Genomic DNA, 117,217 nt, shown 5'->3' with positions numbered 1-117,217 from the left:
CTCCTATCGTGTATGCTTCCTGCATGACCTAAGACAACCCACGAAGACCACCAACAGACCCTCCAGGCTTAGCTGCTGTGAGAGACTCCCACCTACTTAGGTTAGCACCAGTGATGCTGCTCAGCTAAGGGGCAACAGTCATGCCTCCTTAATTTGCTCAATGCAAGACAAACAAAAGAAGGTATTAATTCAGAACAACAATTAAAGCTGAGAGAGCGGTTCAAACCCTTCAGCAGTGCCAGTGCTGGTTTGCCCAGTATTTTCTATCCCACCTCTCTTTGTTTCAGCACTGGTCCCTCATCACCCTACGAGGCCCAATTGAGCATGCCATCCAGTGGTCCAGATGGGGGAACACGTGCAGCTAAAAATTAATCCAGCAAAGAAGTGTTTCAACTGAACCAGTTCCTGCATCTGACCTGTCACACAGCTACACAAATGCTCCCAGCGAAGAAGCCCTCTGGCAACTGCTCAGGCTGGGTTTTGCAGCACCCCTGCAAAGGTGTTAAATCCTGGCCTCCAGTAACTCTAATTTTGCCTGGAGCAAACGGCTCAGTTGTCACATGAGTGACAGCAACTTCATGCAAAAGACAGTATTTGCACACATTCCTCAGCTGAGATCTGAGAATGGATAGAGCTCACCTAAAGGTGACTTAACATCAGAAAGCAGCATTCACAGGAAGGTTTCTGTAGCAGTCTCAAGTTTTACAGTCATGCAACTGAAAATTACTGCTGGAGGAGGTGGAGGAACAGAGCACGTGAACAGACCCGTCTGATTTCTCGCTGGAGACATGCTCTTCTGCCAGTTTTGCCAGAGAACAGTAACCTCAAGCAGAGGGTGGAACAACAAAAGGGTGTGGTAACAACTTTTTAAACTGCGCCTGCTAGAGCCTCTAGAACACACCAGACGCTGCCCTTTGGCCAATATTAGGAGTGTGTGTCTAACTCCCAAAGCCCGTGCCTCAAAATCCAGGGGGTTATCTAAAGCTCTTCTTCATGCTCTTTACATACATGGAGTTATCCTTCTACATGGTGTGCTGAGCAGTCTGGCACCTACGTTCAATCCAAGTCTTCGTTCTCTTGAGAAAGAGGTGATGATTATACTATGCCTAACATGCTGACAGAGTTCTGCACAAAAGCTTGTGACCACAAACAAGATTCACTGAGGCAGATAACAGGCCTGCCCTGTTTACAGTTAGTCAACAGGCACAGCAGTACTTAGCACGAACAGCCTAATATTGAGAATCGCAGATTGATGCACAGCAACTAAGAACCAGTTGGTTTTCTTCACAGAATGTTGCTATGCAAATCACAATTTAAGCCATAACAATCCTGTAAGGCCATTCAAGTAATTTACCCAGACAGATGTGTAGGCAGGGCATGTTTCCTTTCCATCAAGTTGCACCATCTCGTGGCCTTCCCCAAACCCAAGACAATCAGCATCTTAGTACAAACTTGCAATTGAACTCTGGGAAGAAAATGCTCTTTTCACACTGCCATTCACCTACAAGCCCCTGCCCTGAGCAGTCAGCACAGCTGCAGAGTCCTCGGGCTACCTACGTACCAGAGCAGGATACTGGCAAAAGACCATCTCTTTTCATCTCCAGTGAACCAAAATATTTTGCCCAAATACTTCCACCTTTTTCAAGAAGGCTCTGCTCCTGAGCCACCCAGGGTTGAACATTACAGTCCTTTAGTGATGAGACTGATGTGTCATGTAGCATGGGAACGCTACATTAACATCTGCTTTTTGTTACTCTGCTCAGAAGGAAGCAGATAAAACTTGAGGACAAACCTCTGTCAACTAAAAGCTGTATCACATCAGATGACAATCCAACCTAGAACCTGTCTCTGGAAATCACCAATCATTGTTCTTCAAAACCAACCCAAAATCATCCTAAGCTTCTTCAAAAGCCTGAACAAACACTTTCAGTCATGAGGACACAAATGTGTTAGAATCGGTAATAAAAGCCAACGAAAACAAACCCCAGCCCAAGTATTTCAAAACTACAACCTACAAAGATTTCCACAAACAAAACGACAACAAAAGCTACTTAAGTGACTTGGAACTTTGCTACCAAGCAAAGACGACTTTCAAATAATCAGCTGTATGACATTTCAGAAAGCAGGCTGCAAATTGAAGCAATTTAAAACTTTACAGCAACATGATCTGCATTTGTATTTCATTATACATTAGTTTCCCTCTAATAAAACGGGAAACTGTTCAAGGGTCTTGACTTTGAGAACCCTGCAGAGCTCCATAAAGACTGACCTCCTTCCTCAGCACAGCCTGCACAAGGAAAGCCCATGACCATCATCTACTTGACTACACCCACCACTGTCTAAGTGAAAACCACAGAAAACCTTCTGAAAAGCCGGGTTTGAGATTCTGACTTGCTCCTAAGCTCAAGTCAGCCAGCTTGTGCTCGAGAGCCAACAAAGTCTCTTTCCTCAGATTCTCCTGACTTGTCACCACTCCATCAAAAAAGCCCCCCCAAAACCCCACAAAACTCCTTAAAGATATTTCTCTCCATAATTTGGGAAGAACAAAACTACTGTAACCATGAAGAGCAGTATAAATCACTGAACAAAAGGAAGGCAGAATCTGCTGCAGAACAAAGGGACAGAAAATAAACAGTAATAACCACTAGAACAATGTAGGCAGAGACACCAAAATTTAATGCAGGAAAAGGAAAAAGTAGTAACACCAAAAGAGATCTAGTAAGCTTATTTTTAGGGGATTAAACAGAAATACCTATTAACATCATTCCCAACTGGTCTGCCACTTTGTTTTGCAGGCTTTCTCCCAGGAAATGCAACAGTGCAACTAAGTCTCACCACGGCTAGTCACTTTACTTGGGGCAGAAACAGTATTTAAACTACTGAAAACATCAACAGTGAAAGAAATCCCACAAAGACAAATCCCTCAGTGTCCTTCCCAGAGAAAGAACTCAAGAAGGAAATATGCTGGAACAGAGCTGGCCAAAGTTTCACCTTCCTAATTTGGCAATTATTTCATATGGCCTAGGACAGAAGACAAAAGTTCCATGCCAATGTTTCTAACTAATTTTCCTGTAATTAGTTCAATATTTATCCAAATTACATGCATTCTCTTCAAAGCCTGAAGTCCAAAAAGGGCTTTTTTAGAATACCCACATCTTAATTTCCAGAACGTGAAGCATTACAGCACCTACAGGCTTCTAAGCAAGTTTTTCACCTCTGTAAACAAACCACCATCGATTAATTCCATGTTACACTGCTTTTTTTCTCTCATGAAAAACACAACTAGTTCAAACATAAAGCAATTCATTAATAATCAGGAAAATATAGAGCCTAGCAGAAATACTTGCCTGCTGTTTTTGATATGCTGTATTTGGATTTATCTTTGATTCTAACAGTAGTGAACCTGAAAAAAAGGTATGAAAAGGGATTTATTAAGTTTAACAAAACAAACATCTCCACACATCTTACAACCACCGCCCATGTGCCAGCCAACACAAGCTCAACCTAATCCATATCTTAGGGAAAGGCCAGAAGTGCCACCTTTAAACATGGCTCCCTAAAACATGCCAGGTAAGTAAAAATACAACACAAATATCCATAGTATCTTTTTCTAATTTAGACCAAAATTTTCTGCAGCAGTGTGTTTTTCTCCCAAAACCTGGTGTGCTAAGCAGCTGGCTTACATGCTGTTTAGCAAATTTGCACCAGATAGTATGCTGCCCAGCATAAAAATGTTTTTACTCACAGAAGCCACGTGGGCCATTTGCTTTTATTTCCTTCAACTGTCCTTCAGAAGTGAATCGTCTAGATACTATAAACCCAGCGACTTTATCTTGTGTATGCAAGTAGTGTATGTAACCTGGCAACAGCTCCAGAGTAATTTATACCAGTCTTAGGTGGTTTATGTAGCACATTAGCACCTGTCGGCTCACAAAGTGGCAGGAGTGTACCCTCCCCCCTCCAGGAGGGACCCTTAAAGTGACTTCAAAGTGAAATAATGAGGAACGCCACAGAAGTCCAATACAACCAGTCAAATTCTAAGGACAAAAAAACCCAACACCCCACAACAACCAAGTAACTTTGCACAGTAGGAAGAAAGAGAGAAGAGCATTTCAAAAGCAAACAGAATTATTCTTAAAGAGAACAAGATGTCGTCAGGCGGAACAACTTCATCCCTCCCCAGGCTAAAGTGATGCAGCCGGCTAGGGCAGCTGAAAGGAGGTGAAAGTCTAGGGCCACGGAGGCAAACACTGCTGCGTCTTATCTGGGGAAGGAAACTTTGAACGCAGCCGCAAGCTGAAGAAAAGAAAGAGGGAGGGGAGAGGGGAGAATAACAATAATCCTCTGGGGTCTCCTCCGGTAAACGCGGGGAAGGAAGACACCAGCAGCCAAGCCCGGCGGCGGCGGGTGTCAGCGCCGGCGAGCGGAGCAGCGAGGGGCGCTGAGGCCAGGCAGGCTGCACGGCAGAGGCCGGCGCCGCGGGGAGCGAGGGGAGGAGGCCCGGGCCCAGGCGGCGGCGGGCGGCCTAGGCCTCCGCGCAGCCCCGGCCACGCTCTCACCGTCCGACTCGGCGCGCACCAGCAGCGACATCCCCTTGAGCCGCTCCACGTAGGTGGAGGAGACGTGCCCGGTGCCCCTGTCGTCCCATTGCCGATCCTCGTTGAGGGTGTAGACCTTCACCCGCCGACGGGTGTCCGACATGGTGCAGCCCCGGCCTCGGGCCTCCGCGTCGGTCCCGGGCCCAGGCAGGCCCGGGCCCGCTCCGCCTCCGGGAGGCGATGGAGCGAAGGCGGGGTGGAGGAGGGAGGAAGCGGGGCCGCCGGGCCGCTCAGGGGCACCGCGGGGCCTTTAACGCGCCGCTTTTCATGGCTCCCGGACGGCGAGAGAGCGACGCCGCGCCCCGGCTTCGGCCCCTCGCTGGCGCCGCTCCGCCGCCTCAGCAGCTACCGCAGAGCCGCCGCCATCTTGTAACCCGACTCTCGCCGCCTTTCTCTTCCTCCCAGCCCGGCCACGGGCTCCCCTCGCAGGGGCTACGGCGGCCGGCAGCTGCCGCCGCGCCGCCGACGGGACGGCGGCCGCGGGCGGGGTTCGCTGGGGCGGGGCGGGGCGCGGAGAGGAGGGCCCGTCCCTGCCCTCTCCCGCCCCCAGGGAGTTTACCACAAGAGGGGGGGGGAGTAGGACAGGCACAGGAACGGGCATGTGCGTCGCTTATCCCTCAGCTTCTGGGCGACACAGAAGATATGGCACCCCTTAGAGAAAAGCTTTACAAATATATACATATTTGAGTTTTCTTAGCCTAGCCGACCAGGTGGTACCAGCACAGACAAAGCATCCCCCTTCACACGCGGCGAAAGGGCCACTGCCATGACACAAAACCATGGGAGACATCCACACTCAGGCCCGGTTAAGCTTTAAGAGGAGCTGGGTCTCTCATAGCACAGCTATTTCTTCCAGTTTTGAAAGAAAAGGGCTCCCTGGACCCTGCAAAATACCTGTGAGGTTAAGTCATGGCCTCTGCTTTTGCCACTTTCCACCCCTTCACCAGAGCTAGACCTTAAATGTGTGTTTTGATGCACAGAAGGCTCAAAAGCTAAGCCAAATATGAATCTGTTCTGTGAAACCTCTCCCTAGAAATGCTTAATGAGTCTTCACACGCACTGTGTCATTTCAGACAGACCACCTGCCAGGCACTGTGGAGCTTGTAAATCTTAGTTTTCCATACAAAAATACAGTGACATATCTCCTCTCTACTAAAAATAATAGTAAAATAATAATTAGATCTCAGTGATTGCATGGGAACAGGAGAAAAGGACATAAACCATGCAAGAACTCAAGCTGTACAAAACAGCAGAGACTCTGGGGAAGAAGGGAAGCTTGAAAGTGGCGCGGGCCAAAATCTTTCAGGCAGGGAAGGGGAAGGGATAGGGGAAGGCAGGTACTTCCCAGGCCAGGGTGTGTCTCATTCCCAGACAAAGCAAGAGTTTTCTAGTTCTTGCCTAATGGCAAAAGCAGTTCCACCGGTATAGCTCTAACTTACAGGACTGGCATTTCTTGGGTGAAGCTCACTCTTGTTCCAGATGAAGGGAAAGAGAAAGTTTACTACAGGATACGCTACTGTCACTAATTACAAGCAACTTTTCCATACCTTAGAAATATATTCTCTAGGCAGATTTAGGAAATTCACATCTATGTAACACTTAAGTCTCAGCTTTGGCTCTGAGGTGAACTGTAACAGGCCTCCTAAAGATGTACAACTGTTCAGCACACTGAACATGTGACAACTGCTGAGCACTGCTGGGTGCAGTGTTCAACCTGCTGCATTGGTGTGGTTGAACAGTATTTTACATGCCTTGAGAGACAGCCTCCTGCATCTGAGAACCAGAGAGTCTGCTTATTTAACAACTGTTAAACAACCCACCTCTAAGAAAGGTGGGATTCACTCCCAGTTGAGCCCTGGCCTTGAACTAATGGGCTACTGAAGACACACAATCGTACAAGTTCTTTTTGTAGAAAAATGACAACTCTAAGATACACCTCTGAGAACTACCATATACACTTACACAGGGCCCAATACACGCCGTTTTACACACGGGACATATTTCTGCCTCTGTGAAAGGTCAGTAAAAAAAAATACATGGAAAGAAACACGAAACCCAATGGGCACAGTGTATTGCTGCTTCAGGACGTCTGCCACACACACACACTCTCCCCTCTGTAAGAGTTCCATCTGAGCTCTTGAGCTCTTCACACCCAGCATGGAAAACAGTATGACCTCTCCTACTCAAGATCAAATACAGTACTTCTCCAGATAGGCAAAATAGCAAGAAACCACAGCAGAACGTTCTGGAGCAAATTCTTTCCTATCACAGTGTAGAACTACAGAAGGAATAGGGGATACACAAGCCAGAATTCACATGAAAATCTATTTCTCTGCTTAAGCTGGGAAATAAATCCATGACGTCTCCAGGCACGAAATCAATGCCACTCCAGAACACAGAGAGATTGGATTCCCTTGGATGCAGGACTCCTTGTTGTCCAGAACAGTATCCAGGACTCCACACCCGTGGTGAAACCACAGCATGATCTTGTCATCTATAGCAATGAAAAGCATGTCAAGTCCAAGGAGCTTCATGTGAAAATGATACCCAAGGCCTGCCCCAACAGTTCTTACGTATCTGATTTAAAACCAGGGTAAATACTCATCTAGGAAAGCAATACATCTGGATCTCTGCATTGTAAAATTCAGAGAAAGCAAAGCAGCACTTTGCTGCATCGTGGCACTGCACCTGCCAGGAGCTTATCTCTCCTCATTATTGCAAACCAACATGCTATAGCTGTTAAGAGTTCTCAATTCTTCATCAAAACGAAGAATTTTGTTAGGCCAGGCTGCAGACAGAGCAAGTCATCAAGTGTCACAACATGGAGAAGCAGGGAGCTCTGTTTTTAGGTTGTTTTCAAAATCCAGCCAGCCAACTCATTCCTAAATCACTTAAAATTTTTTGGGAGTGAAATTAAGAGACTGTATCACTCCCTCTAGCATGTAATCCCAGAAATACAATTAGGCCAGCTCTAATGCTTTTATTATAGCACTTGTAATATTTATTGCTGGCATTTAAAGATACCCCAGCTCCTGCTGCTTTGTGCCTGGGTGAAAATTTCAGCTTAGTCTAACGCATTTTGGGCCCTCTTCACCTGCTGCAACAACCCAGCCTCTTTCCTAAGCAATTCCTTCCAACCGCTCCATTTAACATGGGTCATTACAGAAGCTCATTACCTAGGGCAGCAGAGACAAAAATCACTCTTTCAAACATGAAAAAAAAGCCACTGTGGTAGGGCTGAGCTCGCACTCTCAAGCGCTGTTAACCTACCTGCTCTCTGATCATTGCTGATACCACCTAAGAGTCAAGTATCTGCTGCCACAGTCCAACCTGCTGCTACTGATGGCTCTTGGGTGAACCTGGGATGTCTGAAGCCAGCCTGCCTCCCCTCCAGGAAGGTTCAGACTAGCACACACTTACTCAATTCTTGGCTCCCATTGAGCTTCTCTCCTCAGGTGAGAGCAGCTGGGTTGTGCTCCTCCCAGACAGTTTCGAAGCGTATTTTTTTTTCCCCACCCCTTCCCATAGGGCCTAAAACTCGTTAACAAGTGTGGAAAGTCAGGCTGACTGTACAGGTTCTGCCACAGTAACATAAAAGTCTTCTCTACTTTCTTGCCTAATGAACACAAAATCCCCCAGCTCTTCAATAGTAGATTTGCTGAGGCTGCCACCTACCACACAAATCATTAACACTACCGTTACCGCAGGCAAGAAAATACCTTTACAGGAAAGAACTGAGCTCCTAAATCCTCCATTTTCACAGATTCAAATGCAGGTAGCCTACCACTGTCCTACCTAAACCAAAAAGCTTCTGAAGTTAGCATTTCATGTAGTATTTAATAACTAGAACATCCAACTGTTCTACTACAAAAAGGAGCCTTACAGAATTAATTCTACAATAAAAGCATCTAAACTTTGGAAAAATACTTAGACTGACGAGGTCAATTTCTGAGAAAAGTTATGAGAGATGGAAGTGTCTGGGCTTCTCTTTAGGGACTTCAACATTTGCCTACCTAATTTCATTAATACTGTCCAGATATGTAACGAACGAGATATCAGTCAATTAAGTCATAGCAAGCAAGGACATGAGAATTCTTCTGAGAAATAGCACAATAGTCCTCAAAAAAGAAGAGATAGATTGAAAAGTTTTCCTCAGCAAACACATTGAAAGAAAACTACGAAGTGGGCCAGTCATTTCATTCTCCTTTAATATTTTTGCTTAGAATAATAATATATAAAAGAGCATTTTTCACTGTACATTCACATTTCTCCTCTCCCCAGTGCTTTGTTATTCTTTCAAGAGGTTCAGAGCCCACCTGCCATCAGGTGGGAAGCTGATTTTCTTATTAGGTCTACACACACACTGGTGAAGAACAGAAGGGACATCTCTGATTTTCAACACCTGTACCTCACAGTAGAAAATCAAGTAGCTCTGCTGAGCTCCTGGGAAATGTTTCCAAGTCTAAATGAGACCAGTGAACCCACTGATGGAGCATAATCAATAGAGGAATTCTAACACTCTTAACCAGTGTGTTCTAGAGGGAAGATTTACCACATCGTTTATTCCAAAACAATTATTAATCTTAATGTTGTAATTATATACTTTAAAATTCCATGTTAGCAAACCCAGATAATAAACGATGGGTGATGTTTCAACCATGTTCTTTGTTTTGCCCCCTTCTGCTCAGGTATTTTAGCAAACCTGAACCTCTAGCAGTTTCTGATGTGTTTATCTGAAGTGGTGTCAATCACGTTAAAGGTGGTACTTCTAAGTCTTTATCTTTTACTCAACATTTCAGACTTGCACTAAAAAGCCAGTAAAACTGTGGCCAAGTGTCTTTTCTCAACCAAGTATACAGGATAATTTTGCCTTGCCTTGAGGGTTAGGAAATTTCCTTCTCCCAGGAAAGGCTTGTTAAATACTTCGTTCTCATATTTACATTTTAATTTTTGAGATGATCATGAGAAGAATCTTAAGCACTGAAGTGTCACCTGCTCTGCAGTCCAATTCCATGTTCTTAGGTTCTCATCTCACCCTTTGCTACACAAGATAAGAGCATTGGTTGTTTCTGGTTTTATTTTAAAAGTTTTTAATTGGTTTGAAGACTTTGAAGTTCTACATCACCTTTAAGCATAAATAGTGCCTATTTTAAAAATATGATTCACTACCATCCAGCTGCAGATTCTTGTGAAGACATCTACAGATTCTAGCAAAGGCCGCTTGTATTCCCATGAACCACCACACCTTTCCTCCTGAAAGAGACAGAAAACACTCTGTAACTAACTGATGATATCAAAGCATGAAATTCAAAAGCATTTCTTAAAAAATATGTAATTCAGTGAATTTTAATATCTCTTAGGGTTGTAAATCATTCCTAGATTGCCACAGATGGCCTGAAGTTATCATTGGTTCACTGCATTTCCATTTGCCAGTCTCACTGTGTATCTGCTCTTGTCTTTACAATCAGATACCTTCCTGTTCTAGCAGCCTCCTAAGGGAAAAAAGCTGTACTCAAGAGTTTGGGGAAACGTTTAGGTCTAAGTCTGTCAACAGTCAAACAGCACTGGGAAGCCAGTTTGAGGGAAGAGCTTTGGGCATTCCATTAACTGAGATGGACAAACCTCCACTAATTGACTCAAAACTTTCAAGAAAATGGTTTCTTTTTAATTCCCTTTCCCTACTCTTCCTTTTTAATTTTTTTTTTCTTTTAAAAAAATGTGGCAAGGTAGAGAAGAGGGCATGCTTACACAGATGCAGATTAACGAAGAAGCTTGTTTTGGAGAAAGCAGGCTGTTTAGGATGCCTGAAACTGTTGAGGTATTCGAACCAATTATACAGTACCTTTAGAATTGCAGCACATCAAAGGGCAGTTGCTAACATATGACATGCTGCTGGTGAGCAGTATTTGCACACCACTACTGGGTAACTGTATGGTGTAAAACACAGACTGATACGATTCTTTACGAGTCCTGTAAAGAAAGTGCAGTGCTGAGCCATTTTAAGTTGTTGCTCGGGCCTTACCTGTCACTGGGATGAAGTGGATGACTCTGGAACAGTACCTCCCAGGACAATACTGTTTTTGTCAGTCAGGGTTTTAAGCACAGTTGTGGCTGGAGACTGTAGGATTTTACGTGAAAGCCTCATCCTGCCATCAGTCGGATCACGGCCAAAGTATTTAACCTGGTCAGAAAAACAAAACACTTTCAGACTGACCAACTGAGAGCTGGAAATAGCATTTTCCTTAAAAGGTGGTGTTTTGTTTGCGTGTTCCAATTTGATGCTAGAAATTCCATAAACAACTGTCACTGTTTAGCCTGTATAGCTCTGTCAAATTAGCATGGTGCCTAGATAGCAAGTACGGCACTAAATACATCTAATTCTAAATTATCAGGACTTTAACATGCACGGAAAGGGAAACCAATACAGAAAAATATTTTCCATATGAAAACAAAATAAAAAACCTACTCAAATTCTAAAGTATGAACAGCGGTTAGCATTTTAAAGTTAAAAATACATTACCTGAATTTCTTGTCCAACTTCTAATCCCAAGGCACTAGGATGCTTAATCTAGAACACAAGAATTCAGAAAACAACATTTCAGTGTGGTTAATTTTCTAAGGCTGGTTATAAGAGCTCTCTCTGTTAGGGATTCTTCATGCTGCACTTCAGACAATCACAGTGGCTCAACACTACCTTATGAGCAATGGGTTTCTAAGTGTAACGTAGAAAAGGGTATTGCAGATCTGAAGAACTTGGTGTGTGTGCACAAAAGCATACACAATTGGACTGTAGCAGGCACACAGCTAGATTGTTTACAGCGTTAAGTGCAGGGCAAGGAGAGTTCAACAGAAAAGTGCTGCTCATCAAACCCAGCATTTTAACATGAAAACAGACTCTAGACCAATAGTACGTGTGGTACCACTAACATAGACTATGTTTAGTGGGAAGCAAGTAAAAACAGATTTAAGTGTTTGGTTTACACTTGTTTAAGCATGTATTACCTTTCTTTGATCAAGCTGTGAATTATGAAGTAACACTGGTGTCATGTTTGGATACAGTTTTACCATCACTCCAGAATCTCTGCAACGGAAAACAGCGCTGTTCTTTCAAAATACATTGAGGGAAATCTGTGCTTACCCTGCACACTGACCCCAAAGCAAGCATTAGAAAACTCTGAATAAACAAGATTTTACTAGTCTCTTTTAAAAAATATTCTATCAACCATAACACGTACACTCAGCTTGTTGGAAGCAGATGGAAATTACTTATTTCAACAATAAGCACCAGCCAAAAAGCACATGTCATTACAACCCAGTATTTGTCTTGCAAAAAAGCAAAAAGCAAATTCCTACCATCTCTCAGATACAAAGGTAACAAAAGGCCTTAGGTTTATAATTTATAGAGATGTTCTAATAACTAAACAAACAGCAAAAATGAATGGTGGTCTTAAGAAACAGACCAATTTTTCAACAGGAAAAAATATCAGGAATTACACAGGTGTCACTGTCACTGACACAAGTTTGGCATCCTTAAAAAAACAATTATTTTACATTGTATTTACATATCAGGAATAGAGCTGTATAAATAAAAGCATTTTCCATACCTTATCTCAGTTATCGTGGCTGTGTAAACTGCACCAAATTCCAAATTAACTTCTTGCTGAGGGGGAACAAGAGAAAACAGTAAAGACACAAATTCACAACCTGCAAAGTGAAAAAGCTGACAACAAATATTTGTCCTTACATCATCCTTGCAGATTTCACGGATAAATTCTCTTGCTTCATGCATTGCACTAGGTGTGGGGGCAAACACAGAATACGTCTCTTCATCCAGCTGACTGACAGTTACACCTTAGAAATAGAGTTTAATGAGAGGATTTAGGTGAACATTGCTACTGTTTCAGCAAACCAAAAAGCTAAACTATTATATCAAGTAATAAAGGAAAGAATTTACATTTACAGAAATAATTTACAAGTATGTGCTCATAAAAGAAGTCTGATGTGTTTAATAACAAACACACCTCTACTATCCTGGCTGACTATTGGTTGCATATTACCTAAACCACACTAGAGAGATACCAAGGGTGGGCTATAAATAGTTTCACTGCTTTGATTTGTTTAAACAAGTGTTTGTAATAGTGTAGCATCTCAGAAATACCTATGCCTAATTCCTGAGGGCTATCACAATTCATTCTAAGTGACCTCCTTCAGTCTGCATTTATCTCAACCAAAGCATCAGCTGCTCTATTCATGAAACAGCAGTGAAAAATGCATTTACTTTGAATTTGGCATTTAAGGTCAGGCAGGACAAAACACAGGGTAAACAAGTAAAATTAAATTATTCCAAGAAATATTATAAGGTCATGAAACCTGTCACACTCTGTCTTAGTTTAAGCCCCAGTACAGGTCACTGCAGCAATGTGTTAGCAGGTTGGATTTCTAACATACTCCAGCACATTAACAGCATCTACAAACTCTTCACAGAATCCTAGGAAAGGAGCTGATGAGATCAATGTCCCCTCTTAACCACAGCAAAAAAGGTTTAGTTTATAGGAGAAACTGCATAGATTTGACATTTCAACGTACTCATGATCAGACTGGCTTGACTTCACATCTTTCATTCAACACTATCTGCAATACTGTCCCTAGATGATCCTTTAATTGCCTCTTCCATAAGCCCTGAAAAAAACCATCACATGCACACCAAGCTTCAGGGAATTCCTCCTGCAAGACAAACTGCAGACACTTGTACAGAGAGAACCTACAAAACTAAGTGGAGCTTCACCTAGCTCTTCAAAACACGTGCATCTCCTGCCAAGGTACAGACTCAGTTTGTACTAGCTGAACACACAAGTTTGAAAACAAAGGCAAATACTCTTCTGCAACCTTTTAAAAATTAAAGTTCTGCAGTTTTATTTCTGCATAAAGCAGGGGTTAAAGAGTACCCTTTCCTCTGCATAGCTCTTCCTATCGGAGGTTGTTGCTGCTGAAGCACAAATGCCAGTTCTGTGGAGATGGTCTACACAACAATCGGGGAAGTTTAAGTTTAGCTACTTACAGTTTCTGAAAGGGCATAAAGATAGATAGCATTAAGATTCAGCTATAGCTGCTCTACAGCTACTTGTGCCACCAAGATCCATTAATTAAAATGCCGTGCTAGTATTTTTCCTATACAGAAGAGAAGCTAGTAACACATGAGGATAAATTATCATAAGAAGCAAGAATGTCTTACCAGTCTGTGCTTGAAGTTTTTTCAAGTTATAGGCCCCAGGACCAACGAATCTTAATCTTTTGGATAATGGAACGTGTATAGTTTCTGAAAGAGTATTTGGAAACCCTTTGAAATGCTAAATATAATAATCTTGAAAGCTACCACAAAAAATGTCACATTCATTTAGGTTCTAAATCTTCTAAAGCTACTTGTATTATTTGCTGAACGCAGATATAATTAACTCTTAAGAATTTAAATAAATGAAAACATAGAACAAATACTCTGATAAGGGTAAGTAACCGTAAGCCATACGGACACCCACAGCCATTCTGATTTTGTGCTTAATATAATTTCAGTTCAATTTTGTTTTCTGGTGTACAGTGAACTAGTACAGTGCTGCTTCTCATGGCAGTAAACACCAAAAATTCACCTCAAAAAACTCAAAGAAAACAAAATAACCCCAAGAGGCAGGATCGGGCAACAAGCCCTCATTAAAAAAAACTGGTTAAGCAGCAGCTTCTTGCTAAAACCATCTTTATAGAAGGTACACAATCTTATAAATTCTTATCAACATACAACTAACATTACCTACAACCGGTCCGCTTTCTTTTCTGTTAGGTCTGGGTTTTGCCAGTGTTTGGTTCATAATTTGTAAGATCTCCCTCTTTGCAGCTGGGTGGTGAGCAGTAGAAGGAAGAAAAAAAAAAAGTTTTGTAGGAGATTGAAGTAAATGTATGCAGTTTTTGTCATAAAGCACATAAACATCAGGTTGTAAGATCCACCTCCTGCCTAATTTGACAATTTATCACGGTTACGTCACCCATCTCAGGCAGCACATGTTCATTGCAGCACCAATTTCAGCTCTGTGTGTGCCAAACCTGTGCCTCCAACACATGTATTGATTTTGTGCAGCCCAGAACACTATGCACCGTTTGGTTTCAGTGCATTATTTAAATAAACTGGAGTGCTGCTAAGAGCAACAGGGTGTAGCTTTGATTAGTAAGTTGTGGTTCACCAGTCCAGAACTTCAGCTGAGCTGCTTGAATCGCTGAATAGGAATTGCTAGGGTTTTAATACAAGACTTTTCTCAAATCTTGCTGTTATAATCAAGTTGAAAATTTTCTCTTACAACTAGTTAAATCCTTATTAGAGCTTGTAGCTTCAGTTTTTCATATGGCTCAAGAACATTTTAGTTAGTTGTCCACATCAGAACACAGACAGCATTAAATCTCAAGAGCAAGTAAAGCTGCATTCATGGGGAGAAATAGTTTGCTTTTCTTTTTAAAAATCCAACAAAATGTTTTAAGAAGTCGTCTAATAGAATGTTTGTGCATTAGGCCAAATCCATTTTGGCTTTATGGCAACACTTCACAGATTTAACTACCAACAGCTGCCTCCTCCCTCTCCCAACTCTACCAGTCAAAAGCAATTCAGTTACAGCTTCACTACCTGCACGATTCATAGGCTATCGAGCTATCAGAGCCTAGTCATGAACTCCCTGAGGTGACACCGACTTTTACTTAAGTTCTAAGAACTTGTTGTTCAAAAGACACTTAAAAATTGGTCCTTAAAAATTAGATTGGAGCTTTTTTTTTTTCTGGTAAACCAACCTTTTTTACTGATTTACTGTACAGCACAGTGCAAACCTTCTCCCTCCCCCCCTCAACTCACCACGTCTGGTTTTAATACAGTATGGGAAAAATTTTATAAACCAATATGGCTTAGTAATACTCAGCTTGCATCAGTCAAAACCAAAATTGGATATAAATATGACATAATATATTCTGCTACCCTGATGTTGCTCTTTTGTGAGGTTCCCTCACTTTGCTATGGCACTGGTGATGTTGCAATTTTTTCAAAACAAGTTATCCAGTGTTCTAAACTGGGGACTGTTGGTGTTACATCATTTTTGTTGTAATAAAAAGTAACCTCCAGGAGCAGCAAACACTTTCACTGACATTACACACAATAATATGAAACTTAAGTGCAGTGGGAAGTGCCTGGCTTTCTGGAGACTGAATGCTGTTCTGACACAGAAAGCTCTTTGGTTTGTATGAAGTGCCTATATTGAAGCATAACAGCAAACACCCAAAACAGACCAATTTTTTTAAGAAAACAGTAATTTTCCACAAAAATAAAATAAAAAGTATTATTCAGTTTTATTAAACTTAAGAATGCAATATAATTCAACATGAAATATAATAAAATGGGTGCAAATACAAACACTGACCTACCTGTAGCTTGCTGAATAGCTTCCATCACAATTTTTATTGGTATTCCTGGCAATTTTAGATCAACCTAATATGAAAAAAGTTAAGTTAGATCAATATGAAAGGAAAGCTTTCTTTAGATACCATGTCAGAGCTGTGTTTTCAGAAAGATCTAGTGTTACCATACCTGCAAGGCAGTTATTCCTTTGCTTGTACCAGCCATCTTGAAATCCATATCACCATAGTAATCTTCAATCCCCTACCAGCACAGAGAGAAAGCAAGACAACTGCAGTAGCTTCATCTCAGTGTCAAGTTTCATTATACTATAATACATTCTGTGTTTCAACAAGCCACAAAGCAGTTCTAAGTTCTGCAAACTTAGAATTACTTCTGAGACTCAAGTGTTTTTCTTCAGCCTTATTTCGCTGTTCAGGATTAACAGTGTTCCCTTTCTCTCCTTTGTCAGAGCATTCATGGACTAGTTTCTGAACAACAGATCGCCAGTTGACTTTGTGCTACCAGTAGCTGCCACAAGAAGTAGTGGCAGCAGCATTTTTCTCCACCCAGCAACTATGCCAAGTGCTCGTTCTCCATCTGATGTTATCATGGTTTTCAGTAGATCTAAGTAATCAAGAATTGTTAATCCCTTTTCCCAAAAAAGACAGACAAAAAATTTAGTGGAAAAAAGAGACTTTATGAGAGCTTAGAAGAAATAATTGAGTAAATAACAAAGTACCTAAGAAAGATGACTGGACATTACATAAAGATTTTCTGAAATAAGGGAGGAGTTTGGGAGACAAAACAGAGAAGATAAAACTATTGAATATTTCTGGTAGCATATGCTCCAGAATCAGCTGGGTAAAACATGACAAAAGATGGCCATAGAGGCTGTTTTAGTGAATTACACAGCTAGAAGCATTAGAAAGACTCACCAGGATATCTGTCAGCAAACGATAGTCCTCAATATCTCCTTTTTCCACACTGTATTTGGTAATGAGACCTATTGCTACACCCGCCACTGCATTCGACACTGGAACTCCTAACAGTGGTAAATAAAAAATACATTTTTATAACCTTTGATCATTCCCAAATCCTAGAACAAATTATCATGTGTTTTATCCTTGTAAGCACTGTATTTGGTACCTGCATCCATCAATGCCAAACTTCCACCGCATGCAGAAGCCATTGAAGATGACCCTATGGAGTTGGAATACAGGGGAAACAAAGTGCTTAACATTGGTCAGAAGCATCCAAAGCAAAACTTGAGCTTTTTTTAAGAACCAAATTTAGTCTCTAGCAACAGGCTACAAGTAAGAAAATCACAATACCATTTGACTCTAAGACTTCAGAAGTAACTCGTATTGTGAATGGGAAATCCGAGGGAATAATTGGTTTCAGAGCTCTTTCTGCCAGTGCACCTGTTAGAATCAAATAAACACCCAGATGATCCACAAATAAAACCAGATAAAATATGAAAACTTACAGCATGGGACTTCTCTAGTCAGAACTTACCATGCCCAAGTTCTCTTCTGTTCATACCCGTAACTTTGCCGATCTCATTAGTTGCATAAGGTGGAAACTATGAAGTAAAAATACCATGCATACAGAAAATTAACTCTTTTTTTTTGTTTTTCTATTTAAAAACATGCACTTCATAAAGTGTCTTTGAAGTTTTGGTGCATCCCAAGGCATAAACAGATTAAAAAAAAAGAGATCAAACCACTACATGGCTTCTATCAGTCACTTAGTTTGAAAACCAGGACCAGTTTAGGTAGTGTTTAGAAAATGTTTTTCTTCCACAGAACAAAAGAGAATAAAGCAGTCACAAGACAGCTGAGAAACACCACAACAAGCTTACTCCTATTTAACTTGTCAGGCAACACATCAGAAATCCTGCTTCTGTCATATGGATAATGGAACAAGATAAGCCTGTTCCTGTAGGAAATACTTTGGGTGAGTTCCAAAGGCTGAAATGGGTCCAAGATGTAAATTACATACTACACCAACAGCAGTATGTCAGCTGAACATATTAACAGAGTTTACTAATACAATAGAGCAGGTTAGGCCTGCTTTCATTAATCACCCATTCTTAAGGAGCTACCCTAATGTTAAGATATTATAAGGGCTGTAGAAAACAGCAATTTAGAAATTATCTAATGCTTTTTAGGAAACCAGCCCTTTTGCTCATCAACTGTGGTATATATTCACAGATGAATTAGAATTGATAGCTTTTAGCAAATCTAGAGATGATTTATATCATTGCAATTGAGCAATTTCAACTATAAAGCAAGACATAAAACCCTTCTGGAAGCCATGCAGGAAGCTGTGACACAATAAAAGTCTCACCTCATAATGCAGCATGAAGTTTTTATCTTTTATTCCACTATTAATTAAAAACAAGACCGTGTCAAAAAAGAGCAACCAAACATATCTTAAATATTTAATACGTAAAATGACATGCAGTTATGCTTCCAAATAGTCCCAGCTAAACCAATGACTCTGTAGATTTACTGATCATCCTCATTTTTCCTTAAGTTTTCTATCTAATAAATTAAAGAGCATAGTCTACAAAGGTAAAACCTTATGACAAAACCATCATTAAAATAGTTTCCCTGAAGTTCAGAACAGAGTAGGTCCTATCTGTTCTTTATGCTGGTTTTGGTGCCTTTCACTCAAGGTAAAAAAATACTAAGTATGAAACTTCCAGAACATCAGCATCTTGCTGTACACATTGCAGCAGAAATGTAAGCACTCAGAAGGAAAATTGACAGTCTCTGTAACCACAAAATAGCTCTTGATTAAATAAAAAGAGCGTGCTCAATAAAAGCTACCCAAGTACCACAGGACTTGACTCTCAGCAACAAGCACAAAAAAGCTAATTTATAAAGAAAGTTGCATCAAGTCAAGGCCTGCATGTAGTTTCATAAAGAGGCAATCTCTTGTTCATGAAGCAGCCTAATAACTTAAATTAAACCAATTAATACAAAGTAATTTCCAAGAATATCAAAATTACACAATATGGACAAATGCCTCTAAGCCAAAAATGTAACTAATGCAAAGCTGACGCCTAAAATGTAAAAGCTCCAGCACTGGTGGGATGAGATCACTGAACTGCAGCTTTGATGGGAAGGAGTTTCCCCTCCCCAACAAGTTAGCTCCCAGCAACAAAAAGTTAATGGCACAAGGACTTAAATTTTCCTTACTCCATTAAAAAAGAACACATTTTTGCCCTCTGAAAATTTTTGAGAAAAAATGAGAATATTTAAATGAGCTGATTCAGTCAGGGGAAACACACCCCCCTCTCCCCAATTATCTATTAAACTTTTTTTGCCTTTTGAATGAAACTTGGTGTGATGATAAACACATGGAACAAAGACAGAATCAACTCTCATTAACTGTTTTATTTAAAGAGACTTGATAAATGGACACAATTGTACAGATTCTATACTAATTTACTGTTTCCTTTATTTCAAAACCAGATTGGGTGTTACTGTAATACTCTCCAATTTCAAAAGTGTGTCTACAGAATTAATGTCACCTTCACAAAATAAATCTGCCAAGATCTTCTGTAAACAAGCCACTTCAAAGTCTCATTTTGCACACTTTTCAATCCTAACAAATGTATATATGCCAAAGTTTAAGGAAATTTTATCCAGTGTGCTTAAATGCTCTCCCTTTCATTACCACTGATAAAATATACACTTACCTCACTGCTGTTGAGATGAGATCTGATTTTACACTTGATTCTATAGAGTCAAATGTAACCGTACAGAGAACCTGCAATAAAATGACAGCAGGTTACAAACTGCTCTCAAACACCTCCTTGTTTCACAGCTTTTGCTGGTTATGAAGAATCAGAAGGATTTATTTCAACAACAAAGATGATGCCATCACCTACTGCTTCTGCAAACTTTTTTTTTCCCCCCTTCTTTGCACACAATCTGTAAGGATTATACAGTTTTACAAGTCATCACATTTAAAACAACTAATTTAACACTTTTTAACCTGGTAGGAGCGTAAACCAGTTTGTTCACTAAGAAACCAAACTGTTTCGTTGAAGAGCCAGGTCCAGATGCAGCCACAATGGGGTGCAAAAGGACAAGCTGTGTTTATCACAGTCTTGGAGCATTTGTTATCTTTAGTGCTATAAGAGGGGACAACACTGAGGAGTAAATCACTGTTTGTAGCTATCCACATGACCTGTAATAAGTCTGATCAGAGGCTGACAGTCTTCTAGAACACTGAAAATATAGAAGACCAAATCTTGAGTACAATCTTAGTTCAATCCAGCCAACATATATGACCTTTTTGGGTACAGTTTCCCTATGTAGTCGAGGTTACGTATTAAGTTCCTTTTAAAAGATTTCTACGTGCACACTTTAGCATCACCCTACATACCAACAACCCATTAACTGAGTCCCCCATTTCTCTAAAAACCAACTGGGTTATATTTTACAGGAAAAGCTTTTGTTTCAACAGGTATCTTTAACATAAGTCTACATAGGGGGATAAAAAAGCTATGATTTTGGACTCAGTAACAAGCAATTTTTCTTTAATCCCCCTTAGTTGGAAAGCTTTCTTCTCAAACCACGCCCTAAAACAAACCCCCACCAGCCAACACCGCCCCAAATCTGGTAACCTGAATTGAAAAATGAGATGCCTTGTAGCTTTGAACTTACATTACCAGGCATTCTTTGCAAATTCTGAAGACACAGTAACAGTTACCAGACTCTTTCTGAGTGCTCACACTTAAAATGTTATCCTAGCACCTCTCCTGTTCATGTAGCAAATAACCAAGCTTTGTCTGTCTTAGTGGATTCAGATATATTTTAATCTAAACTGTTTTCTAGTTATCATTACCTGGTTGTGAAGAGAAAGGAAACTTTGCATTTAAATGAAAGATAGAAATCTCTCTGCTTTTGATTAATTAATTTAAAATTTCCAGCGTTTAAAGGTATTACCTGTGTTTGACCTCTCTGAAATAAGGCCGATCCATGAAGCATTTTAAACATATTCACTTCACATTTAATGTCTCTGAGGGAAGTCAAATCTCTCCCATCACACCTAAAGTCACAAGCAAAAATGATGAAACAAATTAAACTATACAGTATTGGATAAAAAGTCAACAGAAATGTTATTCAGTAGGAGTTCGATGTAGTTACCTTCTATATTCATTCAGAACAAGATTTCTAAAAATATCCTTTGAAACAGTATTGAAAGATTCCACGATTTCATAAGGCTCAGCCTCTGGAAATTTTTCTGTGCATAAAAAAGAAGTTTGCATCTGAAGTTGGAAAATTAATTATACAGAACTTTTACTGAAATAGCTTGGCCAACAAAGGTGCGCTATAACTCCAAGCAGCACTAGCCATTCAAGCATTCTTTAGATATTAAGAAAGCAGAAAAGAATACCTTTCAGCTGTTCTTCTGTTTCAAGCCTTATTTTGTTAATCGCTTCATCTCTAGAAATCTAAAAGACAGAGTTTGCAACCAGTTAACTCTACAGGGCAGAGTGACAAAAGCTGTTTGGGTTGTTGGGCTTTTGTTTTAAAATTCTGTAAAACTCAAGGAACAGGATTGCCACACAAATTCTAGGATTGGTAATGTATTGCAAACATATTTTGGTCAATAAGAATTCACAAAATTTATTACTACTGTTGCAAATGCATGCAGAGGAGATGAGTTACTAGCATTAGCATAAAGAAACTAAATTGTATTACAGTTTCATTATGATAATAATTAAAAAAGAATTGTATCATGCTTGAACTGGTTACTTACTTTATCATGGCTGGAATCCGTGAACACTGCATAGATCTTGTTAAAAGCAAGACTTTGGGAAGAAAAGGAAGAATTTTTGAAAACATAGCTTAGAAACACTTTTACAGTTAGTTCATTCTGAGGAGTGTTTGTTTTCATCAGCAGTAGGGCAGCACCAGACTGACACTTACAAACATCACTAGCTCCAGCCATCCCTCCTGCCTGCTCTCCTGTCACCTCTGGAATGACTTTCGATATCCAAAGCAAAGCTCATACAGGCAAACACTATGTCACCATTCCACAAGAATGGCTTCACAACACTTTCACTGAGTTTTCAGGGTATTTGGTTTGCTCTGTGCCTCTTACTAAGAATGAAGCTCAAGACCATGTTCCTAAGTTTCTATGGGAAACACAGGAACTAATTCTGAATGCTCAAAACATGCTATTTTGTTAATCAACCTCCCCCCGCCCCCTCTCCCCGAACTACATGATCAGGTCATCAAATAATCCTTAAACAGGTATTTTGAGTCACTTAGCAGAATTTAAATAAAAAATATTTGTTCTGAACTTACTTCTTCACACATTCCACAATCTCTTCAGGAGCAACAAATACCTTCTGAACAGTTCTCTTGACAACACCCTGCTCTTTCACTAGTTGCTGAATTCCCTGAATTATTTGCTGGGTGTGCTTCACCCCTACTTTGATGGCATGACAGAAGTCTTGTTGCAATATATTCTCTGCAGAGGCTTCCAACATCACTAGCAATGGAAAGTTAAAAATGACATAATTATGATTTTATTGTTCAATAGCAACCCAACTCAACTGAGGAAATACAAATTATAAAATATAAATATACATCAACAATTTTCTTTACAGAACCAAAAGTTACCTAAGGTATCACTGTTGTTTATTCAAGTTTCAAAGATTAACAAAAAAGCTGCAAAGAGGCACCCACTTGGATTTCCAAATACTCAACAGATATCAATTAACCTGCTTACCAACTTGATTTTGCAGAGCCCCAGCAACAACCAAATTTAAAGCACTAGACGCCATCTGTTTCCGAGTTGGATTGATAACAGTTTCTCCATCTACCAGTCCCACCCTTACTGCACCTATGAAGAAATTCCAGATAATTAGTATTATTACAATAAAGACATTCTTGAAGGCATTGTTTCACTTTGGAAAATCATATATCTAAACCAATAATTAAAGCCACGGGTTAATTTTAAAATATTAGCTACATATTAAGAAAAAGTCTGTAAAGTGAAACTGTCTATCCAGTTTCTTTTGGGTGGTATTACTGGGGTGGCCAACTACAATACACAAGGCTCTAAGTCTACTGTGTGTGTTTTGTCATTAGAGCACATGTTTTCTAGAAAAAAGGCAGCTGAAAGGAAAATACAGATGGGTATTTGTACTTGGCAGGATCATTTCTCTTCCCCAAAAATATTCACAATGAGTGAATATTGTGTGCTCTTGAGTTCCTGGAGAAAAAGTCTTCTTATCCAGCTATTTTCTAATGTATGCTTTTCACAAGTTTTTCTAAAGAAAAAAAATGAAGTTATTGGTCTGTATACTATACTATCTCTAGATTATAAATCCTCCCAGAAGTATACTGAGTCCAGGAAAAAATGATACTTTGAAGCACAGAAATCCTCTCTATTGTCAAATTATTTTCAATATTTGCAACCAAAGCAGACTTCAGATTCTTGTTAACAAAAGAAAACACAAACTGCAGCCTAAGTCTCCTGTTATGTCCCAGTCAGCCATAATTTTAAAAATACTCTCTCACCAATAGGACCATTCCAGGGGATGTCAGATAAAGCAAGTGCAGCAGAAGCTGGAATAAAGGCACAAAAATAAATGTGTATTACAAAAAAGGTATAACATCAAGTCAGGCACAAGAAGTAATTTTGAACAGTTCTCTCACCTCCATTAATTGCCAGAACATCAGGATCATTGACACCATCTACTGCTAAAAGATTACAAAGGATCTGGCATAAGATAAAAGACAATGAATCATTTCAGCCTATGCATTTTTATTAGCTGTCAATACAAAGCTAAGGACAACAAAACAAAGCATTCAATGTATTTACCCAAGCTTTTTTTATCCAAATAAATTCAGTTACTTAAACTAGAAAGCCCATGAAAACACACACTAATATATAATAAAGCATACACTATTAAGCCTTCTCTTTCCTCTGTTGTACAGAGAATATTTAAATTTTATTCCTGTATCTCCACAATGAAACTTGGAAACTAGCATGTAATAACAACTATTCAAGACAAGATGACAACAAACTGAAAAGCAGAGTTATGCTATTAGACTATTTTTCAATGGGTAAACTTTCCTGGATGCTAATAAAAACTGTTTTTATTAAATAGTGTGTGTGCCATGTGAAATTTTAATTGGAATGGAAGACTTGGGTACACCCAAAGGTAGCTATAGTTAAGGACAGTAAGCATGACCCACCTGTGTATCATAGAAGTAGCCTACTGGAAAGAGCGGTCTGATTGACCGATCTGCAAAAGAAACATTCAAAGTCTAAGTGCTTGGTTTTCAGCAGTAAGAATTCAGTTTGGGATTATTACCTTGTAATAATTCCAAAGGAAATACGTAAAACAGTCTAAATGAAAGACTTGAACAGAAAAGGAAGGCAGAGAACACAACAAAGACATTTAGGGTCTAATATGACCAACTGTAAAATCTCCACAGCGCTCAGAGTAAAGTAAGAGGTAGTTGGGTGAGCATCCCCATTGGCACATAACACAAGGTAAAACACACTGAAAAAGTCTTCTGGCTTTAGGATACAAATAACCTCTTAAATCAGATTTTGCCAGGAATTCTTCAGTGAAGAAACATAGTCCTCAGAGGAGGAGATGCAGCAAAGGCACCTATGTTCAAAATATTGCATTATTTCCACAGCACATAGATTTCCTTTTAATTTTATTTCTGTCTGAAGAGACTGTGTAATGGCCCAGGTCTTACAGACTGCTCCCTCTTCTAATGCCTGAAGATGCTGATGTATCTGACATCAGTTTTTATATAAATGTTGAATTTCAAGGTATTACTTTATTCAATAATGGAGATACTTCTCAACACCCAGGCTTACACATAAAAGGAATATGCACACAACCCCAGCTGATGCAGTTTCAAAGCCAAGACACCACAAGATTGTTTTCTTCTGAGATCACAGCAGACCAGTTATAAATCACTCTATTTCCATTCACAGAGATACTACAAAAGCTAAAATACATTCTAAGGAAGATGTTTCATTTGGCCTACCTATTACTCTGCTTGTAAGAATTTCTTTATCAGTGGAACCAAGCTCTCTTCTTAGATAGTTTGTAGGAATTCTTCCTGCTGCAGCAGCTTTCTGACGATAGTCAACCTTTAAAAAAAAAAAAAAAAAGGGTAATTCCTAAAGACAAGAGGTTATGGATTTTGGAGCCACAGAATTATTCAGGTTAGAAGAGACACTTCAGAAGGCCTCTAATGCAATTTCTTTCTTAGAGCAAGGTCACCTGTGACTTCAGATGATGTTACTCAAGGCTCTATCCTGGTGCCCAAACAGACCCTCCCACTCCATATTGTATGTGGACTGCCCAGTCAGGCCCCAGCCTCAACAGTTTGCAGGGCATTAGTTCAGGACTTCATGTTTGTCCTTACAGAATTCCATAAAGTTCCTGTCGGCCCATTCCTCCAGCCCCTGGTCCCCCTGGACAGCAGCCCTGCTCTTGAGTGTAAAAAGCCCACCCTAATTTTGTCATCACCTGCAAACTTGATGAGCAGGAATCCCAGGTCACTGATGAAAGGCTGTGAACCAGGACAGACCCCTGAGAAGCCCACTATGATCCTCAAGGTAGAACATGAATCATTAACCCTTAATAACCACAAGACTTCGAGACTCATAACACAACTGGTTTTCCAGACACCTGAAATATAACGTCTGAACATGGATGTTGCAGGAGACAAAGCTCACCATGCTGTTGTGGGAAGCCCAGCTAAAGTTAAGGCTGACAACATCCACTGCTCCTCCCTCATCCATGGGTCCAGTCATTTTAACACATGCTACTATTGTGGAGTCCAAGGTCTGTACTCTGCTACTGGCCTTCCCCATTCTCCCCAGCATTTTCAACCCCACTAATAATTACTATGGCCGATGATCACCACACTTATTCAGTCATTGATACTCACCACTAATGGCATAAACTGGGATGCAGAAGGCTTAGTTTTACTGACCGCTGTGACCATCACTGCTGTGTCACCCAGCTGGGTTAAGAAAAAAGAATAATTAAATTACCTGCAACCAAATATTGTATGAAGTCCTAGACTTACTCAAAAACTAAACCTCCGGGATATTCTTTGCTACCAAAATCCCACACTCCACATTGTTATTTTTGCTTTCCAAACAATGTTTCCTACAAAACACAGCTGTACATTCACAAGGCATTAAATTGCCATTCCATGTCCTTTCGACAGGCTCTGATGTCCTAACAATGACTGCTCAGAGCTACAAATTCTGAAGTTGCACAATTTTTAATTTTTTTTTTTTTTTACCTGAACAACAGCAGATCCATCAGCAAACCTTGCAAGTTTTCCAGAAGACAGTTCCATCTTCCTATCAGAAAGAAATAACCTGTTACTCGGGAGGCAGAATTCAAGTAAGTTTTCCAGTACCTCCTGCATTCACCTACAGCACCCAGAGTGCAAGCCACGCTTCCCAGGAGACACAGGGACCCTCATTAGGGAGAGAAACCGAAACTCCTCGGCCAGAAGCGACCCAATCTTTGGCATGCTTCTTCCTCAAACGTCCCGCTGCTGTCACCTCGAAGCAGACTCGCTCCCCCAACAGATGCCACTCACCCACGGCGACAGCCGGGTACAACAAGGCGCAACGCCCTGCCACACGAACCGCCCGCCTTCCCCAGCCGGGTTTTAGAGCCTGATCTCCAGAGACAGGCCTGCTGACCCCCGGCAAGGAACCGGAGCCGCCGGCGCTCCCCCGGAACGCCTTCTCCCGCCTCAGGGGCGGGCTGCATTCCCCTTCGCGGCGGAGATCCCCCCACGTTTGTCCACCCCACTGCCCCCGACGGCTCTCCCCACTCGTCCCGGGGCCTGCCAGCCGCTTGCCCGGGGCCGATAGCTGAGAGGCAACCCCCAGCCTGGGAGGGGGGCGCGCCCCCAACGCGTGTTTCCCCCGAGGAGCCCCGCACCTGCCCCCCACGTCCACCGTCACCGTCCGGCCCGGCCCGGCCGCAGCGCCGCGGGCAGGGGGCGGCCGCAGCAGGGAGCGGCCCGGCCACAGCAGCTTCCGCCATGGCGCTGCGGCTCCGCCGCCAGCAGCCCAACAGCTCGTGGCGGCGGCCATAGCGCCGGCGGGGAAGGTCCGCCCGATTGGCTCCTTGAGGCGGCTGGGGGGCGGGCCGGCGCGCAGTAAGCTCGAAGCGGATTGGCTTGCGTACCGGCGCGAGCGCGTTCCCGCGTCTTCCCTCCGGTGTAGGCTCCGCGGCTACGGCGGCTGAGGAGAGTCAGGTGGAGCCAGGCGCGTGAGCGCAGCGGCTCCCCGAGAAGCCTGAGGTAAAACGGGGGAGGACACGGCCCGCGGCGGCCGCCGGGCCCCAGACGGCCCCGACTGAAACTGGGGGGTCACCTTGAGAGTGTCCAGAGATGGCACCCAGGCTGGTGAGGGGTCTGGGGGGCAAATCCTATGAGGAGAGGCTGAGGGACCTGGGGGTGTTCAGCCTGGAGGAGGCTGAGGAGAGACCTTCTCAGCACCTACACTGACCTGACAGGAGGGTGCAGAGAGGTGGGCGATGGTCTCTTCAGCCAGGGGACAGGAGATGGGACAAGGGGAAATGCCCTCAAGCTGTGCCAGGGCAGGGTCAGATCAGATGTGAGAGAAAAGTTCTTCCCTGACAGAGTTGTGGGGCTGTGGAACAGGCTGCCCAGGGAGGGGCTTGAGTCACCCACTCTGGGTGTGTTTAACAGATGGGTAGATGAGGTGCTCAGGGATATGGTTTAGCATAGGACAGGAACGGTTGGACTCAATGATCTTAAAGGTCTTTTCCAACCTTGTCATTCTGTGATAGGAAGTTCTGCACCAGTAGGCAGAAGAACTTCTTCCTGGTGAGGGTGACGGACCCCTGAGACAGGCTGCCCAGGGGGGTGTGGAGGCTCCTTCTCTGGAGATATTCAAGACCTGTCCAGACACCAACCTGTGTGACCTGCTTTGGCAGGGGCATGGACATGATGATCTCTGGAGGTCCCTTCCAACCCCTACAAATCTATGATTCTGTGAATTAAACCTTCCCTGAATCTTTTTAGTAATTAATCTTACAGCTGTATTAACTACTGATCCACTAGCAGGGTCTGGCAATTGGAGCACAATGACAACGTCAAGAGACTCAAGCTGAATTTCAAGGTCGCAGTCATTCTGAGCAACTGAAAGGGATCACTTCATCACATAGCATCACGTTGGTAAGGCAGCAATAGTGAGTGCAGGAATGGCAACATACTTTTCAAAGGGTTACAAAGTTTTTCTCACTTACCACAAAGGCTGACCAGTTAACATATTTGTGCTGATACATGCTCAGATGCAAAAAAACTTTACTCTTATGGGACAGGGGATGTGTTGGTACATTAATTATTCCTCAGGCAGATTATTGCTCAGTTGTATAATGCAAGAGAGATTCTTAATGACTTATTATTGTCTGTGAGTAGGAATGAGCTCTCCATGTGAGCATGGAGATCTGATCACCCCATGAGTGAGATCTATGCAGGATTAAATTAACACAAACTATCATGCTTCATCCTGAATTCATCTGGAGATAACAATTTAAATTTGGAGGATATTTAATAAAAAAATTCAATGCCATTTATTACTGGCTTGGTTCTAATGCTATTTTGATGCTGCTTGTTGTTTATCAATCTTTTCTGTTTACTTAACTGGATTTTTCTGTTAAAGCTGCATTTATAGAAAACAGATTCATTGGCTGGGAGATCAGTCCAAGTAATAATTTTTCTTCTGTGCCAACATGTTTCTTATCTTTTTGGCAAGACACAGAAAAGAGAAATGAGATAAGTGATCCAGAAACTTAGGGTTTGGCCTGGGTGAAAGGACCCTTAACTTTATCCACATTCAGAATTCATTGGTGCAGTTTTATTTGGTACAAAAATATATTGTGGCAAAGCAAGAATGTTCACCATGTTTGCCTGAATTCATATTTGCTTTGCTGCTGACAAACAGAGGTTTGGAAAGATTTTTTAATATCAGTATTACTCATTAAAATTGCTATTCTCTAGCTCATAGCAAATAATGATTCAAAGCTCTATACTGCTATAAAAATGCATTTCATTTTGTAAGAAAGATAAAGGAGTGGCTGGAAGTACTTGTATCATACAAGAGACAAACAACACAAACCTTGTCATCTGTTAAGCACAGAAGGTGGTTACTTTGGGATTTTAAAGCTTAAATTCAGCTGGAGAAGCCAATGCACTTAAAGCAGGGAATTACAGGATACAAGTGACAAGCAAATAAGAGGCAGCAGTGCAGCACTTCATGGGGACTGGACTCAAAATGATAAACGTGTGTCAAACAGGCTGATATTGCAGAACTTTACAACACGGAGTAACAAAGGTGTAGAGGAATACGTAAGGATGACTTAGAAGTGAAGATCTAAAGCACTCTCCATACATTACAAAGGACAAACCCACACAGAATCAGTGTGAAAAGTGTTTTTCTTGAACATTTTTGCTGTGAGCAGTAACCAGCATACAACAAACACTTCTGCATTAGCTCCAAATGCCTGACACTTTGTCTCTAATTTCTAAGCGACAGTGACATGCTGTCACCCTGATTGCTGTCAGCAGCAGTATTAATTACACAGTCATACCTCAGATTCTGACATTGTTCTGAGATCTTAGAGAAACACCATAGCCTTTCAGCTCTTGAGATGCAGCCATACAGAATATATGCTTCAACTTTAAAGACAGCCATTCATCCACATGACTTGTACCAAAGAAGGAATTCCATAGCTGAGATTATGTATGGTTGTAAAAAAAAGCCCAGAATAAACATTAAGAAATGTTTTTCAGATGATGCTTTTAAAAATAATGATTAACCTTGTTAGTTTTTCCATCTGAACATGCATTAGAAGAGTTAAACAGCTCACAAACAACAGTGAGCATTGAAAACAGATCTTTTGACTTAAACCAAAATTATTAGATAGCTTTTTCCATACTCACCAAAATGAGAAGCGTTCTTAACCCTCATGGGCTAACATGTTATGGCCATACCACTGTAATAGAAAAAGGATACAAGGACTCGTATTTAGTTCATGATACAAGGCAGCAAAGAAAATTCACATTTAACCTCAAGAAAAAGAAAAAAAAAAAAACCCTATTCATTTATTCAGCAAGATTTGCACTTTCCTCTGTTTGTTTTTTTTGTACCCAGATCCATATCCAGTCTTGTGATACATAACATTAACCACCACCAAAGAACACGTCACTTTAATTTCCCCATTCACATCTCCCCCATGTAGTTTGGAATTAGGATAGGAGACAAGTTTTTCTTCCAAAGCTCTGCTTATGCACAACAGATGCCAGTAAACTGGGAATAAACCTGTTTTGCACTGAAAATTCAAAACTGCAGCTTGTGAACCACCCACCAACATTTCAGAAGGCAAAAAAACCCTCCAAAAAGGTGTTTTTCCAGTCTTGTTTAACACAGATGTGTGATTTTTTTGTACTATACAAGACCATACTCCACACATAGGGCGCCACGCTGACTAGATTGCTTTGTAAAATTAACTTCCACAGATCCTCTTTCAGGTCTCACCTGGGGAGATCACACTTTACTGTCTGTATTTCCCATTACTGTCTTCCCAAAACCAGACTGAGGAGGCAAGTGGATGGTTCATGCTCTGAAGACCAGCACATTTGGATTCTTTCTCATCAAGAGAAGTAACAAGCTCCAGAGCCAAGGGACCTCTGCTGTGAACGCCCTACCCACAGATGTTCTGCAACCATAAATAAGGGCTAATCTCAGCTCTGGTGACAGCACATGTGGAGACAGATTTCTCTTTGCTATTTTATTGAAAATGTATTCATCCCAAGTCTTGAGGGCATGCTGAAAATGCTAATTACAATTTGTACACATGCTCCTTGGAATGACGTCTAGGACTAAAACCCCTCCCGAAATCTTTCTCCACCCAGAAATCAGAGGTCACCCAAGCAGACTCCTCTCTCCCAGTAGCCTTGAGGTTGGGTTAACCAGGTGACCCTCATAGCAAACCCCACAGAGAGAGAGCCTAGAAGTCAAAAATCTCTTTCTGTGGGGGAAGCTGCTCCCATCACACTGCAATAGGAGGCATGTTCCCCCAGAACAGCTCACCTGATCACCACCAGACCTTGTTCCTACATTTCAGTCTTAGTAGCTACAATTGCCACCACTTCTTGCCCCATCCAGGCAACCAACCACAGTATATGTTCTGTTTCCAGGGGCTCCTGATCACCACCAGACCTTGTTCTTACATTTCAGTCTTAGTAGCTACAACTGCTACCACTTCTTGCCCCATCCAGGCAACCAACCACAGTATATGTTCTGTTTCCAGGGGCTCTGGCTTTGTGGCAAAGCTATTCCATTTGAAAGGAAGAAGAATCAGTTGGAAATTTAAAAAAACCCAACAAAACAATAACAAAAATAAAATCAAGACCACTGTGGATACCTGCAGCTATTCAGCACAAAAAGCTTGAACTTGCCAAAAATTTTGAGAGCCCACCCTTGGTACCTCTTTCTTGTAAAATGGGATTTCAGAGCAGAGGTGTCTGCTGTGTTTGAAAGTGTAACCTCCACAATAATGCAAAACCCCACATTTTAAAGACTGTTAATGTTGCTTCTTCAGAAAGCTCTGCTATGACAATTTCAAAGGCTCCCACATCATACAAAGCCTGTGAGTTTCTCCTGAGGAAAAAGGAGAATTTACTCAGAGGACCTGCATTAAGAAAGACTCTGAATTCACCAGGTGCATCGGTGCAACTCATGGGATTGCAGCAGAAAAGCTCATCTACAGTAAAGTTTCCCAAATTATGTATGTGAATTAGATATGATCCACTTGGTCTTAAGCCACTTAGTTGTTTTAGCCAGGGTACATCTGTAGTTGATCACCCAATTTTATCCATAGCCCAGCCCCATCCTGCAGCTAAATAAAGAGCTCACTTAAAGCAATGTCTCCCTGGTAGAAAGAGAAAATAGACTTCTTCTAAAAAAGCCACATACACATGTAAAAAAAGTGACATGTTCATGTTTTAAGTGACTGGTAAGTGTCCATCCAGCTTCTATGGCAAGAAAGAACCATCATTTTGGCTGCATTTTTTCCACTGGATAGCTTCTTAGGGCTGTGCTTAAGCTTATTCACAGACTGTTAGGAGTCTGGACCTCAAATCATCTAGTCCAGCCCCTCTGCTAGAGCAGGATCACCCAGACTAAATACCACAAGAATGCATCCAGACAGGTTTGAATGTCTCCAGAGAAGGAGACTCCCCAACATCTCTGGGCAGCCTGTCCCAGGACTCCATCACCCTCACACCCTCCTTATGTTCACATGGGACTTTCTGTGCTCCAGCTTGCTCCTCTTGTCCTATCACTGAGAAGAGCCTAACTCCATCCTCTCACCCTTTACATATGTATAAACATTAATAAAGTCACCCCTCAGTCTCCTCTCAAGCTTATACATTGCTTTACAGCATAAGATTAAATTGAGCTCCCTAAATAGATTTAGCATGAAGTTATCAGCACTTAATTTATTTTTTTTAACTGGTTTTTAAAGTGGAACTCATCACCTAAACCTGGCTATATGAAGGCAACTCCCAGGAAGTAACAAACACAGCACTCACCTTAAAATAAAAAAAACACCACAATAGTGATTTATTTCCAGACTCCCTCCTTTTTTTAAAGCCATCATCGCAGAAAAGGACAATACGAATAACGAATTGTTCCTGCTACTGTTCCCATAAAGTTTCCAAGAGGTGCTCCAGCCATACTCCCACAGCCAGTAGGACACCTTAACCTGCTGATTTCATCACAAACTATGGAGAACAATTACAGCCTGTGACCAGTATTAAATAGCCCTTGGAGCCAGTTCCTAGACCACACTTGAACAAGTAACTTTTTTTGAACCAGTAAACTTTTTTTAGCAGGATATATACTTATCACTCATCATAACTTTCTAAAGCCATAGGAGTCTACCCAAAAAAAACACAACCATGATTTTTAAAGCACCTTTTTTTTTTGTCTTTTACTTGGTCATCTGCCCCTATTCTTATAATAATTAGCTCTCCTTTAATTCTCTGGTGTGTCTCTTGTGATAGCTTTCAGATGCTGCTAATTTTTCTTAGCTGTAATGATTATTTGAGTAAACCTCCTTGTTGCTCCAAAACCTCATTTGGATGAACTCTGCAATCAAACTTTCTGTGGCAGGTGGGTGTAATCTTTTATTTGCATAAGGGAATTTGAAGCAAAAGTAAGAAGGTGGGCTGATTGTATTGAACAGGCTACCCAGCTACACTCATCTGACTCCTGATTTGCATTAGCTTGGTGGGGCACCTGTGTCTCATCCTGGTTTAGGCCAGGACTAGGCTTTCTTGTTTTCTCTTCCAGGTACCTGTGGGCTATGTGTAGTTCTGCTTCCTGAGAGCAGGTAGGAGATGGGATACATTAGGATTCTGTGTGCAAAGGTGTGCATTTGAACAGAGGATGTAGACAACTAAATTCCAAGCCTGTGATTTTTCCTATCCATTACTGGCTTGCTGAGTAATTAGGGGATGTCTATAGCTTAACATTTCTCTTGAGTATTCCTCTTGAGTACTTCAACCCCTAAGGGACTTGAACTCTTAAGAAACAGTTGCAGATGCACATGCCCCTTTCACAAGCCACTGCTCTGATTTTTGAAGTGAGTTGGGTGGGTTTTGGTGTTTTTCTTTATCAGTGTTGTGCAAAGTGTAAGTGAGGCTGGGAATTGAATGGTTGTTGGAGGAAACTTTTGTTTTTCTCTAGGCAAGCTCTGTGGATATGGTAGCAGTGGAGCTGTACGTGTATGTCTGTAGCCTGTGTGTTTGTGTATGGCCTCTCAAATCCACAGTGTAACAGACCTATGCAATCTATCGTACTTTTTTATTTTGAGTAATAAGGTTCTAAGATATTTGACTTATGAATTTTATTACTGAAAAGATGTGAAAAACTTTGGGAAAACAGTTCCTTTTTTTTTCCAGTTGTGGCAAAAACTAAACCAGTTAAAACAGCAAAGACAAGACAGGCTCTTCACTTAGAGTGCAGTACACTTTCTTTCTGTTAGTCTGGGTTCTTCTTTGTCCTGCCTGTTGTATTAGGTTGAAGCTTTAGTTCAGCAGCCTGCTTTCAGTGAAAGCTCCTTGCTGGTGTATGGGATGTGTGTCCAACGTAACACCTTTAAGGTATGCTTTATTTGGAAAAAAAAAACCCTGACAATTGCAGCCTTCTGGCAAATTAAAAGGGGCTCAGCAGGTGCTTGGGGGGAGTCTTTAAAAGTGAGATGCTAATGTAGACTTGTCTATTCAGATGTAGAGACTTTGTAGCTATGCAGAGGTTTTCACTAAAACACATTAAGGTGAGCTTGCAAGAGCAGCTCTGTGGGATGAGGGGGTGTGTGCTGCCTGCTGCTGATAGAAATTGTTATACACGCTGATAGAAAGCCCTTTATATTGCTTAGAAATGAGGATATGGTTTGTAATTCTTCTTTCTAGATATTTTGAAGTCCTTGGCTGGGTACTGAGGTAGAACTAACAATTTCTGTGAGCTGTGGATTTGGGTCCTTTAGCAGTTGAAGCCTCAGCAGTTCATTTAATGTGATGCTTTAAGTCCATATTCTTCTAAAATAATTTTCTGCACATGATGCAAGGTTGTACTAATGTGTATTTCCATCCTTAGCTTGAAGGGAAATTACTCTCTTTAACAAAGCCTGTCCTTTCACAGGAATTGCCTTCGTATTTTATGCTCTTTATTGAGCTACTTTCTCTTTCCCCATCTCCCTTGGAAAAAGAAATATTTGAGATCTGTGTTTGGGACAGGTGGTGGTGTAGCATATGGGGTCCTCTTTGTATACGTTTCTATTTGCTTACTAAGTATATAGACCTGTCTAGGACTTGAAATTCTGCAGTTATTTCTTTATATTTAAGTTCTCATACAGTGTGTTTGAGGTAAATGGCTTTTTTTTACAGTGGCAGATATGTTTTGGATGTGGGTATTGAGCTGGGGCTTGTGCTGTTGACTGTATGCTCATGGAGTTGGACAGAGAACAGCAATCTGTAGGTGAAACTGAAACACTTCATTTACTGTGCTGTCATAAATGAGGGCATTTGAGTTGGAAAAAGGAGAAACGTCATAAAGTGAGGGGAAATCAATTAATGCCATTTGTAAAAGCTGGGTGAGTGCCTAGGTGGTAGTGTGGGAGAACAGTTTCTTTAGCTGAGGCAGCAGATGGTGACAGTGGAGAAACAATATTGAGGGAAAGAGTCTTTTCTTAAAGAACTTCCTGCAAGCAGGAACAGAGGGCATCTACCAAAGCAGCGCAGCTGTGGCCCCGCAGGTCTCAGGCAGTGCTATTGTTCATGCTAGGAAGTCATCTCGTTATCCCCAGTCCTGGCTGAGAGGATGCCTGGCAGAGCTCAGGAACAGGCTTTAAAAGTTCCCTTTTCTCACAACAAAGTTTCTCTTTCATTAAGATGTGTCACTTAATCATCTTTGGCTTCACTGAAAATTTAGAGGGATGAGCAACTGCAGTGAGAACTGCTGTTTTTAGGCGGTTCACCAGATAATGATGCTCTTTCTCCAGAGCAGTATGAAACATCACAGTTTCTTCCCAGAGACTCTCCCCTGTGCTACACGTCTTCACTGGAGTCTCTTTGGAAGATCCCTGTTCACACTAGCAGCAAGCTCTCTGGAGAGAGGGAAAACCTACACCGAGTTATTTTGTGCAGCTGTCTCTATTTAAGGTTCTGCCATACGATGGCACTGGTTAGCTGGCCAAGGAAGATGCTTTCCCTGTTTCAGTCCAAGCTGGGTTCCTGCTGTTCTATGGCGAAGCCCGCAGAGTGGAGCTTCTGCCCACACAACTCCTCTGCAGCTTGCTTGGAGACTCCAGGAGTTAGATTGAATTTTTGTGGAATAATAGGAAACAACGGTTTGTTTTTTAGTACATATTACTTCATAGCTTCCTAATCCTCAAGATAAATCTCTAGCTTGCCTCTTTGGTGCAATGAAATAAAATCTTCAGGGGCAATTTTTAACTTACAGGGATGATGAATCATAGAATTGTTTAGTTTGGAAAAGATATTTAAATCACCAAATCCAGCCACTAATCTATCACTGCGAAGTCCAAAAAATTTTACTTCAAGGGGAAAATGTACACAAATGAATCTGATGGAATTGGTGAGTTGGTGCAATGAGAGTAAAGAGTGGCTGAAGGGCTGCTAGGCTTAAAAAGGAGAATGTAGAGGGGTGGTTTTAAGCCTTTCCAGGCACTTGTCACTGAGTGCTCAATTCTTAGGAGTTTAGAAAAGATAAATGCAAAAGCACCCTGGCTGTTTGGGATGAATTTTAGATACCTGTTTACAAAACTGAATTAGCATACTCTACAAACTCTACAAACAGCTTTTGTGGCCTTTATCCTCATAGCTTCAAAATAAATGTAAGCAAACACCATATGTTATGTACAAAGCTTCCAGATGTGTGTGCTCATTCACTGTCAATTTGGTTTTAGGTGCCCAGGTTAAAAAGACCTGTACTCTGACACTCTCTCCCTAAAAACTCATCTGAAGGCCGGGTTCCCCTCTGTACTGACATATGAGGCCATGCAGACCTTGGCCTGCAAAGAGCCAGAGGTCTAATTTTAAATGATTATGATTGGAATAATGGTGAGTGCCAAGGGATACAATAGCTTTGAAATTATCTTAAGCCCTGAATTACTTTCCTAGGGCTGAAAACTGAGTGAAGAGCAGTAGCAGCCTGAGGATGGGCATCCCTTTGGGAAGGTGGTTTCTAAAGCACAGACCCTTGTTCAATGGGCAGAAGGTGTCTGATCCAAAGAAAATGCATATAAAATGAGAAATATATGTTAATGCATTTTCAAAATGAAAACCAGTTATTATCCAGGAATTTTCTGTGCAGTAACCTGTGAGCTTGTGGGACTACACTCACTGTTGCTTAAATCTTTGCCAAATTTTAAAGGCATTATAATTCTAAGCCCTGATGTATTTCTTTTACTGCTTTCCTGTTTCTGTTAGGAAGGAATATGAGCTGTCTCCTGCTGTTGTGTGAGGATGCAATTGCCTGATTAAAGTCCTGTTTGCCATCATTCTGCTCGGGAGTGTGATGGTGGGTTTGGGCTCTGCCCCTGTCCTGCAGCAACTTGGGGGGCTGTTTTTGGGGCAGGATAATGATATAAGGCTTTGCTGGGGATTATTGTGCTGAAAGAATGACTAAGATGGGGTAAGTAAAGAAGATGGTGAGATGGAGAAAGGCAGCAATAAGGGCTGATGAACGCATTTTGGGATGAAGATGAGCTATTCAAAGGCAAAGTGATTAATCTGTATTGTCAGGTGATGATAAAATATGAAAATAATCAAGGGTAAATTTGGAATTCTTGAATTCCTTTGTCAAAAAGTGAGTTCTGATGGTTTAGCTGTGGATGTGACACTTTGAAATAGCTATTTAATGATAGCTTAGGCTTTCATGTTGATCATGCTTTCTTTTAACTTGGTATTTTAATTTCAAAATGCATTTTTATATTTGTTCTCTATGAAATTCAAGGAAAAAGTCTTAAGCTTTATCAGAAGTTGGATGTTGACAGAATCTGAGCTTGCAGCAGTGGACAACACTTGAAATAAAGCAGTGGCCTTAAAGCTTGCAGTCCTATGGAATGTGTTCGTTCTTTCCCATTTGGCACAATGGTGAGCATTTTTGTCTTTAATTTCAATGCAAAACTATAAATAGGAGTTGGGAACGGTGTGGATGTGGTGATTGATAGGGATTTTGTTTGCTGTTCTCACCCACTTTCTTCAAAAGGAGGTCTAAGCTTAAATTAAGAGCTAATGATCAAGCAGTTTGTCAACCCGTGCCATATCCTTGATCTGCTTCCAATGTATTGGCTCCATCCTCTTGCTGTGACAGATGTCGCTGACTTCAGCAGGGAGCTTTCAAATTTTACTGTGTACGCAAATATGACATACTCCAAATAAACTTTTCTTCCTTGGAATCTCCAAATGTTTACATTAATTTTCAGTTTTGCTTAGAAGGGAAAAAGTTTGTTACCTTTTGGGGCATGTAAGAAGAGCTAAATCTTGATATAGGTCCTTCTGATCAGAGGAGATAACACATCTCCCTATAAATTGAAGGATGAAATAGGCAATCAAGTTTCAGGCTGATAAAAACATGATTTATAGTCAAGACCCAGTTATAAATCATATCAACACTTACTACATCTATACTTGCATGTTGTTGCACTGTTGAAAGAAAGGTTAGTAAAAGAATTAGGTATGTGGTGTTAATTCATATGGTTACACAAGTTGCAACTAGCTTGAGAAATGCCAGCTCTGTTAGTGAAAGTAGGAAGGGAATAGTGGTACATGTAAATAGCCATATGGGGGTGACTGCCATTTAAAATAAGGATAGTCAACTGTGTGTTGGGACCTGAGATGTCTAAAAGAACATACAGAACTTTTAATATGGTAACAGTAGCTGCAGGTGTCAAAGCAGTAGAGAAAGGGGAAATATTTCCGCTCATGGTGACAGGTGTTTGCTCCATAGGTGATCATTCAGTGATTCAATGTCAACCTTGGATTAGTTTCATTTAAATTTGTACTCTGTGCTTGGCCTTGAGTATTTTTGGTTATTGCCCTGTCCTAAGAGCATCCCAAACCCCAAAATTTAACCTTCAAGCTATTTGTAACTCTTTGTATAGTGGGTGTAAAAGAGCATCTGAAGGAAAGCCAGGAGTTTCTCTGTGGTACACCCCAATTTTAAACTTTCCCTGGACTGATATTTATCAACAACACTCAGCATATTATTTCTGGGAGGGGTGATACTCTCTCTGTCTGGATTAAGAGGCTTCACTCCAGTTCTGAAAAATCCTACCTATTATTAAATGATTTTTAATTGTTACTGCTCTCTTCAAGATATTATAATGATTATGGGTGTACAGGCATGTATAAAAACAACTCAGAGCAGTGGTATACAGTGCCTTGACGTAGATACGTACTCGTTGACTTAATTGTCTCCCAGTTATTTTTTTCCTGTAGTATTGTGACTTTGCCCAATTCCAAGAATTTGCCAGGCAGTTTCTACTTGGAAAATCCTCAAACAGATGCTGCTCTGCTCCTGCTAGGACTGACAAACAAGCTGTCATCTGCAAAGCTCTTGTATTTTCTTCCTGAACCTGCTTTGGCCTAATACTTTTGAGAGGAATAGTTGCAGAAGTATGCTAATACAAACTCCATCCTGCCTTATCAAATGCTGACGCCCTGTAGACCCATGTCCTTGTTGTGAGGTTTATAGGCTGTTTTTTATCATAACCCCCTTGCACCGGCCACACATGTGAGAGTGACACTGGGATCTTCAGGCTTGTGCCTGAGTGTGCAAAAGGAAATGTAAAAACTCCAGGTTACCTCTGTAACTTCACCTTTTTGGGTGTAGTCGTGTTACAGGCTTTAATTGCTTGGCTGTGAGATGCTTCTCAAGTGCACTAGAATCGGCAGTTTGTAAAGCCTTAGTTGCACCTCTCTTTTAAGCTGCCTGTCTTCATGCAGACTGTGCTGTGACTGTGATGCCTGTATGATGGGTGTGTGGTCAGCTGTACTTAAGCAGCAATTTCCATGTTTAACAGTGGGTTTGCTGGCACCCAGCTTCTAAGGAGTCTGTGCAGAAAAATAAGATGCAAAGACCATGCTCTCTTCCCTCTGCTTCGTGTTCTGATGCTTTGTTTGCCATGCCACAGAAATCTGAGGCCAGGGCTGATTTGGTTTTGATCCAGGGAAGGGTTTAAAGCCTCCATGTGTTTGTGAGCCTCTTGCCCCGAGTGCCTGAGCTGGAATAAAACTGAATTTCTTGGCTGACTCTGCAAGGTTTGGGTATTGTTGGCCTTCTCAGTGGGATCTCTGGTCAAGGCTGGCCCTGAGTTCTAGTGGCTCCTGTGCTGTGCTTACATGCAGGAGGGAATATGCTTTTGAGGATCACTGTAAAATACTGCTACAGGTACATTTGTGACAATCTGGGGGCTCTGTTTAATACCTACCCAGTAAGAGGCAGGTGCTAATGCTTCCTGGAGGGGATTTCTCTTCTGTGACCAAGGAGCTGGTGATGGCACCTCCTAGCCTGACACTGTGTGGCTTGGCATGACACATGCTGCCATCCTGAGATGCCTGAGTGGGGCTCACAGTTGGTGGGAGCCCATCTGTGTGTCCCAAACTTGTGTTGCTGATGGCAGAAGGAGGGGACAGGGCACCCCGTGTGCCTGCATGTGCTGGTTTTGGCTGGGATAGAGTTAGGTCTTAGTGCTGAGCAAATGGCAGAGCAAAGGTTTGTATGGGTTTATTCAAGTTCAGGGGAAGTGCAAATCTTGGTTACAAAGTTGGAGAGAAGGAAAATGAATTGTTAGTGCCCATACTTGTGCCATAACTATGTGAATTGGGTTAATTATGGATACACTTGCTCAGCCCTCCTGTTCCCCACAGATTATCTTGTGCTGAATGGAAACGTGCATCTCATTGCTATTATCTGACTTGGGTGGAGTGAAACCTGCCCTAAGGAATACTATGGAGCAAAGTTTCAGTTATGATTTGTGATGAGCTTTGTCATGTAACATCATGAAGCTCAGTTATCACAAGTTTCCTTTAGATTTTTGTGCTTTTATTCGGTTGGCTTACTTAAGTGGAGTTTTAATGTTCCTGAACTGAACATGGGGTTTTATTGTTCCTGGTTTTGCCAACCTGTTTTAAAAAAACCCAACACAACAACCTTAAGGGGTGTCTTGATTTCTGAGAGATTCTCAAATACAAAAAGCAACACTTTTATTACTTTGTAATGACACTCTGGATATTAGTGAGCAAACTAATAATCTGTATAATTATAGTACAGGCTGAGGACGGACTCTTCTTGTGGAAGAATGAAGTATATTTGCAAACTTTTCTTGTATCTTTTCCCCTGTCAATATAATTCTCTCTATCAATCAAATTCTGACTCAGTTATAAATGGTTTTGCATTGGCAGGGAAGTTTTTCTGTGCTTTGGGTAGACAACAGCCTTTCTTGCAGATCCCATGTGTGGTCTGATACAGGCTGATTGCATACGTTAAATTTGTGTTCTAACTGTTGCCATCATGAGGATTTCTGGTCTCCAATTTTTGTTGTCTCTGGATCATGGTAAAGAGATGGTGTTCAAGTTTTTTTTGAGTATCTGACTGTGTTGGAAATGAGGTGAAATGAATTCAGCCATCACTAATAAGAATAATGCCAAACCCTCAGGAAGTTTCTTTCCTCTCCTGCTTTTCCATAGTTTTGTTTAACTTTGTTACACAATCATGTTTCATCTGAGTGGTTTAACCAATGACTTGAGATGGTCTTGGACCATGGCTACCATGCACACAAGTGTCCCTTTAGATGTCCATCTTGGTGGTGTGTGCAGATATTTTGCCTTAATGCAGAAAAAATAAATCTCCATGAAATAAAGTTACTGTTCTAGCTATATAAACGCACCATTTTAATTGCATTTATAACTTGAGCCCAACCAGTTGTGTATTAGTGCCTCTCTTCCTCACAGTAGTTACCAGCAACCACTGCAGACATTGAGCCCTAGGCTTAATCTAATTTTTGGAAGAATTGTTTCACAATTAACCCTAATAGCCAGCTGATACTTGCAGAGCACCTGAGTTCAGCTGTGTGTTTGCCTTTGACAGGGCAGACTTGTGAACAAGATCTGGCACCTGAGCAGGCCTGTGCTAGACTGAATTTATTCATGTGCAGTTGGATAAGTCAACAAATAAAACATTTGGAGGCGTTTTAGCTTGGGTTTTTTTCATTTGGTATCTGTCTTTATAACTTAGAGCTGTTTGTGATGGGCTTGAAACTAAGCTTTTAGGCTTAAAAGCTCACTTACTTGTTTCTAGGATGTGTTATTAGAACTTGTAGTAAATTAATGGGATGTAATAAACACAAACCAGCCTTTGAAGGGGGGAATTATTCTTCAGTGTGGTAAATAGATCTAAATAAACGAGTCCAATATATTTTGCTATTGGGTTAATGCCCCTGCAGAGTCAAGCTGTATGGCACTGGTGGCTCAGTTCTGCTCTTCAGTGAAATATTTCCTTGAATTATGCCTTTGATGTTCTGAAGTCCCAGAAAAGGTGTGTGAGCACTTAAATGGGAACGAACACCCTCGCAGGGGTGACATGAGGTGAAAAGGGGAAGTGACAGTACATGGGCTGTGTTGGCTCTTGAGCTTCGGAGCGTAGAAAATGCTCAAAATATCAGATGTGTAAGTTGAAATTGCCTCAAGGCAGCTTAATCTTATACGGGAGGAATTGGCATCGTGCATAAACCAAGCAGAAACGGGCCTTGGCAGCAGTGGAGGAGCAGCAATGTCTCCAGGACAAGTTGTTCTGAACAGTTTATCGCTCGTGTGAGCTCACGCTTGCTGTGTTGCTGACCTGGGGAATGCATCTCCTGGTTTGATCTCAGCCTGATACCGCTCTCAGTCCTCTACTTGAGTCGACACTGAGCCAGCCTTTCAGGGAAATCCTCGATGGCTGCTTTCTGCCTGAGCTTTGCAGTGGGAGGGAGTGCTCTCTCCCCACCCCTGACGTGGTGGAGGCAGGCAACAGAAGCAGTGTTAGAGCTGGAAGAGAGAAGAAAACATTTGAGGGAGCTTTATTTTCACTGAACTATAGGTCATGCCCTGCTTTTTATGCTTCCTTCCCCCCCAAAATGGGATGGGGTGAGCAGGTTTTGCAGTGGTCTGTGCATCCCGATGTCCAAATCGACTTGGGCGGCTTGGTGCCTCAAGACTTATCTCTGCTTCATGCTGGGACATTGCAGTGGGGTTACTTGGGGGAGAGCTAAAAGCTTTTTGTTGTTGTTCTAGATGGGTTTTGGCGCTGAGAAAACCTGTAGCTCTTGCAAAACGTTCAGCATCCTTGAACTTGAATACTATTGTAGCATCAGACCTCACTGGATCTTGGCTTGAGGCTTGCATCCGGAAGTATTAAAGTGCTTGTGTTAGACAGGAATGTTACCCTTGATATAAATTTCCATATAAAAACCTCTGCTTGTCGTTTCTCCATATATTCCCCCATTTGTCTCACTCTCACTCCTTTTTATTGCTGTTTCAGCTTGGCAAACGTCACCGTGGTCCTAGCTGTGTCAGCCTTAAAAAGAATTGTCTTTAAGTTTCGTATGGGCTCTGAGCAGCTCTTTGCCCCCTTGTCTATGCCTGGTGAAGGAAATGTGTGAGCAGTGGGGTAAGGCTGGGGATTTGGGGGAATGTGGGGGGAACCCTGCAGATCTCTCCCCAGACCCTGGGCAGCCACAACCATGTTTTTTTTCCCCTTCTGTGGTGGGGCACCCTGTTCCTGCCTGGTCTCCCCTGCACTCTCCTGGTCCCGCTATGGCAGGCAGGATGGCATTTTACACCTTTAAAACCTCCTCGGCTCTGCACTGGCGAAGGGCTGTGTGGTTGTTGGCTCCAGACTCAGTGCTTCAGGGCATGATTTCAACCATGTCTATGGAGACCAATTTTCAACATCAAAACAAACCAGTGTAAGTGGAATTTATATTACCTTTTAAAAACGCAAGTCAACAGAGCTGAGGACTCTGCTTTAAGGAAGCCTCTTGGGTTTGTTCAGGGAATTACTGCAAATATTTTACATCCTTTCTGAGACTCTAGGCAACCTCAGGAAGTGTCTGCTGAGGACAGCTGTTGAAATACCCCAGGTTTCATAGCTGATCAGGGAGATTTTTTTGGGCCTGTGGAGTGAGAAAGCACCCCCCCGTAGCCAAATATCCTACACAGCCTGAAAGTGCTGTCTTAATTTTCAGAGCCAGGTTGATCTATCTAAACATTATCTAGATAGTGTTTCTCCATGCGAAGCACAGTGTTTTCAGCTTGGCTGGTGGTGGTGAAGAACAATCAGAGCAAAAGTCTTTATCCCCTGTGCCTGAGTGTGCAAATCTGAGGAAGGCCAAAGGCAGAGAAATCCTCTACCGTTCAGAGATGGAAAAGATCCCCCCAGCAATGTCAAGCAGTGGAAAGATTGAATTCAGATAAGAAAAAGCAGCAGTGGAGGATGTGTCAGGATGCTGGCCAAAGCCCATTGAAGAGGCGAGTGAGGGTGGGCTGGGGGTGCTCCACTCCCCTCTGAAATTTGCCTTCAGCACTTGGTGCTCAGGCTGATTAGCTTGGAAACTCAGTAATAGATACTTAAAGACAGAATTGGGAACGCTTTACAAATGTGATTTGTTCCCCCCCCCCCCCCCGCCTCCCCAAGCTGGTTAGAACTTATGACATCTGCCATAGCTTGAGGAAGAAGAAAGATACCAAGGTACTGGACTTAACACTTGAAAGTTGCCTGGTTTGGGGATTTTGGCCTAGGTACAAGCATCAAATTATGCTGAGATGAACAGTGACTTAACTGCTAATTTCATGATATGAGAAGGTTGCGCCAACAAGCTGCCACCTTGAGATGTGTTTTAATTATCTGGCTACCTTGAAGGCAGGTGGATTTGAGTGGGATGATGTTGGTACTGGCTGGATCTTTGTTTTTTACGTGTCAGCACTGCATAGGTATATTGTACATCTGTAATTAATTCTTAAACTGGTCAAGGAACCTTTTTCTTAAAAAATGTTCACCTCTGATGGAACTGGGCAGCTTTGCTGGCTATGATGGGACAGCCAGCAATGCCTCTGCTGTGTAGCAACGGGGAAAAATGGTGGCTGGAGATGGGGCAGCTTCCTGAAAGAAGTGAGAAGCTGAACCCAGCCAGTTTTCTTCAGGATGGAGCAGGCTCTCAAAATGTGATGTGGTTTTGCTCTAGTTACTGATGCTTACCAGCACTAGTGGGGAGAATGATGCACAAGCTTGATCTGTTCAGTGTTTGCAGGAAACAGAAGAAACTGCGGCCTTTTGTGATATTTTAGAGGAAACTACTGCTTGATAGTCCATGAAATTTTAGTGCTTCATTGGAGATGTTTACTGTGTAATTTAGGTCTTCCCTCTCCAGCATTCCAGTGCGAAGGCAGAAATCTTCTGACCCCATTACAGTTCCATGTTACTATTTTGATCCTTGTGATTTGGTTTTCAGTACAAAATTCACCGGCCTCGCAGGGAGCGCTTGGCATGTTGCTTCATGCTTTGAGCTGCCTTTGCCAGTTTTTAAAGCTGTCATGAAACAAACCAGCCATATTAAATATTGGGGGGTAGTGCTTAGACTGACCCGGGGCTGCAAAATTGTCTGGAACCTGGTTCCTTATGGAAAGAGAAAACACAGGCTTCAGCCTCTTAACCTTTGAGTCACTTCAGGGGTCAATTCATATCTAATAAGTGCCCAGGAGTGCTTTTCTAGAAAAGAAAAATAGCTTTGCAATGATCTGGTTGCTGCTACCTTCCTCCAGGCAGTACTTTTAAACTGGGCAGGGGTTAAACTGTCCTCCCTCCAAGCTGATTTTTTTCTGAAGTATTTGAATTTCTGCAGCTATTTTCCAGACTGTTCTGAGCGTTAACATTCCCAAACTGCATGCTGTGTTCAAGGTGGAGTGGGTTTACACAACTGTTCCCTGTTTCGTCCCCAGTCACTCCTGATGCTGGATTTGCTTTCTGGAGCTGTGGTTTTCTTTGAGTGATCTCTCATAACTGTGACACTGTCCTCCCTAGAGGAGGTGGGCAGTTAAGAGGCCTTTGCTGCTCAATTAAAACAGGAGTGACTTCCCCTGTGTGTATCACTTTACGTTTATCCCCTTTGATTTTATTTGGCTTTTTTCCCCCTCAATATTGGGACACCCCCCACCCCCCCGCCCCCCCAACTGTAAAGGCTCTGTTTTCCAGGGGTTACCCATCTTTTCTAATGATATCCACTCATCTAGGTGAACTTCACCTTCCCCTCTCTTCTATCTACTACTTTGATACAGTGCCTCTAAGAACAGCTCTGGCAAGGTGGCATTGCTGAATGCCTCCTCCAGGAACATGATAGAAACTTCCTCTTCAGTTTTTCTGCTGTGGCATTATGTCTTTTGCTTAGTTCCCTAATGTGTGGGTCACCCCTTGGCCCCAGCAGCCTCCTGGGAGCCTGCTTCTGCTGTGATTGGAAGAGGCTTGATTTGCTAGTCCAGGCATTTGCAAGTTGCTCCTTTGGCCTGCCTTGTTTGTTTTTACGTGTGACCTTTCAGATCTCAGGAACGTTTCTATTTTCCTTGTTCATATACAATCTCAGCTTCTCAGAGGATGACTTACTGATTTTAATAATGCCTTTTACCCTGCTGTTTTGGTATGTTGGCTTCCCCTCTGCAGCCCTTACTCTGAGCTTCCAAAATCTGTTTGTTTTCCTAGTTTCCATGCCGCCTGCAAGAATTTCACTCTTTTGACTTCCCACTTGGGTGTTTGTTGTATATGTTCTGTATAGGAAACATTCCTATATGTTGTACATAGATACTCCAGCAACACTCAAAGTGCAGGAAGAAAATGTAACCCCAAGGAGGTGATCACAGGTCCAGATGTTTTTCTGGAGTGGCATGGGCAGTATTTAGATCCAGAGGTGTCAATATAACTTTGATTGTGGTTTTAGAGTTTAACTGCATAAATAAGCCTCTTCTTTTGTCAACCCAGCTGGCAGGCTGCTAGATTTGAAAGCCCCTCTCTATGCCTGTTTGGGTTTCTGGATGGGGGCATTTCTAGAGCTGAAGCTGCTGAAGTGTTTGAGAACAGCACCTTTGACTTCCAGAGGTCTGATAGAAAGCGTGTTAGTGGGAATTTCTCCTCTTTGAATGTAAAAGTCCAATGTGGTCATGCAGAAATTACAACACTATGTTAAAATGAAAAGCTATTTTCCAGATGTATTTCTGGGAGGGAGCAGAAATGCTGAATGTTGATGTCCCGTCTGAGACTGTTGGGATTCCGGATGAGGCAGTGACATAATTTCTGTCACTGTGACAGACACAGTGTGACTGTGTTTACAAACAAAACCTGGGGCTTACTGAAATCCAGGATCTGGATCTGTAAGAAGCATTGCAGTGTGTCTTGGCTGCACAGTCCCTTATCTGGTATCTCAGTGTTCTGAGATACCAGGGAATGAATCCGGGAGCCTTTAATAGTACTATATCATATTGCTGTGACACAATGTTTGCAGGTTTTTTACTGCTGAGCAAACATGCACAATAAATGTGAGGTTTCAAAAAGAGTTAACTCTGAGGTCACTTTTTTAAAAGGAAACTGGTACAATGTACGTAATCTATATCAATATTAAGTCAGACTATTTTTTCCCATGCAAAAATGACAAAAGCTGTTGTACTGTCCTTCAAAATTTGCTTTGGCAACTCTAGGCCAGCTCCATTTTATTAAACAGCTCTCTTTCCTCCTAATATACACAGAAATGTTTGCAGTATAAACATCTTAACTAGACATCTGGTTTTCCCCCAGATATAAAATGCAGTTAACTTCTTGCCCTGTTGCTGTTCGCTGGGGCTGATGATAACTTTTTCTGCTGGCCAGATGAAATCAAATTGGGTTTTGTAGCAGATGCAGCACAGTTCACTCTCACATTATGCAGGTGTTCCCCCAGCTGGGAAGTGTGGAAACGTGCCATTTCGCTGAGATGATGGTGAGGTTTAGAAATGTGAGGGCGTTAAAAATAATTCTCCCTGTTAACAGTGGGCTTTGTCCCTGGTGGGCTCCATATGCCGAACAGCTGACTGGGGCAGCAGCTGTTCTATATTTTAATAGGAGAGTTATAAAGTTAGAAACATGGATGATCATTCAAAACATAAGCAACTCTTTGCAGTCATGGAAACAGGATTCAACAATAAACTTGCATTTGTGAGCCTTCCAAACAAAATAATCCCACTGCACTATGTTCAGGTGGTCTCAGGGAAGTGAATGAACTTGCATTTCTATTTTCTCAAGTTCTGTTTACTCAAAGTCCTATTTTTTTTTTTTTAAATTTCTCTCCCTGTTTTCTATTTCTGAGAAGATAATAAACTTTGCATGTGATCCTGATTTAGATTCTTCTCCAACAGTGACAGATATTTATATGAGAATCTTTTCTGGACCATTTTATTCATCATGCTGGTAGGATACAGAGAAGGCTGAGCAAATGCTTTGTGCTCAGATTTCTTGGGATTTGTGTCCCTTTTAATCCAAAGGGTTCAAAATGTAGTTGCATGTTTGCTGCAGCTCAGTATCCTTTGCAAGGAACACATAAAGTCCTGCTCTTGTAGATAAATAGATGAACCCACAGGTTCCTCTCCTGACCACACACAGGTTTCCTGGCCCAGTGCAGGGTACAAAAGCTCTCATTCAGTCTTGAGTCATCTTCTCATTTTGAGGATGGATTCCTTTCAGACACTCATGCTTGATCACATACCGCACCCCTTTCCAAAACAATACCAACCACCCCTTCCAATCTCTGCACAGCCCCGCTGTAGTCCTTGACTTGCTCTGCTTGTGTTTTGGTTTGGAGGGGCTGCTGGTACTTCAGCTCCCTGGATCCATAAATGCACCGTGGTTCATGTCACATGTGGGAAGTGGTGCCCACATGCAGTGACTCTGTTTAGGGCTCAACCAACCTGTAGCAATTCAATAGGAGGCAGCTGGATCTGTGCTCCCTAGCTGTGTGATAACCTCTGTTTTAGCTAGTTTGGATTGCAAGTCGTCTTATGTAGTCCTGAATATTGCAAGCAGAGGGGGAGCAGGGGGTTTGGCAGGATGGTTTGTGCAAAAATAAAATGGGTTAAGCCAAGTACATAAGCAGGATGAGATGTAGAGAAACGAGTGGGCTGAGTGTGGCACATGTATGAGCTGCAACTGACTCTGTGTCATTTGATAAGAGTGTAAATATTGCTTTTCTATACTTATCATTATAAGTTTTAGGTCATTGTCAGATAAGCAGAGATTTAAGAGAGAGGTTTAAATGCTCTGGTGACCAAAGCAGTGTACATACTGGCAGAACATGAAGGTATGGTAACTATTGGGGCAGAGCCTGGCAGCTTAGGGATGTTGAGGATGATTTGTGGCTGCTTAAGTCACTGCGGGGACCAGCCTGGTGTCCTGAAGGTCCCAGGATTGACAGAGGTGAAACCCTTCTACCTTCTTTTGGGCACCTATCAGTGCAGCTCTGCCAGATGTGAGAACTGTTCATGTTAAACCAAGAAACAGCAACAAAATCAGTCATTTCTTTGGAATGGGCAGTGCAGAATCAGAGAATTTGGGAAGTTGAACGTTGATGTAAAAGAACAGTGCCAATGCTGGGGACAGAGGAGGTGCCTGAGGGCCAACACAGCTCGTTTGAGGATGGACTGCAGAGAGAAAATGTTAGTTGACAAACTGAGCATGGAGGTGAGCATGTGCTGCTTGTCACAAGCATTGTGGGGAGTCAGAGGAGGTCGGAGGCGTTTTGCTCGGTGTGTGCTGCAGGATGAGGTTTGCCTTTCAAACCATGTGGTTTTGTAGCAATGATGAATGAGGAGGAATCTCTCTGGGGAGAGGAAAAAGCTGCCTACAAACCAAACTCTCTGTACTAGAGTTTTCACTGTGCAAAACACCAGTTAAATCCCTCTAAATGAAGGCTACCTGGGGTCTCACCCCACAGCCCTGGGGCCCCAGGCAAAGAAAATGTGACCAGCACTATTTTTTTGGCCTATGCCGCAACCATGTGCTCTGACCCTTCTGGCAGCTGACGTATTTGTTTAAAGCCACAAATGATGGCCTGGAGGCACGATCCTTGGATAATGGGGTCCTGCTCCGCAATTTGTCTGAGCGTGGGCGATGTGTCACCCTAAACCAAAGCGGTTGTGGCCATTCCTAAGCTATATTCTGGAGGGAATTTTTGCTGTCTTGCCATCCAGATCCTCTGGATGCCAAGCTCTCCAGCCATGCTTGTTTCTTCTTTGGGCACACCCTCTGAAAGCAATCACTGAGGGTGATTGACATAATAAATAAGAATATGTGGGCCTGCACTGCAAGAGGGTTTTTCTACCTAATGTATGCCCTACTCACAGTATTTTCTATACAAAATTAATTTTAAGTGGAAAAGAGGCTTCTTCCTGTAAATCAGCAACTAAGTAGTAATGTGTGTACTTTGGTATAGCTTTTCTTTTTCAGTGTCAGTAGAACAGAAGCTCAGCAGGTAATACATTTGTCCTTCCACAAAGGAATTGTGTTTGCAAGTCTTCCATGAACTAATACTTTGGGGGCTGAGATATGGGGCGGTCTGACCTTGCAGAACTTGATGGGGCTTTGACTCCCATAGTAGCTGCCAATCCATCCCTCTAATGCTGCTAATAAACTATCTCAAGAAAAGACTAAATACAATATGGTAAGAGATCTTTATTAAAAATTTTGTACATCAAAGGATTAACTGCTACATTTTAAACAAGGAATAAGATTTTACATATTACAAAAGATGTTACTGTTCTTGAATTAGAAATAAATTTTATGAACACTGTACATGATACATCTGAGTTACAAGAGCAGGAGTAGGGCTGAGTGCCTGAAAATGATATAACTTAATAAGCAGATGCACTCAACTCTTAGTATACAACATAATATTTCTGGAAAAAAAAATAGCCTGTTAACTTCTGTCTGAAAATGCTGCATCCTTCTAACCAGGAACTACCAACAGTGTTCTTGGGAGAAAGCATTGGCATGTGTGCCCTGTGTGGTACTTAGTCCTTCTGGAGTCTCTCTCCCTGTTAGAGAAATGTTCTTTCTATGGTCTGTTTTTCTTGGAGAGAGCAGGATGTTATTCCATGGTATGGTTAACACAATCTGCATATAAAAACCCAATGTGAAACATTTTCTCACCATGTAACTTTACCTCCAACCTGGTTTAGAAAACCCAACTGATAGCATGTAAATGTCTACAGAAACAGTTTTTTATTGCCTGTTTATCTCTTGTTACAAAGGCATTAAAAAGAAATATATTTTAGCTTATCAGATAACTGTTACTTTGTGTATCATTCATACTACATCATTTGTTCTTTTTGAGATTGTCAGTGTAGCTGCATTAGAATTTAAAACACAAAAGATCAACTTTTTAATTGTATGATCTATATGGCTAGGAAGGGGGTGTGAAGTTTTACAGGGCAGTATGAGCATACAGTTCTCATACAAAAGCAGAGTATGTATCTAGTCCAAGAAAGGTAATAAAAAAAGCTTTAAATCTTTATACAGAAAGTGTCAATGCCCATGTTATACTATGGAACGCATCTACTAATCTTGAATTACAGGTGTAATGTGTGGGTTAAAGATATAAACTTACTAAACAAACATTAAAAAAAAAAGAGAGCAAAATCTATAAATAAAATAGTAAGTGCTTTCTTTAAGATAATATTCTTTGGCTGCTTGAAGTGCCAGTGAAGGGTTATTGAAAACCACTAGAACACGTAAGGTCCCACTATTATCGTTAATCTCAACACCGAGCTTGTACGGTAATTCAAGCTGTTGACTGTCAGCATCTCCAGGTCCACAATGTGTTCCCTTGGTCCCGATAGCGACTTCACCAGGACAAGCATCGCACTTACAGCGCTTGTTTGCTGAAAGAACAACCAGGAAAAAGAAGTTTAATGCAGTCAGATCTCAAACGATTCCCTCGCTGTGTCAAGAGAGAGCCTGTGTGTTGCTACACTAGAAATGCTCTGTCTCGGAGCACAGACACACAATGAACTATTCTTGTGCAGTTTTTAAATGGCCATGACTAATCTCACACCTGGCTCGGTGGGGAGAACTTTACCTGACTAAGGCTCAGAGGAATAAACCGTGGTGCAAAATCTGTTCCTGGTTACGCTGAGTCTCCTAAAGGATGTGAAAAGTGGTAATCTATCCCAGGATGGTCTTTGTTTTTATCCCCATCTATCAGCTTTTAAAATATATGGGGAATGAGTGAAATGCGAGACATAATGTCTTTAACAGTGATACAGCTTGTTCAGTGGAGGGAAACTCTATCTCAGGGCTCATGCTCCAGAAGATCATGTGCTCCCCTTGTAAACATTGTGAACTTGTGCAACTGGTGTGCCTGTTGCTATCCCAATCCTGTACTGGTCTGAAGCTCTCTTCCCAGTGTGAGGTCCTGCTGCTGGGGAACGCTGACAGGCCTTGTCCCTGGCATGCTGCTAGTTTGTTAAACAGCTCTGTAATTTACAGATGACAATGAAAGGGTAAACTCCATCTCTCCCTTCACCTACTACAAATATTTTCTCACCATGTCAAATCAGTAGCGTATATAGAGGAATCCAATCCATCTGCTGTATCTGAGACCCGGCTCAGCATTTTACTAAAACAATAGGAATAACTTCTAAGTAAGCCTTTGTTTACCACAGCTGCTTGGCAGGAATAAACACATACTTCCTTACTTAAGGCCTGAGGTTTCTTGTTGGGTGGCAAGAGAAGATTGGAATAGCTAGCGTAAAGAAAGGCAGTCCCAAGGCTAGATTGGTGTCTAACCCAAGCTAGAGCTGGAGCAATTGTTTTAATAACTGTATTTTGGGGGTAGGTATGGGGTTTTGATGTATGATAAATCCAGGGGAAAGCACTGGATTATAGTTTATACCAGAACAAGTGAGAGATAGATGAGTTGTTCTTTGTTCCCATCTTGGTGAAACAAGGTGTAAATAAGCAATGCCATACCTTGGTACACTTTTTGGATGTATTATCAACCCCTCCATGCCCCCCCCCCCCGCCCCCCCGGGATCTTCAGGCTTGCAAGCTAAGCAAAAATGAAAACCTTCCAATTAATATATATCTGATTTATTTCTTGGTGCCAATTCTATTTTACTGAGTCTAAAGCCACATATGAAGCAAAAAGGATTTCCCAGGCATTTGTAAATATTCCAAGTGTCCAAGAAAATCAGCTTTCTTCCAAAAAAAAAAAAAAATCTTAAAAAGCAGATGTTATAGACACTTTCATTCATGTGTATCTACTTGAATGCATTACACCAACAGGAAATACTGTTTTAAGTCAGTTGAACTTTTGTGGTTCTCTGAAATAGTTGCAGTGCTGTGGGAAAATAAAGGGTGAGGTATGTCTCAACATGAACCTTTACAAGGTGGCCTGAACTTCACACTCTAGAAATCAGTGCCCCATCCCAAGCTGCTCTTCTTAATTTCTCATTTTTGTGACAAAGTAAATAAAATCAACTGTACAAGGAGTCTTTCCTAAGCACAGGGTGTTGGTACAGAGTGAAAAGCATAGAGCTTTCTCATTTGTAGCTGCTATGGGTGTGACAATATTTATAAATATTTGTGATTGCTACTAGCTTTGTATTCATTTTAAAGAAACAATTTGATTCTCAGTTTTCAGGTAGAAAAGTAAAAGGTTTCTTCAAACCTTAATTAGGGAGTATTAAAAGGCTGATGAACTCTGAGATGCTGTGATACTCTTACAAGAACATTTGATGGATTGGTCAAAATGGCAAGGTACTATAGCACCTTGGTAGGACTGTCTTTCTGCTCTGCTCAGGGTACAACCAATACTCACCCTCAGGTAAAATTCTCCATTTTCATTGCCAGACTTGATCCGGAAAGTGTTGATAGTACTGGGGTAAATGGTGGTTGCCTGGATCTGGAAGATGTCAGAGGGCACTGATCTGTCTGAGCGGATGCTCATGTATTTGTACACGACAGAGTAAGGCAGCTCTCGGCAAATGGCATTCGATACGGGGCAGACGCAGCGGCTGGAAGACAGAAAGGGATGAAATTAGGACAGTTGCAAACAAATGGTACTTGCTTCCTGTTGTATCTGATTGCTTTGTCCATTGAGGATGATCCTAGGGGAAAAAAAAGAAAGGCTGATTTTCTTCTTACTTCTCAGATGTAAGAACGTAGGGCTCTTGACAAGGATTTCTTGGGTAACAGCGAAATCCTCCATGGTAATTCCAGCAGATTTCATCCTCTCTGCATTCATTCGTAGTCTCACACTCATTTATATCTAGGAAGAAGGAAAAGGGAGTCTGTCAAAGCAGATGGAAATGAGTTTGCTACAAAAAAAGTCTGCTGAACCCAACAGGTTTGTGTGTGCCTGCTTTTCTGGGACCTGGCTATCTAGGATTTCCTGATGCAAAAGCAGAATACACTTGCTGGAGTGCTAATTAAGTCTGAAGGCTTCTTAGTTGACTAAAGATACACATTAATAATGCAACTGTAGAAATACCTTGGAGTTTCTAGTTAGCAAAGAATGGTTTTATGGCAGAAGATACCTTGCCAGCAGAGGATAAAGGTATTGAGGAAGAACTGTGATTTCTTTTGCAGGTTCACTAAAATGCTTAGTTAACAGCTACATTTTATCTAACAGCTTTGTGAGGTATAATGAAAACTTGCTTATTGTGCAAAGCAGAGCTTCCTTTTTTTTTTTTTTTTTTGCCTGGGAAAATAACCTTTAATGAGGTTTCTGAAATAAACAATCAGAGGGAGGGTTTATCCAAATGTAATCTCTTGGAAGGCACAAACAGATTTTTAGATGGCTAAACTAACTACCCCACTATGTTCAATACCAGCTACTGCTCTTAAGAATGGAGAGAGATTAATCTGAATGTTATTAAAATTTTTAATAAATTATTTCCTCACCCTTTCTGCCAATAATTAACACATGTGTTTGTTACTAAAATTAAAGCCTGTTAAATTGGGTTCTGGATGGCAGAAGCAATGGTTCTTGCACTTGTTCTGCTATATTCTCTGAGATGCAGAGACATTTAGAACCAGTGAAGAAAAAAACCACCAACTTTAAAATCCTGCCATTCAGTGGCACCTGACCAGAACATTTACTCTTCTAAGCACAAATTATCTAAGCTGCTCAAGCCTTGCATTTTTTCCCCTCCTTTATCAGAAGAAAAAGTTCTCATTTCTCCTGTGGCTGGATTTAGGAATCTCTATAAAACGAAACAGGATACAAAGCCAGGTTTAGTGCCTGATCTTTTTTTTTCCAAAGATATATATCTCTGAAACTTAGACCTGCTACCCAGACACCTGTGACAAGTTTTACCTGAGAGTTCCAAAAACTGACATGTTGTCCTAGGAATCTGAAGGACTTAGGGTTTGAGCTAAAGGGTTCAAATAAGGATGAATACATGATATGCAATGAATCTTCAAATGCTTTATCAACATATCTTTTGCTAATGTCATGGTAATCCTGGCATGAAATATGTACCTAGATAGCAACTGCTCTTGGTCTTGCTTGAAACAGTGGTGTTAATAAGGCAGTGTTGAGCCTGGCAAGGTGAGGGCACTTACCTTGACATGTTCTGCCTCCTACTACCTGGTATCCCTCAGGGCAGACGCAGGAGAATTTTCCTGGCTCGTTGACACACTGATATTGACATAAATAACTTGAGGTTCTGCATTCATCAGTGTCTGCAGAGAGCAAAGAACTTGAAGTTATTGGTTTTTAACATCTACCTTCTTACAGAATTAAATATAGCAGCTAAAGGCTGGTTCTAACACGAGAAAAGAATTCTGCCTAAAATAAGTCATCAAACCCCTGAAATGTCTGGCTTAAAGCCTCAGAGCTGCAAACAGAAGGGCTCATTCTGTTTGTGCGTTATCAATCTCCCAAACTGAGAATTTTGGATTTGAAGAAGCAAAAGCAAAATTAGCCTTCAGAGCAGGTTTGGGAAAACAACTCTGGAAAGAATGTATACTTTTAGTATTCCAAAATATGATTACTTACATAAAAAACAGAGATGTGAGATTAGTTAGGCAAGGCAAAAATATTGCCTTTGTACTTGTGCCCTACGCTAATGGAGTTCTTTGGGGAAGGGAAGGCCTCTCCTCTGTCTTCAAATAATACTCAGTGTATACTGTTTTCTTTTACTCTTTTATTCCTGTGCAGCCATCGCTCCCTTGCCACAGCAGTGCAGTGTGAAACAGAACATAACAGTATGTGCCATTAACCCAAAATTAAGTGAAACCTATCACATCTGTGGAATGACTTGGAAAACAGCAGAGCTCCCTCTGAGGCTTGAGCCTGGGTCTTGGTTTTCTCAGGGATGTCCTTGGAGGCTGCATACTTGCTGCTCCCTGTTCTGTTCGCTTGTAAGTAGGATTAGCTTGAGAAGCTTGGAGAGGGAGCGCCTGTAATAGCTCTGCTGGCTTGTTTCAGAGGGCAGTGGTAAACCAAAAAGACCTCTTTGGCTCAAAGACTGGTAGAAAGGATATGGGCTCTAAGGGTGAGATCATCAAGTGTCCGAAAGGAGATTAGAGGACCCCCATGGACATACTGGCAGAGGAAATAGTGTTGATTGTATAATCATCAGCAGACATGCTGTTTGTATACATAGGCTTGAAAGCATCTCAAAAGCACAATTGTTGCTTCCTTAAAATAAAAAAAATGAGGTTTTGCTTTCAGAGGAGGCTAAGAACATGCAGAATTGCACTTGTTTTTGGTTTGCATTCCTTCTCGATTCATTTAATGGTCATCAGCATTAGACCACACACAACTCAAGTGAGTTTGTGAAATAAGCACTCAGAAGCCTTATTCTTCCCAGCTGCGATCTGAAGTGGAGCCCTGTGTGTCCTGCTTTGCACTCACTGTTGAAGAAAGAGTCCCAGATTCATGTGTAGCTGAATGCAGCTGGGAAGGTGTGTTAGCAACTGCATTTGCACCATTAAAAAAATAAATGTCTTGAGGGTTTTGGCTACAAAGTGCACCTCTGTGTGTCTCTGCTTGAATTCTATCCCCTAGTTCATAGAAAGACTTCTGGGGAAATAATTAAAAGAAATAAATTGCTCTTCCAAGATTAAAAAAAAAATCCAATGCTTACCTTCACAGTTGATTCTGTCACTGCTCAGCTCAAATCCTGGATTACACTGACAGATGAAAGAACCCAGAATATTGTAACACTGTTGTGCACATGGGTTATTGGCATCACACTCGTTTATGTCTGAAAGGAAAAATGACAGATCTTTATCTTGTGTAGCTTGTAATTAGGCTGATTAAATGGATTAGTTCTTAGTCCGGGTCTACTGCTTAGCAGAAACTCAGTTGACTCTATCAATATAGATCTGCAGTCACTGGAACAATGTCAAGTCTATGCTTTACATTCCATGTAGAAAGAGTATTTTTCCAGGAATGAGAGTTATTCATGTGTGTGATGAATTCTTCCCAAAATGTTTAGTGTGGCTATTAAACTCCACATTCCAGTGTCTTTTTTTTTCAGGTAAAAAATGCCAAGTCTCTATAAATAATTGATATAAGAAACACATACTGATAAGACCTCTCAGTATGCAGTAGTTAAGATTTATTTGAGCTATTTATTACTCTTAAAATTTGTTATTTTAAATTCCATTACAATTATAACATGAGCCTCTGAGGCCAGTAGAGTTTTGCAATGCTCAAAGACCTAGACCATATTGGGGGAAGGTATGTTTCTGTGCTAGATTTTTTCCATGATGTGCCCATCCTCAGAACATATGTGAGAACGCTGTGGTATGAGAAGAGAAGCAATTTTTAATGGCAGGTTTATATAACTGTAATCACCTCTGGAATCTGTAATGCTGCGTTTTCATAGGCTGTTGACTAATTGCTGTTCCTCTGTCATTCACTTTGTAGATGTTAGTGATTTTGTTTTTTCCCCCTTGCATTCTTGCCCTGTGTGTTTTCCATTTGTATTTGTGTTTATCAGCTACAACAATTAGTAGAGAGCTGCATTTGGGGGAAAAAATCTTGAGTTCATGGCTTTTGCAAATGCTTAGAAATGTCAGCAGCACTTGGGTCTTTACAAACACAATTAAAACAGGCTAAGAGTAAGCATTCACAAACACTGAACCAATAAGGAAGGTAAGAAATCTAGGAGTGATGAACCTCACAGTCCTGAAAATAAATGGTAATAGTGGAAAACTGATTTGATGCTTTTTCTTCCTCCTTTTAGTTAATTTCTGGCAAGGGTGCAGAGAGAGTACACCCTGGCAGAGCTACCAGATGGGATAAAGAAGCTAGCCAAAGCTGGAAGTCTGTTTTCCTTCAAAGAACTATTGACCCACTTTCAATATATGCAAAAGTTGTAACACACATGTAATCAGTACAGCTGTCAAATATCACTTCTGCCAGATGACTGTTGCAGATGGGAAAGTCTGTCTGTCTTGATGCTGCTACCATTAATATACTTAATATTTACTTCACCTTTCCTGGTGGGAATATGGCTTATTAGGCTGGGAGGCCAGCAAGTGAGAGAAAGGTCATTTTGGTGAAGCACCCAATGAACTTGAAGCTGTGGAAAGGGTCAGACAACTTGTCATGTGGTTATGTTGTTTCCATGTACAATTTTTTATCCTGTTGTTCGGTGAAAAACAAGGAATTCCCCTCTTGCTTCAGTGCAATGCAGTCTGCAAGGCTACTTGTTAAGATCTGGCAATGCTTGGAAGTAATGGTAGAAGCTGGAAAACCCAGACTGAGAAATATATATGTATGTAATATAGACTTTATATAAAGTTATAGCCATAAAGAACTTCTGATTATCGCTGTCACCAATCTCTTGATACCTTTTTACAGCCATTCTTTGTGCTTCAGCAGTAACCTTTTTATTTCTCTAATTTTTCTAGAACAGAACTTATTTCAAACTTAATAGGAGTCTTAACAGTAAAATTTGCTAAAAGCAGGATCACTTTGAAAGGGTTACTCCTAATGATCCTTGCTGCCATTTTTAACATTGTTTTCTAGATATTGAAACGTGACATTCATAGATACTTTCTTTCATCACTAAATTGATGGTGTGCTGAAGGTAATTAGAGTTACAATGTTGCTTCCTCTGGATTTCTAGTTCTCCCTTGCCATACAAACTGGGAATAACATCATGAAATCCAATGATAATGCAAAGCGATTCCCCAGAACTAAAAGAATAACTAAATGTAAGATTAAATAATCAACATAAACCTTCAGGGTTTCAGTTGCTGAACCAGATGCTGCTCAGAAACAAAACTTAGGTTTTCAAGAAGGTTCCAATTTTCTCTCTAACCTGCTGTCCTCCTTGGATCAGTTGCAAGAGAGCCTCTCAATACAGCAACTGGTTTGATGTGCTGGTCATTTATTTCCTCTGAGTTGGGATGAAGATCCTTAGATTTCAACTGTGGCAAGTCATATGCCACTACTTGTCCTTGTGCCAGGTGAGCTCATGTGTAAGTACATGTGGAGAAGCTCTTACCTACGCAGGTGTGGTTGTTGGATGCCAACTGGAAACCAGCATTGCACTGGCAAAAGTAAGACCCAGGAGTGTTCATGCATCGGTGGTGGCAGTACGGGGGCAGGGTGCACTCGTCAATGTCTGGGTTATCAAGAAAGAGATTAGTTCAGATTGAATCACAGCAGTTCACTGTTGCTATCTCATGTCCCAAGAAGCTGTAAAGTTAATTGCACCTGATTAAAAGCAGGAAGAAAGCTTATGTGAGGTAGGTACTGCTTCTGTGGAGATTAGTGGGAGAGATATTTTACTTGAAGCAGTTTTTGTAACACTTAATGCTGATTGTCTCCCAGCTACTGAGTTTAATACAAATTCCACCTTTATTTTCCACTTTTATTTAGTTCCATAGTACTGCTTAGTCTTACTTTGTATAGGTAAACCCCAGAATATATTGTTTTGCTTCTCAGCCAAGATTTCCTGTGATCAGACATGATGCTGACCAACCCAGTGAATGTCCCTTGTAGCTCTTCTATAAAACCCTACATGCAGCACCCTGAGCATGTGCTAAATCTTTACAGCTCCATGAGGAAGAACAGATTTCTGTGTTGTACAAGTACAGGGAAATGGGGAGGGTAGAGGATTAATGGCCTGAAAAGGAAAACAGGTGGCTGTGCTTCAGCAGGGAGTCCCCAGAAACTGGCTTGTTACCCCAAGGGGCTGCCACTGCTCCTGTTCTCTCTTCTCTGCTCTCCTGCATATCCCTGTATGGCAGAACCAGCACCTTCTGGCTGTGTGCTCTGGTGCTGAGGAAGGCGAACAGACTGGTTGAAGTTGGTGCTAGCTCAGGCAGTAATAAGTTTCCACAGACCCTGCCTGTAGATTAGCCTTGGTTTTGAGGTGGTACAGGCTGCCTTTCCAAGTTCCAGCATTCCTGGTGTGCACTGGAGCAGGCTTTTCACCTGCAGATCATACAAAATACGCAACAGCCCGTTCTTTTACCCCTCTGCATTTTAAAAAAGTTTCCTTGTGTCCTGGAGGAGATGCTGCGTGTGTTTTTTTTGTGTTCAAACCCCATTATTTATTACCCCACGATGCTGACTGTGCATGTATGTGCAGCAGTCCTCTTTAGTTGTGGCCTGTTTGAGTTGGGTGAAGAAATCCACGCCGTGCTCTGTGCATGTACACAATGTGATATTTCAAAGGCTCAATGCTCAGACAAATAAGACCAGTTTGCACTGGAACAAAGAAAGGCACTTCCCATATCCATGCCAGATCTTGAGTTTCCTACCTCCAGCTGTTTCCACCATAGATGTGTTTAAAAAGAGGCCAAGACTCTTTTTTTATAATGAGGAAAGTGTTTGTTTTAATATCAAGTGAAAAAATAATCTTCAGAAGTTAACCCTTTCTTTGTCAAATTTACAGTTGTTTAGGTTTTGGGTGGTTCTGAATGAAAAGATGCCGGAAAATTCCTGGCTATCTGTACAGTAGTGATTGTTGCTGTAACTCTTTTGTTGCAGAGAGAAATTTGGAAGTAGAAATGGAATAAATTAGGAGGCACAGTAGATCTCTTGCATCCTTGGCTTTTACAGGACTGAGGTCTAACAAATTGCTGTTTAAAGATCTGATTATACAATATAGGTGCACGAGCAGTCCTATGCTGCTAACCTAACTCTGATTCCAGGGTCTGACTCTCATTCAGTGGGAGCTCTTGCAGGATGAGGCACATCAGCTCCACACAGATCTAAGGACCAAGCATCATTAGCCAACTCTTCTGTTTGAAGTAATGCTGGAAAACAATCTCTTCTATCTTCACTCCATGTTTCAGAGAAGACCAACTTAGCAATATGTGAACAAGGAAACTTTGAGTGGAAAAAAAAATCTCAAAAAAAGTCCCAACCAACCCAGAAACGATTAGTGAATTCAGATTAAATCAATCAATTGTTAGAAGTGAGTCCTTTTCTCCCTCTACCTTTAAGCCAAAATAGTTTGGAAAAATTTCTTTCAAATTTGAGAAACATTTCCTCCCATATGGAGAACCTCTATCAAGATCTGGCCCCGAGAACATTTTCTGGCTAAGTTGTTATAAAATCCCCAAAGACAGGCTTTGTTCTGAAATGCTGACAGGACAGAGCGTAGGGATGTACTTATAATTTAGGTCAGTGGGTAATATGTAACACAGGTGTTATTCTTGGTTTTGACCTAAATAAGAGAAGGGAAATTTCACTTTCCAGCCATCTTCACATATAGATTTAGATGCAAAAATATATTCCCATGTAGATAGAAGGGTGGAGCATTCTGCTGCTTCTCTCTGGCCTCCTGTAATGTGTCCCATGAGACTTTTAAGGTAATGCCATGGGCCTTGGCATTGTAAGTGCTATTGCACAGCAGTAATAGACTTAACCTGCTTTAAAACATCTAGATAAACACCAGGTATTTTAAAAAAAGCATTTATAAAGATATTTCTCTACCTACATTCCAAACTAATTAGCCTAATCTTGCACAGAGAATTGAGGAAAAATCAGATCTATCTGTTTACACCAGTTTTACAGTTCAGGGTCTGATCTGCATCTCTTGGGAAAGAGGTAAGAATTTTGAGGTTGATTCCTACAGCCCTTGGCTCAGAACTCTGAAGGAAGAGCCATGCCCAGAAATTTAGATTAGTCTAGATGGGTATGGAAACTTCCCCAGCTTCCTTCCTGCAGGTCGTGCTGGGCAGTGACTGCCTATAGCCTTTGCAAGGATTATTGAAAGGGAGGGAAATAAAACTGAAGTTCTTAAACACTTTCAAATGCAGGATATGTAACACCAAGAAAAAAGAATAGCTGGAGCTCTGTTTCTGTTCTGAGGACAAAAGAAAACCCCCAATGTTCTTCTACACTGCATGAAACCAGTCTTGTGTCTTATAAGGGATGGTCTTGAATATCACCTCATGATGTATATATTTGATTCTCTTATTTCACAGCTGTTTTTATTATCTGACAAACCCAAGGCTCAAGGCTGAGTGCATATAAAAGCAATTCATCCACTGAAATCATGATTAAAGAGGTGTTAAAAAAAGGCTGAAGGAGGGCTTCAGGAGCGGAGTAATGGTGCTTTTGCATAATGTCCCCAAACGAGGATGGAAAAGGGAAGATGCAGTGTTTACACTGCACTTGGATTTAATTTAATGCTGTACTTGCATAGCTCCCAAGGGTGCTGATAGTTTATTTTGGCACAAAGAATAAAGTGTAGTGGTTTATAAGTTGCAAATATCCTATACCTGCATTCAGAGTTTCCATCTCTTTCATGTATACTCATAAAACTGAGTACTGAAACAGACTGTGCAAGGGGCTCTGCAGAGCAGGGCTTAGCTCTCTGTGAAGGTAGGGCTTTGTCCTACAGCCCTGAAGTCAAGGCACCCTGAGGTCAGTGGAAAGAGCCTTTAGTTTGCTGCTGTAGTGGACTTATGACTCTGGGATATGAGGCAATACCCCAATGCAGATGCTGACCACAATGGTAACTGTTAGGGAAATGCATCTCAAAGCTCAACTCCAAGTGTTGATTATACTTAAAGCAGACTCTATTCCACGTCTTAGTGGTTAATTATTGCAAAGAAGTGATTATCTATTGCATTTTAAAGTTATATAGCGATTTTACACTACACATACCTATACACTTTATAATCAACGTAAATTTTGCAACAGTAGATGATGAAAGAGAAGAAGTTAGTCTAGAGCAACACTTACCCACACATTGGTCCCCTCGTTTCTGATAGCCTGGAGGACACTGGCAGCTGAAGGACCCTCTTAAATTGACACATACTTGGTCAGCTCTACAGTTATGGGTTCCAGTTGCACATTCATCTATATCTTTATTAAAAAAAAGGCAAATGCAGGATTAGTCTAAGTTCACTTAAAATATTTAGCCTGATGAAATGCTTTATGCATCTTTAAGCTACCTATAAGCGAAGGCAGCAAAGCTCAAATATACTCCAAAAAAGTCGTCTGGGTGCTTATTCCGTTTGCAGGCTATAAAATGTTATCAGATTTCAAACAGCTTTTAACTCTGATATATTGTATTTAGAAATGTTTGTGGCTATGGCTATTTAAAACAATCAGGTACTCTTCTTGGTCAAATAACAGCAATATTTTTTACTTACCACTATAAAACTTTGTGTAAACTTCCTGCAACTTTAGAATATTTTTATATTTTAGTCATTTCACTTTTTCTCCCCCCATGCTGCTGGTTTGTTGCATGTTGAATTACTCTGGAATGTTTCAGCAAATGTAGTTCAGCCCTTTCTCAAGAAGAGGAGTTAGAAATATGTTGCTCTGCTGACGTTAAAAAGACTCTGGTGATCTCTTTTGCATGGTTCTTGTGCTCTGTACTTTGGACAGGGACTTGGAACTTGGTATATGGTGGCCTTCTCATCAGGAAGAGATCTGCCTCTTGTCATTCCTGTGAAAACTCACCTAATTCAGTCAATCTGTGAAAGTTTCTGGAAGCAGTTTGTGTGTGTTTTTATTTGACCAGTGCAGCTAAAAAACTTGACTACTAGAGCAATACTTTCCAGTGTCATTCAGGCAGCTTATCATTCACACTAAATACAGGTTAAAACCACCGTTTGGGTTTTGCCTAGTCACTGTGACTGCTGGAGGTACTTAATTTTAATTAAGCTGCATGTGCTGACAAATAGGTCTCTTCAAATGGAATCCAAATTTGCTTTCTCATCTGAACATACAAACTGTTGGAGAGCTTTCTAGTGTAACCTGACACAGTACAGTGAAAACGCTTTTTAATCTTGGCATTGTACACAATTTGGAGACTCTAGGCTGAATAAACAAATTCCTTAACTTATGATCTCCAGTTTACAAATCTCAGCTGACCTCTCTATTTGTATAGGCACTGGGGATGTTAGAACATCACCAGTGGCAGATTCTGGGTGGTGCTTTGGAAAAAATGATGGATTCTTTCTCGTAGCGAATGAAAACAATTTCAACCACAAGATTCAATAAAAAATAAACCATCAACAGTTTGAATTAATTCTCAGTGTTTGTCCTTTCCACAAGTGTCCAAATATTTTACATACATCTTCTCTTTACCCAACAGGAAAAACAAAGTCCTCTTATGTTAGCCTGCTCTTTGCATTTCTGGGTATCATCAGCCTGAGAGCTGCTGTGCTGATGCAGGATTTGCTGACTGCATTGTTCTGTACAGCTGAAAAGCACATTCTCAGGGGTAAAGACTTTCAGGGACTGTAGCTGGCTGCCTCTTACCAACCTGACACATCATTAAGGGCCTGAGCCAAAGCATGGTGGAGCAGGGGCTTCGCTGGGCTTTGCGTGTACTCCTAGCTCCTACAGAAGTTGGAAATAACATGGCTATAATACGGTTAAAGTTCTTTGTTGAGGAGTGTACTGGAACAAAGGGAATGCATTTGATCTTTAGGAACTTCATATATGGAGATAACTTGAGTTCCTTTTAAAATGGATTATTTGAAACTCATTAAATCCTTTATGTTGCTGTTTGCACCCAGGCCTTAATTTCCATTTAGCTTAACTTCTATGGTGTAACAAGCTACTCCAGCTGAAATGACCCAAACCAGATTGTGCTTATGCATTCAGGGTCTGGTTTCCCCACCCCCACCCCCCCCAAGCATAAGTTCAGTTTGAAAGAAAAAGAAGTATTTAAAATTAGTGTTTGATTTGGAAACTCTTGGAGGATTTGAGGCTGCAAAGATCTGTGTTCATAGGAACAAGCTTTTCTTGATCCTTGTTTCAAGGAATCCTTTAGAGGTCCCTATGCTGCTTAATTTAGGGTCCTGAACTGTGCTGCATATTTGCTGTGACCATCCTGTCATGTGTCTTCTACATGCTACGAAAATGGCTTTCAGCATGTAATGCTCTTGGTGGATGTCAAGAGAGATTTGTTAGTTGTGTTCCTTTGCATTGCCATTGTTCCTTTTGCCGTTTTGGCTAGGGAAGCAGGTATTGATGGAAATCCATCAAACTCCAATTGTTCTGGGTTTTTTTGTGGACTTAACTGCATCTTTACTGAACTGCCTAAGGTGAGAGGTAGAGGTGGATGGGAGGGCAGCCTCTGGCTGTCACTGGGGAAGGGCAGTAGGTGCTGCTCACATCTGTGCAGATAAATCGGTCATGTTAGAGGAAGGCTGACAGCTTGAAGATCAAGTTTCTGAAGTGTTTCAAGAGATATATTGTGGGAGGAGAACAATAGGCTATGACAGAAAGGCTTTAGTGCTGGAATGTTCAGTTCTGATTTGTCTAGTATTGCAATAATTAGATATGTCTACTGTTGTGACTGATACAAGGGAGAGGAAGTGAGAAGACTTCAGTGCTGAGAGTGGTGCCAGATGTAAGTTGTGCTGGTGTGATACCAGAAGCAGCCCAGCCCTTGTGGTGTGTGGAAAGAAGAACTGAGGGATTTTTGCAATGTGATGTTACTGCACAGATCTCTGCATCTCTGCTTTTGCTAAGTGAGGCCCAAAGAGAAGTCTTAAGCTTCTTGGCACTTGAATCGTCCTCCACTAGAGAAGTAATCTTTTTTTTAACTGTCCTGAGAGTTAGTGGAGCAACAGAGGAAGCAACATCGATGCTGGAGTTCTCCTTAGGATGAAGCTGACCAGCTCCATTTTTCTCTGAGGTGGCAGAGTTATCTACCAATACGGAGAGGCTTCTCTCCTCACATGAAATGGTATGATGTTACATTGGTGCTGCCTGTATTGATCTGAGATTAGTGCCCATGGTTCTTGAATGGGCAGATTATCTATCTGCAGTTGGTAAAGTCTCCCTGAACTCTGATCTGAAGTTCCCAGATTTTCCTGACTATGTTGCCTCTGTACAGAAGTCTCTACCTCCTAGGTCTTCACTCCATTGTATTATAAGAACTTCCTTTTTCCAGTTTAAATCAGACTTTTCCAATCTGTTAAATCCCTAACTTGTCAATTGTGCAGTGCCCTCAGATTGTGTGATGGTTTTTTGGCAGCTGCATCAAATACAGTAATGCAGAGACAAGTCAGTGGCTGTATGAACCATCCGACCATCTCATTCCATTTGATGTCTCTTGACAAAATCCCTGGACTTAAGTGCAGGCAGTAAATGAGGGTGTTGAGAATCCATACTCTTGGTTTCTGCCTACTGGAGGTACCTGGGACCAGCCTGATTTGGTATCTGAAAACCCAGAAATCTGGGGCAAGGATGTGATAGAAATTCCTCTGTGAACATCAGAGCTCACCAGCTTTAATCCTAAGAGCAAGATAAATTTGTCTGGCCTTTCCTCTGCAGCACAAATGTTTAATAATGTGTTACGTGCATGTGTATTTATAATAATTAAAAAAATTAAATCAAGACACTCTGCTGCACACACTTGTGTCTCTGGGGAGAGGGTGAGAGAACAAACATGTGACAGATGTTTGTCATGTTGCTTAATGCACTACTGGAAAGCACTCAAGATACCACAGTGATGAGTGCAGTATAAGAAACAGATCTGAAAGAAAATAATGGCCTTTTACAAGCTCATTCTTGAGCATCTTTTCTCTGCATCCTCTCTTCCAAGCTTGGTGTCATCACGATAAATTCATTTCAGTGTTTCAGCAACTGATGCCACAGCTGAGGCTTCTACCTTAAGTTATCTTGTAAGCTATACCTGCTAGCATGTTCCTCACAAGCTTTGTTTAAATTTCTTTTCTAGATGTTACACACATTTGTTCACTCGGGTAGGCAACTGAAATTACATCAGTAAACAGAAATTAGAACTGTAATGTTAAATGCACTTTCTCACCTCAGCTAACACTTTAAAAGGTGGTGCTCTTACAGATAAGTGCTGTAAGTCTGCATTAAATTCTTAAACAGCTGGAATGGTATTTGATTATTGATGCATGTGACCTGTCAATATGGATTAATTCTTAAAACCATGGTGTCTGTGTCACTGAGTCTGATCTTAGGTATTGCTCAGATTTTTATTCCCAGTTATCCTCTGGACAGGTGCAGCCTTGGTCTATTTGGAAAACTTCCTTTGAAATAGACTGGGTGTCTTTAGCAGGTTGATCTTATTTGAAAACAGAGCTGGGTTATGTTCAGTGTCCTGGTCACTGTAATAACCAAACTCAGGTAATCCTGTAGCCTTTCAATAGACAAAAGCAAATGTAAAGGATTTATTTCTACTTCAAGTAGTTATGAAAACTTAACAAAATTTGTAAAGTGTGTTTGGATTGAGTGCTTTAACTACCACATGTTGTTCATAGGTGTTACATCCAGAATACTACCCTGAAAGAATGTGCCAGTTTCGAAGCCAAGTGCTTGGGGGGACTGCGAACCACTGAATTCAGGTTCTCTCAACAGTCTGCATCCAGATCCAGTGAGCATCATGACAGAGTCATCATGTGACTCTCATTCTGTTTTTCCTGCAGGTTTGGGCTCAGTCACACCTTACTGTTCCCAAAATGGTCCTCTATCAAGTTGTGATGGTAAAACATTAAACTGATGTACAGAGGCAGAGGCAATACCAGAAGTAGGGGGAGGAATGTTACAACTAAGGATGTGGGTCTCAGTCAAATTACGTGTAAGCCACACTGCTCTTTCAGATGTGTTTATGGAAGTCCTCAACTGTCCTATGGTAAATACAACCACCAGACCCCAACAACTCATCCTAACATAAATACAGCCCTGTGCAGTAATCCCTAGGCTGCTCTAGAAAGCTAATTTTAGAAGACTTCCACATTGCAAACTATCCACAGGTTAAGATAATGCACTGATTTGTCTAGACTACTGTTTGAAGCTTGCAAGGTGCTGCAGAAATAATGTGAGAACCATTGAGGGCAGCAGAGCTTGCTCCTGTACTCCTTCAAAATATAAATCAACTTGCATTTCATAGTTTTAATTCCACAGGCCTCACTAATAGCTATACCCAGTGATTCCCTCATTTTCCAAAAATGCACCCATGCTCCCTCTTGAAGTGATTTACACAATTATGTCCTTCCACTGCTGACTTTGGCAGCCTGCTCTGTATTTCAACCACCAGTTGTGTACAAAAATTTTTCCTGACCTGCTTTTTAGCTATAGCTTTCTCTAGTGTATGGCTCCCTGTTTTAGAGCTAGCTAGCTTTTTGACTTCTCTGCCCCAAGCCATTCTGTCAGGCTCTTATCTACATCCATAAAATTCTTTCCTAGCCTCTCTTTCCACCTACAAACCTGGCTCCATTCCCTTCGTGCTGTGACTCACTTTTCCCAAACCCCCTGACTCATGCTGCTTGCTCACTTATGCAACAACTTAATCTCTGTAATTTTCTTTCTATCATTAAGAGAAGTACCTAAATCCACGAGATACGTTTCACCAGGGCTTCCAACTTTTGTAGAAAACGAAATGTAAAAGCAATCTATGTCTATTTTCTTATTTAAGCTATTTAAAGCTTTTTTTCCTCTAGCTCATATCTGTATTTTGTGTTCAGAGCTGGAAAAATGTATTTTTAACTAACTCAGGTATGTCTTACTCCTGGCACTGGAAGTGCTCAGCTTCTTTTTGCTTACTGGCTCTCAACATACTGCAATTTACTACAGCATCTTTGTACTCTCCTTGTTTGTGCATAGATTCATCTGTTCAGACAGGTCTCACAGTGTCTGTAGGTTGCTTTCTCTATTCTGGTCTGTAGTGATCTTGTAAGCAGGATGTATCAAAAAGAGGGCTCTTAAAATGACCTTATGGGATTCAAATTCCCATTTCTGCCCCCACTGCACAGCAGCAGCGGAGCAGCTTCTAAATGGCTTATACAAACCAGAACCCAGAATGATTCCACTGATGCCAGTGTTGCACTTGTCACTGGCTCTGGTGAAGCTGTTCTCCATTTGCTTTGAATGTAAACAATAAATATTTTAGTTAATCGGTTGAATTTTTTTGAGTTCTCAGTGTGAGTGAGACCAGAAAGTAACTCTGTCTATTTTCCTAATAGATTCATCTGCACTGAAAACACTGCCTCCCACGTAAGCAATGGCACCAGTGAGTCTGATACCAGAGACACAATGACCTGCACAGTACTGCAGGTATCCTGGACAATTTACTTTGGGATTCCAGAAAACCTTTCGCTTTGTCCATTTCATTAGCTTTCCTTCTGTCTGTGAGGCTTTTCTAATTTGTATTTTTAGAATTAACCACTTGAAGGTAGAATACTTGAAGAAATTGGTTCTTCCATGAATAGAGGCTTGCTTATTTTACCAAATTAAGTACTCTGTCTCTTATTTATGCTTCTTATATTGTTCTTGCAACTGAAGCCAAGCTCACTGCTATGTCGTTTCCTGGATCCTCCCTGATCCTTTCTTACACATAGGAACAACACTAGCAACCTCCAAATTCCCTGGTTCCCTCCCCAGCCTTAGCAAGCTATCAACAATTTCTGTCAAAGGCTTTTCTATTTCCCTTGCTACTTCCTTCAGCATTTGGGATGTTATTCATCTGGGCTGGATGCCCAGACAACTTTTAACTCATTGGTGTTGGGAGGCTGCACTTTATGGTGGCAAGTACCAGCACAAAATCTGTTATGTAACATCAGGTCAGTAGGTACCAAAAGACTAAATATTTAGAGAAATTCTTCACTTTGAGTGGCAAAACCTGCTAATAGGGAGACCCGTACTCCAACAGTGCAGTCACTATCCAGTAGTGTCATGAGGTAGTGTCTATAACTCTGCACAACTCCACAGCAGCCCATAAACTCCCTCTTTAGTGCTCGTTTTTCTTTCCCTTTTAAATTTTTCCTTTGGCCCTTTCATGTGAAGGATGTTGGAGTGATTGCCCTGGTAACAAGTTTTCACAGTTGAGTGAAGGTAACCTGCACAAATACTTGTTTGCACAGGAAAAATATATGTAAGAGCCAAGACCTACATTTAAGCAAATATGTGAGGTAGGATGTTTAAATTAATGAGATTTTCATGAAAAACTGCACGACTTTTGCTGGGCTGAAGCATTTCCCCTCTCAAATTTGAGAGTACAGCAAAGCAAGCTCCTAGTACATTGGTCTTTTAGTACCTCTGGACATCACAGCAAGACAAAACAGAAGTATTAATGTAGAAAATGTACAGGAAAAAAAAAGAACTGGATGCAGTGCAAGGGACTTACAGTCCCTGTTTGATTTCTGTGTTTGGACTACAAAAGTTTCAGTAATTACCATGAAGTTGGGAGAGCTCCCCAACCAGGGTGACTTCATGAATATGAAGGTACAGGAAAAGAAAGCATCCTTCTATTTACTCAACAGTTAACAAGGGATTAAGCTGTAATAACCAAGTCTGTGGCCTGCAGTGCTTTGTCACAATTATGTATTGTCTTTGGTATGTCCAAACTGACTTGACTTATCACATAGAATAGCTAAATAAAGGAGTGAGCCATAGCTTTCAGCACTAGAACATCTCCCACATGTTTGTTTGGGAGTGGCAGGCAGCTGAAAAGGGGGGTGGGGGGAATGAATGAAGCTTTGAATAGATGCTTTGCTTCCTTTCTCTACCACTTTGCCTCCACCTATGATGGTACCTTCCTTCTCTAGCAAAAGCCATGCAGTCTGTAAATCACACTGCAAAGGGGAAGTGGCTTTGAATTCTGAGATCTTTCTGGTTTTTGAAGACTGAGATGCTATAGGCAACTGAACATGCTTTTCCTACCCTGGATCTCAACATAAGACAGTATTCAACAATCATTACATTCAGGTGGTGACAAGGTGAGGGTGCTTCACCTGAGTCTGCACCCAAGCATATATTCTGCTCCTCTGCCTTCTGCACAGTGCCATCAGTGCTGGGCATGGTACAAGAAGTTAAAAAGCCCAGTGCTGTGTTATGACTTTTTCTATGTTGTGCCCTGAGCTTTTTCAGGCTCCCACTGGCACCAGCCATGGTTCAACACAGCTTGTAAGAACATGCTGATAAAAAGATACACTTTGTTATCAAATCATAACCAGACTGAATTCAAGGAAGGTGACACACACAATGCTGTTAAATAATACAGTAATTTAAATGATTACTACAAATATGAATGGTATGACCAGAATGACAACAAGTTAGTCTGATACATGGCCACAAAAACCATTCCTAAGAGGCATTTAACAATAAAATTTTCTATCCAGTGTTACTTCAACATTTTTTATTGAAATGAGCACATAGATATGAATATATGTGTGTGTTTAAAGTTCCTCAAAGGGAAGGGTACTTTATCCCAGTTGAAGATCACAATATAAACTCTTAGCCTTCCTGTGGCAGTCTAGCAGAAGAAGGTTCTATGGCTTTGGTTGATCTATCTTAGCTTAAAACTTGTATCTTGGGCTTTATTTCTGCTGGGGCCATAAATGCAACCATACATTCTTTCCAGTCACAACCCAGTAATTGGGTGCAATGTATCTGCAAGTCTCAGAGTGCTTCAAAAATGTGAGATGCCACAACAGCAAACTTCTCTGATTTCTATTACAATAGCTTTTTTTCCCGTCTCTCTGGAGTATTTCCTGCTGTTGCTTTCTTGTGACTTTCTGCTAGAGGTCTAACAACTTGTGCTTTTTGGTTCATGCCTGCCTAAGTGAGGATCACCCACCCATGATGACCAATGCACTTGGACTATACTCAAAAACAACAAGGGTGGATTAAACTATTCCATTATTGCAGATGAAAGAATTCTCCCCGACATCTGGCATATCATCTTCAAAACTGATATGGAATGCTTCCATAAATTCAGCTTAACATTGTTTTTGTGAGTGTTCCAAAGTATTTTTAACATGAAGAAATAGCATGCAAACTAATTTCCCATTTGAAAGTAAATGTCTTGTTCTTATTTCTAATTCACCCAGTTATTAAAGGGAAAAAAAGAGATGTTCACTTAACTTGAAGCATACTGTTTACTTAAGTTAATGGAAAAGCTAGTCAGTGTTTGATGTAAAGCTGCCCCCTTGCTTGAAAGAAAACCAAACAACTGGTTATGAATTATGAATATCTTCTAATAGTTTCCAGAATTATCTGAAGGATGTATTTTTTTCTTAATTATGTACACTTAAAAATTCCAAGTTCCCTATTCATTTCCATTTTGTTTATTTCTCTCCTTGGAAACCTCTTAAGCGTTTTCCTCTAGCTAGACTTGACTGAACAAAATATTACTGCTACAACCTGTAGTATTAGGGAAATAGGGGCCTGAAAGCTCGTTGTGGTTTTTAATTAGGAAGTTGAAGAATCACTCACTAAATCTTTGCAAGCCTTTTCACAGCTCTTAACGCTGGCAGCTGCTGTGTCTCTTGCAAAGGAAAACACAAGCTTGTGCCCCAAAAGTGTGCTTCAAAAATCAACTCTTATTCTGAGACAACAAAGCAAACAGTTCCTACAAAAAACTCTTGTATGTTGGCATGCCTTCAGCTGATTGGGTCCTAATCAGACTGTTCCTCCTTTGAGGAATCACAGTGTCTCCTGACAGTCAGGGAGGCATCTCCATGTGGGAGCTGTTGGCAAAGGTTCTACGATGGGAGGATGCAGCCAGGTGAAGACCTGGTCTGTCTGTGTGGCATTTCCACAGCCTGTGTGACCTTGGGGCTGTGAAGGCAGCTAGTTCCCAGCTGAACAAAGCTCACTAACACAGCAAGCACTGATGCACTGAGCATAAGCTCTGTGCCCTCCAGCCTGAAACACCACAGCCTGATGTTGGGGTTTTTTTGGGTAGTGAATGTGTAGCTTATCAGTGCTCACTCTGTTAACCTAAGAAACAGGGAACCTTAAGATATAAGGGATTTAAGATATATATAAGATGAGGGACTTATAAAATCGGTTCCTTATATCAAATATTCTCAATAAAATCTCACTCTCCTTCAGCTTTTGTAGGCTGAATGAGCTGTTTCAGGAATTATAACTGTAGTTCCCAAGCTGAGAACATTTAAGTTCAAGTGGAGTTCAACAGCAACTATCAGAAGGAGAAGGCTTATCTAAATGATGATATTGTTTTTAGCACTAATCATCCTATCTGTTGGCAGTACCAACATGCTGCAATCTCCACAGCTCCCTACGTAAATAAGCAGATTCCTGATGCTGTTCCAACTCCAGAAATGCCTTTGAAGGCATGATTTAGCTATGAATTTTTCCTACAAAGTTTTGTGATTCTTCTAGTGTTGCTGTGTGTACCCCCAGATGCCTTGTTTTTGAAGATGTGTCTCTAAAATGCATTTAACTTTCACAGTCTAACTGCCAGGCATTGCTCTGCATCGTACCTTATTGGAAAATTAAAAGGATGAAATGGTTAAAAAAAAAAATCACTTTCATGCCTTCTATGACTTTCGAATGATAGAACAATAAAGGCAAATTACAAAAATAGTACTTAAAAAAAGGACACATCAGTTGATTTGGTCCAAAATATACTCTAGGGATGGGAGGGGATTGGAAGAGCAGGGATAGAAAAACACAATGTTCAGGTTGCACAGTTCAAGTGGAGTGAAATGGATGTGTGAAAGTGAAGATTCCTGTGGCAATATCGATTCGACTCTGCTACAGACAAGCAGTGTTACATGTCACTGAGCTAACAGTGCCACCAGGAACAGCATCTTGTAAGGTTTTGTTTGTCTGTCTTGCCTTAAGAATTCCCATTAGTTGGCTCTCCTTAGGAACTTAAGTGGAAAATCCAATTTTCTGTTAATTCTTGGCATGAAGAAGGCTTAAAATGAAGTTTTACAAAGTCTTTGTTTGAAAGAGAATAGATACAAGGGGTGAAGCCAGGTAGGATCAAAAGCAGGGGCACAGTGAAAAATAAAATCTATTCTTTGAAGGTATAACACCCCCCCCCAGCAGTATGAATATTTATGAAGGGGAAAAAAAATGAGCATCAAAGTTAGATGTATCATGATAGAGGTGACTAAGTGGAGGCTAAAGAAAAGAATTGGGGGGAGGGGGGTGGGGGAGAATAAGCAAGGCACATACGTAACAGCTGCTTTTTCACTTACCAAAATAGTGTTTCTAAAACACTCTATTGCAGACTAGCAGCGTGATCTTGTTAGATCACCAAGGGCTTCACGAAGCTTTTTGGGAGACCTGGTGAGTACCTGCTGCTATCTGTATTTTGAAGCTGTATTTTGAAGCTGTTTCTCTGACTCTCAGTCTAATCAGGGCTGTAAGGAGAATGCCTAAATAGCAAGTGTGGAGGTGGTACAGGACAGAACACGTCCTCCTGTGGTGGCACTGTGAGCCCAAGGAGGGGTACATTGGGCTCAGGGCAGAGGGAGCATGGACAAGGAGGGTAACTGCAGCGAGCTGAGGGTGTGCAGCATGCTAAAGATCATAAGTTGGAGGGGTGCTTGGGAAGTATTTGTTGTTCTTTCAAAAACCTGACAAAAAAAACCCCCTTAAAACTGAAAATTATTATTTTTGGCCCCAAAGTAAGATTTTTCTGGGGTTTAGCCATGGAGGGGTTTTTTTCTGTGTTTGGGAACAAAAAAGAAAAAAGACACCAAAAAATACTTTGTTCTTTCAATGAGCCAGTAATAAATAAAAACCAACATTTTAAAAAACAGAAGTTTCCTTGGGAAGAGAGAGTTATTCTGTCTTCCAAAATTACTTTGCCTTGAAATTGCGATTGACTCAGCTCTCGGGCTAAGGATCTGACTTCCCAGCTGCCTTTAAGCAATCAAGTAAAAGTAGCAATTGGGACAGCTTTTCTCTCTCTCTCCCTATCTTTTTTTTTCCTCCCTGGTCTTTGGCTGGGAAGCTGCATGAGCTTGCCTCAGAATAGATGCTGTGCTACCATAATCCTGGCACTTTTCACTGCAAATGAGATTTCGGCAGCGTTTCCTAGAGTAAGCAGAGTGCTCCTGCAGCCTGCTTGCAGGGCTGTGGGGATGGGGAAATGCAGCAACCTGCTTTTGTTTGCCTCAGCATGTGATTTTTCTTTCTCTCTTATACCTTGTGATCTTCGCAGACTTCTGGCGGAGCTTAAAAGGTTAGTTTGAGAAGGGAGGGGTTATCATTTGTTTAGAAAATAAATAGGAAAAAAAGGAGGCCAAATACCAGTAAAGTTCCAGTTTTAAAATATTAAGCTAACACACAACATTGCTGACCTGAAAAGGTCACATGAAGTGGGAGAAAGGATGTATTTAGACTGATTGCCAGGCAGGACGTGGGATCTCTCACTGACTTGGCAGTAGATACTTCAGCTTTTGCTATTAGTGCTGTTTCTAATGCTTCTTATTTGCTGAGTTCTTAAGCTTGACAAGATCCATGCTTTATTTTCCAGTATTTACGCAGTATTAAGCAAGTGTGTAAATCCATTCAGAGAGAGTGAGGCCTGAGCTGCCCCCTCTTTTCTGCTTCATCTTTGGTTACCAGATGTTCAGTGACCTGGGGGAATGGAAGCTCTGAGGGGTTTTCCTTTGGGGTGTGCTATCAAGATAACAAGGTTATTTCCAACAGGTTTAAACTTGCTAAATACAGTGGAAGAGGGCTCTGTGCTTCCAAATTTATCAGAGTGAAGAAAGAAATGACTATTTAACCTCTAACAGAGCTGTTAGAATGTCTTCAGAGAAAACCATAAGATTTAATGGAAATGTAAGCCTCTCTTTCTATGGCCTGACTTGAGGGTACTTGGCTAGCATCAAGTAGAAAGCCTAATGCAGCAGATAAATAATCGCTGCCACATCATGTAAGCACATCATTATCACTGCTGGATGAGATGAAAGGTATTTACAAACCAGAGTCTGCCAGGAGAAGAGAGTCAGCTCAAGCTTGATCCAGCTCCAGCTGTAATCAATAGGAGCCTTCAACTAAACTAGAGCTTAAAGAACAAACTAACTTCTTTTTGAAACACATTACACTTTGAATGTTGTAAAATTAAAGCTGGAGCTCATCAAAAGTGAGGTGCAGAGGGATTTGGTGTCTGAAAGCCCCTTGTTTTATACCACACGGTGTTTGATGGTCTCCAAAATTACACTTCCCACTCTGGTAACCCAAGCCCCCATTTTTCTTTCCCCTCCTTAAATCTCCCACTTTTACTTGCCTCCTGTTTTTCTTCCCTTTATTCCTCTGGGTTCTTCCCTTCTAATTTTTCAAGGCAGAGAATGTGCCTTTGTTTGTTGAAGAGCAAAGCAAGTTTATGGCACCCTATTCATTATATTTATGAATCATATCTAACTGAATTTTTCCCAGAGTCCAAAGGTGGCTGTTTGCCCAAAGGCACCGCTCTCAGCCGCCTGTATTTTCTATTTATAAGGTGTATTTTAGTTTACATCAGAAGCTGAGGGAAAGACTTCTGCTTGATATCACTTCTGCCAAATGAAACCCACAGAGAAGCTGTGGCCAAAGGAACTCTGTACAAAAGTTGTCTGGGCTCTGTAATTTTGTCCACGTGGGTGCATGTTAGTGTATGTTAGGTGCCAATAAAAACAATCTAAAATAGATACAGCACTGTGTGAGCCTTGAGATGATCTTAGAATGTTCAGAGCACAGGTAAGTGAGCGCTGCGAAAGGAACATGCTTGGACAGAAGAGAGTCTGGTAAGAAAAGGAGCTTTTATGAGAGGGCTGTGAAAGAACAAGCAGCTCCTCTGACAATCCCTTTAGTCCATGGAATTCCTGAAAGCGTACTTTACAACTGAATTAAAGCAAATTGTTGTTTTTCAAACTATTTGTGGTTGTGACATAGTTTGGGCACTCCCCAGAACATGATGCTAAGTAGGCAGTGTAGCCAGGGACAGGAGGAATTAACCCTTTGGCTCTCCAAAGGTCTGCGTTAGCAATGGTTTGGTGTCAGGCACATCTCCTAGCTCTGGGTCACGGGCGCTGAGAAGCACCAGAAGCATGGAGCCTACCATGCATGTAGGACAAGTTGCCCAGCCAAAGCCAGGCATTTTGCATCCAGAGACCTGCCAGGAATAAACAGGCATCAGCTCTGTAGCTGACACAGGGAAGGGAAGGAACAGGCCCTGATGGATTTACTGGAGAAGCTTTTTAATGCTTTGTGGTGTAAAATGTTTCTCCTGCTCCTGGCTGCAGGAAAGAAGATGAGCAGGCAGCTTTAGCCATCCTTACTGAAAAGGCAGCATGGAGGCCCTTCCTAGTATTTTTTTTCCAGGAGGTATTTTGATTGGGTTTCAGTCTACTTTGTTCCTTCTTTCAGAAGCATGAGGCCCTACCCAAATTTTGATTTTCTTGCAGATTGTATGAGTGTATGAACTAACTGCCAAGGACATGCATGCAGCCTGTCTGCGTCTCTGCCTTGCTCAGCGATGCCCAGAACACTATCAGTATGCTGCTCAGCATGGCTGTTCCATTGCCTGGCTGTCTCTAGCTCTGAGTAGGCAGTGAGAAATGTTCGATTAAAACCTAATCCAGCCTTTCCACAACCATTGCAGAGGTTAACTGGGGAGCACAAGCAGTGAGGAACATAAGGGCCTCACATGCTGATGAACACAGGCCAATATTGGTTGGCCAAAATAACTTTTGCTCGTAAATTCTTGTAAGATGGAAGAAGAAATTTCTCAATTGGGACTTCCATCAAAGCCATTGGAAAAAGCTGTCAATCACACTCAAGGTTTTCATGATGTCGTGCTGCCTTCCAGAAGGATTTAATTCCAGTGTGACTGACTGTCCACTCAGTTTTGTGGCTGTGTGTTTCAGGGGAGAAAGTCCATGCTGTGCTTGTTCGTGTGCTGGATGGCAAGCAAGCAGTGGCTCTTTCTTCACAGAACTGCCATCTTCCAGTAACTGTTGAGGCAAGAGATGAATCTAGGGAAGACTGATTGTGTCACAGTAATGCCAAGAGCAAAGAACAGAACTGAAAGGTGAAGCTAGGAGCTGTGTACCTGGGCATGAGCGAGATGATCTACTCAGAGCAGAGGAAAAGTAAACATCTACAAGCACATTAATTTCTTACCAATAGGATAAGGGGAAGAACTGTTTAAAATTCTGAAAATGGAAGTGTTTTGATAACTTTACCAATCCTATTATTTATGCTACCATGATTTTTGTTAGTGTGACTGCCCCAAACCTCTGCCTGCAACATTAGGCCTCCTCCTAGTCTAACAAACTTCATGTTACTCGTGGTCTAATGTGGTACCTGTATGTCTCTGTGCTGTTGGCTTGCAGAAGTCCTCATCATTGCTGAGGACTCCTCTGTTCTGCTGAGCTACAAACTCTGGACTGAAAGCTGGGGCTACTTCAAAACAAGCTGCAGTCTAAGAGGAGAGAGTGGAGCGTTTTGAAGGATGACAAGAACCAGCCTGGCAGGTAAAGGTTTTGTTTGAAGCTTTTGCAAGGTAGAACATCTCCAGACAGGGACTGTTGAAGAGGAGGGGAAGTTTTATTAACAAACTGTAAACGTGTAAGGTTGAAGTACCTTGATAACTTTCTTCTATAGCATTTAACTACATTAATTTAGAGACTGGTTTTAATTACTCAGATGCTACCAGTAGATATGCAAAACACTAGAGGAAGACCAATGACAAGACTGGTTTCCAGCAGTCAGAGCATCTACTGTAGTTAGATCTGTATCTAAAGTTAGGATCTAACAGACTGGTAGTACACTCTGGTGATTTTACAGGCAAACAGATCAGTGTGAAAAAAAAGAAATACAAGATCTCAGATAAGAACAAGATAGAATCGTCTGAACCAATTTTAAAGTCTCAAAAACACCTCAGAAATGAAAACTAAGTCATGAAAGTTCTTGTATCCTATTCTTTTCAAAGGAACTGGGAAGTGTTCAGTGTGTTTTAGGATCAAGTCCAAATGATTTTTAAAGAGTTAGGTCTCCTTTTCAATGAAAGGAAAATTACAAAATAAGGAAGCAAAGCATAATAGATAAGTAATGGCTGAATACACATTAAACACCCAAATCTTTTCAAAGCAAATAACAATGACCTCTTATCTACAGAATGTTCAGTACAGAGGTCAATTCTGCATATTGACTTAGAACTCTTGGGTTTTGCTTATTTATTACTCTTGTTTGTGTAGTAATTGTTATTTACTCCATAAGGCTTCATACTTATTCCCAGTATGTGTGCTTGCCTGAAATGTCCAGTAGTAGAGAGCAAAACCACTTGTGCCAGAAAATGAATCTGAGATGGATCTTTGGGACTGTACAGCTACATGTCATGCTGTCCCAAACCAGTTGTGTCTGCTACATCATTCTGCTTCTCATAACAAAGACGATGCTTCTGACTTTCCGGCTACAACAATTTTGCAATTCAGCTTCTAGAAGGGATGATACTGAGGAGATGGTTTAGTCAAGCCAGGCATCACTTCTCCTAGGGAACCTGCTTTGGCAGAGGGGTGGACCCAATGATCTCTTGAGGTCCCTTCCAACTTATATGATTCTGTGATTCCTACAAAAGTGGCATGAACTATCTAGTTAGTCAAAGCAACTATTTTTTTCTCTGGCACAGCAAACTGTTCACACTCCTATCTGGAGTCACTCTAAATCACAGGCTGTGGAGTATCTTGTTTCCTAAAGGAGCAGCTTTATTTCATTAACATCTTGAAACTCATGTCGCGACGTTGCTAATTGTACCATAATTTATCCAGCATCACAGTGTGAATTGCTGTTTTCAGTCAGTTTTTGGCACTTGGCAGCTGAAGTAAAGCAAAGAGGGAAAGAGAACGAAGAATTAAATAGACACAGAAATGGTGTGAAGATGTTCTAGAAGGGACAGCAGTGCAACAAGGTGAAGGACTCGACACCATTCCTATTTAGGCAAGCATTAAGTAGTTGCGTAAGTTTAGGCATGTGCAAGGATGTCAGTGAAACTGCTGGGATCCAAGTGTGTGCCTTGATTGCTGGAACACAGCTAAGTGTGCCTTAATACAGCACCAAGTACAGTGCTTTTCTCTATTAAAATCAGTCTTGATATACTTTCAGTACTTCAAGGAGGTTGGGCATTAGCTGTGAGTAAATCTTGGCATTTATTGCACGATAAGTAGCACAGACACTGATCTGTGAAACTTTACATTTTTCCCAAGTTTGTGGATACACATTGATACTCCTTTATTCTTTATTTTATTACTAAATAAACTCAAAAATCTGCAGAGCTTTGCTTGTAGCAAGAGCTGGGTTGTGGGAGGTTGGGAATGCTATTCAGCTTCTCACTGACCAGTCTGCTTCCCATGAAAATGTTTTCATTCCAACTCAGGGCTGCCCCAGACCTGTGTTACTTTCCCTCATGGAAAGTGCTTCCTCACCTTCATCTTTTGTAAGCAAGCCAGCCAGCTTTGCTTACAAAAAATAAATACAGTACTCTCATAAAAACTTCAGCTCTGAGAAGTGCAGTAAGAGATAGTCTTAGTGCACTTACTTGGTTTTACCCCTAAGAAGGTATATTTTTTTAATCTTCTTAAAGAAAAAAAAGAAGGAATGTGAGCCAGATGTTTAAAAGTGTGAAGATGAAAGGCTTTCTCAGGTGAGCATTTTCACTGCATCTGTGCTTATAGTGCCTTCCAGAAGGAAACTTCCACTGATGACTGGTACTCTCTGTGCTACAGCCAAAAGAGTATTTCTGAATAATTTGGCTAAATAAAATTGAGGAACTGATGTAAAACAGCTATAAGTATAATGGGAAATGAAAGGCAGGGGTGGTGGTGGGGGGTGTGTGTGTGTGTGTGTGTGTGTGTGTGTGTGTGTGTGTGTGTACAAAGAGAAGTCTGCATTTTGAGCATATCTCTATCAGTCCAGGGTGAATTGAGAGGAGGGTTTCTGAGTGGATAGGAACCCCCTTTTTCACATCAAGAATCACAGAATGTTAGGAGTTGGAAGGGACCTTGAAAGCTTATTTAGTCCAAACCCCCTACCACAACAGGAAAGCAGCAGAACACCTTGCCCAAAAAGGTCGTACATTCTCCATCCTGACTGGATAAACTTTCCTGGTCTTGAGGGTCTTATGAACTCCATCTCATCTTGGAGCTGACCCTGCTTTGAGCAGGATGTTTCACTAGCGATGACCTGAGATCCCTTCTCACCTGAATCATTCCACGATGCTGTAAACAGACTCAGCTACTAACCAGAACAGGGACCTGGACCACCTTTTCCCTCTGACTTTTTTACAGTTCTTCAGACAGTGGTCGAGTCAAATGAGGTTTCTGATTAAAACATTTATGGGGGCTGAGTCACTACACTTATTTTTATGCAACCTAAGCACCAAAGTAAACAAAGTCAGGCCAGCTGTGAACTGAGAGGGGAAAAAAACAGTAGGGAAGTCTTTTGGTCATCACTGGGCTAAATTGTGAAATGAGTGCTAAGAATAGTTAACAATGGGCCATAAGCATTTAATTTGTCAAATTAAGGACAAATGATAGGAATGGAAAAACCTGCATGCTATCATTGTAGATTTGAAGGGCTGTTGCCTACCCAGCCCATCCCAACTGCATCCCAATGGGACAACAATGCTGTCTTGAATCTGGATGTGTGTGACTTTATGCCATGAAGCTGGAGTGCATGTGTGTTGATGTGTTGTGTGAGCTTCTGTGGTGCACTGCAAAGATGGTCTCGAGCTGATCCAGGCAGATCCCATGGCTGTCATGCCTGGAATGTTATGGCCAAATCAAAAAACATTTCTGTGTTGCCTTTTTGCTATTTTTCATATTTTTAAACACTTCAGGATCGTTCTTTCTGGCTGAACCCCCCTGAGTGGCCATTCAATCTGTGAAAATCCCAATTGGTCCCTTTGGTCTCTTTAATATTTTGCTTTCAGCCTACTGATCAGAGCTGTCGTAGGAGTGTGACTCCACCCTGAGGACAAGGCGCTGTGAAATGGCTCCTTAGCCCCTGTTTGGTCACAGATGAGGCATGTGTATGGAGCCCCTGGGGCTCCCACAGCATCTGCGAGCCAGAATTTGCTGAGGCCGGTTTTTGGCTAGGTTGACAAATACTAAATAAAACAAAGAATCAAATGCAAAGAATGATATAAGCTGCTGCTGCTTTTGTCCCAAACGTTCACCACGGCCATAGCACTGAACAAAGCTTGTGCTTGTTGAGGCACACAAGTGCATGGACTGCTAAGCTGTGCTGAGCAGGATGCTCTTCCTTCTGCATGCATCCCTCATCCAGAGGGATGGAGCTGAAGCCAGGCCCCTGAAAGATGTGGCAGTACAAAACAATGTCCCTGACCTCCAGTATTGCATGCTTCCCCTGTACTAATAAGCTGATTCCTATGATGAAACATGTCCTGATATTAACACTTGAATTTTTGATACAGAAATGTTTAAAATTGCATTTTACAGCTAACATCAGATTATTTGCATGTGGCTTTGTCAGAGTTACAGAAACTTTTGCCTGAATTTCCCACTGGTTTTTATTTTCAGTAGAACTATATTAATTTGCTTTCTCCAAAGTAAGTCAGCTTGTAGGGCAGGAATGGTTCCATTATGATACCAAACACCTGATGTGTGCCAGCCCCATCAATCAAGGCTTTGGGGAAGAAGAGGCTTTATGTTCAGTCCTCCTGTAGCCATCACCAAAAGCAGAAAGGTGGGAAATTTAACACTTGGATGTCTCAGAAGGGTATAGATATCACCAATCTCCTTTCCAACAATTAAACTCATCCTGACATTCTTTTGTATTTGAGGCAGTCTTTAATTACTTAAATTAGGTTTGTTACCCTTTCAAAAGTTGCTTTAACTGCTGGTCTTACTGTATAAAACGTCTAGAGTGGTGTTTAAGCTCTTAAATTGTTGGGCTCACCCATATCCCGTAGCAGTGAGCTGTGGAAGTGTTTCTTTGATGTCCTCTGACTACACCACCTTTTGGCATCATGAATGAAGCTCTGAATTGCTGTGTTCCCAAGTGATAAACAGCTGTTGCAAGCTTGCATTCTCCAGCCGTGGTTATTTTTGTATGGCTTTGCCCTGCTTTTTTCAGTCATTAAAACCTTTCCTTGTCCCCTAAACTGTTCCTTTGTCCTGTTGTGAGCTGCTCCTCTTTGGGAATATTCCCACAGAGAGGGGCTGAACAGGACTGCAACAGCCATGCTTCTCTTGAGCTGCTTGATAGGTAAGAAAACTGAGTGAACTGTTTCTGCATCAGGAGCATCTGCTCGCAGCACTCCGGCTTCACTGCTAGCTGGGGAATCCCCCAGGAAGCTTTCAGGAGGGTGGAGAAAGTGGAGACAAGACCAAGACTAGTGCTCTAAAGCTGTGCTTAGGGGAAGAGGCTGAGGGTGTTCGAGGGTGTTGCTGGGTGGATCTCCTTGGCTAGTTTCTGGTTTTGGCTTTATTACATGGCTGTGCTTTCAATTTATTTCAAAGGTGCCTGGAGCCTTATAAATCTGCATACATAGTAAGGAAGAGATTCGCTTAGTGAGGAGGACTGAAGTTTGACTGTAATCATAACGGAGAGAGCATTTGGGTTTAAATACACAGCAAAGCAATCCTTTTATAAAGCTACCTCCTAGAAATGGAGATTTTTTTTCCCTCTTTTATAGGTATATGGAGCCTTCTGATAGAGGAATACCTTACCTTGGAATACACACAAAAAAGCAGGCTCCTCCCCAAAAGAATTATTTGCCACATGCCAAATAAGAGGTTAAAACTTACAAATACATTTTCTGGATCGTTTAAGTAACTGTCAAATGGTGTTCAGGATGGAAAGAGCTTGGTGGTTTACTCATGCAGCCAACTTTTGCAGTGTGCAAACCATATCAGAAGATGGTTATAACTCTCCTGTGGCTCAGGCTTATTTGAGCTGTAATGCTCCCCCCTCCTTCTTCAAACCCCCCAGCACTTCAAAATCTTCATGTGAACACCAATTTTACCCAGCAATATGACTTACCAAACTGTTTCTTCTTGTGCAAGTTACAGCTGGCAGTGGAATTTAGGTGTCAGTAGTTTCAAAGTAGAAGAGATGATTATTTACTTGGAGGCTAGCAGAAGCCCAGCTCTTCATAAAGACCATTTCTTGACAGGAAAGATTCATGGGTAGGCAGTGACTAATTACTTTGAGAACTCTGAAACCAGATTTTTCTGGTGTTGATGGACAATAAACATTTCTGAAGCCATTCAGGCTTGAAACTTTAAGATCACCATACTCTGGTGCTCTCACTATCTCTTGAGGTTTGACTGCACACATTGTGACTGGTTACCTGTTAACAAATCCCACCTATGCAAGCATGTTGCACATAAAAATCCTTGAACAAGTTCTGTTTGTACTCAGGAAACTACTCAGAACATCTGTTCAGGCACAGACTAGACACGTTCGAGTGCACCGTCAGATCTACTTAGATCATATCGTATCATCCTGGGTCGTGCATTAGACTAGAAGTTTGCCTTACATTAAATTCACCTGAAAAGAAAGCTAAGCCACATCTTCTTTTCAGAACTGAAATGATTTCAGGCTTGGATGATGCCTAGATCTGTCCACTCAAAGGCATGGACTTTTGTAGTCAGGAGTTGTTTAACAGCTCTTCCCAGGAGATACAGCTCCAGACATCCTATTTCAGAGTTTTACTTATTTCTGGGGGTAGCCAGCTATGGTTATCACCACCATCCTTGACCAAACAAGTACCATTTTGTCTACCTCCACAAAACTAGTGTTTTAACAGAAATGAAACTATGAAAGCTGTGGAAAAAAATACAATCAAAAAAGCCAAAACCACAACCAATCCAGCACCCCCTCCTTCCCCCTTCCAGCTGCAGAATGGGTTACTAGGCAGAATTGTACGTGGCATTTTTCAGTTGGGTGAGGTTACTTATTTAAGGTAGTCAGGAACAGCACCAGGTAAAAGGTCTACTGAATATCTAGTTCTAAAAATGCTGAATTAAGAGATTGGGGTACATTGTCAGAAAGGCTTAAATTAATTTCTTAGCCCTGTAGCTTACAAAAGTGTGTGTAACATTTTCTTTGAAGCTGAAAGTTATTAAGCTACAGGTTTACTGTATAATTATACATAAATTAATAATTTCTCCACTACACTTACAACAGAACCAACGTTTAACACTATTTCAGATAAATAAAACATGTGAATGAGCAGAAAAGGTATTTTACAATAACTACATAAATACTGAACTACTTCATAGCTCTGTAATTTGAAAATGACTCCTGTGTTTCTAGGGAAGTTAGAAGGTAAATGAGAGCAGGTACAAGCAGAATTCTTGTGCATTTAGCAAGTTCTTTTAGGTTAAATTTTGCTGTATATGGAATTATGGCAAATAACTTTCTGAAGCTTCTGTTTACTAGCTGTTACAAAACCAAAACTCAGCACCTTAAAGGCAAAACTAGGTATCATCTTTGTAATTTCATGTTTTTTAGCCATGAGCCTTATGTGGCTGATGACCTCTTCCATATGTTCATGTCACAGAGAGAGAGATCTTTTGGGTGGAAGCAACTGAACTTTGTGATATGCATGTGGCAAACTTCCCCTTGGTAAGAACCCTTCAGCTGCAAGGAGGCTTAAATCTTGTAGAGAACATGTATAAATGATGAAAATCCAGGAAAAAATAGCTCCAAAGGCATATAGACATCATTGGCTGGTACAGTGAAGACTTAGACCATGTCTTTGTTGTTCCTGGAGGACTATTTTGGCACACACAGAGAAGCAGAAACAGTAGCCATCATGTTCCTTTGCCAGCATGAAAAAGAAATTAAAATAATTTGGGAAGAAGATGAAATAAGGAAAATAAGTTTTAAACTTCAGCTCATGAACTAGATTTCTAGCTTGCTAAATCAGCATCCCATCACTGGAGATGCTCAAGAACTGTCTCAGACCTTTAAAAACCATGTGTCTAACACAGAGAGCCTTTAGAAATGTTCTAGGGTTAGAAAAGGTGAGTCAGGAACCCAAACTTCAAAAGCAAACCATGGATAAGAGCATTTCCATTACCTCGTAAGGAATCTGAAGCAGGAATCTGGTTTGAAAATGGAGAAAAAGGGTTGGTTGAGAGAAAATGACCTTGATCAAAGCACTCAAGAAAGGAGAAGCTCATCCACGCACTCAGCAGACTACAGAACTATAATGCAGTAGCCTGGGCTGGAATCACTGCAGACCTGCTGGAAGCAAACATGTTCAGAACATCACAGAGTAGCAACAGTATGGCTATAAAATCAGAAGTAGCCATCAGAATGCCCCCACACTACTGTCACTACCAGAAAAGCTTTCTGTTATCACTGCAACGCTGTAGCTTGCAATCCATTGACAGCAGGTAGCCCAGTGGGGAACAAAAGCCGACCTGTGTTCTTACAAAGCCTGTCTTCTGCTGTCTGATGTGACAGAATGCAACAGAGGACAGTTACCATTCCTCAAAGGGTTTGCTGACTCTTAGGATGCCTCTGTCTGTAATGGATACAGGGAATTCCTTGAAGAGATAAACAAATATTCTGTGCCTTGTAGCGGGGTGCCAAGCGTACTGGGATGCCCAGTCAGGATCAGATATCAGCATGTTCTTCCCCTTTGCTAACTGGTGTTATTCCTGGTTGTAATATGAAGAAGACCTCCAGCTCGGTGAAATTCTGAAGGAGGACAGATGGCTGGAAGTTTGGACTTTCTTCAGCCTTTCTGAAAACATTTGCTGTGTTTTGTCTGTCAAAATATTAGCTGCCTTAGAGCTACTAAGCCAACATGCTTTAGAGTCAACAAATCAAGCCCAAAAGTACAACTGTGACTACTGTACAATCCCCTTTAGCTTGAATAAGAAGCCATGAGAACTGCTAATGAGTTTACTTCAACTGCAGAGTGGCAGTGGAGGAGCTCTAAGGTAAATACAACTTTCAGAAGCTTGCCTGAAGAATCTAGGATGCTTAACATATGGTATGAATCTGGAGCTGCAACGTATGGAGCGTGTTCCTGGAGGGGTCAGGCCAATGGAAAAGCAGTAAGTAACCAAAGGAAGTGAAGCAGCTGCTAGTATTTATGCTTGTGATGGATGTTCACAGTAAAATGGTCAGACAGAACAGAGAGTATCTATCCAAGGTCTTGACATGACACTCACAGCTGTACAAATAGTACAGATGTGAAGATGATTCAGAGTGGCCAGATTTTGAAAATGCCCAAAAACTGGGCCCTCGGGCCCTCAAAACAAGATGTTTTTTTGTGACCTCCCCTCTGGTCCCTCAAGGCTATTAAAGAGATGCTCCAGGAAGGGCTCTCCCCTGCAAAATGCAGCGGTTTCACGGATTAACAGCTTGAACAATTGGTTCAGGATGGGCTGATGAAAGATGATCTCTGCATGATGTACCCAAATGTACAAGAAATTAATTGGCATCTACAAACACTCAGTACAAAGGGCTGTGACTGTGTCAGCTTGTATCCTTCTGTGGGTTCTCCTAGACCTGCAAAATTCCTACAGCTTTTCCAAGTAATTAGCATTCAGATGGCATGCGTAACCAGGTCAGGCTCTTAGAGGGGCTACTGCTGGCAAGGAGTATTCTCCACTTGCTGAAGGGCTGCAGCAAACATATGGACCTATGAACTGTGCCTGAGTGAGTGCGATGATGAACTGACGGCATCCCAAACCACACAACTAGACCTTATCTTTCCTACTGCATCCTCTCTCCTCATCCTTTCCTCAGACTAAATAAGTCTTGTGTTGAGAGGAACAATCCTGGAACTGAACTTGCCACTTTTCAAAGTAGTTCTGAAAGCATTTTTGAAGTGCTCCTTAAATACAAGAAGTGGGAAAGCTTGGGATGGTGCAATGTTTTACAAAAAGCTCTCCAAGGCGTTTCTGGGGCCTGCCCAAGAAAGTACTCCAGGTGTATTTAGGTTATGTCTATATTAGCAAATCCTGGGGACCCGTAGGAGCAGATCAGAGGTTGGTACAGAGGCTCCAAAGTCCTAGTATGTGCATTTCTAAGGGTCCCTGGTCTCTCAAATCTGCTTCTGGAGCCTGAACGCTTGTTAGCAGTGGCGGCCCGTTAGCAGCACTCCTGTAGCACAGTTCAGGTTTGGTTTCATCTGCATTGGATCTGGTTTGCCTATTCCAAATCTGCTCAGTGAGGCAAATCAAGGTGTCTTAAGTGGAGCTGGTTAGGAGTTACATTTCAGAAGCACAGTCTGTACCCCAGTCAAAATGTCAATGAAGGGCACCCCGCTGGAGGCACACCCTGACTGTCCAACCTCAACCAGTTCTATAAAGAGCCAAGCTGAAGGCACCTGCACTTACCCAATTTTTATGCCCTTTATGTGCCAGCTGCACAAAATTTAAGCTAATTTGACTTCTGCTAAGTGAAGTTGCGATAAAAGCCTAGACTGAGTACTTTAAGTTACTCTGAAAAGTACTGAAAAATCAAACACACCCCACCACCCCCCTACAAATGAAGGGATCCCTAAAATGATTTTGCATGGGGAAAAAATAGCCACAGTTAATTCCTTCCCTCCTCCCACAGAGAAGGAAAAAGCAACCAAAGTCCACCAAGTCTAGGCAAAACTATCTAGAAAACACATCTCTCTCTCCTGTATAAGAAAGCATGGGTATCTTATCACAATCTGTCTCCCCCCCTGTATTTTACAGTCACAGTAGCCCAAAGAGTTATATAAGGAGACTAGAGAAATACAGGAAGCTAATCGACCTGAGGAGCAAAAAAAGTTTGCTTACTTTATTGCCAGAATGATAGGAAGGCAAAGACAAAAAGTTCCTTTGCCTTCTCAACTTTACAGGTTACTTGGTACCTTTGCAGTTTTTTTTGTTGGGTTTTTTTTTCCATTGAAGTGTCATTACCACTCTAGGAAAAGCTAGTAGCTTGTTGCAGACTAGATTTGACAAAATTGAATTAATTGGGTGATTTTCTTTTGACTTCAACAGGAAAAGACTCAACATCACAGCAGAAATACAATTCAGTCTTGTATGTAGGCAACAGAGCGCAGCTGGTTATGCCTTTTGTCAGGCTAAAAGTGGCTGTGAATATTAGCTAACTCAGCAATTCGCTTAAAAATACTTCTTGCTCTGTGATTTGCTTCTCCTAATTGGAGTGATACCTTCACAGTGACAGGTTGGAACATCTGAGTGGCTGCCTGAAAACGCTGGCAGGTGCCATGCATGGAAATCGACCTCAGAGACTGATTCAGCAGCCTTGGGAGGTAAAGGGATAGTGGGGTATGCCCTGCCTACAGAGAATAGAAAAGGATAGTGGGGTATGCCCTGCCTACAGAGGCTAGAAAAGGATGTAGTTAAGGTCATAAAGTCAGAATTTAAGATACAGTCAAACTGTTTTAAGCTGAAACACAAACACGGTGCTCTGTAGGCATTTATGAAAGAGATCTTCCTCCAGGGTAACCTCCCCTCATCTCTTCATCGGCTCTGGGGGTTCCTGGCACTTACTGCTCACAAACAGCCCCTTAAGAATTCCCAGGAAGCTTTTTCTACCTACACTTTTAACGTCCACACAAACATGTTGCTGGTCACTGGTAGTCACGGAAGCGATGTACATGACAGGAAGCTGCAGTTATCTCTGGGGCAAGGTCTTGCATATGCTTTGCCATCAAGCTGCCATCAGTGCTCTGCATGCTCCAATAAATAACAGCGCACACCACAGACAGAAGAAACTCTCACCACTGATAAGCACTGTAGTTGTTGCTTGTTCTCTTTGGGGTAGAAATTAAGAAGGGGTTACAAACATATTTTCTGGTAGCTCAGGCATATGGCCACACGTTGGTAGATTGAGAAGTGTGAATTTACACACCTCTCTGTCACTAGAAATAGGATCAGGCTGCACTGCACCGTGCTTTACCCAAGGACGGAGGGCAGTGCATTGCTGGAGCCTCTTCAAGTCCCACAGGACTAGTGTCACAGACATTCCAAGCACAGAAACCAACATGAGCGTGTTGGGCCTATTATACCCTTGCTACTCAGCCTTTAAAAAGGGAGTGGATGTTTGTATTAAAACAGAAGGCCCCTCATGCTCTAGTATGATGTCAGGAATACGGCTCCGCAGAGCATGTTACTGTTTTAACCAGAGGTCTCCACACTTTCACATTGGTTATAAAATACTTAGTGCTGCTGGACTGGAAGGAAAATGTCATACATCTGCAAACAATTAGAAGGAGCTGGACTTCATATTTGATTTACTAAACAATAAAACAAGCTTAAGTGTGACTTTATGTGTAAGTTACACTCCCTAGGAGCCTCAAGCAGTTATCATAGCAAAGTCTTTTAACCATAATTAAATAAATCCACAGTGGGACTATTGCTGATCAAGATTATCTTTTATAAGATATTTTCAGCAGTGAAAAGCATGAAGATCATGAAGCTGAATGCATGCTTGAAGTGCTCCAAAAGCCTTTCATCCTTTCTTTCAAGCACACTGTCCATTACCCTTTTTCCAGCTGGAATTCATTCAGTACAATGCGTTTCAGCTTTTAAGCAGTAATATTTCCATGCTTTCTACATTCAGATTGAAATTTTGGCATGAGGAAATTAGTAGCAAAACTCTTGTTTTGGTCAAGCCCAAGATTTCACCACAGTTTGTGCATCTGCTAGTTAAAAAGTTCTGGTACTATAACAACAGTTAGTTGTTGTTATAAATTAACCTAAGATTTGTGAATTGAATATAAATATTTAGTTCCAAGTTCAGGAAGCCAGAGCAGGGAGTAAAATAATGGTCATGTATCACCACCACTCTTCTCAACAAAACATGAACCTCAACCAGCCTCCAGTCTCTACATTAACCCCAACTTCCCAACCTTTACTTGGAATATAAGGTGTCAGCACTATGTGCTGTTACACTTCCCTTTGCTATCCCCAATTTATACACCTAAAGCCAGCGTAGCATGGTGTTTGTATTTGGAATTTTTCTAGTGTTCTTTCTTTTTTAATCAAACAAAAGTGTTGTCATATGCTAAAGTTGAGCCATTTAATTGCAATTCATCAGGAAAGGTGAGTGCCAGCCACAGTAACACAGTGTCACCTGAGGGAGGGACTGCTGCAGCAAAAAAAAAAGGAGCCTGGTATTTGTTCCTGGTTCTGCTGCTACTTTGCTAAGTTAAACTATGGAAAAATAAAACATTTGCCACCCTTGGCATCAATTCTCTCTTGATAACCTTCAGTGAATGCTCAAGTTTAAGGGAATTGTGGCACTGACCTCACACAGTAGGTTCTTCGCTCAACATTCCTGAGTCGGAGCGACAGAGACACTGAACGTTAGCAGATAAGCCAGAAATGCTACTCTGAGGCTTTGTCTACAAAAATAACTTATCCAGCCTCTATGATGATTACTGTGCTTCAGAATGACAGGGAATTTACTTACTAGTGATAAATAACGTTCTGTATACACGAACACCAGGGAGAAAGGAACTACCACTGTATATTTACAGCTTGCCCTGATTATAGTCACTCAAGTACTATTTTACTATGATTATACTGTTATGGGCCACAAAGTGGAAAAGATGAACTGTGGGGTCAAGTTTTGCCCTCTGTTTGCATGGGTATCCCACTGACATGCTGGAAAACCAAGTTTATGAACAGGGAAGAGAATATATTCTTATGAAAGAAAACAAAACGGCGGACGAAATGTTTGTTACTTCAGCAAGTAGGAGAGTAAACTATTTATATAAAATAATAAATGCAACAGCCTTAGTTTACAGTAGCGCTTGCGAGCCTGGTTCCTGAAGGCATACAATTAACGTTGCTAATGCCCTGAGAATTCGGGCGCTGCGTGCAGTGTGTGCAGGGTCAGATGAAAGCTCTTCATTGCCAGAGTTTCAGAGACTGGCTGGACAGTGACTGGGAGTGAACTGGTGGGGTCTGTGTAGAACTACTTCCAGAGAGGTCAGAAAAGCACAACCTGTTCAGATGTTTGGTTCCTACTGCTCGATCACACGTAACAGAAACACCACATTCTTCTGCATTACAAACTGGTCTAAGCACAAGTTTGTATGGTGGCTATTTTTTGTCCTGTTCAGCATTCACTTACTGAAAAATCCATAGTTTTGCAAATCTTTAGGAATCTTCTATATATTGCTTGCTACATCACCTACTCTTTTTTCCCAAGCACAGCCTCTCCTGGGCATGCCGAACCCAACACAAAAGGTTTGACTCAAGTTGCTTAGTTACACTAAGGTCTTGTTGGGTTTTTTTGAGGACCTACAGACAACAGAGTTAAATTCTACTCATTACCCTGACACAGGCGGAACAGCCTGCAAGGCTGCAGCACACACAGCAAGTCGCTTACCCTGAGCAACACCACCACACATGTATTTTATTTGCATACCTTAAGTGTGCACCCAAGCAGTTTAATGATGCAACAGTATCCTTTAGTAAATGAGAGAGTTACAGGCTGTCATCTCCCAGGCATTATTTCTGTTATCACATACGCTCCAGTTCTACTGGAAGTAAAACATAGAGCAGCTCACTTACCTTGGCACACGTTGTGATCACTCTGCTCGTACCCAGCTGCACACTGAATTTGATGAGTTGGGTTTGGAGGGGCACGTTGAGGATCAGCTGGAGTCCGGCGAATGACGTTGTTTCGACCACTAGTGGATTCAGCTGCTGCTTCTTCTCTCTCATTTACAATAATTTGTGCTGTTCTGGGTAGACAGAGGTATCCTCCATAGTGGTTAACACATTTCATCCCACCTTTACATGCATCTGGGACTATTTCACATTCATCAATATCTGTGGTTAGCAACAACACAAGTCATGCTTTTAGCAGTCGAACTTTCTGCAACAGCCATTAATACAAACAACAACAACAAGACGACATGCAAGCACACCGCCTTGTCCAGGACAGAGGTGTGCAATGATAAGACTTAAAGAATTCCAAGACAGACTTGCCATTGGCAAAGTATTTACTGTACCTTTGCACCGCTGCCTAACAGGATCCCATTCATAGCCGTCTGTGCATTGCTATAGAGAGAGAAAAATAACTTATAAGTGAGGCTACTCAGGATTATTTATTTTGGAAAAATAAATAATCAAGCATATTCCAATGAACTCAAAGTTTGCCACTAAGGGAAACACAATGTTTGTATACCTTGGTAAGCTAGGGATATGGCTATTGGTACAGCATTGCTGTGCAGGAACAACAAGAAGTATACAGGGAGAGTGCCTCTATCTGGGGAAGTTCCCAAGATAGTGCTTGCTATGAGCAGAGAGCTTTTGCTGGGGAAGAATATGAGAAAAGCATCACTTTCTCCTTGCCTTGTTGCTATGCACTGCTTTAGACCATCTGCCATTAGTCACTGGCTAACTCCTGGATGAGATGAACCTCTCCATTGACCCAGCTGACTGGTAGGAAAATCTCCCTATGAAAAAGTAGTGAGTTTTTCTGAGTTCTGATCTTGTTCACTGCCTTCCAAAAGGTGACCATCCCTCATTCCTGGGGCAGGTTTCCCCCGTCCTTCATCCTCTCTCCCATTAGCACTCTAGCAGTGGGGAAGGATCCCATGACAGCTGGAAATTCATTCACATGCTCTTTAATCACATGACTCACGGAACCACAGTCTAGGAAGAACAATTTATATTGTGAGGCCTACAATAAACGGTTGGAGTTTATAACAACGGGACTACTTATATAAATAAGGCTTTGCAGAACTCAAACAAGACTATACTCAGCAACTGTTCACATTGACGCAGACTAGCGACTTCAGGAAGAATTTTAAATATTCTGCCCTGCAGTTAGGTAGGCATCTTCATTATTCCCCTGCCCAAAGGCATTACATTGTCTGCAGCACAGTAATATTAATCACGGGTGACAGCTACAAAAACTGGTTAGTGAAATATCACAAGGCTACCGAATACAGCGGGTGCGTTTGAAGTACCAATGACTCAACCGAGCTGTGCTATGGAGGTGTGGGTACATCCTATGCAGCTTAGGATATTGCTTTAATGGCCCTGTAGTAAAAAAGAATCAAGTTGGCTAATGTAATTAGTCAGAGTCAAGCAAGCTAAACCTTGTTGGAGCTCCTCTGCTGCAAAGGAACCATACAAGTGACATATTTGACCTTCCAGTGTAGAACTCCACTCATTCCATGTACTATCCTCAAGTTATTTTAAGGATCGTGTTTCTAACAGGCTCAGTAATAGGATTGAAAATGCTTTCTTCATCTGCAGGTGACACTGGTGATCTGCCAAACGCAGCAGCGAGTTGTAGCTTGAGGCTTTTCCTTCCCAATGGGTAAGTGGACAAAAAAGTGTTACAATTCTCAATCCCTAAAGGAATGACTACACGCTGAGCTGACACTGCAGAACTTACTGTAGCTATGAAAATACAAACCCAAAGGAAAACAGCTAATTCATGCATTTACTGCATCACCCAGTTCCTGTTCATGCACAACAGGGGTACTGTCTCGTTAACTGTAAGGAGCCACATCCAATCATTACTGCAGCCGAAGGGGCTTTTACAGTAGAAAAGGATTTGGCCCCAAATGAATGCATGAGAAACAGTACCATCCTTAGAGGAACATTTATAAAAGCTAAGGGTTCTTTTCTTTTTTTTTTGGTTCAGTAGTTTTACATGATTAGTCTAATGATCACTGAAGTACCTACATGTGATGACATCCTCTTTAAAAATGAAGGATAGGAATCCAGGTTGTATGTGTGTGCTAGAAATTTTCCATTGGTGTAACAAGAACGATGCAGGCTTATCAGAACGTGCTATTTAATTTTTAAAAAAGAATGTGTAATAAATGCAGGAAAGGAACGGGTGGGATCTCTATATTAGTCTAGGTTTTCGAAAGATACTTAAGCTCTTCAGTTTCCCCTTATGTAGTGAACCTAAAAAAACCCAACTCAACCCAAAAAAACCCCACAGAAGCCTCTAAATAGAAGCACTCCCAATTTTCAAAAATCTATTGCCTCTAAAGCCCAGTGCTAAAGTATTTTATGACTGGCTTCCTGATGCTCACTTGTGGCTTCTTTGAGCCCCTTCTTCTATGATAAGGTCCAACTCTGCAATATTTACTCGCTGGAGCCATCCCACTGACTTCAGTGGGATTACTTGTGTAAAACACAATCTCAGTCTTTGGCTGTGGTTCTCTAACTTTTTGCATGTGTGCAGAATTTTCTGCTTGTGTGGCATTGCGCTAATGTCTCTACACATACTCAGAGGTCCACCCATATGAAGCAAGTTGCAGGGATTACAACTGTAATCAGATGTGAAAACGTGGGTTTTTCCCCAGCCCCAGCCGATGTAATTGCCACTCCTTCTATGACATGCATTATGCAAGCCAAAGACTGAACACGAGCAGATTAAAAAAAAAACCACCAACCCACTTTACAGAAAAGCCTTTAAACTCTGCTTGTAACCAAGTGATAGGGCGAGAGATTTATTTCCAGCGCTGGACAATTTTATCAAGTCATGCAAACATGCTGCTCAGAACCAGCTCTGAAAACTACCAGCCCCTCTGCTCACCCCAGGGCTTGGATGGTTCCCTGAGAGCACTAAACTCGCATTTTGTTAAAGCCAGCTTGGAACATGCAAAAGAAAACACAAAAGAACGTTTGACCTAATTATCTGTCAAATTTCATGTGTTTCAAAAGAAGGTGCTCGAGATCCTGTCTTTATGAAAAGGGTTAAAAAAAAAATTAATTAAAAAGCCCGTAACTTCATCAGGCTGAGCACACAGATCAGCTTTCCCGAACAAGCAGTCGCAGCCTATTTTGCTCAATCTTGTCAACTTTAACTTTAAAACCCTGTTGCAGGGACAGCTAATTTCATGGTTAGCGTTCGAACTCCAGGAACTTTGCACCGCACGCTACACACACTGGCAAGAAACCCGGTTTTTCATAAGGGTCATTTAGAAAAGAATCCCTGCAAAGGCAGTAATTACCCCGAACTCTATTAAACCTTACCGTGTACGTTATGGTTTCCTCAGTTTCCTGTGAATGTACCGTAATAAGAATGAGGGCAGCCAAGAACATAGCTGTCAACATCGTGAACCTCGAAAGAAAGGAAAACAAATATAAGAGCGGGGATATTTCTTAGCGGTCTCCGTGGCTGGAGGAGGCAGCGGGCACCTCCGGGACCGGGTGCGGGACCGGGTCCTGCCCCGGCTGCGAGCGCAGAGCGCCCGCCCAGCCCCTACCTGGCTGCGGCGGCAGGGACGCTGCCCCTTTTCTTCTGTAAGAAGAGGGCGAGGTTTGGCTGTGCTTCCAGTCCGTTGTTACTTTATCCAGCTGAGGGAGAGGGGGGGAGAAATTAAGAGGTAATAATTGGAGTTTAAGTATGTCACGCCGGGACGGAAGCGGCGCGCTCAGGCGCTGCGCAGGGAGCAGGCGGTGCGACTGCCCCCGCCGCCACTGGTTTTGGGGTGGCAAAGAGGCTTTTCGGTAAAAGAAAAGTCAGGACGGCGGCCGGCCGGAGGGCAGCTCCGAGGGGAAGGGGGGACGCGCCGAGGGACTCCTTCCCCAGGGGGAGCGGGCACTGCCGGGCACCTGCTGGGCTCGGGCTTGGCCCCGGCCGTCCTGCCCTGCCCCGCAAACCCGCCCCGGGCAGCGGCCCCCTGCCCCGGGGGCACCGGGACACGCAGGCGTTCCGAGCTGCTCGCTCCTACCTGCGGCGGAGCCGGTACGTGAGGCGGTGGCGGCGGTGGCGATTGCTGCTCCCGGCGGCGCGTTACCGCGACTCAGCCCCGTCCCTCCGCTGACTCCGCTACGGTACCGGTGCCCTCTCACTCTCCTTTACCCCCCTCCTGCGGGCCTTCAGCTAAATAAAATCGGTCCCGGCTCCTACCGGAGCCCCCGGACGCCCCCTACCGACCTCGCGGCGACTGGAGCCCTTCGGCGGGGCGGGGCGGGGCACGGCGCGGCTCTCCGCTGCTCCCCGCGCCCTCCCGCCGCCGGCCGGAGCGCCTCGAGGCGGGGCAGGTGCGGAGCTCGCCGCCATGTTGGCACTGTGAGGGAAAGGGGTGGCGGGCCGTCAGGCGGCGTTCTCCGGGCGGTTGTGGCCACTGCTACCGGGGGAGTTGTTACGGGGAAGGGACGGGGGTCCTTCCCGCCATCCTGGACCTGCCTGGGGAAGCCGTGAGGTGAGGGCTGCCTGTGAGGAACCGCTCCCTCTTGCTAGGCACAGCTGTGGAGTGTGGCAGCACTAGAAGTTGGGTGCCTCAGCAAGGGTGTCTGGTTCTGGTGCAGTTGATGTCTCTGAGGCAGTGAAGGTCAACGGTCATTTTGAGGGCTGTCCTGGGTCATGCACATCAGGCTTCGAGCCCAAGCAGCTAACGAAGGAGCTAATGGCAAAGGTGGGATATGATATGGCACATGATAATTTACTGTATATAGATAATTGTAGGGCTGTAGTAACCCTTCTAAATGTGGTGTAGCATGTGGTATGGTTTGCCCTGTTGAACGAAGGAGGGCTGTGTGGCTGTCTTGCTCCATGACAAATGAGTGTTGCTGTCTTCTTATCCAAGGTTTTGTTTGACTGGCTCATGCTGGGTGCTAGGCTTGGTCCTTGGAGCGTGTTTTTGAAAGGCTTCTTTTTAAATTTAAGCTGAATGGGACTTTGCAAGCAGTAGTATGGAGTGTTTATCCAGCAAGATGAGCTATTTGAAATCTAAGGTAGCGAAACTGATGTTTTTTTCCTGCCCATTCTGAATTTAGTAAATAAAAATCATGAGGAGCCCTTCATAGGAGAAGTCTGTTCCTTTAGACACCATGTGAGTTCAGCAATCGTTACTTTTAAGAGCTTTGGTATGCAAAATGCCGTTCTCTCTCCACCCAGTGGGAAGGGAGGATGAGCAGGTGTTACAGATAATTGGAAGCTGTGGAAGGTGGTACAGTTAGGGTGAGGAGCAGTGTGCCAGGGAACTGTTTGTACAGGGGGATAAGCTGGATCTTTATTTTGGTCCGTGATTTTGCTTATGGGGGTACAGTGCTGCAGTAGTGCACCTCTATTCTGTTCCTCTACTTTAGTTGAATGCGAAGTCCTTAGGTAAAACCTTTTTTTATAACTTCCTAAAGTTGGCTGTGAAGGGCCTGGTGAACTTGAGATCTGTTGAAAAAACAATAGGAGGTTGCAGACCTCTAGCAATGTTGGCCTAGAGAACAGCTTTCCTATATAATCCCTTAAATTGTCAACATTAAATGATATTACTTAAAACATTGGTTCTTTTTTTTTTTGGATGGCTATACATTGCACATTGATTTTGTCTCTGAACCAAATTAAGTAAAAATTTAAGAAAGTTTGGTGTTAATCCACCCCTGAAGGAAACATTACCTGTGTCACTCAATTGCAATTGGTTGTTTTCACTGTAGGAAAAGTGAAGCAGGGAACAGCAGAAACATCATTTTGGAGGATGTTTGAACACTGGCCGAGCATAGATTATGCACTTGGCTTCAGACTGCTTATGTTTGCTGGAGTACCATATTCTGCAGATGATGGTTGTCAGTCCTTTAAATGGAGTAGACTCACTTCATAATTTTGTAGTTCAGGTATTTCCTACTGAGGCAACTGGAAGTTTGCCTGGTGGAGGATAGTAGCATTTAGACCCTTGGAAACATTGAGGAGTGTGAGAAGTATGTGGCTGAGCTGCTTAGTAGTAGAACAACTTCTTTACATGCCCAAAATGCCTGAAGGTATCATGTAAGAAGTGGCCAAACCATCCGGTCTCTTGCTGACCTTAGCACATGGTGTTGCTGAGGCTATGCCCATACCGTGGCCACTGGCAGTGCTTCCGATCGAAGCAGCCCTATGAGGCTGACCCCTTGTTACTTGGATTTGGCCCCTTCTGAAAACTGCGCACTCTACTCCCGCCTGCTGTACTGAACTCTTTCTCCCATCTCAGTTTTTGCTTCCTTTAAACCCCACGTTTTTCATACGTTCTTTAACTCAAATGCGTTTACAACTTAAACGCTGGCGTTTTTTCTTCCTGGCAGAGCTTGTAGCCACCCCCCGTAGCCCTCAAAAGCCCAAGCATAGGTAGGCTGAAGGATGACTGTGTGTGGTCAAAATGTCACTGCAGTCCAGCTAATTCTGGCTGCTAGAATTGTCCCTGGAGGCAACAGACAGCTGGACATAATTTAGAGCAGCCTGAGATTGATACTAGAGGCTAGCCCAAAAACAAAATTGCAGTTTAATCTCTCCTACTCCCATATCTGACCCCCTTTTCCTGTTTCAAACATAGCTCACTAGAACAGAAAATCAAGCACACAGTGCATTTAAGCAACTTGTATTTGTCAGCTCAGGGGACCATATGTGTCAATTTAAGACGATTTCTTTTCCCCAGCATGTTATATCAAGTAACACTGGAGCTGTCTAAACTAAGAGCTGGAATGGTGGAGATGTTATTTTCATGTTGGACTCACAGGAATTCTCGAACATAAATGGCTTTGATAACATGGCAGGCTGCCTTTCTGCCACACTGCCTGCAAATGTCAAAATGTTTTCCACGTTTCGACTTGGAAATGGTACAGTGTTGGTGAAGGATAAATTGGGAGGAATTACATGTCTGACTTTATTGCTGATTAAATATGACAAATGTTGAACTTTTGTTTGAGGTAAGATTTTTTATGAGTTTATCTTCGAGGGAGGTATCGTGAGCATAGTGCGTGGGGTGTGAGGTGTTACTTTATGCTTAATTCAAAGCAAGAACTGTGCTAGGAAATTACTCTCACTTTTCATAGGAAGCTGACAGTGAGAGGTAAAAATGTGTTGTACCAGTTTCTGACCATGGTTGGTGAAATGATGAGAAGTTAACAAGGAACAACATGTCAGTAGTGAGTGACAGAGAAAGTATTCTCTCCTTCAGCCTCTCATTAAAATTAAATGTATTTGTATTGTTATTACCCGCTTCATGCTTTGTATTACAGTAGAGCATATGGACAGATGATACAAATGCACCATTAGCAAAAACTACTGCCCCATAATTCTTACAGTTTCATGAGGGGAAAAAAGAAAGTATGTTGGGTTAGAAAAGCTGGTAACCTAGAATTTCAGCCCTTATTTTGCTAAGATTCTCTCCTGTATGAGGGATCTTGCAGTTTTGTTGTGCTGAGGCCTTTGGCTAATTTCAACTAACCCCTTATTTCATTTCTAAATTTCTATTGAAATGAAATGTTATTTCATTTCTAAATGAGGAGACTGAACTACAGTGTTGTTGCCATTTTTTTTAACTTTTACTGAAGACCAGGTGTGTGGTTTGCATGCAATTTGTCAGTTGTGCAATTTGCTTTTTCTTCTGCAATTTATAGGAACGTGATCTTATGTTTTGTATGTTTCTGTAAACTCCAGCAGAAATCTGAATGCCCAAAGAATGTGGCAATTCTTTGCTCATCAGGCTCCTTTTGACAGTGAAAGAAAATGTTAAGGTGAGAGTGAATGAGAAAGGTGTCTCCCCTGAGGTTGGTCATCTTTTTCGTTGGTGCAGCTGTACAGCCACAATAAACTAGAAAATAGATGGGCTGCTTAAGTGTCAGTAGTTTTCTGATACAGCTGAGATGGGACTGTGGTACTGTGGGATAAGGATGAGTCCATCTTACTTTCCCTGTGTGGTTCACCACCTCCAGTGTCTTGCGTAAGTAGTATTTTTCATGACTGCAAACTGCTCCACTTGACCCCTGGTGTGCATAGCTTTGAGGCCCAACTTAAAGTATACTCACAATCCCAGAGTGTCTGCTTTTAGGAATTAGTCAGGTAGAGGCTATTTAATGTGGTAGAAATTTCAGGTAGGCCAAATTTGGGCCATAATTTAAATTGTGGCACTATTGGTGTGAAGATTTTGTTTTGCTGAGCAATTGTATCTGGAATTTGATCAGTCTTCCCATCTTTTGCTTGTGTGGCTGTTTCTAAGTTGTGCAGTCTTTTTATTCTGAGTAGAAGCCCTTTTCCATTGCTCTCTCTACCTGTGAATTTCCTTCTCTTCAGTCTCTCTTCTTCTTCTGACAGATAAAAGACACAGCAGACTGGGAAATGTGCTGGTGTAGATCCGTAACTTTTGTAATGCTGGAGTCATCATTCCTTCTTTCCCTTCTCTGGAAAACCAGTGCTGCCATATACAGGAGTTTAAGCCTGATGTTACACTAGGTATCAACCAGTTTGGTTGAAATGACAGCTGCCTAGAACCTCTTCACAGAACTACAACTTACTATTTGGGGAACAGACAACCTTCCTGATACTCTTAAGTGCTAGCTGAAATGTATGGTTTTCTTCTGATTAAACTTTGTCAGTGCTGTTCCTTGCTCTGGCCAAGAGGCAAAACAGAAATGCCAGCATTCAGATCCAGTGTTACCCAGAGTATGTTGGAGACAGTTTTCATCTTTGGTTTGGCTTTTTGTGAAGCTTTGTGCAAAGCATTTGATCTGTCCCTTGGTACACGTTCTGTGAAATGAAGAAAATAGGTGAACGTGTGAAGCTCGCACAGGGCAGCGAGGTGAATGCCTTCACTGATGTATCTAGGATTTCCAGAGACAGTTAATTGTCTTAGATACCCAGATCCCTCTCAAAGTCAGTGGAATTTGGGTGCTTGACTTCAGGCTGCGGTGACAGGGCCTGCAATGAGCACCTTGCCATTGACTCAGCTGAAATTAGAACCAGGCAGAACTTCATCCACTGTAGCATTTGTATTTCAGAGCAAAACATGAGTGTGGATGAGTGAAAACTCTCCCTCCATGGAGGGAACCCATTTCTCCTTCCTCTGAGCAGTGTTTGGGTTTGTCTGATGTAGTCATCTTCATTTCTGAGGAAGGTAAATATGAGCTGTTTGGAGTAGAATATGACTAGCATGGGTTTCTAACTGACAGGTCAACTTGAGCAGACTATTCACGCTCTTAATATGCCCTATTTTTAATTTCTGCAGATTTCCAGTATTGTATTTAGCTCCGGACGTTTTGGAATGATTTTGAGTAATTCAGTGGGTTTTGCCCTCAGTCAAGGGGACACAGAGTATTCCTGACTTTCAGAAAGTGCTGAACACCTTCAGTGCAAACATGCAGATTGGAAAACCATAACCTAATGCTTTCTGCAGAACCCCATGGACCTAGAATGGAGCGTGACAGTGTTGTGATCTTTCAGCACAAGAACAGCAAGACATCTCAGGACTGCTGCAGTGGAAGGGGACCTTAGAAGAACAGACCTCTTGCTAATGTCTGTTCTGCTTTTTTGAATTCATAAACATCAGGATCAGTAATATGGTTTCACAAGCATCTTCTGAACTTTCTGAGTTTGCTTTTCTTTCCCTTTCGAGAAGTTATTAATACCAGAGAGGCAGCAGCTTTCCTTATTTATATCATGTAGGGATGAACTTGGCAAACAGCCTTCCCAGTTAACCTGTTAATTGTTGTCTGGAGACACAACTTTTCTGGTGAATATCTGCTTGTTAATAGTGAAGGATCTATGTCAGAGCATTTTAATTCCCTGGCATATTAAACTAACTTAGTGCTAGCCTGTATGCTGTCATACAGAAAGCAGAAGAAAAATCACAGTGGGGATTGTCCCTTTTGTGAAATTAAAGGGGTTATCCTCTCTCACCTCTCTGCAGGTACACCCATCACAGTTCTGGAGAAGATCAGAAGGTGATACAACTGAAAGGAAAGTCCATATCACTGCATATTCACAAAGTACACCCTGGAGGAGTTTAACCACATGAGGGAAGAGCTCCATTCTGGGAGTGAGACAGCGGGAACACCACTGCTCTAAGTCACTGGGATATGTGGCTGTAGAACAATACATTTGGCCTGTGTAATAAATGAGCACGTAATTTACAATATATACTAATTTTAAATTATGTGTAACATGGGAATTCTTTTTTCAGTAATCTTTTTAAGTGCTCGTCCCCTGGAAGCCCAAAGCCCTGCAGATTAATTCCTGCTTCTTCACGCCTTAACATGCTTTAAGGGTTATTAATATGCAGAAGACTGCAAAACACCAAAAGTGATAGAGGCCCCAAATAAACTGATAAATATCAGGACAAGCAAATACCCCTCTCTACCCACATCCAGAGCAGCCAAGTGTAGTTTGGTTAACTTGCTTATGTCACTCAAGAAACCTCGGAGCTCTTTTTTGCCAACAATAGTCTCAGTGTGTAAGGGGCTGTGGGCCTCTTTGGCACCACAGCTGCAGGTCGTAAATACAGTTCTGGAGATTAAGATATTAAATTGTCCCTCTTTGGAGGCTGCAGAGCAACACTTGAGGTATTGGCTCCTACCTTAAGGCAGCCTGGTGGCTCCCCGGGCTGTCAGGTGATGGTACGGAGCGCACTCAAAGAGGTTCCTGCATGTGCATAAGTTCTCCAGAACAGCAGGGAGTGTTTAGTACGCTGTGCTTCCATGTCCTGCAGAAGGCTCCTTAAAGCAGTTTGCTGAACGTGAATTCAGTGTGTACATAAGGTCAAGGATAGGTACATGCTTTGAGAAAAGCTCTGTGCAGACCAGGTTACAGTTGGAGCACCCGTCTGTCCTTGGGTTTAGGAAACGATAACAAAAAGAGAAGGAAAAAATCTCTTGCGTTACTGCAAAGGATGGGAATTTACCTGGATCCTACTCCATGTCTTGCTTCCAGACTCTGTCTTTATTACTTTTTATCCCATTTTATGTAGAAAAGTTCTTTGGTTTCTAGCTCCCTTGGTCTTGAAAAAATGCACCTTTCTCACTTTAATGTTTGACAGCACTTTAACCAGTGACCAGTGCTTGCTGAAGTTTTCATTTCTAGAAGCAATAATTAGAATGTGTCAGAATTTTAGGCCTTGGTCATTTATGTTCACGTTCATCATTCATTTTTCAAGTCTGTATTTCTAATGGAGAATAGACTTCTGCTTCATAAATTCAACCTCTGCAAGAAAACACTAGAGCAGGAAAAGCGTAATTGATTGAGCCTACCCTTGCTTTTCTCAAATCAAAGGTTCAACATCTTGTCAGCAAGTTGTGGCTGAGTTATTAATTATCTGTTTCTGTTACTAAGTACCTGGAATGCCTGAATCTTTCAGGAAGGCATTTAATATACCAGTCTCTGAATGTTACTGTAGCTCCTGACTAGGATCTCTCAGTTAAGCTGCAGACACTAAGAAACATGTCACCTTGAAGATGAATGAATTCAGCCTGTTGAAGTAGATTGTTTGATTGCGTGATTATATAATAGCTTTTTTGGCACTTCTTGCTTTAGGACCAAGGGTCAGATTCTTTCTCTTGTACTGGAGATGCACTGAACCTTGTGTGGTCTGGCTGACGTGGGTTAGGAGCCTGTTAGAGTTTTGTTAGAAACTGTGCAGTGGGGTTTGGGTACAGGTCTTGTGGCTGCTGTTAGCTGGTAAATTCCTTGCTGCTTTAAAGGGGAAGGCACACAAATGATGGAGGTGACTTTGGCCTTTATTAAGTTATTATGAAGGACCTTTCCTTATTTTTCCCATGCTTTTTTTCATTCCAATGTGTTGTACTGATTCAAAAGATTAGCCAAAAGAGGAAAAAAAAAGTGACTACTTGACCCGCGATGTCATTCGGTGGAGTCACTGCCTAAGGCAGCGGTTACTAAACTTACTGAACTTAACATTACTTCAGCATCGGCCCTCACCCTGCATGGAAGGAGAATATAACTGGTGTGTGTGAGTATGTGTGTGTATTACCTTGTGTGTATGTCACGAGATCAGTGAAAACTCAGGGGACTGTGGGAAGGGTTGAGGGTAATAGGCAACGTGCCTCTTACTTTGACAGTCATCACCCAGGTACTCAAGACCTCTCTGCCACTGTGCCCCGATCTCATCTACAGGGATATGTTGTTTTATAGAGAAGGGAGTTGTTCTAAATACAGTCTGGTCACTTAGGAAGTCTGCAAAGACAACTGTTCTGTTTTAGTGGTGGTTTTGTGATCACAGCACCTGCCTTTTATGAGTAGAACTATCTGAAAACAAGAAGTTTTAAGAAAAAATAATCCTGTGAAGGGGTGAAAAATTTCTAATGACAGATCCGAGGAGGAGACTGTAAAATATTCTTACCAGCTATTCTTCCTCTTTCTTCCTGCCTTCTGCCAGAGATTTTCCTTCCTTCTTTAATTAGCAGGAAATTTTGTAGGAGGCCATATAATTTTGTTTCTCTGAAGGTGGAGGGTTGAGTGGTTTTACAATTAACAGTCACATAACATTCATTTTAGAACAGACATCTATAAAAGTGCTTCTCTGTAGAAAGTCACAGCTTATGGCTGTGGCACAAGGCATTACTATGGATGGAATTACTCCCAATTCTTGACATGCTTCATCCAATTAACTTCAGTTTTCATCTCCAACATGGCTGTCATTGTTTAGGAAAAGCTGCCTCCAATGTGGGAGATGTGTCTAGGCTGTAGGCCTGAAGTGTGGCCAGTTGTGATGTTTAAATGTTGGCCCCTCTGTGTGGGGTTTAACTTGGTAGAACACACTTTGTTGTCACGCTTAGCCTAGGTGGGTGAAGTGGTCAGAGTACTACGTTCTCTACAGCAGAACAGGTATTTACTTGGGGTGGACTAACAGTTCCTCGGTTTTAGGAGGTTCTGGGGTTTTTTAAGTGTTCATGGGAGGAAGGTAAGTAGGAGCTAGCACAATACTTCACTTGGAATTGACCTTTCCCTGCACTGAATGATTTCAGAATGATTTCCTGGTGCCAGGCAAAGAATATCATGCAGGCACAAAAGAAAGATTATTTGCAGTATTATTAGAGAATTAGCCCTTGACAAGAGGAAATGAAGATAACATACATTTCCTTCACAAAAAAGTAGGTTTGTTTTTTGTCCACCTTGGGATCTGAATGAAATCTTTATTCCTAGTTGGCAGTACATGACACAGCGTAAGCATACCTGTTGTAACGATCTGTGTAAGGGATTAACAATCTCATGAATTTATTAACAGCAGCAATACATTATGTTGGAATTACTAGGGATCCTCAGTAATTTTACTGCCTTGAACTTAAAAGCATCTGAACAGTGTAAGAGCATTACGAGGTAACACTAAATAGAGATGTTTGCTCGTGATTTAACTTGTAGTTCTCCAGCTATCAGTTGTTTACTGGTCTGCACCAATGAAGTCCTAAAAGCTAAATACTGTGAAATGTTAAACTTTGATGAAAGATATGAAGAAAGAAACTCTTTCTTTTGCCAACACTGTGGTCAACAGCAGTGCCCTGACCTGATTACTTAAGCTGATGTTTTTCCTAAATCTGCCATGAATCAGTAATTATCAAGTTTTGCAATACTCAATGATTCTCTTGTGAATAGCAAAAAGATTTGTTATTGTAGGTTGGTATTTTCTAAAAAGCAACGTTCAACTCTTGCATCTGCAAGCTCTATACAGTATATTTTGCTTTTTTTTTTTTTCCTTTTGCCTGGAGAACTGTGGAATGCCACAACAAAACTCCTGATGAGTTTCACAAAATGTGAGGAAAATTCAATCTGGCCTAATCTGGAAGTGACCCCTCTGGTGTCTTTTAAAATAAACTTTCGGGTCAGTGTGTTTTTCCATTCATGGTTGGAAGGTATCCAGTACAAGTATTCAGTTGTAGGGCTTGACTTGTAGGGCTTCTAACAGGAAAAGGAACTCGTACAACATACTATTATTGTTACTATTAGTGGGGTGTTCCCATTTAGATGGTGGTCCCAGAAAAATGTCCCTTTTCCATTGCACCAAGTGCCATGTGGCACTGTGAGGTGTGTTGTGGATGGGGTCAGAAGAGGGACGAAGTCTCTGAATGAGGCTGGAAATTCAATCCATGCTTCCCTTGACTATGGTGGCATAATACTAACAGCTGGCTTCAAGGGCCTCGTAATCCTTGCAGCTCCTGGCTGAATTTTCTGAGAAATGAGGGACCAGAACTAGGGGAACTTCTCAGTTAAAGCAACTGAGAAATGTGGTAACACGATGCATTGTTTGTTTAGTCATTTAAAAAGGATGGGATGGCTTATTTCAAGGATGCTTTTGGTTTATGCCTGTGCAGATCTGTGGCTGGAGCCCCATGGAAATCAGGCTTCGCTCCAAGCTCTATGTGAAGTTGCTGTGGAGCCTGCCATCCCCCAAAGCTGGCGTATGGAATGCAACTGAGAGTGGGTAAGTGGCACTGTGTTCCCCATGCGCCACAGCTCCTGGAATCTCATTGACAGCATTAATTTGTTGATCGATGGTTGAGCCTTAAAGGAGAGAACGTAGAAACATGGTTTCTATGGCATGGTCTAACGTTGGTGGAGATGTATCTAGATGACAGGGGACTTGGTTACCGGGGAATAAAAGGAGGAAATCTGAACCAGCCAGTTCTTTTCTGGTGAAAATTGCTTAACATAGATTTTGTGGTTTTAAGTAAATGTGCACATTAAAAGAATGCTGACCTTTAAAACCATGGCTTTCGATAAATCGCTATCGTTGCTGTATAAAGCATATGGACTTAGAAGCAGCAGAAAACACCATAAGCCTATAAGATGGGGAATGCACCATGGAAACAAACAGCACCCTGGCAAAATAAAAAAGAGATGTTTCCTCAATGGTGCTCTCCATTAAAAAGCCAACTCAGCATAGTTCCTTCTGAAACCTGCGTACAGGGGTATCGTGTACCTCTCAATGATAAATACACAATAAACTGGTGAATCAAACAGTGTTTTGCTTTCAAACAAAGAAGGCTTTTGTAAGTTTCTTGAGCCGAAGTTATGTGTTGTGGATCCCATTGTTTAGGAACGCAATGAATTTAATTCCTGGTTGGGATAATGAAAAGATCTAGAGATATAGAGCTGCCCTCTCGTGGCAAAATGGCAGTATGAGGCGTTGGTCTCGCTCAGCGCTCGCCGTGGTTGGAAGGTGGAATGCTTACTGTAAGGCAAACAAAAATGTGCAAATGTTTTAAAAAGGGATTCTATAGTTACAGTTCAAATGTCAGACCGGCAGTGGAGGAGATGGAATATTAGACATAGAACACAGGCATAGTGCCCTCTGGGGAGGCAGTCTTTCACAATTCTCAAACCATATGATGCACAGAAGAGCTCTACAGTCTTTATATCTAAAGTTTGTTCCAAAAATTCTCAATGTATTAAAGAAACTTGGATTTGGACGTTTGCTTAGCTCATTTAGGGAAGAGAGATTATCTAGGAAACTGGGATGTAGCTTCATAGCTGGACTTGCCGTAGTCTGGAACAGTTGAAATTGATGGCTTTGCCCAAGGTTATTCTCTGCCTGATGAAAGAACTCTTACCTGAACGATACATTAATCTCTCTCACCTCTTGTTTGCATAGCCTTCTGCTTTGGTTCATGAAGAAAGGAACCTTCATGGACAAAATGAGCCAGAATTACAAATCCTCTGAACAAGCTCACCTTGAAAAAGAAGACTATGTCTTTATGAAGAGTGCCAACATATTCTAATATAATACATGCAATTAAATTAATTTTCCACTTGCTTAAACTGTGGTAATAACTACCACCACCACCCTTAAGTCAATTTATTTCCTTAAAATTGCATGGAAGAGAGAAGAGTCACAGCAAGTTATTTAAATGATGTAGCAAGCTATTACATATAAACATGATGCCCTTTTTGAAGCTTCCTTTGTTGCTCTCTCAAAGCAATTAACTATCCCTCTGTGCTACAGTTACTTGGAAAAGCATGTGAGTTGCTGTAATGGCTACAAAGATGTCTTTCCCGGTGACATTAGGAAGAGTTAGACTGGTTAGTGAGGGTTAAACATACCTGGGTATGGTGTTTTCTGAAGCTGCTGCTTTATCTTCATGTTCTGTGCAAAATATGGTTTGTGTTTCAATTTGGTTAAACAGCAAGTTGGGTAAGATGAATTTTGGAAAAAAAGCTGAACCTGGCAAGACTAGGAATCCTAAATGTAATGATTTGACTCAAGGTTCAAGTTTTGGGAATAACAGTGTTTCACATTCCCAAAAGAATACCACAAGGGAATCGGGGAGTGGCTGCATTTCTCCAGTGTATTTTCCTTTTTTGAGATGACATGGATATGTGTGCAGGGGAAGAGCGAGCTACAGAGAAGGGTATGAAAGGCTCTTGTTGAGAAGTTTCTTTGTGTGTATTAATACCAGTGTGGATAAAAGGAGAAGTAAAGATGGTATTGATTGCAAACAGTTTTAGTCGATGTTTACTGCGTGTGCAGAGTCTTCAAAAGATTAAAACGAGAGTCAAGACTTCTGCTTGGGGAAGTCAATGTAATGAGCAGAGTCTAAGGAGCATTGATGAATCAGGTTTTCCTTTATCCCCACTTACCAGGTACATCTCCCTCCTGTTCATGTTCCCTACAACCCCCTTTGTCTTCCTTTTTCCTGCATTGCTTCTTAGAAGGCAGGAATCAATTTCTCTGGGTGCAGAAGTCCTGGGAATATGGACATGTGTACAGATGTACACATGCTGAAAATCCCACCTGCATCCATACACAACGTATATGTGTAAGGGCCTTTCTGGCAGCACCTGCAGTGTTTGTCTCCATAGGTTCTGTAGAGGCTTCTCTGTGCTAAGCTACGCAAAGCAGGTTTGGGGACAGCTGAAAGAATAGGTAACTCACCAGGGCTACCCCTTCCCACATGTTGTGAACAATTGCTAAAGGTAATGGTGTTCCAGGTGATCTCTGGGATTAGGGGTTTGAAGGAGCCCCTTGTACTGTGGGTCTAATGTAGCTGCATAACTGGGAAGTCAGAGGGCAGTGCTGGAGGCCACAGTCAAAGATGTCTCTCTGGAAAATCTAAATTGCTACAGCAAATCTTCTCTTCCTCGATGGGCTGATGTTGCTGATGTCTGTGACTGTTACTCTCCAGGGGCCACCCTCTCACTTTTAGTGTAAGAATGGGTGTCTTGGCTCAGTGCCACCGGTCAGAGCATTCATTGGCCTGTCCTGAATTGGACTGAATGAAGAGGCTGATCGCAGTATCTAACACTGAGTTTTGATGTGGGAAGATGCAGGTGCTCCATGGAAGCTCCTTTGTGATTCTGTAGACACTCGGAGGCAGGCAAGCGATGGAAACTTCCAGGGATAACGAAGTCTAGTCAGACTCTGCACTAATGGTGTCCTGGTCAGAGAGATTATCTGTTAATGCAGAAGCACTGTACTGATGTGCATGTAATATTCTTAGAAGAACAGTCTGAGTCTCTACACCTATCAGACTTCTGTGCCTGCTGGGTTAGGCTCAAGCACATGACAGCTGAAGCTAGTATGTATGCTTCTCTTGTGAAGCCTCAGTGAAGTAATAATCTGATAATATTTAGTTACATCTGTCCCTGGATGTGGGACAGTTTATTCCTCATCTCACGATACAACATACCGAGGAGTAGGTGGTGTTTTCCTTGCTTTTCCCATTCTTCCCAACACCCATACCCATTTGTCTCCTCAGGGATCAGTGTTCCCCCTGTGTTATCGCAGTTCAGTGTTTCTCACTGATGATAGTTAAGATGATAGTTTGGGATATCTCAAACAAAAGAAAACAGTCACCAAAGGAGTGAACCACTGCTTTGTGCTTAGGAACATCTTCACCTTTCATCAAGCCTTCCAGAACTGTTGAGGCTGGAACCTGAGGTAGTTGCTGGCTCCACTTGTGCCTGTTTTATTTTGCGTGAGATACTTGATACAGATTGTATCTTCACCAGACTGCTTGTGGAGGTTAATTTGCATGAGAACAACGTTTACAGTATCCTTCAGGCATATGGTACAAGATGCAGGAGTTGAATCTCTCGGGAAGTTCGTATTGTCCTGTAGATACACAGCCAAGAATCTAACTTAGGTTCCCAGCAGACGCATTCTTGTTCAGGCATTCAGTGGGGAGTTTAACCTCTGCAGTGGACCTTACTGCTAGTTCCAGCAGTGAAAAAAACATGTGTGTCATGAACTGTGATTTGTTTTCTGAAAAGGCTTGGCAAATTTCCACAAACACTAGGTATTTGTCTAATTGAATTTGCAAGTTCCTCCAGCTGCCCTGGGGAGCTTGTAAGTTCCTTGAACCTCATTCTTGCCCACATGGAAGTTACAAGCTGTGACTGCTTTGCCAACAGGGCTGGTAAATTCCAAGAACCCCAGATACTGGATTCACAGAAATTACAACCCTGCTGGCCACACTGGTCAAGGGAGAAATATTTTGGAGTTTCATGAGCCTGAGCTGTTTCTACATTTAATTTACAAGTTCCAATTGTGCATCTACGTAAAGGACTTTGGCACAAACAGCTGGACTTCTTGGTGGTTACAATCTCAGCCAACGCAGTGCATAAGCAGGACTTGGCAAAGCTGCAATGTTGGTGGTTTCTCAGCAGAGCTTGTAAACCTGGTGGTCTCTGGGAAGCAGAATGTTTTTGAGACTGATGTTCATTTAGCAGAGGAGATGCCCCTCTTGTGATCCTCAGACTTCAGGGGTGGGATATAATTTATTGCATCATTGAATGACTCTCTACTTTTACTGGAGCCTAACATTAGTGGTTCATGCAGATAATAAATTCTGCCTCTCAACTAGCAAGTTTGGAAAGCTCTCGATAATGTCTTGATGTGAAGGAAGATTGGAAATATAAAAGTCGAGTTCTTGATGAATGAGAATATGAATTCTGTGAGTGTTCTAGAGAAAGGTGTAGGTGACAAAACTTAACTATCTGTTAAGTATACAGAAATAATGTGGTTGCCAAAATAGATTGAAATGGTGGGAGAGAATAAGAAGTTTATAGACTAAGACAAATTGATCAAAAGGGGTTATTATTTTTATCTGTACAAACTTTATAGAGTCCAAGGCTTTTGAGCCAGTAACCATCCCTTTTGTGACATGGAATAACATTCCTGAGCCTGCTACTTAAAGCAAATGCTGTGATGTGTGACTCCTTTCCTCTGTTAGCACTTGCTGTGCCCAAGAAACATTTGTGTTCTGTGTTATTTATTATTTATTTCTTTTACTGTACTAAATATTGTAGGGAAAACAAATCCCGTACTCCTGTTTGCTAGGATGTGCTTACAGTGCAAATGATGCTTCCCAAATACAGGTGGGGGCCTGAGAAAATGGAGATGCAGGGCTTGAGTCTACAAGTACAGTTTTGTATTTGTTGTTTACTACATGTAGTGTAGGCCACAATGTGTTTACACCTTGTGTTGCCAACTTTGCAAAGGGGCCATTGGAGTTGTGTACTTCCACATAGACGCATTGTTCTATGAATGTTATTACCTAAACCTGTGTCATCATCAGGCAAACAGCAGTAAAGATAGAGAAGGAGATTTGATCTGCATTTTCAGTGTCTCCCTTTGTGTTCCCTTTGCAAATGTGAGCAGTGTAGCTCTGAGGGTATTGCAGTATTGTGAAGAGGTTAGAGAAAATGATTGATGTTATAAAACATTCTGGAAATGCTTCCCTCCTAAAGATCTGTCCTCTGTTAGTTAATGTAATGGTTGTTAATCCTTCTCCTTTCTCTAAAAGAGGGAATGTGGCAACATATCTATGTGTTGGAGCAGTTTTTCTGTGTCCATAGGCTCTCTCATTCTAGCCCTCTGTACTAGATGAGTCAAGCCATGTGCCAATGTAACCTGTGGCCATCTTCCCTTCTGATGTAACTCTCTTCAAAATGTTGTGGGAAAGTGGTGGCTCTGCCCATGTCTTTTCCTTTAGGAGTAAAGTTAGCTGGCAGTTGTGGGTCGTCTTCTGCCACCTACATGCCCCTTCTTCTCCCCTCCCCCCCTTTTATTGGCAGCTCCTCCATTCTTTCATAATTAGTGATTGAATAGAATTTGCTGGAAGGAGCAAGAGGGCAGATCTCTTGAGGGACTTGATGTGCGTGACTCTAAAGTTAATTTTGTCAAAGCTGTTGGTGAAGAAAATCTCCCTCGTATTTTCCCTTTTTTGATTAAAGTTAGCTCTCACTTTACAAGCTTATTATTCATCTTGTATGTATCTCAAGTATAATGGTTGCAACTAAGAGTGTAATTAAACTTCAAAGCTATATTATTAAAGACTCAGCAAGAACACCCAAATGCAGAAGAATGTGCAGTTAAGACTGTACAAATCCATCCTTAACTAGTCCACAGTGAGTGGGGATTATGTAGCACAGTAACAGAGGATTGTTGCAGACTCTAGACATAATGGACTGCACGGAGTCCAGTACACAGCAGAACATTCCAGGATTGTGGGTCTGGGATTTTCTATATTTCTTTTAATAGACATGGCTTTGCCTTAAAGGGTGTAGCTGAAAATCATTTTAGATAAGCAGGACTCTTCAGTCCAGGGTTTTGCCTTGACAGTCATCTGTAAAAAATGTCAGCTGGTTTCATTCCAAACTAATGAACAAAAGACTTGATTCTGCTGTTAGATCTGGGTTTATGAATCATCAAAAGTGCATTAACCTATGTGTGTGGGTGGCGAACTGCAGCGTGTGCCCCGAGCTGTTGCTCCATCAGGACTGTAGAGTCATGCAAAAGGGTGGACAGCTTTGTGCTCCTTCCCTCTCTCTGCTGAGAATTGGTCCAAGTGGGAGGTGGATTACCCCAAAACTGGGGTGACCATAGACCTCCTTGCTAGTTACTCATACCCTGCTGTCTGAAATGGGCATCTCTGGAGCATATTTCTTGGGTGTAACTTATTTCATGAGCCTGATGGAATAAATATGGCATCTAAACGTCTCCAAGTATGCAGTCAGGAGAAAAGGGAGGCCTGTCATTTAAAACATCTTCCTACTTGCTGAGATACTTGGGCAGAAATTCAAAAGATGTGTAAACTGCTCTGGAAGACCTCCTTGTGTCCTTAAAGTAGGAACTACAGATTGCCTCTTGATTCGGTGACCTGTTTCCCCACCATCACCTTTACTTTCCTCATTGCCTAGGCTTCTTTTTCCTGTGTTTGGTTTGGGTTTGTGGGTTGGTTGTGGGGTGTTTTTTTTTTTTTTCCTTCATTCCTTCTCCCATTTCCAGCAGGAATTGTGGAATACAATTCCAGAGTATTAGAACACCAATTTCTAGGAGCAACCACTGTTTTTCATATGCATACTTGGATGCCAGATTTTCAAACAAGATAAAACTTGAAGGAAGCTCTGCTGAGCAGAGGTGCAAAAATAAACGATTCTTCATTACTATGGGTAGTGAAACTGTGGAACTCCTCGCCTCAGGTATTATGGAAGCTGCAGCTTACATGAGGTTGAGGGGATTCAGGACAGGTGCCTGAAAAAAAAATTTAAGGGCATTAAATGCATGGGGACGCATGTCTTGGGGAATTCATGAGCCACAAATTGTTGGAACCTGGAAGAGCATTTGGGAAAGAACCAGTGTGTTTGCCTTGTTTTTGCAGCACCTTGCTTTAGTTACTGCCAGGTGAATTAGAATGATCTTTGGTCTGCCACCATGACTAATTTTTGTTGTAGCAAACACCTGCCTTGGGGATTTTTTTCTATGCTTAGAGATTCCTAGGAAATGGCAGTCTGGATTTCCTTGCCTTCAAAAGTCCCTCCTTACCTGTTGACAGCAGCTTCAGTGAGGGGCCTCGGAAGCTGGCCATAAGCATTCCATAGGGAGGCAAAGAAGTTAGGAAAAAGCAGAGCGAGAGGAGCCCGTCACTCCCTTTTGGGAGGGATGTGGAGCGAGACCTACTTAAGCCCTCTGCCCTGTGTTTTCACTGTGAAATGTTATGTTCAAATGATGTTTCCAACTGCACATCTTTCTGTTTGAGTATGTTTGTTCCTGCCTTCCTGCAAATCCTCTCTGGAGAATGCGTAGACATTATTGGGGTTCTGGGAAGTGTAGTGGTTTGTTTTCGCTGAAAAGCTGTTCCCCTCCCTCCCTGAGTCAGCTGAGTTCCCGTGGGGGGAGGCTTCCTTCCTCACCCACTTAGATTCCTTGAGGTCCATAGGCTGTGGATGCTCTTAGTCTAATGCTGTGTGCTGCAACAGCAGCAGCCGTGGCTTTTCTCTGCTGCAGCAAGAGTTGCCTCTTGACGCTGCCTCCCCTGAGGGATCATTAGCAGGGTGGAGGCTATTTTCTTTCCTAGAAACAGGAAGAGAAGAAGAGGATGAGAGATGGGAGGCCTAAACAATCTAGAATTAGATTACAGCGTGAGCTCAATGACATCAGCTCCCTTCTGTCTTCCCACCCATTTGTTCTCACGGCATTTCTGTTGAGGCTGATGAGGAGCTGGTGATACCTACAGTGCTGTGCTCATTCCTTGGTGGTTAATTGGGTCCAAAGCAAAGGCCCAGATCCACTAGTCTCTGGAGTATAGGGAACTGCAGGTTGCACTATGCAGGTAACGTGATGCATTGAACAGGCTGAAAAGCACCAGGTTTCAGAGCACTTCAGAACTACTGCCCAGGTTAGTGTGTCTCATGCAGAGATAGTGATGAGCTTGTGGAATCAATGAGCATAAAGAATGGGACCCGTTTTTGTCATCTCCTCTATTTTTTTTCTTTTCTTCCCTCATATAAAATACTTTAACACATACACAAATATTAATTTTCTCATCCTTTTCTCACTAGCTCCTTTCTGCAGCAGTTAGTCCTCGCATTTTGTGTGTGCTTGGCCTGTGGAACTGTGCCATTTGCTCATGCATGATGTGCTGGATACATTTTCGGTGCTAGAAAAGGTCAAAATAAATAAAGTAATAAATAAAAAGGTTTGATGTGTTTCCCCTTGAATGCAAGTCTTTTAAAAAACATAGCCAGTAGGGAAAAAATAAGGGAAAGGTAGGCTTGAGATACCTTCTCAGGAAGGGAAACAAAAGGGCTAAGAAACTGCTTTGGTTTCCTTCAGACCATTCCCTCAGAACCCTGGAGCCAGCATGGATCTTCATGTGCAGGATTTGGGTATCTGCACGAAGGGAGGAGATTGTAGGTCCCGGTTCAATCTGATCACAGACACAAACCAACACAGGTGGTGGTGGTTCCCTGGAGGGGCTGGAACAAGCTCTGTGTCACTGCATAAACTGCAGTGTTGTGAAACTGGCACTTACCTTTCTGACCTTGCAGACAACATCTGCTTACTCAGGCTTCTTGTCTTACTCCTAAAATTGCTCTTGCCACAAGCCATGTTTCCTGCCTTTTAGAAGGCACTCCGTGTCTCTGCTTGCACAGCGGTGCCTTCAGACAGCTTTTGTGCTGTGTGGATGTCTTCTTTCTCCATGGAATAGTTCACTCTGAGGATTTAGCCCATGGAGCTGTGCCAGCTCTTCTCATCTTCACATACACAGACTCTGGATTGAGGATTTGAATATAGATTTTGCTTCCTACCATTGTAACATAATGAAGTGCACCTTTGATTAAAAAACCTGCCTGCAATTTGTGGGATGGAGATGAGTTCCAGATCCCTGTTTGTATTCAAAGTTTGTGGTCAGACTAATCTCTGTGTAGAAGAAATGGGTAAAGCTCACAAGGAGATAGCCAGGAGGTTGTATTTAAAGGTTTTGAGCTTTAGGTCTGAATGAGAACAATGAATAAAGCAATATCAGTTGATTCTCTTACATCGTAATTGAGTTCTTAGTCATCCGCTTTCCCCGCAGAGAACTGAGGAGGTGATGCACTTTCTGTCAGGGTGCAGGTAAGATTTGCCAGGTTATCTTTCTGAGCAATTAACTCCAGGAAGTTCACTGACAGTTCTGATATCCTGCTCTGCATTTTCCTGCTCCAGTTCATCTGGATTTTTGCTGCAAATTGGTGATCACACATTCACGTGGGATGAGATATGCTCGGAATAGAGAGATGAGGATGCTGGAGGGACCCGATGCTCTGCTCTGAGCCAGCGCTCAGCTGCGAAATTGTGCTGTCAATAGGAATTGTGCTGGTGAGGGCCGCATTCTTCAGGTGAGGTCTAACCCAGATGCCACGAGCTATTAAAATGGGGTCTGCTTCATTCTGTTCCTGAGTGGACTGTTGGGCCTTAATGCTGTATGCTGTGTTCCAGTTCAGTGTGGCTTCTGTTTTCTCAGCGAAGAAAAGATGCCTCTCTGTTTGTTCATTTGGTCTCACAGACAGATATATACAAATCAGTATGCATATCTCAGATCAGAAGTTAGAACAACACAATCCAGATGGTAAATAATTTTGCAGTAGTTTGAAATAAGGTTACAATGTAAGTGACTACTGCCATTATAGCTGTATTTATATTTTACCTATGTCTTGCAAATCTTTTATGAAGAGAAACACATTGCTGAGGTACCACCTCAGACAAGAACCTCTTTTCTTTCAGGTTTTAACCTCAGTCCGGTTCTAATTGCTCTGCCCTAATCTGGGCAGAAGTGAGGTGTCCCACTGAACACCAGTTAGACCTTAGATTCTCTCTGAAGGTAATACTGTGTTTGTGTGGGAGAGCTGTCAAGTGTGTGGTGGGTGGACACTTAGCAA

General features: G+C 41.9%; 2 protein-coding genes across 2 annotated transcripts; both read right to left on the bottom strand.

Moving 5' to 3' along the window:
* Positions 1-8,781: 8,781 nt before the first annotated feature.
* Positions 8,782-27,150, bottom strand: PNPT1 (polyribonucleotide nucleotidyltransferase 1; the record flags this gene model as incomplete). The annotated part of the gene is made up of 29 exons (XM_084261336.1): positions 8,782-9,851; positions 10,621-10,779; positions 11,119-11,166; positions 11,601-11,679; positions 12,203-12,258; positions 12,343-12,449; positions 13,831-13,914; positions 14,398-14,481; positions 16,044-16,107; positions 16,207-16,278; positions 16,953-17,059; positions 17,164-17,217; positions 17,349-17,438; positions 17,533-17,599; positions 18,367-18,403; positions 19,727-19,797; positions 20,982-21,084; positions 21,183-21,279; positions 21,433-21,490; positions 21,799-21,850; positions 22,350-22,536; positions 22,777-22,890; positions 23,571-23,618; positions 23,709-23,772; positions 24,252-24,301; positions 25,065-25,170; positions 25,977-26,051; positions 26,340-26,400; positions 26,996-27,150. 28 exons carry the CDS (start codon positions 27,148-27,150, stop codon positions 10,624-10,626), a joined length of 2,346 nt encoding a protein of 781 aa, XP_084117462.1. The 3' UTR covers positions 8,782-9,851; positions 10,621-10,623.
* A 23,229-nt stretch (positions 27,151-50,379) lies between these two features.
* EFEMP1 (EGF containing fibulin extracellular matrix protein 1) lies at positions 50,380-96,624 on the bottom strand. The gene is made up of 12 exons (XM_084262416.1): positions 96,555-96,624; positions 96,087-96,177; positions 95,854-95,941; positions 92,859-92,907; positions 92,416-92,676; positions 62,897-63,019; positions 59,196-59,315; positions 56,820-56,939; positions 55,291-55,410; positions 53,869-53,992; positions 53,543-53,738; positions 50,380-51,602 (listed from the first exon to the last, which is right to left on the bottom strand). Exons 3-12 carry the CDS (start codon positions 95,932-95,934, stop codon positions 51,444-51,446), a joined length of 1,353 nt encoding a protein of 450 aa, XP_084118542.1. The 5' UTR covers positions 95,935-95,941; positions 96,087-96,177; positions 96,555-96,624; the 3' UTR covers positions 50,380-51,443.
* Between the last annotated feature and the right edge of the window lie 20,593 nt (positions 96,625-117,217).

Source organism: Gallinula chloropus, assembly GCF_964237585.1.
Source record: "Gallinula chloropus genome assembly, chromosome: 3".
Lineage (NCBI taxonomy): Eukaryota > Metazoa > Chordata > Aves > Gruiformes > Rallidae > Gallinula > Gallinula chloropus.
The sequence above is the reverse complement of the archived record's forward strand: the minus strand, read 5'-3'. Positions and strand labels throughout refer to the sequence as shown.

Excerpts from the sequence above, each read along its gene's own strand:
- EFEMP1 (XM_084262416.1), bottom strand. The coding sequence starts at position 95,934 with ATGTTGACAGCTATGTTCTTGGCTGCCCTCATTCTTATTACGGTACAT. Across the intron at positions 55,411-56,819 it reads TGACAGAATCAACTGTGAAG|ACACTGATGAATGCAGAACC; the intron begins GTAAGCATTGGA and ends TGCTCTCTGCAG. Across the intron at positions 53,993-55,290 it reads AGGAGGCAGAACATGTCAAG|ATATAAATGAGTGTGAGACT; the intron begins GTAAGTGCCCTC and ends CCTTCTTCCTAG.